Source organism: Ovis aries, chromosome 6 (assembly GCF_016772045.2).
Source record: "Ovis aries strain OAR_USU_Benz2616 breed Rambouillet chromosome 6, ARS-UI_Ramb_v3.0, whole genome shotgun sequence".
Taxonomy (NCBI): domain Eukaryota; kingdom Metazoa; phylum Chordata; class Mammalia; order Artiodactyla; family Bovidae; genus Ovis; species Ovis aries.
In genome coordinates this window covers 63,990,419-64,134,597 of record NC_056059.1, presented here as the reverse complement: position 1 = coordinate 64,134,597, position 144,179 = coordinate 63,990,419, and the positions used below count along the sequence as shown (strand labels likewise).

The 144,179-nt window shown below is 37.5% G+C and overlaps 2 protein-coding genes and 1 long non-coding RNA gene across 17 annotated transcripts; 1 reads left to right on the top strand and 2 right to left on the bottom strand.

Annotated features, from left to right (window-relative positions):
* Positions 1 to 60,692: 60,692 nt before the first annotated feature.
* LOC114115307 (uncharacterized) lies at positions 60,693 to 86,331 on the bottom strand. Its single transcript, XR_003589683.3, has 3 exons — positions 85,797 to 86,331; positions 78,909 to 79,146; positions 60,693 to 74,000 (listed from the first exon to the last, which is right to left on the bottom strand). It is a non-coding gene; the product is annotated as an uncharacterized LOC114115307 (long non-coding RNA).
* GNPDA2 (glucosamine-6-phosphate deaminase 2) lies at positions 73,156 to 136,786 on the top strand. 6 transcript variants are annotated; one of them, XM_060417601.1, is made up of 8 exons: positions 73,156 to 73,260; positions 76,264 to 76,422; positions 80,713 to 80,814; positions 82,326 to 82,508; positions 88,548 to 88,732; positions 94,183 to 94,357; positions 126,492 to 126,591; positions 136,669 to 136,786. In XM_060417601.1, exons 2-7 carry the CDS (start codon positions 76,299 to 76,301, stop codon positions 126,566 to 126,568), a joined length of 846 nt encoding a protein of 281 aa, XP_060273584.1. In that variant the 5' UTR covers positions 73,156 to 73,260; positions 76,264 to 76,298; the 3' UTR covers positions 126,569 to 126,591; positions 136,669 to 136,786. The 6 variants fall into 6 exon arrangements, with proteins under 6 accessions (XP_060273584.1, XP_060273587.1, XP_004009851.1 ...); XM_060417604.1 differs by lacking the exon at positions 136,669 to 136,786 and adding an exon at positions 73,846 to 74,061 and having other exon boundaries at positions 126,492 to 126,586; XM_004009802.5 differs by lacking the exons at positions 126,492 to 126,591; positions 136,669 to 136,786 and adding an exon at positions 101,179 to 102,883.
* Positions 105,416 to 127,893, bottom strand: GUF1 (GTP binding elongation factor GUF1). Of its 10 annotated transcripts, none has more exons than XM_027970970.3 (17): positions 127,536 to 127,893; positions 125,603 to 125,714; positions 125,286 to 125,434; positions 124,923 to 125,003; positions 123,937 to 124,014; positions 122,198 to 122,281; positions 117,244 to 117,308; positions 116,312 to 116,515; positions 114,698 to 114,837; positions 113,457 to 113,580; positions 112,968 to 113,100; positions 112,018 to 112,161; positions 110,969 to 111,102; positions 108,479 to 108,580; positions 107,373 to 107,492; positions 106,361 to 106,429; positions 105,416 to 105,591 (listed from the first exon to the last, which is right to left on the bottom strand). In XM_027970970.3, the coding sequence occupies exons 1-17, from the start codon at positions 127,698 to 127,700 to the stop codon at positions 105,564 to 105,566; spliced, it is 1,932 nt and encodes a 643-aa protein (XP_027826771.1). In that variant the 5' UTR covers positions 127,701 to 127,893; the 3' UTR covers positions 105,416 to 105,563. The 10 variants fall into 10 exon arrangements, with proteins under 10 accessions (XP_027826771.1, XP_004009850.2, XP_042107291.1 ...); XM_004009801.6 differs by having other exon boundaries at positions 106,393 to 106,429; XM_042251357.2 differs by having other exon boundaries at positions 106,393 to 106,429; positions 127,685 to 127,785.
* Positions 136,787 to 144,179: the final 7,393 nt, after the last annotated feature.

Here is a 144,179-nt window from a genome sequence, read left to right as displayed (position 1 = left end):
GCAAGACAACATAAGGGATATAATTCAGGGAAACTGCTACTTTTTAGAACATACTGTTTTGGGTTCTGCATATAATTTCCAATATGGTCATAATTATTCTCAATATCATATGCAGAGGGAATTAAAAAACATCAAGTTCCAGGACTTCCCTGGTGGTCTAGTAGTTAAGAGTCCACACTTCCAATGGAGGGGGATGCAGGTTCAATTCCTGGCCAAGAAACTAAGATCCCCCACGTGGCAATAAGACCTCACAGAACAGCATGGCAAAAACAAATCAAAACACCATATTCCCTCTGTTTGTAGCCCCCTTTCTGTTCCCTACAGGCTACAGGACCTTTAAACTAGCTGCATACCATGTAATGAAAAGTCAAGCAGAGGAGAACAGAAGCAGGCGGAGGGGACAGAATAGAACTATCAGAAAGAAGTCTGGCTGAACTTTGTCTACTGCTTTGAAGGCCCCCCAAAGAACACTTATCTGTTCTTGGTATCAAGATTGAAGACCCCAATTAAAGCTGACTAATCATATACAGAATGGCTTCTCAAACCAGTGCTTAAATGAGATAAAATCTGACATCAGACATAGACAGCTATAATTATTTTTTTTTACAATGAAGATAAATGTCTCGTATCATGTACAATGCACCATGCAAATGAACTATACATCTAAATTTATACTTAAAATTGCATTTTAATGTTTATTTGTGGCTTTTTTCATAACTATTCTTGGGACAAAATTTTCCATCTGTCTCTCATGTTTGTGTATGTCTTATGAGCAGACATACAGAAACTGTCTGGGCTATCTTTTGAAGTATGTTTTGGATAGCAAAGAGCTATGGGAGATAGATATATGGTTTCTGAAGCAGATGGCAGAATTAAATATCCAATATAATAAAGATAGTATCTCTCTTTAGAGCAAGAATTAGGCAGGTTTGCTTGAATCCATATTACAAAAGATTAAGGTTTACTAAGTTCGAGGTTCCTCAGCTGTGGTGCAAATGTGCCAACTGAAAAGCATCCACCAGGGCCCACCTCAAAATTGCTCCTGCGGAACTTGGTGGGGCAGAGGGTGGGTGCAGTAAGGGGTCATTACAGATTAAAACTCATGCTGTACGCTACGCCTAGAGTAATAAAATCCTTTGTCTCTGACTCAAGACTTTCATGTCTCCTACCAATATCCATGAAAGTGTAGCAGGCAGATAGCAAGCTGAAAAAACGTGGTTCACTGGGGAAGGGAATGGCAAACCACTCCAGTATTCTTGCCATAGGAACCCCATGAACAGTACAAAAAGGCAAAAGATATGAAATTGAAAGATAAGTTCCCCAGGTCAGGTGGTATCTAACATACTACTGGGGAAGAGCGGAGGGCAATTACTAATAGCTCCACACAGAAAGAAGCTGCTGGGCCAAAGTGGAAACGACACTCAGTTGTGGATGTGTCTGGTGGTAAAAGTCTGATGATGTTAAGAAAAATGCTGCACAGGAACCTGTAATGTTAGGCCCATAAATGAAGGTCAACTGGACATGGTCAAGCACGAGATGGCTAGAGTGAACATCAACATCTTAGAAATCAGTGAACTAAAACGGATGGGTAAATTTAATTCAGATGACCATTATATCTACTACTGTGGGCAAGAATGGAGTAGCCCTCCTAGTCCACAAAAGAGTCTGAAATGTAGTACTTGGGTGCAATCTCAAAAATGACAGTATGATCTCAGTTTGTTTCCAAGGCAAACTGTTCAACATAACAGTAATTCAAGTCTATGCCCGGAAAACTAATGTCAAAGAAGCTGAAGTTGAACAGATCTATAAAGACTTACAAGACCTTCTAGAACTAACATTGAAAAAAATGAAAAAGATGTCCTTTTCATCATAGGGGATTGGAATGTAAAAGTAGGAAGTCAAGAGATACCTGGAGTAACAGGCAACTTTGGCATTGGAGTACAAAATGAAGCGGGGCAAAGGCTAACAGAATTTTGCCAAGACAATGCACTGGTCTTAGCAAATACCCTTTTTCAATAACACAGGAGATGACTCTACACATGGACATCATCAAATGGTCAATACTGAAATCAGATTGATTATAATCTTTGTAGCTGAAAATGGAGAAGCTATATACAGTCAGGGGGGAAAAAGAAAGAACTGGAGCTGAGTGTGACTCAGATCATGAACTCCTTATTGCAAAATGCAGGCTTAAATTGAAGAAAGTAGGTAAAACCACTAGGCCATTCAGGCATGACTTAAGTCAAATCACTTGTGACTCTACAGTGGACATGACAAACAAATTCAAAGTATTAGGTCTGGTAGATAAGTGCCTGAAGAAATATGGATGGAGATTTATAACATTGTACAGGAAGCAGTTACCAAAACCATCCCAAAGGAAAAGAAATGCAAGAAGGCAAAGTGGCTGTCTAAGGAGGCTTTACAAATAGCTGAGGAAAGAAGAAGCAAAAAGCAAGGGAAAGGGGTGAGATATACCCAACTGAATGCAGAATTCCAAAGAATAGCAAGAAGAGAAGAAGGGCTTCTTAAGCGAACAATGCAAAGAAATAGAGGGAAAAAATACACAGGAAAGATTAGAGATCTCAAGAAAATTGCAGATATGAAGGGAACATTTCATGCCAGATGGGCATAATAAAGGACAGAAACGGTATGGACCTAACAGAAGCAGAAGAGATTAAGATGTGGCAAGACTACCCAGAGGAACTACACAAAAAAGGTCTTAATGACTAGGATAACCATGATAGTGTGATCACTCACCTAGAGCCAGACATCTTGATGTGTGAAGTGAAGTCAAGTCAATGTCTAGGAAGCATTATGCAAACAAAGCTAGTGGTGATGATGGAATTCCAGCTGAGCTATTCAAAATCCTAAAAAATGATGCTGTTAAAGTGCTACATGCAATATATCAGCAAATTTGGAAAACTCAGTGGCCACAGGACTGGAAAAGGTCAGTTTCCATTCTAGTCCCAAAGAAGGGCAATACCAAAGAATGTTCAAACTGTCAGACAACTACACAAATTTCCCATGTTAGTAATATTATGCTTAAAATCCTTCAATCTCGGCTTCAGCAGTATGTGTACCGAAAAATTCCAGATGTTCAAGCTGGATTTAGAGAAGTCAGAGGAACCAGAGATCAAATTGCTAAGAGTCATTGGCACATAGAGAAAGCAAGAATTCCAAAAATACATCTACTTCTAATTCATTGGCTATGAGGATCACAACAAACTGTGGAAAATCCTTAAAGAGATGGGAATACCAGATCACCTTACCTGTTTCCTGAGAAGCCTGTATGCAGGTCAAGAAGAGTTAGAACCTTACATGGAACAACGAACTGGTTCAAAATTGGGAAAGGAGTACATCAAGGCTGTATATTGTCACCCTGTTTATTTAACTTACCTGCAGAGTACATCATGCAAAATTCCAGGCTGGGTGATTCACAAGCTGGAATCAAACTTGCCAGAAGAAATATCAACAACCTCAGATATGCAGATGATACCACTCTAATGACAGAAAGCAAAAAGGAACTAGAGAGCCTCTTGATGAGGGTAAAAGAGGAGAGTGAAAAAGCTGGCATAAGCACAACATTCAAAAAACTAAGATCATGGCATCCAGTCCCATCACTTCTTAGCAAATAGGGCAAAATGTGGAAGCAGTAACAGATTTTCTTGGGCTCCAAAATCACCAGATGGCAACTTCAGCCATGAAATTAGAATACACTTGCTTCTTGGAAGAAAAGCTAAGACAGGACAGTGTATTAAAAGCAAGGACATCACTTTGCCACAAAGGTCCATATAGTCAAAGTTATGGGTTTTCCAGTAGTCATGTACATATGTGAGAGTTGGACCATAAAGAAGGCTGAGAGCTGAAGAATTTATGCTTTCATATTGTGGTGCTAGAGAAGACTCAAGAGCCCCTTGAACTGCAAGGAGATCAAATCAGTCGATCCTAAGGGAGGTCAACCCTGAATATTCATAGGTAGGACTGATGCTAAAGCTGAAGCTCAAATACTTTGGCCACCTGATCCAAAGAGCCAATTCATTGAAAAAGACCCTGATGCTGGGAAAGATTGAAGGCAGGAGAAGAAGGTGGCAAAGGACAAGGTTGGGTAGCATCACTGAGTCGATGAACTTGAGCAAGCTCTTGGAGATAGTGGATGACAGGGAAGCTTTGCGTGCTGCGGTCCATGGGGTCGCAGAGAGTCAGACATGACTTAGAGACTGAATAACAAACCAGTATACATAAAACTGTAGCAGGCTGATATGTTAGCTTCAAAATAGGATAAAGTTTCAGATTCTTCCAAGTTCTCAATAAACTCCTGAATTTAATATTAATATTTTGGCAATATGACCTTATCTTCCTTTAAAAAGTGTTCTATATTGGTTATACTTCTTAATATTGCCAGGTGGGCAATATAAATATATTGCTTTACAGGTTTTCTAATCTTAGTGTAGTTAGATTCCCTGGAATGCAGGCTTCAAAGATTATGATTTCGTTTTCTGAAACATGCCTAGTTGGACAGCCAAAAATAAGAACCCTGATAGAATTTTTCTCTGATATCACTTTTCAGTAAGAGACTTGGAGGTTCCGTATAACTATATGTTCACTTTGATAGTTTTGTGAGCTTTAAAGTCTCCAGAATTCAGAGGAAAGAAGTGGCCAAAAAAAAAAAAAAAAAGGGTATTTTGGTCATCCTTATCTATGTCATCTGCAAAGGGACTGTCACTTGACTCCTACTACTGAAAACTCTAATTTCTGATACCTGTTCAAATTCCTGGCAAGCTGTGTATGGTTTGCTTTAAAAAGTACATTGCCCCATTCAAAGCTGTGTAAGCTTCTTTAAAAAGCACCTCAAAGGTTTAAAAGATCATTTTACGATATTTTAACTTTTATTTCTCATATTCCTTGAAGGAGTCTTCTGAAACTGGTGATACATACATCAGGATTGGGGATGAAACTCGTGGGCTCCCTATCAGGGGCTTTCACAAATCTCTGAACTGACTCTTCATGAGCCACAAACATCTCACCTATTTTCCTGCTTTAGTATCCTAAGGCACCTTCCTGATTTCACAGCTGCCTTCCAACACCCGAGGCTACAGTTAGCCACCAGAGCAATTTCCAATATAAACTGTACCATGAAACATTCTATAAACAAAATGGTTATTTTGAGTTCATGTTCTATAACTCTTAAGTGGCTCTTAATCAATGAACTTATGCAGTATGTTAGATCCATTCAGTTACTTTGGCATACATTTGGTGCACATACAAGAAAGGGATACTTATCAAGGTTAAACATTAAATGAGGATGTCACTGAGTTTTTATTTACAGCTGAGGTGAGCATTTGTTTATATCTGCTTTCAAAACATTTTCAGGTGAAATCATTGTACATCTGCTTTCTGATTAAAATGTGTGAGCCTAATCACACCTCCATCTAGATGTGAGGTCAAACCCCAAGTTATATTTTAACTAGAATGTTGCTATTTTCCACAGGTAACCTCTGCCCATCTCCCTACAGAGATAGAGGGTTTCTATTAAGACATGCTTTTATCGAGCTTCTCAACTTTAAATCTTGCAGGCCTTTCAAAACATGAGTTTTGCACTTAATCAACAGCTCAGACAAGCTGCATTCCACATACCTGTCAAAGAGTATAACCACACAATCACTGCTGATCAATAGCTATCAAAAACTAAGTTGAACAAAACTATTCACAGATGCTTGTCTGAAGAGCAGGTGCTCCATTTATTTGCCTGCTTTAAAACATCTCCCTGGATTGAGTCTGATTGTCACAGAACTCTGAAACTTTTGGCTTGTTCAAAACCTTATTGTGACAGAAATGTAATTTGGTGTTAGACTGTTATCTATTTTGAGATTTAAAAATATAATGAACTGTATTTCAGAAATAATGACAGTTTATTATAAGTGTTGACTATGTGCCAGTCACTACTTTAAGAGTCACATGTATGAGATTTCATTTAATTCTCACAACACATTTGAGTTAATGATTATTTTTCCTGTTTTAACAATGAAGAAGTAGAGCCACAGAGAGAGTGAGTAATTTGCTCAAGGTCACTTAGTTTGAAAATGGTGATATGAAAACTTGAGCCAAATTTTCAGAGACCATTCCCTTAATCATGACAGAAACTTCTGTAATTGTTTTCAGGAGATAATTTAAAATATTGTTTATTACTTTTATATCGTGCCCTCTCTATGAGGACTTATGGAAGGAATAGCTTCTTCATCTCAGTAAAAAGAAATGTTATTCTCCTTTGGGTCCAGACATCCTTCCAAAATTTCTAGACACTGTAAATTTTATAGATGATGATTTATTCATTTTGGTATTACTACTTAAAACTTTGAACCCATAGTAACTTATATTTGGGAAATTGACAATTTTATAAATACATGTGTTGAGTAGAGGCATTTTCCTTTTGCATATGTTAAATATATTTTTATAAACACTACTATGTCATTATGTATTTATAAATATACATTTATAAATATATATGTATATGTGTGTGTATATATACATATGTATACACATACACACACACATACACACACACACATACACAGACACACACACACATATATATATAGAGAGAGAGATAGGGAGTTATATAAACCTACATGGGTTCTCAAAGACATTTATCTAGTTGGTGATTGCCAGTGAATCTAAAAATTTGCTAATCTCTATGTGCTCTTTCTATTGTTCTGTCCTATTTTCTGACAGAGAAGTGGAAGACAAAAAAAGAAAGAAAATTGAGACTAATAATGCCTCCAAAGAGCTGAGTAAACACCAGAGACCACAACTGGAGTTACTACTTGGTTAATCCTGAAAAATTAGGATCATTAACTAACTATCGTGCATATGTGTGTGTCTGTGCATGTGTGTATGTGTGTGAACATTTGTATAAAACAAAGAAAATAAGTAATCTTTTAAATTAAAAAAAAAATGGTTATCTCTTCTTAGCTCATTTCGTGGTTAAGATCAACTGAGAATTGAGATTTCAGAGAATTCCCTGGCAGTCCAGTGGTTAGGACTCAGTGTTTTCACTGATATGGGGCTAGGTTCAATCCCTGATCTGGGAACTAAAATCCCACAAGCTGTGCAGTGAAGCTAAAAAATAAAAATTAAAACAAAAATTTTTAAAGATCAATTGAGATTTCACTTAAGAAACTGAATCGTTTAATATCATGTCTGCCCAGTCCCTCTGCTAAGAGGATTTCTGTTATGCCTATGTGACCACAGCTCAAAATCACTGCAGATGGTGACTGCAGCCATGAAATTAAAAGACACTTACTCCTTGGAAGAAAAGTTATGACCAACCTAGATAGCATATTCAAAAGCAGAGACATTACTTTGCCGACTAAGGTCCATCTAGTCAAGGCTATGGTTTCTCCTGTGGTCATGTATGGATGTGAGAGTTGGACTGTGAAGAAGGCTGAGCACCAAAGAATTGATGCTTTTGAACTGTGGTGTTGGAGAAGACTCTTGAGAGTCCCTTGGACTGCAAGGAGATCCAACCAGTCCATTCTGAAGGAGATCAGTCCTTGGTGTTCTTTGGAAGGAATGATGCTTAAGCTGAAACTCTAGTACTTTGGCCACTTCATGTGAAGAGTTGACTCATTGGAAAAGACTCTGATGCTGGAAGGGATTGGGGGCAGGAGGAGAATGGGACGACCAAGGATGAGATGGCTGGATGGCATCACGGACTTGATGGACGTGAGTATGAGTGAACTCTGGGAGATGGTGACAGACAGGGAGGCCTGGCGTGCTGCGATTCATGGGGTCCCAAAGAGTCGGACACAACTGAGTGACTGAACTGAACTGAACTGAACTGACCACAGCTCACTCTTTGCAAATCCGCACTTTCTGTCATTGGAACTGGATCTGGAGTGAGCACCTGATGCCATGTTAGCCAGTCTGTTTGTACATGACTCATGGCCAGGGGTCAGGGGAAACGTTTCCCTCATTCAGTGGAACAGGGAATATTGAGAGACTTTGTTGGTTAGCAGTGGATCTAAAAGTGAAACAAACTTATCATGTGACTGTGTCCAGATGTAGCAAGTTGTAAGTAGATAAAGAATGAGGAGTGGCATTGGCAGCCGGTCATGGGATTTCACTTTTTACCAAGTGATCATGAAGTCCAAATGGAGTTATACTGTTTAGCTCTGACCAAATATGGATATCCTTTGTCAGCTTTTGTATAGATTTCCCCCTCCCCGCATCTGAAATGGACCACACACAGCAGCTGAGGAAAAGCAGAAATATGCAGCACAGAAAAGAGAGGTAGTCAGTCCAGAGACAGAGAGGAAACTCAGAAAATAGAGAAAGGCCAATCAGACTATTCCAGTGTCTCAAGTTTTGCTGAGTGATTCTCCCTAAGTTTTCTGAAATAACTGGCATAACAAAGAAATTTAAAAAAATATAGTATCTTTCTGGAAAGTTCTGATTTACCAGATTTGGGAACATGTATTAAACTACTAACCTATATTTGCAACTTATTAGTTTATAAGATAATTATTTTTCCAAAAATATAGGGATAATGGAATTAACTGATAGTTACTGGAGGCTTAACCAAGAGCAAAGTTCATCTCTGAGCAGCATGAGATTCCAAGATAAGATTCCACAGCAGGTCACCATACAGGTAGAAAAGTGCACAAGTGTAGTGTGTGTCTATCCAGAAGGCCTAAGGAGTAAATAAGAAGGCAGAATTCAAGATTTAAACAGCATGAAAGAATTGGAACGAGACCCAGTGCCATCAGCTTATTTCTCCAACCAGTGTCTGCTTCTATCTCTAGATATTCCTCTTACAGGATATTCCCCTACACAAGCTTCTCCTCCTTCACAATCCATATTATGGAACAAACAACCAACAGCCCATGGTTCTCCCATATTACAGTCTTGGAACCAAGGATAAATTGATTCCAATGTCCACCTATATTCTCTCAATATAGGTGGAAAGACTCAATAGCCCAAATGGGTCATGGTCTTATCTCTGGCCCAACCAATTATGACAATGGAAAATAATAAAATTGTGTAGCAATAATATGGCAACTCTCATTTCAACCATGAATGGACGGGAAGAGGTTCCTAGAGAAGAGATTTTTTTAACCAATAACGCAATAGTTCAGTAATGAAGGATACAATAAAACTAGCAAGCATAACTATACTCAGATATATCCACTCTCTTTATCTCCAAAACAATTCAGGCAATCCTTTTTCTCACTCTGTTCTCACCATGAAAAACTCTATTCAGTTCATTTAAATGCTGTGTAATATATGGAAGCTGCTAATAACATTTGGAAGAATTGATTACTCTTATTTTATGTTAATGGAAAAACCAATAAGAAACTCTTTTAGAAATAATTTGGTACAATTTATCAAGAACAATTATTATCAGGAATATGCTTCCTCTTTAAATCTTTATAAAGAAAAAATAAGAAAAATGAAAGAATAAGAAAATAAAATAAGAAAAAATAGAAAAAGTTTAAAATAAGATAACAATAAATGGACAAAAAAGCTAAATAGTGCTGAACATATCAGTATTATTGGCTCCTTTGCACACTCATTATCCATTGTTTCACAAGGAGCCTGGATAATTTCTCCTCTATGTCTCTTTTACATACTTCTGCCCTTTCTCAGAAGTGTTGGTCTTAGCTGAAGCTTTAATGTCCCACCCTGTACCTCTGGCTTTTGATATATTTTTACAAAAACATTTACTCTCTAAAAATGGATTTTTATTACTTGTCCTTAATATTATTTTTGGCTACAAAAGACTGATAAAACTTAATTGTCAGATATCCCCTGGAGGAGGAAATGGCAACCCACTCCAGTATTTTTGCCTAGAGAATCCCCTGGACAGATGAGCCTGACAAAAAGTTGGACACAACTGAAGCAACTTAGCACTAGCACACCGAGGCGGTCATGGCCATTAATGAGATCATTTTAAAGCTAACAAGAAAATGAAATAATTATTTTAAACAGATGCTAGGGTGAAATGCTATGGTGAATTCAAAACAGTATCTTTGAAGTGATTACAACTACTTTTAAATGACACAGGTGCATGTGAACAAAAAATATTGTGAAGCGCCAGTCAGAATGGCTGTGATCCAAAAGTCTACAAGGAATAAATGCTGGAGAGGGTGTGGAGAAAAGGGAACCCTCTTACACTGTTGGTGAGAATGCAAACTAGTACAGTCACTATGGAGAACAGCATGGAGATTTCTTAAAAAAAAACTGGAAATAGAACTGCCTTATGACCCAGCAATCCCACTGCTGGGCATACACACTGAGGAAACCAGAATTGAAAGAGATACGTGTACCCCAGTGTTCATCAAAGCACTGTTTATAATAGCCAGGACATGGAAGCAACCTAGATGTCCATCAGCAGATGAATGGATAAGAAAGCTGTGGTACATATACACAGTGGAGTGTTACTCAGCCATTAAAAAGAATACATTTGAATCAGTTCTAATGAGGTGGATGAAACTGGAGCCTATTATACAGAGCGAAGTAAGCCAGAAAGAAAAACACCAATATAGTATACTAATGCATATATATGGAATTTAGAAAGATGGAAACGAAAACCCTGTATGTGAGACAGCAAAAGAGACACAGATGTATAGGACAGTCTTATGGACTCTGTGGGAGAGGGCAAGGATGGGATGATTTGGGAGACTGGCATTGAAACATGTGTAATATCATATGTGAAATGAATCGCCAGTCCAGGTTTGATGCATGATACAGGATGCTTGGGACTGCTGCACTGGGATGACCCAGAGGGATGGTACGGGGAGGGTGGTGGGAGGGGGTTCAGGATGGGGAACACGTGTATACCCGTGGTGGATTCATGTTGATGTATGGCAAAACCAATGCAATATTGTAAAGTAATTAGCCTCCAATTAAAATAAGTAAATTTATATTAAAAAATATTGTGAAGGAACAGGAAAAAACAACAAAAAAAGCCAAATAAAAATGATTGAAGAGATAGATTTTTGAGTGAATACATTTCTTTCAGAATTGTTGCTCTTATCATTTTATTTATATAACAAATACAGTCAAATGGAAAAAAATGGTGGAAAAGGAGTTAAGCAAGGTAGACTAAGTCTTGTACACAGAGCTTTCAGTCACCCTGGATCGCTTGGACTGGAAGATCCTCAGTAGACCTCAAGTCTCCTACCCTGACCCCTCCCACACACACCCCCACACCTTTGCTGGAGTGCTTCAAGGGGTTTTTTCATTAAGAAATTTAGATCATCTTCTGAAGGAACTGAAACTTTTCTCCTCATTACCCACACATCTCCCTTTTCTCTCAAATTCTAGAGAAATAATTTCTCTAGACATGCCATTAAGTTTCTAAACACAGAATCCTGGATTTTCCTTGTCTACAGGAAATTTGAAGTCATGTACATTATGTAAAATAAAAAGCACAAAATCCTTATCAAATGGTAGTTTCCACATCTGCTCAACATTTTGGCTAGATTTTGCTTCCAGTTACTTCTATGTGTTTATTCTTTTAAAACCTCCAACCGTTTGCGTCCCCTTGAATGCCTTTCCTGACTTACCAAAGCGCTATTTAGAAAAATACATAACAATTTTGGCAATTTATTCCCCATAATTAGACATTTAGACTGATAATGGTCAAGTGATTAAAATCTTCAGATATGGAATATTAAGATTCTTGTTTGGTAGCACTTACAATATAACCTCCTTTCTATATATGTATAGAAAGTAATTTCACCTTCTAAACTCCAGTTTAATACCTCTCCTTGTATATGAAAGCCTGTACTGTACCTTTACAAAAGCTAACTTAAACTGAACCTTATATAAACTTGGAAAACTAAAACATAAAAACTAGAATTTAAACACTGTCTCTTTAAGATTATGCTGCTGCTACTGCTAAATCACTTCAGTCTGGTTCTGTGCAACCCCATAGACGGCAGCCTCCCCCGTCCCTGGGATTCTCCAGGCAAGAATACTGGAATGGGTTGCCATTTCCTTCTCCAATGCATGAAAGTGAAAAGTGAAAGTGAAGCTGCTCAGTCCTATCTGACTCCTAGCGACCCCATGGACTGCAGCCTACCAGGCTCCTCCATCCATGGGATTTTCCAGGCAAGAGTACTGGAGTGGGTTGCCATTGCCTTCTCCACTTTAAGATTATATCTGATTCAATTGTCCCCATCATCTTTATTTTATTTTATCTTTATCTTGAATTTGCCATTCCTCTTTGAAAGATAATGGGGAAAGACAAGAAGGGAGGAGAAAGGATGCAAGCCTTCACTTACTGAGCAGAGAAACAGAACCAAAATAACTTTAGCTATTGTATTCTTTGCAGTCAAAGGCCTTTTTCACCTCCACCAAAGGTGATTTAGTTCCAGGCTGAGAACAATTTGTCTCCATTTGCTTTAGAAGATTCTCTTGCTGTAAGGAGTGCTATGGGGAAAGGTGGACATTGTTCTGAATGTTTTTGGGCAAAAATTCAGAGTTTAGGTTAAATGAACCTAGGTATACACCAAGCACTATTTTGCATTTAGCATATTAAACAAAGAAAATGAAAACACAGGTAATGTTTTATAGTTTCACATGCTTCTCCTTCTGTTTGCCAGTGGTTTTTCTAGTAGCGCTCAAGTTATTTTTATATTCCAAAAACATACCAAAGTATCTGACACCTTTCCAGAAGATAGGTGAGTCTCTAATTTTTTATAACATGCCAGCGAATTTACTTGGAACATAGTGTTTAGTATTGGCTGGTTCTGTTCTGTGATGCTACGTCATAAAAATATCTATGGAGAAACTAATTTAAAAAGATGCATGCATCCCAATGTTCACAGCAGCAATACTTACAATAGCCATGACATGGAAGCAACCCAAATGCCTATCAAATGAATGAATAAAGAATATATGGTAGAGAAATGCAAATTAAAACTACAGTGAGGTTATCACCTTCACACTGATCAGAGTAGCCATCATCAAAAAGTCTACCAATAATAAATGATGGAGAGGGTATAGAGAAAAGGGAACCATCTGACCCCATTGGGAATATATATTGGTACAACCATTTCAGGGAATATAAGGAGGTTTTTTAAAAACTTAAACATAGAGCTACCATACAATCCAGGAATCCCACTCCTGGGAATATATGTAGAAAAAATCATAATAAAAAAGATACATGCACCACAACATTCATAGCAGCACTATTTACAAAAGTCATGACTTGGATGTATATATGAGATAGATATATATAGATACACACAAGCACACACAAGCACACACACACACACACACACACACACAGTGGAATATTACTCACCCATAAAAAAGAATGAAATAATGCCATTTGCAGAAACATTGATGGACCTAGCAATTACTAAGTGAAGTATACTATACTAAGTGAAGCCAGAGAAAGACAAATATATGATATTGCTCATATGTGGAATCTTAAGAAGTGACACAACTGACTGTATATACAAAACAGAAATAGACTCATAGACATAGAAAACAAACTTAAGGCTACCAAACAGAAAAGGAAGGACAGGGATACATTAGGAGTTTGAGATTAACATATACACACTCAGTTCAGTTCAGTTCAGTTCAGTTCAGTCGCTCAGTCGTGTCCGACTCTCCGACCCCATGAATCGCAGCACGCCAGGCCTCCCTGTCCATCACCAACTCCCAGAGTTTACCCAAATTCATGTTCACCAAGTCAGTGACGCCATCCAGCCATCTCATCCTCTCTTGTCCCCTTCTCCTCCTGCCCCCAACCCCTCCCAGCATCAGAGTCTTTTCCAATGAGTCAACTCTTCGCATGAGGTGGCCAAAGTATTGGAGCTTCAGCTTCAGCATTAGTCCTTCCAACAATTATATATAAAATAGATAATCAACAATAACCAACTACTCTGTAGCACAGGAAACCATACTCAGTATTTTGAATTAACCTATAAGGGTAAAGAACCTGAAAAGATATATATGTGTATATATATATATATATAAATCGTTTTGCTATATACCTGAAACTTATACAACATTATAAATCAACTATACTTCAGTAAGAAAACAAAGACACACAAAAAATAATAACCTACAAAAGTAAGTATAGATACAGTACCTAAAATTTAAAAACTGAAATTCTAACAGATGAGTGCACATCCATCTATTAAAAGAGAAAATTTAAAGCTCAAACAATTATATGAATCATGAATAAAAACACCTTTATCTTTGCTGGACAAACTTGAACAACTTACTAAGTGTACCAATAAAATTAAACAGCAGATTTTATGTAACTTGTTTATTTATATCTGGAAAATATGGGGTAACATGATCTTGAAACACCATACCTATAAGAATTTCTAAGACAGTAGTATTTAATAGCCAGAGAAAATTATATAATTGCAGTTATTATAAAGTTGTGATATATTTAAAATTGTGATATATTTACACACACATATATACACAATAGAATATTATTCAGCCATATAAAAGAATGAAATAATGCTATTTGCAGCAACATGGATGAACCTAGAGATTATCATACTGAGGGAAGAAAGTCAAACAGAGAAGGACAAGCATCATATGATACCATTATATGTGGAATCTAAAAGAATAATACAAGTGAATTTATTTACAAAAAGAAACAGACTCATAGACATAGAAAACAAACATATGGTTACCAAAATGGGGAGGGGGGAGGCATAAATTAGGAATTTGGGCTTATCAAATTAGAATAAAACAGACAATAAAATAAACAAGAACCTACTGTACAGCGCAGGGAACTATATTCAGCATCCTGTGATATCTTGCAATAATCTGTAAAGGAAAATAACCAGAAAAATACACATATACACATATGTTTATGCATATATGTATAAATGAATCATTTTTCTATACACCTAAAATATTTTAAACCAATTATGCTTTAATTTTTTAAAAAAGTAAAAAAAGTGTCCATGACACAGTCAGCTCTCCACTTCTTGGAGGAAGGAAGTCTTTGGTAGCTGTAGTAGTTAGTTTACAGCTATGCTCCTTTTGTAGATATTAATACTGTAACTCTTAATATCTTATCTTATGCCTGGGCAACTAGCCATCTCTGAAGCAATGCCTGTGACTAGAAGAACCATATTACCATAATAAGGTAAAACAACTCTGGAGAGTGTAAAAATATGAACACCTGGTACCCCTCTCCCCTAACTACATGGCTGGTACATAATGTTCTAGGAAACAAGCTGGGAAAACAACCCTAAGGTGTCATAAATTTTCAGTAATTGAATGTATAAACCAACATGCATTACTAAAATCAATAACTGTATTTACCTGGGCATTTAAAAGTCAATTTACTTTTGAAGATACTTTACACTTTAAAATTCTAAACTCTTTTTTTTCTTTTTAACTGAGTTAAAATATACAAACAAAAAATTTACCATTTTAAGTATTTCAAGCATACAATTCCCTGGGATTAAGTACATTCACAATGTTTTACAACCATCACCACTATCTATTTTCATAACTTTGTTTTGTACCCATGAAACGAAACTTCCCATTTTCACCTTCCCCCAGCCTCTGGTAGCCTCATTAGACTTTCTGCTCTGAATCTGCCTAGGCTATGCACTTTATATAAGTAGAATAATACAATGTTTTTAAAAATCCAGCTAACTTCAAATTGCATAATGTTTCCCAGATTTGTCCATGTTGTAGCATGTATCAGAATTCCATTTCTTTTTAGGCCAAATCATATTTTATTGTATATATGTACATTTGCTTTATCCATTCACTTGATGATGGATATATGGGTTGTTGTCACTTTTTGGCTATTGTGAATGTTTGTTATGAACATTGCTGTAAATATGTCTGTTTTGGCTCCTGCTTTCAATTTTGGGGGTACATACATAGAAGTGGAATTGCTGAATCATGTAACAGTTCTTTATGAGGAACAGCCATTTTGTTTCCCATAGTGGCTGCTCTGGTTTACCTCCCTATCTGTAACGCACATCAGTCCCAGTGGTACCATACCATACCATAGGTCGCTCAATCGTGTCCAGCTCTTTGTGACCCCAGGGACTGTAGCCTGTCAGGCTCCTCCGTCCATGGGATTTTCCAGGCAACAGTGCTGGAGTGGATTGCCATTTCCTTCTTCAGGGAATCTTCCCAGCCCAGGAATGGAACCCGGGTCTCCCGGATTGCAGGCAGACGCTTTACCGTCTCAGCCACCAGGGAAGCCCATAGTCCCAGTGGTACTTCATTTTAAAAAATCTTTATCTCTCTTGCACATGCACACACACACACACACACACACACACACACGCAATTTCTTTGTCAAGCATTCACTGAACATGCATTATTTGCATATGCCAGGTGAGTCACGAAAAAATAGGCATTGTCAAACATTCTTTGAACAATAACCAAATGTCCTCATAATACTAAGCAAAGGCTGGTTATTCTGAAATTAAAATTTCATGTTAACTGATTTGTTTAAAAGAATATTCTTTTCTAAATTATTTGCAGTTATAGGATTTCTTTGTTTTATTCTTGTACATATTATATTCAGATCCTTAGGATTTATTAAAAATTGAAAAGAGTATTGATAAACATTAATAAGTGTGCTTTAGTGAAGAGAATACAAATACTGCAACCTATTATTTAGTTACAATATGTAACAAAACTAGGAGAGACAAAAACAATATAGTTATTATAACTACAACTATTTTTAAATGCTTCAGTTCAGTTCAGTTGCTCAGTCGTGTCCAACTCTTTGTGACCCCATGCCAGGCCTCCCTGTCCATCACCAACTCCCGGAGTTCACGCAAACTTATGTCCATCGAATCGGTGATGCCATCCAGCCATCTCATTCTGTCGTCCCCTTCTCCTCCTGCCCCTAATCCTTCCCAGCATCAGGGTCTTTTCCATTGAGTCAACTCTTCACATGAGGTGGCCAAAGTATTGGAGTTTCAGCTTTAGCATCAATCCTTCCAATGAACACTCAGGACTGATCTCCTTTAGAATGGACTGCATTATGTGGAAAAAACTGGGGTAATTGCTTACCAGAAATCATCTACAAATTAGAGACTATTATGCCCATTTTTGGAATAAAGAAACAGAGACTCAAAGATGCTTTAGGCATTTGCTCAAGGTGAAAGAGTAAGTATGTGAAAGAGCAAAGCTTCAAACTAAGCCTGGTCTTACAAGTTCAGAATGGAAAATACATTTATTTTGACCATGTTTAGTAGTGCTTAAATATACAATACTTATTATAAGAGGCTATATTAAGAAATAATTTTCAAGTTTACCCTAACTCCTTGAAGTAATTAAAAGTGCTCAAATGCTTCCACACACATTTTTCAGAACAACTGGAATAGAGTTACATTATTATTATTTATCAATTCAGAATGCTATTATCATTGACTTCTGGGAAACACATACCTCCCCAGAATATTGTTTATCTATATTTGTTTCCTACATAAAAGTTTAATTCTCTCCACTTTTGACTATAAAGCCCAGCAGAATTAGAACTAGAACCATTAGTCAATTTTAGGAATTTCAGCAAGTTTAGCCAAAATCTATCTTAAATATTTTTCTGCATATAATAAAATCTTCCTTTGACTTCAAAGTTTAGAGTAAATTCCAACTCCATTACCTATAATCCATGACAACTCGTGGGCCTTATGGCCACCACTATTGGTTCTCACTCTCCTCCAGGTTTACTGGACTCTGTTGCTTTAACACACCAAGCAAATTCCACCTCGGGCCACTTGCACTTGCTACATTCTGCTTAGAATCCTCTTTTTCCTGGTATCTACATGGCTCATTTCTTAGTTACCTTCAGATATTGATCAAATGTCATCTTTTTGACAATCATCAACAAAACACCACCACCTAACCCATCACCTACACCAGTCACTTTGTCTTCCCCTTTCCCTATTCATCTTTATGGGCTTCCCTGGTGGCTCAGATGGTAAAGAATCCACCTGCAATATGGGAGACCTGTGTTTGATCCCTTGGCTGGGAAGATCCCCTGGAGAAGGGAATGGCTACCCACTCCAGTACTCTACCCTGGAGAATTTCATGGACAGAGGAGCCTTGGCAGGCTACAGTCCATGAGGTTACAAAGAGTTGGACATGACTGACTTTCATGCACAAACACATTCATCTTTATGCTGTTGTCTTTAAAATTGTTGTTCAACATACATATGGTCAGGGTGTACAATATCTGTTCAGTGCAGTTATAGGATATCTTCTTCTATTACCTTATCCCCTACAGGAAATTTATATTGTTTGACATTTAACACTCTTCCTTGGTGTGGCAGACCTACTGGTTCCCAGTTGGTGTTTCCTTCAGCACTGGTTTGATTACTTTAACCCAGAGGTAGAATTTACCAGTAAGTGTAGTAGCTCAGTCATGTCTGACTTTTTGTGGCCCCATGCACTGTAGCCTACCAGGCTCCTCTGTCCATGGGATTCTCCAGGCAAGAATACTGGAGTGGGTTGCCATTTCCTTCTCCAGGGGATCTTCCCAACCCAGGGATCAAACCTAGGTCTTCTGCATCACAGCAGATGCTTTACCCTCTGAGCCACCAGGGAGGTTGGCAGAGTTTGACCTTGTAGAATGTCAGTGCCTACTATGTCACCTGATATTGGAATGATAAAACCCTTATTTTCTCATGGGGGAAAACACCCAGCTTGCAACATCAAAGAGACACACTGACCATAACCATTTGTCCTCCATACCCCACATCCATGGTCAGGAGCAACGGCCGTGAGGAGAAACCCCAGTAACACGGCAGGAACTGGAGTAGCTGTGAGGAGATACCCCATGTCCAAGGGCAAAGGAGAACCCCCGGCAGACGGTAGGAGAGGTGAATTCGCATTTTGAATCAAACCCCATTCCTGCCAGAGACACTCAGATGGCTCTAACAAATCTTATGCACACCAGGACCCAGGAACCCCACAGAGACTGAAACAAAACTGTGTTTGAGCTTCTCCTGTGGAGGTACATGTCGGCAGTGGTCTGCTGCAGGGACAGGGGCTCTGGGTGTGGGTATGGCATAAGTCCTCCTGGAGAAAGTGACAGTGAAGTCATTCAGTCGTGTCTGACTCTTTGCGACCCCATGGACTGTAGCCTACCAAGCTCCTCTGTCCGTGGGATTCTCCAGGCAAGAGTACTAGAGTGGGTTGCCATTTCCTTCTCCAGGGGATCTTCCCGACCCAGGGATCGAACCTGGGTTTCCTGCATTGTAGGCAGACGCTTTAACCTCTGAGCCACCTCCTGGAGAAGGTCGCCATTAACCTCACCATAGATCTGCCAGAACTTACATAGGACTGAGAAATAGACTCTCAGAGAGATCAATAGCAACTTGTGCACTAGGACCCAGGAGAAAGGAACAGTGACCCTACAAGGGACTGACCCAGACTTCCCTGTAGGTGACTGGAAGTCTCCGGTGAAGGTGTGGGTTGGTGGTGGCCTGCTGCAGGGTTGGGGGCATGGACTATAGCAGTACATGCATGGGATGTTTTGAAGGATGCCAAGAATACACAGAAGAACTGTATAAAATAGATCTTCATGACCCAGATAATCACGATGGTGTGATCACGTACCTAGAGCCAGACATCCTGGAATGTGAAATCAAGTGGGCCTTAGAAAGCATCACGACGAACAAAGCTAGTGGAGGTGATGGAATTCCAGTTGAGCTATTTCAAATCCTGAAAGATGATGCTGTGAAAGTGCTGCACTCAATATGCCAGCAAATTTGGAAAACTCAGCAGTGGCCACAGGACTGGAAAAGGTCAGTTTTCATTCCAATCCCAAAGAAAGGCAATGCCAAAGAATTATCAAACTACTGAAGAAATGCACTCATCTCACATGCTAGTAAGTAATGCTCAAAATTCTCCAAGCCAGGCTTCAGCAATACGTGAACCGTGAACTTCCAGATGTTCAAGCTGGTTTTAGAAAAGGCAGAGGAACCAGGGATCAAATTGCCAGCATCCGCTGGACATGGAAAAAGCAAGAGAGTTCCAGAAAAACCTCTATTTCTGCTTTATTGACTATGCCAAAGCCTTTGACTGTGTGGATCACAAAAAAACTGTGGAAAATTCTGAAAGAGATGGGACTGCCAGACCACCTGACCTGCCTCTTGAGAAACCTATTTGCAGGTCAGGAAGCAACAGTTAGAACTGGACATGGAACAACAAACTGGTTCCAAATAGGAAAAGGAGTACATCAAGGCTGTATATTGTTACCCTGCTTATTTAACTTATATGCAGAGTACATCATGAGAAATGCTGGGCTGGAAGAAACACAAGCTGGAATCAAGATTGCCAGGAGAAATATCAATCACCTCAGATATGCAGATGACACCACCCTTATGGCAGAAAGTGAAGAGGAACTAAAAAGTCTCTTGATGAAAGTGAAAGAGGAGAGTGAAAAAGTTGGCTTAAAGCTCAACATTCAGAAAACGAAGATCATGGCATCTGGTCCCATCACTTCATGGGAAATAGATGGAGAAACAGTGGAAACAATGTCAGACTTTATTTTTGGGGGGCTCCAAAATCACTGCAGATGGTGACCGCAGCCATGATATTAAAAGATGTGTACTCCTTGAAAGGAAAGTTATGACCAACCTAGATAGCACATTCAGAAGCAGAGACATTACTTTGCCCACAAAGGTCTGTCTAGTCAAGGCTATGGTTTTTCCAGTAGTCATGTATGGATGTGAGAGTTGGACTGTGAAGTAAGCTGAGCACTGAAGAATTGATGCTTTTGAACTGTGGTGTTAGAAAAGACTCTTGAGAGTCCCTTGGACTGCAAGGAGATCCAACCAGTCCATTCTAAAGGAGATCAGTCCTTGGTGTTCTTTGGAAGGAATGATGCTAAAGCTGAAACTCTAGTACCTTGGCCACCTCATGTGAAAAGTTGACTCACTGGAAAAGACTCTGATGCTGGGAGGGATTGGGGGCAGGAGGAGAAGGGGACGACAGAGGATGAGATGGCTGGATGGCATCACCAACTCAATGGACGTGAGTTTGGGTGAACTCGGGGAGTTGGTGATGTACAGGGAGGCCTGGCGTGCTGTGATTCATGGGGTTGCAAAGAGTCAGACATGACTGAACAACTGAACTGAGCTGAACTGACCATTATCTTCATTACCTCCACCATAGTTTGCCCCCAGGTAAATAGCAGGGAGGGAACACAGCTCCACCTATCAACATAAAATATGATTAAAGATTTACTGAGCATGGCCTTGTCCATCAGAACAAGAACCAGTTTCCCCCTCAGTCAGTCTCTCCCATCAGGAAGCTTCCATAAGCCTCTTATCCTTCTCCATCAGAGGGTAGAAAGACTGAAAACCACAACCACTGAAAAACCAAAATCACAATAACCTCCAGAAGAGGGTAGACAGACTGAAAAACACTGATGGCAAGAGTGAGTGTTGACATTTTAGGAATCAGTGAACTAAAATAGAGTAGAACAGGTGAATTTAACTCAGATGACCATTATACCAACTGCTGTGGGCAAGAAACCATTAGAAGGAATGGAGTAGCCATCATAATCAACAAAAGAGTCCGAAATGCAGTACTTGGATGCAGTCTCAAAAAACAACAGAATGATCTCTGTTCATTTCCAAGGCAAACCATTCAATATCACAGCAATCCAAGTCTATGCCCCAACCAGTAATGCTGAAGAAGCTGAAGTTGAATGGTTCTATGAACACTACAAAACCTTCTAGAACTAACATCCCAAAAAAGTTGTCCTTTTCATTATAGGGGACTGGAATGCAAAAGTAGGGAGTCAAGAAACACCTGGAGTAACAGGCAAATCTGGCCTTGGAGTACAAAATGAAGCAGGGCAAAAGCTAATAGAGTTCTGCCAAGAGAATGAACTGGTCATAGCAAACACCCTCTTCCAACAATACAAGAGAAGACTCTACACAGGGACATCACCAGATGCTCAACCTGAAATCAGACTGATTATATTCTTTGCAGCCAAAGATGGAAAAACTTTACACAGTCAGCAAAACCAAGACCCAGAGCTGACTGTGGCTCAGACTGTGGCTCAGATCATGAACTCTTTATTGCCAAATTCAGACTTAAATTGAAGAAAGTAGGGAAAACCAGAAAGTAGGTACTAAACTATTCAGGTATGACCTAAATCAAATGCCTTATGATTATACAGTGGAAGTGAAAAATAGATTTAAGGGACTAGATCTGATTGACAGAGTGCCTAATGAACTATGGATGGAGGTTCATGACATTGTACAGGAGGCAGGGAGCAAGACCATCCCCAAGAAAAACAAATGCAAAAAAGCAAAATGGCTGCCTCAGGAGGGCTTACAAATAGCTGCAAAAACAAGAGAAGCCAAAAGCAAAGGAAAAAAAGGAAAGATATATGCATTTGAATGCAGAGTTCCAAAGAATAGCAAGGAGAGGTAAGAAAGCCTTCCTCAGTGATCAGTGTAAAGAAATAGAGGGAACCAATACAATGGGAAAGACTAGACATCTCTTTAGAGAAAATTAGAGATACCAAGGGAACATTTCATGCAAGGATGGGCTCGATAAAGGACAGAAATGGTATGGACCTAACAGGAGCAGAAGATAGTAAGAAGAGGTGGCAAGAATACACAGAAGAACTATACAAAAAAGAGCTTCACGACCCAGATAATCGCGATGATGTGATTACTCAACTAGAGCCAGACATCCTGGAATGCGAAGTCAAATGGGTCTTAGGAAGCATCACTACAAACAAAGCTGGTGGAGGTGATGGAATTTCAGTTGAGCTATTTCAAATTTTAAAAGATGATACTGTGAAAGTGCTGCACTCAATATGCCAACAAATTTGGAAAACTCAGCAGTGGCCATAGGACGGGAAAAAGTCAGTCTTCATTCCAATTCCAAAGAAAGGCAATGCCAAAGAATGCTCAAACTACCACACAATTGCACTCATCTCACATGCTAGTAAAGTAATGCTCAAAATTCTCCAAGCCAGGCTTCAACAGTACATGAACCATGAACTTCCAGATGTTCAAGCTGGTTTTAGAAAAGGCAGAGGAACCAGAGATCAAATTGCCAACATCCGCTGGATCATGGAAAAGCAAGAGAGTTCCAGAAAAACCTCTATTTCTGCTTTATTGATTATGCCAAAGCCTTTGACTGTGTGGATCACAATAAACTGTGGGAAATTCTGAAAGAGATGGGACTGCCAGACCACCTGATCTGCCTCTTGAGAAATCTGTCTGCAGGTCAGGAAGCAGCAGTTAGAACTGGACGTGGAACAACAGACTGGTTCCAAATAGGAAAAGGAGTATGTCAAGGCTGTATATTGTCACCCTGCTTATTTAACTTATATGCAGAGTACATCAGGAGAAACGCTGGGCTGGCAGAAGCACAAGCTGGAATCAAGATTGCTGGGAAAAATATCAATAACCTCAGATATGCAGATGACACCACCCTTACGGCAGGAAGTGAAGAGGAGCTAAAAAGCCTCTTGATTAAAGTCAAAGTAGAGAGTGAAAAGCTGGCTTAAAGCTCAACATTCAGAAAACTAGGATCATGGCATCTGGTCCCATCAGTTCATGGCAAACAGATGGAGAAACAGTGGAAACAGTGTCAGACTTTATTTTGGGGGGCTCCAAAATCACTGCAGGTGGTGATTGCAGCCATGAAATAAAAAGACGCTTACTCCTTGGAAGGAAAGTTATGACCAATCTAGACAGCATATTAAAAAGCAGAGACACTACTTTGCCAACAAAGTTCCATCTAGTCAAGGCCTAGTTTTTCCAGTAGTCATGTATGGAGGTGACAGTTGGACTATAAAGAAAGCTGAGCACCAAAGAATTGCTTTTGAACTGCGGTGTCGGAGAAGACTTAAGAGTCCCTTGGACTGCAAGGAGATCCAACCAGTCCATCCTAAAGGAAATAAGTCCTGAATGTTCATTGGAAGGATTGATGTTGAAGCTGAAACTCTAGTACTTTGGCCACTTGATGCGAAGAGCTGACTCATTTGAGAAGACCCTGATGCTGGGAAAGATTGAAGGCAGGGGAGGAGATGGGGACGACAGAGGATGAGATGGTTGGATGGCATCACTGACTCAGTGGACATGAGTTTGAGTAAACTCTGAGAAGTGATGATGGACAAGGAGGCCTGGCGTGCTGCAGTCCATGGGGTTGCAAAGAGTCGGACACGACTGAGCGACTGAACTGAACTGAACCACTGAGGGGGGCCAGGAAAGTTCTGAGGTTTATATGGATTATAGTACATTTGGCTCCATTATTAACTAGAGCCTTTTGTTTGTTTCTGGGGGACCCTGAATAGTGAGCTCAACATGGGGACCAGTCATTCCTAATAGCCCTCACCTGGAGGCAATTACAGCCTGCATCCTATAACCAGGGCTTGGGAGTCATTCATCCCAAATAGAACGATGCCCTGACACCTCTGATGGAGCACGTGGAGAAGTAGGGGTAAATGGGGCAGATCTGAACTACTGTTCACATTTTAAGTCATTTGACAGGCCAACACACAGCATTGGGTTGCTGGTCTGTCTTTTCAGGTGGCGGTCCTGCAGCAATGAGGTCAAACCACATTTCCTTCCAGTTACCTTTACCAGACACTTTATAGCCAGTTGAGATAGGCTTTTGCTTTCTCAAGCTCCTTGTCTTCGGTCTTTCCCAGGGTCTATTCTTGTGAGAGCTGACTCACTGGAAAAGACTCTGATGCTGAGAGGGATTTAGGGGCAAGAGGAGAAGGGGACGACCGAGGATGAGATGGCTAGATGGCATCATGGACTCGATGGACGTGAGTCTGAGTGAACTCCAGGAGATGGTGATGGACAGGGAGGCCTGGCGTGCTGCGATTCATGGGGTCGCAAAGAGTAGGACACAACTGAGTGACTGGACTGAACTGAGGATTTATTTGTTCCCCCAGATCAACAATGGGCTGTCCAACTTCATAAATGTCTTGTCCCATATCTCGGCCAGCATGGATATCAGGTCCCATACCAGGTGCTGTGGAGGACTACAGTGAATGTGCCCTGATCAAGGCCTTCAAAGGCGGTGTGGATGGCCTGTCTCCTTCCTACTTCCCCAAGAGTTTGCTGTCCCTCCTCTACAGAGTCCCAGGCCCTCATTGAGCCAGGCCTCCCTGCAGGATAAAATACGCCAATCTGTAAGGAAGTGACTTCCCTGAACTCCCTGAGCACCATGCAGGTGTTGCTGGTGGGCATCACGTGTAGAGATGTGGCTCATTTCCTCGGCCTCCTTCCTGACCAGAGAAATGCCATCATTCCTAATTCCCATAGTCATACTAGCTATGCCTAGATACTGTCACTAGCCTTTTGTTGGAACTTGGCAGCCATATCAATAAATTCAATGGATGTAACTAAGCAGCAGCTCGCGATGAAGTCTGAAACTCTAGCTCTCTTCTTCTCTTTCTGAAAAGAACCTTTGTTCCTCTTAACGTATTCAGGCATCTCTGCAGGACACCTTGTCACCATTACTCAATGCATGGTCACGAAAGCAGACAAATAGGATAACATTGTGAAGTCTAGTCTCAAAGATGCTCAGAATTCTTCCAAGTGAGCTAAAAGTTTTGTTATTTTACCATTCAAACTTAAATCTAAAAGATACCTAGAATTAATTTTTGCATATGGTGTAAAGAAGAGGTTAAATTCAGTTTTTTCCATATGAATATCAAAATTTTTGCATATGAATAGCCACAAGTTCCATGATAAAATCCTCTCTCAAGCCCTACATTACTATAAACACTGTAAACTTATATCACAATAGACAATATTTTCTTATTATTCACCAGTGGTAGTCAAACTAATGATGTCACATTTATCTCTAATTTTATAAAGAGAGAAAGATTATAACTCCATAAATAGCTATTTGGTAGGAAGCCTATGGTCTGGCTTCAACCACAATGCATGTATATACATATAAAATTTCTGTATGATTCTATATAGATACTGTTAGATCTTAGAACAAAGTCTACAATGGCCTGGTTAACTTCTGCTGGACAGGAGAAACTGTCACATGTCTAGAACACAGAACTACAAGTTTTCACAAGATATGGTAAGAACCAGTTACATGTGCTGAGACATAGCTTCCAAAGGGATTTTGACAGAAAGGAAGGTGTAGGTACTTCAGGAAAAAACAGAAGGTATCCGAGCTATATTGGGTTTGTTGACAGAGTAGCAGAAAAGAAAATCCAGAGCCAAACAATCCTGAAAACCTGCATATAGTTGAAATCAAGAATATCTTAGCAGATAACTGCCCCTCACCCACGTGGAATTCAGGACCATGGCTCAGTTCAGTTCAGTTGCTCAGTCGTGTCCGACCCTTAGCGACCCCATGAGTAGCAGCACGCCAGGCCTCCCTGTCCATCACCATCTCCCGGAGTTCACTCAGACTCACATCCATAGAGGCAGTGATGCCATCCAGCCATCTCATCCTCTGTCGTCCCCTTCTCCTCCTGCTCCCAATCCCTCCCAGCATTTGAGTCTTTTCCAATGAGTCAAGTCTTCGCATGAGGTGGCCAAAGTACTGGAGTTTCAGCTTTAGCATCAGTACTTCCCAAAAAAATTCCAGGGCTGATCTCCTTCAGAATGGACTGGCTGGATCTCCTTGCAGTCCAAGGGACTCTCAAGAGTCTTCTCCAACACCACAGTGCAAAACCATCAGTTCTTCGGTGCTCAGCTTTCTTTACAGTCCAACTCTCACATCCATACGTGACCACTGGAAAAACCATAGCCTTGACTAGACGGACCTTTGTTGGCAAAGCAATGTCTCTGCTTTTCAGTATGCCATCTAGGTTGGTCATAACTTTCCTTCCAAGGAGACCATGACTAGATCCTATGAAATGGCTTGTAGGGGGAAGAGATATTTAACTTTCACTGTTCTTCAAGATACCTTCTCTGGCCTCCTCGCCTCTGTGTCTATCCCACTTTAACTCAGGCTGAGACAAAGTCTCCTCTGAATTTCCATGATTCTCTTTGATGTCTCTGTCAGCCATACTTTATAGTATTAACTGTTTGCTTCCCCCTACTCCCAGATCACTACTATATTACTAGATTATGAGGGCTTTGAAGACATGGACTATATCTTTTATCTCTGTATCCCAGAGAGCAACACAATACTTGGCATGTTAGATACTAGGTCATAATATTCAAAACGATGGGTAAATGAATGGATGGTGTCTTATTCAGATAAGGCTTCAAAAACATAACAGCACAGAAGACTGGGTACCTTTAATAACAGAACTTAACTTTCTTATGGTTATGAAGGCTGGAAGTCCAAGATCAAGGTGTCAGTAGGTTTGTTTTCTTCCTAGGCCTCTCTTCTTGGTTTGTAAATGGTCAACTTCCTTGCTTTGTCTTAACACAGTATTTCCTCCATGCATGAACTTCCCTGGGATCTCTACATGTGTCCAAATTTCTCTTCCTATAAACACACCAGTCAAATTGGGTTAGAGTCCAAACTAATGGCCTCATTTAACTTAATCATTCCTTCAAAGGAGAGGAGTGCATGTGTGCTAAGCCACTTCAGTCGTGAGCATCTCTTTTGGACCCCATGGACTGTAACCTACCAGGTTCCTCTGTCCATGGGATTTTCCAGGCTGGAATACTGGAGAAGTCTGCCATTTCCTTCTCCAGGGGATTTTCGTGACCCAGGGATTGAACCCACATTGCTTATGTCTCCTGCATTTGCTGGTACGTTTTTTACCACTAGTGCCACCCAGGAAGCCCATCTCATTAAAGGCCCTGTCTAAATACACTTACATTATGAGTTACTGGGGGAGTAACGTTTCAACATAAGAATTTTGTGGGGGCACAATTCGGTCCACAGTAGACAGCATAGTAAGATAATCTATTAGTCCACAGCTTCAAACACAGGAAAATATGCCAGAACAGAATTCTGTGAACTGAGCTCAGTATAAAAGAGAACTTGGGTCTTCAGAAAGAAAACATTTGGAGACTGAAGATCTGGATTCAACTGTACAAATCACTTGGATAAATCATTTACTTCATCTGGATCTTAATTTCCAGAATTCCAAAATGAGGTAGGTAATACAACTTTCTTTATTTTGCAGGGTTGTCATAATAAAGAAAATTTAATGTGTAAAATTCTTTTTAAGAGTGTGCTCCCAAGACTAGTTAGTTTTTATCATTGATAGATGTGAGGCACAGGATCAGGGGACACTTGAATAGTCCTGCAAATTGAAACAGCTGCAAGCCTAAAAATGGAAGGTACAGAGTTCAATGAGAGTATAGCTTCCTCGGCTGCAAGTTGGGAAAGAAGAAGAATTCCGCCACTCTTGGGACAGGAATCTTTACTCTTTTGGATCAGTCAGCAGCAAATAAATAATTGAAAAAAAGGCATTGATAAAAATAGTAATTCTTTAAGCAAAACTTATGAAAAGCACATCAACCTGACCTAAAATGTTACAGACTTTCCAGGGTGTCAGTCTCCCCTTTACATCACTGAGAAAGGAAATCTTCTAGTGATAGTCACTTCATTCTGCGGTCACAATGTACGAAAATATAGCACTTTTGTTTTGCTGTCTTGATATTTCTCTACCATGAAGATGAAAGAGTAAAAATAGGTTCATTCCTTTCATCTGAAAACTTTAAAACGTGACAGATACTGACAAAGACTCTTAGAAAGACAGGACTAGGAGAGAGTACTGCAATCATGGAGCACCTTCCATCTTCATTTTACAAAGGGGAAAAAGGCAGGGCTTAAAAGACTGACTGAGGGCCTTGGCCAGAGAGTAATGGAGCCAGAGCAGAACCTAGCTCTCCTGCCTGATGCCTTGGGCACACTCCGCCCATTTCCCTGCTCTGTGTCTCCTCTATCATTCCCTGGGAACTGTGAAAGCAACCAGCCCATAACCGCCTCAAATCGGTAAAGCATGTTTAAGTCTCCTAAAATACATACATAGCTATTCTGAATGTAATTACTATTTAGTTATCTCTGAATAAAATCTCTAGAGAAGTCATTGGCTCTGTGGAATCACTTAATTTATGAAAGACGCTATTTTAGTCCCTAGGAAACTCCATCTATATTTAGACTTTTCCTGCAGCAATGTTGCTTTAAACTGTAAGCTGCTCATTAGTTATCCAGTTACATCACTTTATCATCAAGGAATTGGTTTTTCAAAATATTGATCAACAGTGACCCCCAGTGGCAAAACTTTTTGGTATCTGCAAACTGAAGAAATAAAATAAGACGCTGCTCAGGACAAGGTTTTGACTAACAGTACAATATTAGTGTCAAGGAAACATATCTTTAGTAAAACAAAATTAAAGAAACTGCATGATTCTCTCCTGCATTTCCATGAACTATCCCTCATGAAAAGTGGAAAGTTACTAATTTTGAACTATTAAATACTGTTGTTTAATTCTAATTACAATGACTTTTTTCACTTTCACTATACTCTGAAAATTAATTTGAAAATTGATTTAAAGCCATAAACATAAACATAAGGTAGAGTATTTTTTTTAAAATAACTGACCTTAAACTATATTTTCATGCTAGTACTACTTCAGCAAAATCCAGACAGAACACAATCCAATGTATAGGCTTACAGATTGATAGTTTGTATTTAGTAAGTAAGAGGTCAGTTGTGGGTGAAATAATTATTCTTTGCTAAATAAATATTGCCATCCCAGAGAACATAGGCTGAGGCTATGAAGATTCCTCAAATTCTTAAATATTATAATGCACTTAGTTTACTTCATAATATATCATGCTGCTGCTGCTGCTAAGTCACTTCAGTCGTGTCCGACTCTGTGCGACCCCAGAAACGGCAGCACACCAGGCTCCCCCGTCCCTGGGATTCTCTAGGCAAGAACACTGGAGTGGGTTGCCATTTCCTTCTGCAGTGCATGAAAGTGAAAGGTGAAAGCGAAGTCACTCAGTCGTGTCCAACTCTTAGCGACCCCATGGACTGCAGCCTACCAGGCTCCTCTGTCCATAGGATTTCTCAGGCAAGAGTACTGGAGTGGGGTGCCATTGCCTTCTCCGATAATATATCATAACTAAATGTAAAAATTTAGTCTCTTTTCACACCTCTATTGATTTTGCAAAACAGCTCTAAATATCTCCACTAACAAAGCTATAAAGCTTTAATCTTCCAAGAGTACTTACTGAAATGACTTCAGCATTCTTATTTTCACATTTCTATATAAAACGTGGTGGATTTGTTCTTGACATCTGCCAAGCCACCACTGATGTGGCTGCTTAATCTTAATATAGTCCAAGCTCCTATTTTCTAAGAAGTCACCTTGTATTTTCTGATTATTTCCATCACCGGCAATAACACTTAATTTGTTCTCAGGTCCATTTTCAACAGAGTATAAATTCATTAAATTTGTGTGTGTGTGCATAGTTTACAAATATCAAAGATCTCCTGCATTCTATGATAATTTCTTTGAATTATTGCTAGGACTTAAAATATACATCAAACCTTGCACATTTACAAACAGTCTCTCTGAAAAATCACATTGTACATGCAACCGACAAGTATGGGTAACTGAGGTATCAGCACACTCTAAGGAAACTATAGGTAATATAAAGAAAAGACAAAGAAAGCTATGGTGTCATTTGAAGCTGAATGTTTGACATTTTTTCTGTGATGTCTGTAAAATACAGGAAAATGCACTGTGACTTTGACATTAATTTGTTTACTCTCTTTAGTTCATAAGGACTTTTCAACTGTCCAAGTTATTTGACTCCATGTGGAAAGGGATAAATCATTTGCATTTAAGGACCTATTTACAAATTAACTGAATTTCATTTTGGAAAACCTGGTAAACTGCTATTTGGAGTTTTTAGTTCTTGGACTTGGGTTTCCAACTAGATGGTTTATGCCTTGAGCTTATAATCATCAAGGTCACTTAGTTTCCCTGGGAGGTTAGCATAATGAAAGGATGAATAAAATACACGGACAGTTAATTTAACTCCATTATATTCAGGATAAATTATCCCACTTTTGATGTTTTAATTTCCCCTACAATGCCCATATCCAATAAATGAGTCACTGAATCTTATGACTACCAAATAAAGCCATAATATGCAAATATGTTACTCTCCCATTTAATCTGAGACTATACTATATACTCTCAGATTATACATTAAATGCTTGTAAAGGTATCATTATATTGACTATAACTTTTAAATTTAGGAGTATTTCTATGCTTTGTAATAACCAAAATCCACATTAATAACATAGAGGTCCCAAAACATTCTTCCATGTGATCAGTATAAGATGAATTATCACGTTTATTAGTTTTCTGTTAACTGGATAATATAAAATAGGAGTAACACCAGTAGCAGTGGTGGTAATGGCAGCAAACAGTAGCATATATTTATCGGACACTATGTGCTCATCATTTTTCTAATGTCTTTATATTAATTACCTTGTATAACACAATCCTATGAAGTAAAGATGAGAAAAAGATGCTTATCAAGGTTATAGGCCATGGTCACATAGGTGCTAAAGTGGTAGAAATTACAAGAAGATGGTCACAAAGGTGTTAGATAATAGAGGTCACGAGTCCATGTCACACAAAAGATAAGTGGTAGAGACTATGTGTCCAAAGTCCAAAGGACATAAATGACAGAACTTACTTAATTGTTAAAGGTCAGTTGGGTGATGAGTAGCAGAAATTATGTGCTCAAGTTCACATAATGGTAAGTGGTAAAAGTGTAGTATTCAAGGTCAGATGAGTGGCAAAGGCTTTAAGTCCAAGATCACATAGGTAGTAAATGATAATGGATTTCCAGTCTCCCTTCTCCCATTCAGTTCAGTTCAGTCACTCAGTCATGTCCAACTCTTTGCAACCCCATGAACTGCAGCATGCCAGGCCTCCCTGTCCATCACCAACTCCCAGGGTTCACTCAGACTCACGTCCATCGAGTCAGTGATGCCATCCAGCCATCTCATCCTGTGTCATCCCCTTCTCCTGCCCCCAATCCCTCCCAGCATCAGAGTCTTTTCCAATGAGTCAACTCTTCGCATGACGTGGCCAAGTACTGGAGTTTCAGCTTTAGCATCATTCCTTCCAAAGAAATCCCAGGGTTGACCTCCTTCAGAATGGACTGGTTGGATCTCCTTGCAGTCCAAGGGGCTCTCAAGAGTCTTCTCCAACACCACAGTTCAAAAGCATCAATTCTTCGGCGCTCAGCCTTCTTCACAGTCCAACTCTCACATCCATACATGACTACTGGAAAAACCATAGCCTTGACTAGATGGACCTTTGTTGGAAAAGTAATGTCTCTGCTTTTGAATATACTGTCTAGGTTGATCATAATTTTCCTTCCAAGGAGTAAGCGTCTTTCATTTCATGGCTGCAGTCAGCAGTGATTTTGGAGCCCCCCAAAATAAAGTCTGACACTGTTTCCACTGTTTCCCCATCTATTTCCCATGAAGTGATGGGACTAGATGCCATGATCTTCGTTTTCTGAATGTTGAGCTTTAAGCCAACTTTTCGCTCTCCTCTTTCACTTTCATCAAGAGGCTTTTAGTTCCTCTTCACTTTCTACCATAAGGGTGGTGTCATCTGCATATCTGAGGTTATTGATATTTCTCCCAGAAATCTTGATTCCAGCTTGTGTTTCTTCCAGTCCAGCATTTCTCATGATGTACTCTGCACAGAAGTTAAATAAGCAGGGTGACAATATACAGCCTTGACGTACTCCTTTTCCTATTTGGAACCTGTCTGTTGTTCCATGTCCAGTTCTAACTGTTGCTTCCTGACCTGAATATAGGTTTCTCAAGAGGCAGGTCAGGTGGTCCGGTAGTCCCATCTCCTTCAGAATTTCCCACAGTTTGTTGTGATCCACACAGTCAAAGGCTTTGGCATAATCAATAAAGCAGAAATAGATGTTTTTCTGGAACTCTCTTGCTTTTTCCATGATCTAGCGGATGTTGACAATTTGATCTCTGGTTCCTCTGCCTTTTCTAAGCCCAGCTTGAATATCTGGAAGTTCACAGTTCACATATTGCTGAAGCCTGGCTTGGAGAATTTTGAGCATTACTTTACTAGCATGTGAGATGAGTGCAATTGTGCGGTAGTTTGAGCATTCTTTGGCATTGCCTTTCTCAGGGATTGGAATGAAAACTGACCTTTTCCAGTCCTGTGGCCACTGCTGAGTTTTACAAATTTGCTGGCATATTGAGTGCAGCACTTTCACAGCATCATCTTTCAGGATCTGAAACAGCTCAACTGGAATTCCATCACCTCCACTAGCTTTGTTCGTAGTGATGCTTCCTAAGGCCCACTTGATTTCACATTCTAGGATGTCTGGCTCTAGTTGAGTGATTACACCATTGTGATTATCTTGGTTGTGAAGATCTTTTTTGTACAGTTCTTCTGTGTATTCTTGCACCTTTTCTTAATATCTTCTGCTTCTGTTAGGGCCAGACCATTTCTGTCCTTTATTGAGCCCATCTTTGCATGAAATGTTCCCTTGGTATCTCTAATTTTCTTGAAGAGATCTCTAGTCTTCCCCATTCTGTTGTTTGCCTCTATTTCTTTGCATTGATTGCTAAGGAAGGCTTTCTTATCTCTTCTTGCTGTTCTTTGGAACTTTGCATTCAGAGGCTTATATCTTTCCTTTTCACCTTTCTTTTTGCTTCTCTTCTGTTCACAGCTATTTGTAAGGCCTCCCCAGACAGCCATTTTGCTTTTTTGCATTTCTTTTCCAGGGGATGGTCTTGATCCCTGTCTCCTGTACAATGTTACGAACCTCAGTCCATAGTTCATCAGGCAGTCTGTCTATCAGATCTAGTCCCTTAAATCTATTTCTCACTTCCACTGTATAATCATAAAGGATTTGATTTAGGTCATACCTGGATGGTCTAGTGGTTTTCCCACTTTCTTCAATTTAAGTCTGAATTTGGCAATAAGGAGCTCATGATCTGAGCCATAGTCAGCTCCCGGTCTTGTTTTTCTGACTGTATAGAGCTTCTCCATCTTTGGCTGCAAAGAATACAATCAATCTGATTTCAGTACTGAAGCTTTGGTCTGAGTGACCGAGGAAGACACTGCCTGTTATCCAAAGTTGATTTCCTTTTTGTACGTAGTAAGAGAGCTAGAGCTGACATGACTGCCTACCTAGGACCTTATTTCCCAATTCCCAGCTATTTGAGGAAGACTTACTAATAGCTGAAAAAAGAAGAGAAGTGAAAGGCAAAGGAGAAAAGGAAAGATATATCCATCTGAATATATCCAACTACCATACAACTGCACTCATTTCACATGCTAGCAAAGTAATGCTCAAAATCTTTCAAGCTAATCTTTCAAGATGTGTAAGCTGGGTTTAGAAAAGGCAGAAGAACCAGAAATGAAACTGCCGACATCTGTTGTATCATAGAAAAAGCTAGCGAATTCCAGAAAACTTCTGCTTCAAAGACTATGCTAAAGCCTTTGACTGTGTAGATCACAACAAACTGGAAAATTCTTAAAGAGATGGGAATACTAGAAGATCTTATCTGCCTCCTGAGAAACCTGTATGCAGGTCATGAAGCAACATTTAGAACCAGACATGGAACAATGGACTGGTTCAAAATTAGGAAAGGAGTATGTCAAGGATGTATATTTTCACCCACTTATTTAACTTATATGCAGAGTACATCATAAGAAATGCCAGGCTAAATGAAGTATGAGCTGGAATCAAGATTGTGGGGAGAAATATCGAAAATCTCAGATCTGCAGATGACATCACCCTTATGGCAGAAAGTAAAGAGGAATTAAAGAGTCCCTTGATGAAGATGATAGAGGAGAGTGAACAAGCTGGCTTAAGACTCAAAATTCAAAAATGAAGATCATGGCATCTGGTCCCATCACTTCATGGCAAATAGATGGGGAAACAGTGGAAACAGTAACAGACTTTATTTTGGGGGGCTCCAAAATCACTGCAGATTGTGACTGCAGCCATGAAATTAAAAGACACTTGGTCCTTGGAATAAACCAATGACAAACCATGACAGTGTATTAAAAAGCAGAGACATTACTTTGCCAACAAATGTCCATCTAGTCAAAGCTATGGTTTTTCCATTAGCCATGTACATATGTGAGAGCTGGAGAATAAAAAAAAGTCTTGAGTGCCGAAGAACTGATGCTTTTGAACTGTGGTGCTGAAAAAAATCTCTTCAGAGTCCCTTGGACAGCAAGAAGATCAAACCAGTCTATCTTAAAGGAAATCAACCCTGAATATTCATTGGAAGGATTGATGCTGAAGGTCCTTTATAGTATTGGACCTAAAGGTCCAATATTTTGGCTCCTAATGCAAAGAGCTGACTCACTGGAAATGACCATCTCCAATGGGAAAGATTGAAGGCAGGAGAAGGAGACGACAGGATGAGATGGTCGGATGGTATCACCGAGTCAGTGGACATGAGTTGGAGCAAACTCTGGGAGATGGTGAGGGATAGGGAGGCCTGGAGTGCCGCAGTCCATGGGGTTGCAAAGAACTGAAAACAACTGAGTGACTGAACAACAACAACTTGTCGCCACATGTAGCTTAATGACTGAGCTGGCACCAAAGGAACACCAGCAGAAATGACACTTACCCCTTCCCAGCCTGACCTATAAAACCTTGCACTAAGCTCCTGTGTTCTGGTTCTCTTCTCACAAACTAAAATAAGGAAGTGCCTGAAACCAGCTTCACTCAAGCTGGAGAAGACAATACCTCAGGGAATCATCAAAAACAAAAGATAAGGAAGCTGGTACTATGAAAGATTGCCCAGAGCATAGCTGTAGGCTACCTAGAATGCTCACCACAGACTATACAGCACAAAGAAGAAAGGCAACTTGTTTTCTAAGCCACTGAACTATTTTGTTAGTTCCATTAATAATAGCACACAAGCCTTACCTTAATGAGGACTTCCCTTGCGGCTCAGACGGTTGTGGCTCAGACAGTAAAGCGTCTGTCTACAATGCGGGAGACCTGGGTTCAATCCCTGGGTCAGGAAGATCCCCTGGAGAAGGAAATGGCAATCCACTCCACTACTATTGCCTGGAAAATCTCATGGACAGAGGAGCCTGGTAGGCCCCAGTCCATGGGGTCCCAAAGAGTTGGACACGACTGAGCCACTTCACTTCACTTACCTTACCTTAACTAACACAATGAATTTTCAAATGCCTTAAATTTTGAAACTCTTACTTTAAGAAAAATTGAAAAGATGATGAATGATATGCTCATAAATTTAAAAACAAACATAATTTTTTGTTTAATAAAACTACAATGCCTAGACTTCTTTTACTAAGATGATTTATAATGTACATCACTTATGATATTTACTTCCCTGGATTCTAATCATTTTCTCTTCATATCTTTATATCATGGCATTGCCAAATACAATGTTAACATCCTCTATAATATTTCCTTAGACTTTTAATCCATACCATAATGTTGAGTCAAAACTGTAATAAAGAGATCATGTTATTTTGCTATGGATAAGAAATTGTATCAGATCAATTTTTTAGCACGGGAAAAACTTTATGCTCAGAATCCATGACTAAACTGAAAAAGATTTTCTTTCTGTCATAACAATCACCTGAATGTTAATGAATATACAGAAGGCAAAACATTGTGAGAATAAATCAATTTATTCTTCACCAGAATAGTAGCTTCCAGTAAGCAGTATTTGGAAATTTTATATTATGAAAAATGTTTGATATCTTCCTGTTGAAAATAGTTCTGTGAAAAGTATTCTAGGTTTGCAAGGTGAGAGCAAGTCTCTCAGCATGTCCCACATTACATAATAGTTGCAGTTCCATCATTAAATCTACACATGTTTGAAGTATCTATTGAGTGCTTCCATGGGAAAGGATGTCACAAAAATGTGTAAGACACATAAAGCTGGCGGATTCACATTTCCTGATTTCAAAACTTCACTCATAAAGTCTATCATAATCAAAAGAGTGTGGTACTGTCATAAAGACAGACACATAGACCAGTGAAAAACAGAAATCCCAGAAATAAACCCTTGCCTCTACAATCAAATGATTTTCAACCAGAGTAGCCAAGACCATTCAATGGGGAAAAGACAGTCAATCTCTTCAACAAGTGGAAGAGGAACTAGATATTCACATGCAAGAGAATGAAGTAAAACCTTCACCTAAAACCACAAATCAAAACAAAACAAAACTCAGAATACTTACTTAAACATAAGACTTCAAACTACAGAATTCTTAGAAGTAAATCCAGGGCAAAAAATTCACAGCATTGGATTTGGCAGTGATTTCCTGGATTTGGTGGGCCTCCCTGGTGGCTCAGAGGTTAAAGCGTCTGCCTGCAATGTGGGAGACCTGGGTTCGATCCCTGGGTCGAGAAGATCCCCTGGAGAAGGAAATGGAAACCCACTCCAGTATTCTTGCCTGGGAAATCCCATAGACGGAGGAGCCTGGTGGCCTACAGTCCACGGGGTTGCAAAGAGTCAGACACAACCAAGCAACTACTTTCACTTTCCTGGATATGACACAAAAGGCACAGGCAAACAAAGAAAAAAGAGACAAACTGAACTTGATGAAAATTTTTAAACTTTGTGTACCAAAAGGCATTATCAACAAAGTAAAGAGGCAACTCAGAAAATCAGAGAAGTTATTTGTAAATCATATATCTGATAAGGGTCAAAATCCAGGATAGATAGAGAACTCCTAAAACTCCACAATAAAAAACAAGCAACCCAATTCAAAATTAAGCAAAGGACTCCAGTAGATATTTCTCCAAAGATACATAAATGATTAATAAGCACATGAAAATATGTTCAACTTCACTAAACATTCAGTTCAGTTCAGTCGCTCAGTCGTATCCGACTCTTTGCGATCCCATGAATCGCAGCACGCCAGGCCTCCCTGTCCATCACCAAAATCCTGGAGTTCACTCAGATTCATGTCCATCGAGTCTGTGATGCCATCCAACCATCTCATCCTCTGTCGTCCCCTTCTCCTCCTGCCCCCAATCCCTCCCAGCATCAAAGTCTTTTCCAATGAGTCAACTCTTCACATGAGATGGCCAAAGTACTAGAGTTTCAGCTTTAGCATCATTCCTTCCAAAGAAATCCCAGGGCTGATCTCCTTTAGAATGGACTGGTTGGATCTCCTTGCAGTCCAAGGGACTCTCAAAAGTCTTATCCAACACCACTAAACATTAGGTAAATACAAATCAAAATTACAGTGAAATTTCACCCCACAATGAGACATCACTTCATACCCATTAAGATGACTACTACATAAATTCAATAGTGTTCATGAGGATATAGAGAATCATTTTGTGCTGTTGAGGGAAATGTCAAACGGAACAGCTGCATCTGCTGTATAAAACCAGAGAAGGCGATGGCACCCCACTCCAGTACTCTCACCTAGAAAATCCTGTGGACAGAGGAGCCTGGTAGGCTGCAGTCCATGGGGTCGTGAAGAGTCAGACATGACTGAGTGACTTCCCTTTCACTTTTCACTTTCATGCACTGGAGAAGGACATGGCAACCCACTCCAGTGTTCTTGCCTGGAGAATCCCAGGGATGGGGGAGCCTGATGGGCTGCCATCTATGAGGTCACACAGAGTCAGATACAACTGAAGTGACTTAGCAGCAGCAGCAGCAGCAGCTGTATAAAACAGTACGGCAGTTTCCCAAAAATTTAGAATTACCATATGATCCAGCAATTCCACTTCCAGGTATCTAGCCACAAGAATTGAAAGCATAGTTTCAAAGAGATGACTACGAACCAACATTCATAGCAACATTACTCACAACAGCTGAATCTTAGAAGCAACCCAAGCATCTGTTGATGGATGACTGGAGAGGCAGAACATGTTATATACATTTACATGTATGTATTTAAGGCTGATTTATGATTCAGCCTTAAAAAGGAAGGTAATTATGCTATAACATGGATGAACCCTGAGGACATTAAGCCAAACCAAATAAGCACATCACAAATACCATATGATTCCACTGACAAGAAGTTCTTACAGTAGAGATGGAAAGTCTGCATGTGTGTGTGTGTGCAAAGTCACTTCAGTGATGTCTGACTCTTTGCACCCCATGAACTGTAGCCTGCCAGGCTCCTCTGCCCATGGCATTCTCTCAGCAAGATTACTGGAGTGGGTTGCCATCATCTTCTCCAAGAGATCTTCCCCACCCGGGGATCGAACCCACATCTCTTACATCTCCTGCACTGGCAAGTGGATTATTTACCACTAGAGTCACCTGGGAAACCCAGAGATGGAAAATAGAATGATGGTTTCCCTTTGTTGAGGGGAGAGCTGTGGGCAGTTACTGTGTAATACGCAGTTCCAACTTTCTCCACTGTGTTACATGATGTTTGGTTTACGAACAGACTCTACTGGAGTGCTTCTTTAATCACTGGAAATAAACTTGGGTCACTAAATTCATGAAACAGCAACTTCATGAAATATATCCCATCCCAACATTCCTGACAGTATATCCTATAGCATATATGATCAGAAGCAATCCATCCTTCCTTCTAGCATTAAGAACATTAACATTACAAGAAGAGAAAATATTAACAAAAAATATATAAGAAATATGAAGTCAGCACATAGCATATGTAACTTGAAGATTATCTTACTGTCAAGGATCCCAATTTTTAAACTGTATTCATTCATAGAGACTAAAGTGGTAGGAACCCTTCTGTTCTGACCAAAGTAGGCAATGTCCACATACCTCTATTTGTAATGCCACATTCCCAGATTTCAACTTTTTCTCAGGGTTCTAGTTATAGTGCCATCTTCCAAGTTTTTGAAGATCCACAAGCATAACCCACCGGTGCCCTACTGCAATGCTGTTGCCTATATTCAACCCCTCCCCAATAGCCTCCTTGGCTACAGTAATCTGCAGTTACTCCAAGAGCACCAGTGGCTTTAGCATTTTGGAAACAGAAAATTAGAGCCTGATTCATTTCCTCTCAATTACTTCCTCTGTGACTTTATAATGTCCTAAATTTATAATCATCATTTATGAAGTTCATACCATCTGTCACGCATTGTTCTAGATGATGGAGAACCAAGCACAAACAGGGCACTGTTTAAAGGAACCAACAGTATGAAGTAAATAAGCCGAGACATGCCATCCGAGGAGAATGGGCAGGATACTATGGGGCATGAATCAAGGCATGGCTAATTGATTACATCAGCAGAGTCTAGAAAAGACTTCAATATGAGGGCACTGCTTGAGGTAAGCATTGAAAGAGAAGTTGATATAGTCAGAGAGAGGGACTAAATGCCAGAGAAAAGAGAGGCAGGGACCAGGTATTGGAAAAATTGAAGCAACATGAATAAAAATATGGAGGCTTTAAACAACATGGTACATATTGGAAGAACCAAGGGTTTCAATTGAGTTCTGAAGAAGTCATAATGAATGACACATGACTTTAGAGGGAGAATAAAAGAGCCAGTTCATGAATGGTCTTATTTCATGGGCTTCCCTTGTGGCTCAGCTGGTAAAGAATCTCTGCAATTCGGGGGACCTGGGTTCAGTCCCTGGGTTGGGAAGATCCCCTGGAGAAGGGAAACACTACCCACTCCAGTATTCTGGCCTGGAGAATTCCATGGGCTGTATAGTCCATGGGGTCACAAAGAGTCAGACAAGACTGAGTGACTTTCACTTTCATACTAGAGAGTAAAAATCATAGTGCATATAAGTTGCGCAATTATAATATGATAGGTTCTATTCTAGACTCTACTTAAAAAGTCTCATTTTTATTCCATTTTAAGCATGAGGAAACTGATACACAAAATGGTTTGGTAATTTGCCCCAGGTCACACAGCAATAAAGTAAAGGAGCCAAAGAGTTTGAGACTTCCCTGGTGGCTCAGCAGTAAATAATCCACCTGCAATGCCAGAGACTGTTTGCACTACAGGAGACATAGGTTTGATCGCTGGGTCAGGAAGATCCCCTGGAGAAGGAAATGGCAGTACACTCCAGTATTCTTGCCTGGGAAATCCCATGGACAGAGGGGACTGGTGGGCTACAGACCCTGAGGTCGCAAGATTTGGACACGACTTAGCAACTAAACCACTGCCAGCACCAGGGTGTCTGAGACAATAAATTGGGCTCTTAGCTATCAGGGTGACTGCTTTCAGCAGTGTGCACCTTATTACTTTTGATGGGCCATTAAAGAGTTTTAAGAAGAAGAATAAAATGAGTATTCTGGTAGTAGAAATGAGGCAGGATTAAAACTTAGATAGAAGGCAACAAAGAAGGCAAAAATGAAATGCAAAGAAATCAGGAAGAGCTCTTTTCTTCTTTTGGCTGCACTGCATGGCTTCTAGGATCTCGGCACTCTGACCAGGGATGGAACCTCTGCCCTTGACAGTGAAAGCACCAAGTCCAAACCACTGGACCTCCAGGGAACTCCAACATTCAAAGGAATTATATTAAGGAGGTAGAAGCTATAATACTCGGAGAACAATTAAGTGCAGGAGCGTGAATCAGTTAGCTTTTGCTGCATAACTAACCACCCAAAACTTAGTGGCTTCAAATAAAGACTTTATTTCAAAAGTAGGTTAATGGGCTAGCGAGGACCAGGAAGGTTTGGAAGGGCCTTGCTCATGCGCCTCAGCCAACTGGTGAATGAGTTGTAAGATAGCTCTACTAATATTGGCTGGATTCTCCCACATGTCTGGGGCCTCAGTCAGGATGAATCCATTGATTCATGGTGCGAGGTCTTTTGTCTTCCAGCAGGCTAGCCCAGGTTTGTTCTCCTGGTGGCAGAACAGAGGTACAGGCAGGATATGTGAGGGCAATAGAAGTTTGCCGGGCTGCTTGATGCCTAGGCTTGGATATAGCGCATCATCTATGAATCAAAGTAGGTAACAAGGCATTTCTCCAAAGATTTTACAAGGCCTGCTCAGATTCAAGGGGAAGAGAAGTAGATCTTTCCCTTGATGAAAGAGCTGATGTCATACTGTAAATGGTATTTAGACAGAGAGTGTGGATAATTGTCATATTTTTAAAAATCAAATGAATTGGAGAGAGGACAAGAAAACATCAGTGACGACTCCCTGGTTTCCTGCCTAAGAAACAGAAGGAATGATGATGCCATATACAGAAATGGGGCCAACAGGGCCCTTCAGCGGTGTTCCACAGAAAGTGGATAAAAGTTGTCATGAGGGTTTTTTTCAGTGGTGTGAACCAGAAACCTACACAAATAACCCAGTAATAACAACTGAAAGAATGTGACAGAATACTCAGCTTAAGACTCAATGAAAAGAAAAAGTTATTACCGAAAAACTATACATTGTATGATACGACAGTGGAATCTACTGAACTTATTTACAACAAACACTGACAGAACATGTGAAAAATAAGCTTTTTTTTTTGTTTTTTTTTGAGGTGTAAAGACCTGTAAAGTCCCGCTCACACCTGCCAAATCAGGTATTGTGGGAATTCACCACAATGAAACCACTGTCAAGGATATAACATAAATAAGTTGCATAGTCACTTGAGCTCTGTATTTAAACCAAGTTAACGGCCCTTCTAGGAATAGGAAAAGTTCATGTGTGCTGTTACAGAAAAGAGCAGAGTGGGTTGCAAGAAAGAAAGTCTTTGGAGTCAGTGGCTATGACTGAGAGCTCTCATTGTCACAAGCTAGGACACACTGTACTGCACAACAGAAAGTCAAAGTAGTTGTCACGTCTCACCAATGTGCATTCTTTGCTTTACTCAAAAGAAACTATCAACAGGTTTCATAAATGAGGCTCACATTTTAATCCAGTTCAGTTCAGTTCAGTTCAGCTCAGTCATGCCCGACTTCGCGACCCCATGAATTACAGCACACCAGGCCTCCCTGTCTATCACCAACTCCCAGAGTTCACTCAAACTCACGTCCATCGAGTCAGTGATGCCATCCAGCCATCTCATCCTCTGTTGTCCCCTTCTCCTCCTGCCCCCAATCCCTCCCAGCATCAAAGTCTTTTCCAATGAGTCAACTCTTCACATGACGTGGCCAAAGTACTAGAGTTTCAGCTTTAGCATCATTCCCTCCAAAGAAATCCCAGGGCTGATCTCCTTCAGAATGGACTGGTTGGATCTCCTTGAGGTCCAAGGGACTCTCAAGAGTCTTCTCCAACACCACAGTTCAAAAGCATCAATTCTTCGGTGTTCAGCCTTCTTCATAGTCCAACTCTCACATCCATACATGACCACAGGAAAAACCACAGCCTTGACTAGACGGACCTTTGTTGGCAAAGTAATGTCTCTGCTTTCTAATATGCTATCAGGTTGGTCATAACTTTCCTTCCAAGGAGTAAGCGTCTTTTAATTTCATGGCTGCAATCACCATCTGCAGTGATTTTAGAGAAAAAATAAAGTATGACACTGTTTCCACTGTTTCCCCATCTATTTATGGTCAGCAAATTTGTAATCCAACCTGCTGCTAATTCCTGACTACAGTGTTTAGTGCAAGTTTCCCATGAACAAGTAAAATAAACTCAATTTCTTCACTCTACTATTTAAGGCTTTCCTCCAGCCTTCCTCATTTCATGTCTTAACTCAAATTTCTCAATTTCTCTTAACTTCAGCAGTGCTACTCTCCTGGTGAAACTATGTGCTATCTACAATCATACCCTGTCCTCCTTGGTTTCTTTGCCCTCACTCAGCTCTTTATTCTGCCTGGGCTGCTCCTTTATAATTTTTGTTATTGCTGCTTAGTGACTCAGTCATGTCTCTTTTTGACCTCATGGACTGCAGCACACCAGGCTTCCCTGTCCTTCACTACTCCCTAAGTTTGCTCAAACTAATGTCCATTGAGTTAGTGATGCCATCCAATTGTCTCATCCACTGTCACCCCCTTGTCCTCCTGCCCTCAATCTTTCCCAGCATCAGAGTCTTTTCCCAATGAGTCAGCTCTTTGCATCAGGCTTGGAGCATCAGCTTCAGCATCAGTCATTCCAAAGAATATTCCTTTAGGATTGACTGGATTGATCTCCTTGCTGTCCAAGGGACTCTCAAGAGTCTTCTCCAGCAACAAAGTTTGAAGGCATCAACTCTTTGGCACTCAGCCTTCTTCATGGTCCAATTCTCACACCCATACATGACTACTGTAAAACTCATAGCTTTGACTATATGGACCTTTGTTGGTAAAGTGATGTATTTGTTTTTTCATAAGCTAAGTTTGTCATAGTTTTTCTTCCAAGGAGCAAGTTAGTTAAGTCGCTCAGTCATGTCCAACTCTTTGCGACCCCGTGGACTGTAGCCCACCAGGTTTCTCTGTTCATGGGATTCTCCAGGCAAGAATACTGGAGTGGGTTGCCAGCAAGTGTTCTTATTATCTTGGCTCTTCCAAAACCTTACTTGAACTTTAAGTCATGGCCCCAGCACCACAGATTCCAGCAGCTTATTATGACTTTTCTATTTCTGGAACTTCCATTCCACATTGTACCTCATTCTTTGTCTACTCTGGACACTCTGTCTTCTACTAAAATTTTTTCTGTTGCCACGGACAGGGGTGGGGGGTGGGGGGAAATGTGAAAGTGGTCAAAGGGTACAAAATTCCAGCTGAATAAACTCTGGGGATGTAATGTACGGCATGGGGACTATAGTTAACAATACTGTGTTATGTATTTGAAAATTACTGACAGTAGGTTTTAAAAGTTCTCACCACACACACAAAGTTTAACTATGTGTGGTGATAGATGTGTTAGCTAACCTTGTTGTGGCATCATTTTGCAATATATAAATGTAGCTAATCATTACACTGTATACCTTAAACTTATAAATGCTATATGTCAACTATATCTCAATAACCTGGGAAAAACATTTTTAATAAAAAATAAATACAAAATAAAAGTTTTTATTTGTTTCATCCTCAACTTCCTAGTACCTTCCCTGAAGACACATGAATTTACTTTTTCAAGATGGATTTGCTAAGAGTAGCAAGTGAGGAGTGAGGTTAGAGCTCTCTGCCAACAAAACAGTTTTCATCTGCTTCAAATAATGGTCTACAGATTTGTTATCTGAAGATATGTTATTTGAAGATAAAGTTCTATAAATTTTTTAAATGTGTGAAAACTATTGTTTGCTCATTTTTCCATCTCTTGCTCTTTCAAATGCAGTCCCTTTCCCCTGGTGGTGCGTAGAAATCTGTGCAAACTTAGTATAATTAGTAAAAAAATCATTCTCTACCTGCACACACTTCAGACTTCTGACTCCCACAGCTGTAAGATAATAAATTTGTGCTCCTTTAATCTATCATTTGTAGTAAATTTTACAGCAGCAATAGGAAATAAAGATAACAATAAAGAGATATTGAGTACTAGAAATTTCATATCCAATCAATTGGCATATATTATTGATAAGTGCAAAATCATTCACTAGAAAATAAAAGTAGCAAATCAGCAGGAAAATAAGTACTGTTAGAGAAGGTAATTTCCAGTGATGGGTTCAATCTGGAACAAAGCATGAGCAGAACTTTCTAAAATGATCAAAACTTCTTAAAAAGCAAACTGAGATGTGAGCAAGTATTAAATCTGTAGTGTGTATTTACTTCTTAACTCTTTATCTAAATAAACAACCATAACTATGGTACAATCTTATACAATTTTGGGGCCTCTGTCTCCAATTAATCCACTCCATGGACAGAGGAATCTGGTGGACTACAGTCCATGGGGTTGCAAAGAGTCAGACATGACTGAGCAACTTTTGCTTTCACAGATGTCCATATTCTGATCCCCAGGACCTGTAAATATGTTACATTATGTGGCATGAGGGAGTTACAGTTACAGATGGAATTAAGGTTGCTCATCAGCTGATGTTAAAGTAAGGAAATTATCCTGGATTATCCAGCTGCTGCTAAGTCTCTTCAGTCATGTCCGACTCTGTGCGACCCCACAGACGGCAGCCCACCAGGCTCCCCCATCCCTGGGATTCTCCAGGCAAGAACACTGGAGTGGGTTGCCATTTCCTTCTCCAATGCATGAAAGTGAAAAGTGAAAGGGAAGTCGCTCAGTTGTGTCCGACTCTTTGAGACCTCATGGACTGCAGCCTACCAGGCTCCTCCACCCATGGGATTTTCCAGGCAAGAGTACTGGAGTGGGGTGCCATTGCCTTCTCCGAATTAATACTTATGGCCCCTTAAATGTGGAAGAGGGAAGCAGAACCATCAGAACAAGAGAGATGGCATATGGAGAAAGGCCTTGCTGGCTTTGCAGATTAAAGGGGCCATGAGCCAAGGAATCCAGGAAACCTCTAGAAGTTGGAAAAGGCAAGAAAATGAACTCTCCTTCTTCCAGGAAGGAAGGCAGCTCTGCTGACACACTAATTTTAACCCAATTAAACACACTTCAGACTTCTGACTCCCACAGCTGTAAGATAATAAATTTGTGCTCCTTTAATCTATCATTTATAGTAACTTTTACAGCAGCAATAGGAAATAAATACACCAACAAAAATTGTTCTAACTTTCCCCAGATGCCCAGAAACTGCTCCCTCTTTGTCAAATATCTTTCTTATTTCAATCACCTATCAGCACTCCCAAACTATTTTGATTTGTGAGATGATAATTTTAAATTGATGAGATAGTGATGTTTTCTATAAATTGCTTTGTCAAAATAATTACTAAGACATTACCAAAGACTTACTGAATATTAAGCCATGACTCTAAAGCTATTTTAATTAATGTCATTCAGACACTAATTTAGAAGCAAAATGTATTTTTAAATCCTCAAATAGCACATAATAATGAGCTATTTTATTTTTGAGAAGACAAACATTGTATTGTGAATTGATCTCTTCTTTAAAAACAAACAGCTTAACAAAATTAGGCACTGTTTGCTTGATCTACCAATAATATGTATATACATGAAGCATAAGAGAATGAGAAGAGTAAAGGTGATATCACACTTCTAGCACAGTTTCATCAAAATGGTAAAAATGTGTTTAAATGCTTGTGAAGGTCCACAACAATTGGGAATTGAAGAACTCACATATTGTTCATGTGCACATGGATTTATTCTCTTTCAAAAACGCTTTCATTTCCGTACCATTCAAAAACTGTGAGACTCATTTTTATCTAAACAACAAAAAAATCATTAGCAGATAAGATCTGGCAATGCTGTGAATCTCACTAAACCTCAGTTTTTTTCTTATGGTTTTACCAGCCTGCTCCCCACTCTATGTTAGTTCTGAGGTTCAGCAAATTGTAACCTACCAAATTACTTTTTTCACCTGTGTGTGCATGAATGTGCTCAGTAGGGTTCTATTCTTTGTGAATGGAATGCAAGAGACGCAGGAGACGCAAGTTCTGCAGCCCACGAGGCTCCTCTGTCCATGGAACTTTCTCTAGGTAAGAATACTGCAGTGAGGTGCCATTTCCTAGTCCCAGGGTTCTTTCCAACCCAGGGACTGAACCTGTGCCTCCCGCATTAGCAGGTGGATTCTTGACCACTGTACCACCTGGGAAGCCCTTTATTCTCTTAGTTCCTACTATAAGTCAAATGCCAAGGTTGGCAGACAAACAAGAATTAGACAATAACTTCAACAACAATGTAGAATGTAAGACAGAATGCTATGAAGTTTCATGGCTAATACAAACTGGAATGAGGATGGCAAAGTACCTCCATCCCTAGGGAATCAGAGTGCCTACTGGGTGCCAGGCACTATGCATGCTAAGGGTTTTATATAACCTTCACAATAACTCTACAAGGGAGCGCTATTGTTTTTCCCTTTTTACTGATAAGAAAGATAAAACTTAGGTTAACTTTTCCAAAGCCTGAGGAAAATAAGGGATAAAGCCAAAGCTCATTCATTGAACAAATAATTATTTGAGCACCTACCATGTGAGAGGCATGTTTCAGCTACTGAGACTACAGTAGTGAAGACAACAGGTAAAAATATCTGCCTTCAAAAAAATAAAATTCTAGAGAGAGCAACCGAAAATATACAAAGTAAAAATTAAATGTATTTTATATATACACATACACATAGTTTGGTAGGTAGTGATAAATGAAATGTATAAGTGAAATAGGAGTGAAGACTGAAGTAAGATGTTCAGGGAGGCCCTCGTATTCAGTGTAGTACATTTGACATGCTTGTTAGCCATCCAAGTGTATTTGTCAAGTAGGCAGAGAATACATGAGAGAAGGCGACCTTTGAGTCATTGTTTAGAGGGAGTGAGGGAGTTGGACAAGCAGATATCTAAGGGGAAGGCACTTAAAGGAGAATCAATGGCGAGTATAAAGGTCCTGAGCTGGGAGCTGATGTGCCTGAAGTTGAGTGAGAAAAGGGAAGAGCAACAGAAGATGAGATCTGGATATACTGTTGGAGGGGGCAGATAATATAGGACCTTGTAGTTCAGTCAGGCCTGCGGCATTTGCTCCAGAGAAGAATTTTGATCCTAGAAGGACATGTTTTTAACAGGATCCCTTCGGCTGCTATACTGAGAACAATCTGAAAAAAGGAAGCAGGGAGACTGGTTAGAATGTATCTTCATATGAGTGTGATAACAGTATAAAAGTGATAAGTTGTCAGATTCTCAACATATTTGAAAGCAGAGTCAACAGGATTGCAGACAGACTGAATACAGGGTGTAAGAGAAAGAGTGGAGTCAAAAATGAGAGCAAGATTTGAAGCTGGAGCAACCAGAAAGACAAATTGCCATCAATCTTTGGGAGGAGGTGGTTTGGTGGTAAATACCGGGAGCTTACACTTGGATATCATACATTTGATATTCTTATCAGACATTCAAGTCAATTAGAAATTAAGTAGCAAGTTGAATTAATCAGACTAGAGTTTAGGGAAGACTCTGGGACTAGAGAAATAAATCTGGAAACCATTTAATTTAATATAAATTTACATATAAACGTAATTCCAGATCTGTTTAATTCTCAAACCTAGTTCCTATTTGTCAGGAGCAATTCTCCACTGCATTTCTATCTTTTCAAGTATGTTTATACAACAATCATCCCTGGAGACTAGAGAGTGTTTCTCTCTAGGTTGAAGGACAGATTTGTTTCCTGATCAAGATACTTAAGGTAATGTCTCCCTTGGAAGCAAACAATAGTCAGATTGCCTTGCAGTTTGCAATTCTCTAATAAAAGTGGTTTCCTAAGCTCAGCTGTGACCTAAACCCATTATGTGCGCAACGTCCACCAGGATCCACTTCACATCACCCTCTCTGAGAAGAGGGAAGAGCAAGGGGAAGCTCATGCTACCTGATGTCCCATGAGTAGTAAATTGTCTAGATCCATTCAAACTCATTATTTCTTCACCAAACACATTTATGGAAATGTGATGAGCTGATCTAGCAGCTGAAATACTAGCTGATGCTTAGAAACTGTTCGACCCCTGAACTACTAGTTAAGAGGAACCACTGGACATTTTGTAAAAAGGGAAGAGGTGTGATATGATCTAAAGTTTGAAATTTAAATCCTTCTGATATCTGAGGGAAAGCTGGACTGGAGAAAAAGAAAGAACAGAAGAAGAGAAACCAGCCAGGTTGCTGTGGCAGCAATCCATGCAAGAAATGAAAAGACCCAATAGAGGTGTTAAACAAGGGGACTCAAAGATGGAGGAAGATTTAAGAGGTGTTTAGGAGTTAAAATCAATTGGCCTTCAAAGGTGGATCTTTATAACATCAAGTCAGAAAAATTCAACTGTAAGTAGAAGAGTAATTGGCGGTCACTTTCTTATATAAGAGGAACAAAGTTAGGCATAGTTGCCACATGCCTGTCAGAACTCTGTGTTGACTTCTCCATGTAGTATTTCTATTTTTCATGGCCTCAAGCTGCAGACTTGTGCATCAGATTCTCAAAAAGCAATGCCCATAACAGGAAAGAAGGGGAGAAATCCATTGTACAGGCATTGCTTTGCTTTTTAATAAGAGAGGAAGATCTTTCCTTTGTTGTTGTTGTTCAGTCACCCGCCAAGTCACGTGAGACTATTTGTGATCCCATAGACTGCAGTACGCCAGGCTTCCCTGCCTCTAATCATCTTCCAGAGTTTGCCCGCATGACTGAGTGACTTTCCTTTCCTTGGGTCCATTGCATCAGTGATACCATCCAACCATCTCATTCTCTGTCAGCCTCTTCTCCTTCTGCCTTCAATCTTCCCCAGTATCAGGGACTCTTCCAGTGAGTCAGCTCTTCACAACAGGTGGCCGAAGTATTAGAGCCTCAGCTTCAGCATCAGTCCTCCCAATGAGTTTTCAGGGTTGGGTTCCTTTAAGATTGACTGGTTTGATCTCCTTGCAATCCAAGGGACTCTCAAGAGTCTTTTCCAGCACCACAATTCAAAAGCATCAATTCTTCAACACTCTGCCTTCTTTATAGTCCAGCTCTCACAATCATACATGATTACTGGAAAGACTATAGCCTTGACTATACAGACCTTTGTCAGCAAAGTGATGTCTTTGCTTTTTAACAAATAATCCCATTTATCAGACAGGGGAAAATGCTCATGCCTTGAGTTCAAGGAAAGTTGAGAGAAGAAAATCTGGCCCTTTCAACCTCTATAGTGGGAGGTAGGTTATAACAATAGTGAAGAGAGGGTTGGAATTGGCTGCTGGACAGACAACCAATAGTATCTCTTTGAGTGTCTGATTATATATGGAAGCTGAAAAGGAAGAACACAAAATGATTGCTTAGACACCTGGCTTGGATCACTGTGTCTTCCCTGGTGGCTCAGATGGCAAAGCATCTGCCTGCAATGCAGGAGACCCAGGTTTGATCCCTGGGTTGGGAAGATCCCCTGGAGAAGGAAATGGCAACCCACTCCAGTACTCTTGCCTGGAAAATTCCATGGACTGAGGAGCCTGGTAGGCTACAGTCCATGGGGTCACAAAGAGTCAGACATGACTGAGTGACTTCACTTTTACCTTCACTTTCACTTTCACTTTTGGATCACTGTACAGATGGTATTGTCATTCATGGACAAAGCAGTGAAAGAAGAATAGGTTCAGGGTAGGGAATGATTAGATCTCTTTGAACACACTTGAATTTCTCATTGGAAAAGTCCAGAGCTCAAGTTTGAGAGCTAAGCTAGAATTATATACTTTGGGGACAATATAACTGAAGTCATAGAGCAAAAGTGTCTAGATAGAGTGAGATTAGAGAAGAGGGCCAAAAAGGGAAGCTCTGAAAGAGAAACCCATTGGACAGGCTGAAAAGGAAAGTTCATGAAAGTAATCAAGAACACAAGAAACAGTAATATTTTAAGACAGAAGATAGGCAAATGCCACCAAATGCTTCCCGGAGATCAAATAAGAAGCTGAAGAATGTCTATCAATTTCAGCCACAAATGTGGAACAGTGACCTCTGCCAAAGAAGATAAATATATATGGAATTAGTTATAGACAAGTGATTCTAGGGGGTTAGGTTATCTGTTAGACTCTTTATTTTTTAATTAGGGCATGCAAGCCCTCCTCTGTAAGACGGATGAATTATTATTGATAATGGCTATACAGTCATAGCCATTCTAATTTGGGGGAATCTTCAAACACCATCCAAAGGAAAACCTTATTAAGCTTGTCACTGCCGGTGGGGGCCAGATCCTCATTAAAAAGCCCAAGCCAGACAGTGACATGACTCAAACCATCAATACAGTTGTGTACCATGCCAAATCTAATTTTGATCAGCGCTTCTGCACACAGTATATCATCTATGAGGACTTGTCTAATCATCGCCCAGAAAGGGTTCAGCAGGGCAAAGTCTGGATGGCTCCTTCTAGCTGGTTTATAGATTGTGTGATGTCTTTCGAGTTGCTCCCTCTTGACAACTGAACTCGCACAGTGTGATAATCTAGTGATTGCACTGTTTTCATCAGTCACATTTTTACAAATAGGTAGACTCATTCATCAGAGAAGGTGATGGCACCCCACTCCAGTATTCTTGCCTAGAGAGTCCCATGGACAGAGGAGCCTGGTGGGCTGCAGTGCATGGGGTCACGAAGAGTCGGACACAACTGAGCGACTTCCCTATACAATTATAATATACAACTTTCAGGAAGTGTCTATGCCTTGATCTTCATAGAACCAGCACAGTCACCTATTTAGTCTAGGCTGGTCAATAAAATGCCCCCCATCTTTCCAACATATAAAATATTGGGGACTACTATTCAAATTCCACACCTTATTTGTCATTCAGTTCAGTTCAGTTGCTCAGTCATGTCCAACTCTTTGCAACCCCATTGACTGCAGCACACCAGGTTTCCCTGTCCAACACCAACTCCTGGAGCTTACTGAAACTAATTTACACTAAGTCAGTGATGCCATCCAATCATCTCGTCCTCTGTCAGCCCCATTTCCTCCCACCTTCAATCTTTCCCAGCATCGAGGTCTTTTCCAGTGAGTCCGTTCTTCACATCAGGTGGCCAAAGTATTGGAGTTTCAGCTTCAGGAACAGTCCTTCCAATGAATATTCAGGACTGATCTCCTTTAGGATGGACTGGTTGGACCTCCTTGCAGTCCAAGGGACTCTCAAGAGTCTTCTCCAACACCACGGTTCCAAAGCATGAATTCTTCAGTGCTCAGCTTTCTTTATATTCCAACTCTCACATCCATACATGACTACTGGAAAAACCATAGGTTTGACTAGAAGGACATTTGTTGGCAAAGTAATGTCTCTGCTTTTTAATATGCTATCTGGATTGGTCATAGCATTTCTTCCAAGGAACAAGCATCTTTTAATTTCATGGCTGCAGTCACCATCTGCAGTGATTTTGGAGCCCAAACAAAGTCTCTTACTGTTTCCATTGTTTCCCCATCTGTTTGCCATGAAGTGATGGGACCAGATGCCATGTTCTTAGTTTTCTGAATGTTGAGCTTTAAGCCAACTTTTTCACTCTCCTCTTTTATCAAGAGGCTGTTCAGTTCTTCTTTGCTTTCTGCCATGAGAGTGGTGTCATCTGCATATCTGAAGTTATTGATATTTCTCCCTGCAATCTTGATTCCAGCCTGTGTTTCATTTTGGCATTTCACATGGTGCACCCTGCATATAAGTTAAAGAAGCAGGGTGACAATATGCAGCCTTGATGTACTCCTTTCCTGATTTGCAACTAGTCTGTTGTTCCATGTCCAGTACTAACTGTTGCTTCTTGACCTGCAAACAGATTTCTCAGGAGGCAGGTCAGGTAGTCTGGTATTCCCATCCCTTTCAGAATTTTCCACAGTTTGTTGTGATCCACACAGTCAAAGGCTTTGGCGTAGTCAATAAAGCAGAAATAGATGTTTTTCTGGAACTCTCTTGCTTTTTGATGATCCATTGGATGTTGGCAATCTGATCTCTGGTTCCTCTGCCTTTTCTAGATTCAGCTTGAACATCTGGAAGTTCATGGTTCACGTATTGGTGAAGGCTGGCTTGGAGAATTTTGAGCATTACTTTGCTAGTGTGTGAGATAAGTGCAACTGTGTGGTAGTTTGAGCATTCTTTGCATTGCCTTTGTCTGGGATTGGAATGAAACCTGACCTTTTCCAGTCCTGTGGCCACTGCTAAGTTTTCCAAATTTGCTGGCATATTGAGTGCAGCACTTTCACACCATCATCTTTTAGGATTTGAAGTAGCTCAACTGGAATTCCATCACCTCCACTAGCTTTGTTCGTAGTGATGCTTCCTAAGGCCCACTTGACTTCTCATTCCAGGATGTCAGGCTCTAGGTGAGTGATCAGACCATCCATGGTTATCTGGGTCATAAGATATTTTTTGTATAGTTCTTCTGTGTTTTCTTGTCACTTCTTCTTAATATCTTCTGCTTCTGTTAGGTCCATACCATTTCTGTCCTTTATTGTGCCCATCTTTGCATGAAACTTTCCCATTTGTATCTCTAATTTTGTTAAAGCAATCTCTAGTCTTTCCCATTCTATTGTTTTCCTCTATTTCTTTGCATTGATCACTGGAAAGGCTTTCTTATCTCTCTTTGCTATTCTTTGGAACTCTGTATTCAAATGGGTATATCTTTCCTTTTCTCCTTTGCCTTTTGCTTCTCTTCTTTTCTCAGCTATTTGTAAGGCCTCCTCAGACAACCATTTTGCCTTTTTGCATTTCTTTTTCCTGGGGATAGTCTTGATCACTGCCTCCTGTACAATGTCAAGAACCTCTGTCCATAGTTCTTCAGGCACTCTATCAGATCTAATCCCTTGAATCTATTCGTCACTTCCACTGTATAAATCATAAGGGATTTAATTTAGGTCATACCTGAATTGTCTAATGGTTTTCCATACTTTCTTCAATTTAAGTCTGAATTTTGCAATAACTTTATATGGCTGAAGAATACATTTTCTTTATTAAGGTTAATCTTCTTACACTAATCTGCTTCTGTTCACTACTTACTAAAGTGGGCAAAAATGAAATGCAAGGAATATGCTATCCAAATAAAAGCCTGATTTCTATGGCAGTGATCTGAGACATAGGCCATGTTTGTGAGGAAATGTTGCTATATTTAAAAAATCCTAAAATTTTACATCATTCTATTTTGCTTTTTGCTTTTTCGGTTCTCCAGTATATCTCAAACATTATGAATGAAAGTGGCTATTAAGGTTTATATTGTGGTAAATTTAAATTTCAGTAAAGTTCAGCTTTTTAATACTCCTTTCTCTATGTCGCTCATGCTCATACTTAGTCAGTCCAATTGTGCTGGACTCTTTGCAACCCCTTGGACTGCAGCCCATCAGGCTTCTCTGTCCATGGGATTTTTCAGTCAAGAATATTGGATCCAGTTGCCATTCCCTCCTCCAGGGTATCCCAGGGATTGAGCCCATGTCTTCTGTGTCTCCTGCATTGCAGGTGGATTATTACCAGCTGAGCCATCGTGAAAGCTTGCTATGCTATAGAAGATCCGCCTCTGTGTGTGTGTGTGTGTGAGTCACTCAGTCATGTCTGATTCTTTGTGACCCCATGGACTGAAGCGCCACCTGACTCCTCTCTCCACAGAATTCTCAAGTAAGAATACTGGAGTGGGTTGCCATTCCCTTCTCGAGAGTATCTTCCTGACCCAGGGATTGAACCCAGGTTTCCTGCATTGTAGGCAAATTCTTTACCATCTGAGTCACCATGAAAACCAGAGTGACCTGCTATGCCATAGAGAACAACTGGAAAAAACAAAACCCACTTCTCAAGAGTATCAGCACATCCTCTTCTATATCAGGTTCAATCATGCCCTCTTGTGTCTAAGTGAGGAATGGCAGCTCCAACTTTAAATCGAAATAAAAGGAACTCTATGACTGAGCGACTTCACTTTCACTTTTCACTTTCACGCATTGGAGAAGGAAATGGCAACCCACTCCAGTGTTCTTGCCTGGAGAATCCCAGGGACGGCGGAGCCTGGTGGGCCGCCGTCTATGGGGTCGCACAGAGTCGGACACGACTGAAGCGACTTAGCAGCAGCATACACTTGCTATGTGCCAGGTGCTAGGCTGGGTGTTGAGTTTACCTGTGTGGACAAGACTTATAAAGTCCCTATCCTCACGGAGATTATTTAGAACTTTAGTTATGATAAAATTTTACAGTCCATGTAAACATCTCTGCATGAAGATTAAGCATTTCATTACATAGTACAACTAGTTTTATCAGCTTAAAAAAAATTGCCACTAATTTCTTTAGTCTACAATCTTAAATCACTGATTCATCTTACACCTAAACTTTTCTCCTTAACTTCTAGTGGTAGAAATTTCATAATACACTGATTTAGTTATATAGCTATTATTTACAAAGATATAACCTCAATACAATGATGCTGTGATGTTTAATTCCAAAGCTCTTATTTAATCTTGGTGTTAGTTGTCATTGAGAAGCCTCTGAAGCTATAATTTCATAGTTTATAATCCCAGGACAATTTCCCCTATTAAATTATAGACAAGAGTGCTTTAGTCTATGTTATTAAAATTAAAATTCCCTAAATCTTATTATATATTCTTACATCTGCAATTTTATGATTCTTATGTAAAGAATTCTGAAAATCTCAGAACTTACATAAGTTTCTCAAATTATACAGCTTAGTTTTTGTGGTTTTCAAAACAAAAGTTGTTTTAATTTCAAGAAACGGCAACTTGACTGTGGTTGCTGCAGACAGATGAGAAATCTCATGGCGCAGAATGAAACCTTCTATAACAAAAGTAAATAAGATACAATATAAACCATAGTAGGCAGATGCTGGAGAATTTGATTTCAATGAAACATTTAAATCAATGATCACTCATACTAGCATTTTAATCTTTTACACAGAGACCACTGTTTCACCCTTAACCATTAAATCACCGTATCTCTGTATCAGGAGGCTGTTTAAGTGTGATAACCATTGTGCATTTCTCATTTGACCAATTGCCCAACCTCTTTAATTTTTATTCTAAGAGTATTCTCTTATTCTTGCTCAGTGTTTGGCAGTTGGGAACCTCCAATTAAAGTTAGTCTTATGCATGGTGACTTTAACTCTTCCTCCAAGTATATCAAATGCTAAGCAATCATAAATAATCCTAAAATCTGATTTAAAACAAAGAGCCTGCTATGCAAAGGTAGCTTCAAGTTTCCCAGTCTTTCTTTATAGCCAACTGACTGAAAACCTCACCCACATTAAAAAGTTAAACCCCCCATTTATCTTCTCAGACTATGTAAGAAAATGAAATTAGAATACTCCCTAACATTATAAAAAATAATAATGGATTAAACACCTAAACATAAGGCCAGACAGCATAAAACTCATAAAGGAAAACATAATCAGAACACTCTGACATAAATCACAGCAAGATCTTTTTGATCCACCTCTTAGTGTAATGAGGATAAAAACAAAAATAAGCAAATGGGACCTAGTTAAACTTTTGCACAGCAAAGGAGACCATAAATAAAATGAAAAGACCCATGCCTAACCCACAGAATTTGAGAAAGTATTTGCAAATGAAGCAACCAACAAGGGACTGATCTCCAAAATACACAAACAGCTAATGCAAAGCTAGTGGAGGTGATGGCATTCCAAATCCTGAAAGATGATGCCGTGAAAGTGCTGCATTCGATATGCCAGCAAATTTAGAAACCTAGGCAGTAGCCACAGGATTGGAAAAGGTCAGTTTTCATTCCAATCCCAAACAAAGGCAATGCCAAAGAATGCTCCAACTACTGTACAGTTGCACTAATCTCACATTCTCTAAGCCAGGCTTCAACAGTATGCGAACCATTAACTTTCAGATGTTCAAGCTGGACTTAGAAAAGGCAGAGGAACCAGAGATCAAATTGCCAAAATCCATTGGACAATCAAAAAGCAAGAGAGTTCCAGAAAAATATCTACTTCTGTTTTATTGACTACGCCAAAGCCTTTGTGGGATCACAACAAACTGTGGAAAATTCCTATAAGAGATGGGAATACCAGACCACCTGACCTGCTTCCTGAGAAATCTGTATGCAGGTCAAGAAGCAACAGTTAGAACTGGACAAGGAACAACAGACTAGTTGCAAATCAGGAAAGGAGTACGTCAAGGCTGCATATCGTCACCCTGCTTCTTTAACTTGTATGCAGGGTACATCATGCGAAATGCCAGAATGAAGCACAAGCTGGAATTAGACTGCAGGGAGAAATATCAATAACTTCAGATATGCAGATGATACCACTCTCATGGCAGAAAGCAAATAAGAACTGAAGAGCCTCTTGATGAAAGAGGTGAGTGAAAAAGTTGGCTTAAAGCTCAACATTCAGAAAACTAAGAACATGGCATCTGGTCCCATCACTTCATGGCAAACAGATGGGGAAACAATGGAAACAGTAGGAGACTTTGTTTGGGCTCCAAAATCACTGCAGATGGTGACTGCAGCCATGAAATTAAAAGATACTTGTTCCTTGGAAGAAAAGCAGTGACCAATCCAGATAGCACATTAAAAAGCAGAGACATTATTTGCCAACAAATGTCCTTCTAGTCAAAGCTATGATTTTTCCAGTAGTCATGTATGGATTTAAGATTTGGAATATAAAGAAAGCTGAGTGCTGAAGAATTCATGCTTTTGAATTGTGGTGTTGGAGAAGACTCTTGAGAGTCCCTTGGACTGCAAGGAGATCCAACCAGTCCATCCTAAAGGATATCAGTCCTGAATATTCATTGGAAGGACTGATGCTGAAGCTGAAACTCCAATACTTTGGCCACCTGATGCGAAAAATGGACTCTTTGGAAAAGTCCCTGGTGCTGGGAAAGATTGAAGGCAAGAGGAGAAGCAGATGACAGAGGATGAGATGTTTGGATGGCATCACTGATTCGATGGACATGAGTTTGAGTAAGCTCAGGAGTTGGTGATGGACAGGGAAGCCTGGCATACTGCAGTCCCTGGGGTCACAAAGAGTCAGACACGACTGAGCGACTGAACTGAACTGAATGCAACTCAATATAAGAAAAAAAAAATCAAAACATGTGCAGAAGATCTAGATAGATATTTCTCCAAATAAGAATACAGATAGCCAAAAAACACATGAAAAGATATTCAACATCACTAATTATAAGAGAAATGCAAATTAAAACCACAGTGAGGTATCACCTCACATGTTTCAGAATTTCCATCATTAAAAAATCTACAAACAATGCTGGAGAGGGTATGGAGAAAAGGAAATTTTCCTACACTACTGGTGGGAAGCTGAAGTGGTACAATCATTATGGAGAACAGTATGGAGGTACCTTAAAAAAAACTAAATATAGAATTACTGTATGATCCAGCAGTCCCACTCCTGGCCATGTATTTGGAGAAAACCATAATTTGAAAAGATACATGCACTCCTTTGTTCACTGCAGCACTATTTACAATAGCCAAGACATGGAAGAAATCTAAATGTCCATCAACAGAAACAGAGGAGTAGATAAAGAAAATGTGGTGTATGTGTATACACACACATACACACACACACACATATACACAAACATGGTGGAGTATTACTTAGCCATAAAAAGACTGAGATAATGCTATTTGCAGCAACATGGATGGATCTAGAGTAAGTCAGACAAAGAAAGTAAGTCAGACAAAGTAAGTCAGAGACAAAGAAAGGCAAATATCATATGATATCACTTATATTTAGAATCTAAAAAATGGTACAAAATCAACTTATTTACAAAACAGAAATAGAGTCACAGGTGCAGAAAACAAACTTAGGTTATCTAGGGGATCGGTGGGGGAGGGATAGACTGTGAGGCTGGGACTGACATACACACACTACTGTACATAAAATAGATAATTAACAATAACCTGCCATAAACCTCAGGGAACTCTACTTATGCACTATAATGGCCCACATGGGAAAAGAATATTTTAAAAAACAGCAGTAAAGTCTCAGATGCAGAAAACAAATGTATGGTCACCAGGGGCTGGGGTGGGGTGGGACAAATTGGGAGACTGAAACTGACATATACACATTCTATATATAAAATAGGTAACTAATAAGAACCTTTGAGTGCAGGAGGAGAAGCAGACAGCAGAAGATGAGATGGCTGGATGGCATCACTGACTCAATGGACCTGTGTGTTGTGTTGTGTGTTAGTCGCTCAGTCGTGCCTGCCTCTTTGCGACCCCATGGACTGCAATCCACCAGGTTCCTCTGTCCATGAGATTTTCCAGGCAAGGATACTGGAGTGGGTTGCCATTTCCTTCTCCAGGGGATCTTCCCAACCCAGGGATCGAACCCAGGTCTCTTGCACTGCAGGCAAATTCTTTACTGACTGAGCTACAAGAGAAGTGCAATGGACCTGAGTTTTAGCCAACTCCAGGAGACAGTGAAGGACAGGGAAGCCTGGCATACTGCAATCTATGGGGTCACAAAGAGTTGGACATGATTTTGTCTAAATATCAGGACTAAAAAACAAGAACCTACTGTATAGCACAGGAACTCTACTCAGTAATCTGTAATGACCTATACGGGAAAAAAATCTAAAAAAGGGTGGATATATGCATATGTGTAACAGATTCGCTTTGCTGTATACCTAAAAACAACACAAAATTGTAAATCTACTCCAATAAAAAATATTTTTTAAAGTTTATTAAAAGCAAGGCCCAAGAGGGCATACTGTCTCTCAGTAGCTTAGCCATGTCCCAGAACAAAACCCAAATATTTTTAGAAAATAATAATATCCAGCACATGAAAAAGTAAAATACATGATATAAAAATAAATTGAAAATTATCAGAAATGCAAATGAGCAGAAAAATATGAACCATAATAAAGAGAAAAATGAATCAATTGAAAGACAGCCAGAAATAACACAAATAAGAGGCTTAGTAGGCAAGAACATTAAAAAGTTATCTATATTCTATATGGTCAAGATGTTAAAGGAAAGAATGAAGGTGTTAAGTAAAAACATAGAACCAAAAAACTCCAATCAAACTTTTGGAGGTGAAAACTATAGTGTTTGAGATGGAATATATCCTGTATTTTTATTAGGTCACAAAATATATTTCAACAAATTTAAGAAGACTAAAATCACATCAAATATCATTTCTGACTACATGGAATGAAACTAGAAGTTATAGCAGAAGGAAATTCACAAATACATAAAAATTAAACAATACTCCTTGATCAAAATTAGGTCAAACAATAAATAAAAAGGGAAATTATGAAATATATTGAAGCAAATATAAATGAAAATACAACATAACAAAGTTTAAAGGTTGAAAAAAATCACTTTTAAGAAGGAAGTTTATAATGATAAACGCTCTCATTATAGAAAGTAAAGAGCTCAAATAAACAACCTAACTTTACATCTCAAAGAACTAGATAAAGAAGAATAAACCAAGCCCAAAGTCAGCAGAAGAAAGAAATAATACATATTAGAGTACAACTAAACATAAGAGAAAACAAAAAAGTCCAAGTCAATATTCCTGATGAACTACATACAAGAAAAGCCTCAACAAAATACGAGTAAACTGAATTCAACAGCATATTAAAAATCATGTCATGACCAAGTGGATTTATCCTTGAGATTCAAGGATGGTGCAGCATATGCCAATTAATTAACATAATATACTACAGTGACAGAATAAAGGATAATAATCACATGATTATCATCACAGATATAGAAAATACATTTAAGAAAATTCAACACCTTTTCGTGATAAAAAGTTCTAAACAAAAAAGGTATAGAAAGAGTTTACCTGCTGAGTCATCAGAAAGCCAGAAATAATCTACCTCATTATAATAAAGACCATATATAACAAAACCCAAAGCTAATATACTAAATGGTGAAAAACTGACAGCTTTTTTCCTAAATTTATAAACAAAGCAAGGATGTCTACTCTCGCCACTTCTAAACATAATATTAGAAGTTCCAGTGAGAGTAATTAGGTAAGAAAAAGAAATAAAGATGCACTGACAATATCAACAAAAAAGTAAATTATCTTTATTTGCTGATAATCTAGTCCTATATGCAGTCTAAAGACTCTACAAACTGTTAGTATAAATGAATTATTGCAATTGCAAGACATAAAATCAACACATAAAATAAAATAAAATAAAATCAACATACAAAAATCAGTTGCATTTCACTACACTAACAAAGACCTATCCTTATAGGGAAATTAAGAAAACAATCCCATTCACAATAGTACCAAAAAGAGTAAAATACTGAAGAATAAACTTAACCAAGCAGATGAAAGATATAAACATTGAAAACTACAAAACACAGATGAAAGAAATTAAAGTAAATGCAAATAAATGGAAAGACATCCCATGTTAATGGATTGAAAACTTGTTAAAACATCTATACTGCCCAAAACAATCTACAGATTTAATATGATCCCCATCAAAATCTCAATGGTATTTTAAATAATATATAGAAAAAACAATCCTAAAATTCATATTAAGCCAGAGAGACCCCAAATAGCAAAAGCAATCTGGAGGAAAAACAACAAAGTTTGAGGTATCATACTTCTCAATCTCAAAATATAATGTGAAAACAATAATTAAAACAGTATGGAACTGGCATAGACATACAGGCCAATGGAACAGAATAGACAGCCCAGAAATAAACCCAAGCACAAGCAGTCAACTGATCTTTGACAAGGGAGTCAACAGTACACAATGGAGAAAGAACTGTCTTTTCAATAAATGGTGCTAAGAAAGCCAATTTCCACATGTAAAATGATGAAAAAAAATCAATTCAAAATAGATTGAAGACTTGAACAAAGAACCTAAAATTGTAAAACTACTAGAAGAAACATATAGGAGAAGATTCTTGACATTGCTTTAGCCATGATATCTTGAAGATAACACCAAAAGCAAGCACAGGCAAAGGCAAAACAACAACAACAACAAAAATAAAAATAAGCAATTGACATTAAAAGCAAGCTACAGAATGGGGGAAAATATTTGCAGACCATATACCTGTTAAGGGACTAATATCCAAAATATAATAAGAATACCTACAACTCAATGGCAAAGTAACAAATAATGTAATTAAATAACTGGTAAAGGACTTGAATAGACATTTATCCAAAGAAGAGATAAAAATGACCAAAATGAAAAGGTGCTCAACATCACTAATCAAGCATGCATGCTCGGTTGCTCAGTTGTGTCAGACTCTTTGTGACTCCATTGACTCTAAGCAGCCCACCAGGCTCCTCTGTCCATGGAATTCTCCAGGCAAGAATACTGGAGTGGGTTGCCATTTCCTTCTCCACTAATCAAGAGGGAAATGCATAACAAAACCACAATGGATATTTGGTTGCACCAGTTAGGATGGCTATTATCCCCTTCAATTCCCCCCAAAAAAGATAACAAATATTGGTAAGAATGTGGAGAAACTGGAAACCTTGGACATTGCTTGCATGAATATAAAATGGTGTAACGACTATGTAAAACAGTATCAAAAGTCCTCAAAAAATTAAAATATAACTACTATATGAGCCAGCAATCTCTCACCTGGGTATATATCCAAAAGAACTGAAAGGAGATCTCCAAGAGAAACCTACACTCCCATGTTCACTGAACCACTATTCACGATATCCAACATATGGAAACAATCCAAATGTTTATCAACAGATGAATGGATTTTAAAAATGTGCTATACACATACAGCAAAATATCACTGAACCTTAAAATAAAGGAAATGCTGCCAAATGAAACAACATGAATGAACCAGGAGCACACTATGCTAACTTGGATTAAGTCAGTCATAGAAGGACAAATAATGCATGATTCTACATATATGAGGCATCTAAAATTGCTGTTTAGATGCTAAATCTTGTCCAACTCTTTGCAACCCCAGAGGCTGTAGCCCACCAGGCTCCTCTGTCCATGAGATTTCCCAGGCAAGAATGCTGGAGTGGGTTGCCATTTCCTTTTCCAGGGGATCTTCCTGACCCCAGGGATTGAACCCACGACTCCTGCATTGGCAGGCAGATTCCCCTGAGCCACCAGGGAAGCCCAACGTATCTAAAATAGTCAAATTCATAGAAGCAGATAATAGACTGCTGGTTACCAGAGGCAAGGGGCAGGGAAAAATGGGGATTTGCTATCAATGTATATGAAGTTAAGTTCCAGAGATTTGCTATGTAACATGGTGCCTATTATATTAACAATACTGTGCTGTGTACTCAAAGTTTTTGTTAAGAGGATAGATCTCATGCTAACTAAAGGCAGCGGTAACATATGGAAACTTTTGGAGGTGATAGATATTTTTATTTCCTGGATTGTGATGATGGTTTCATAGGTGTATGCATATGCCCTAATTCATCAACTTGTACACATTAAATATATGCAATTTTTGTATATCAATCACGCACCAATAGATCTGCTTTCAAAAAAAAACAACTTTAAGCATAAAAAACATGAATAAACTAAGAGGAAAATAATAGAAAATTATTCCGTTTAAATGCAAATCAAAAATGTTCTAATGGTGACATCAATATCAAAGAAGATTGCAGAACAATGAATATTACTAAGGATAAAGAAGATCCTTTCATAATTTTAAAATGATTAATTCATCATGAGTAGGAAACAAACCTAAATGTTTATGTACGTAATAAAGCACCAGAAGACATCAACCAAATATTGATAAAATGACAACAAAAATACACAAAGCCACAATAATTGTCTAATTTCAACACTACTATCTCATTAATTTATAAAATAATTAACATAAAATCAGTAAAGATATGAGACTTGAACACCATCAACTAATTTTATCTAATCGACAATCTAGACCAAAACAGAAATTCCATTTTTTTCAAGTGCACATAAAAATATACCATATTTTGGGCCACAAACAAGTCTTAACATATTTAAAAAGAATCAAGTCGTACAAAGGATGTTCTTTCAAAAAGGAAGTAAAATGGAAATAAAAAACAGAAAGCTTCTGAAAAATATGCAAATAAGAATATACTTATAAATAACCTATAGGCCAAAAAGAAACCAAAAAAAATTAGAGAGAAGTTTCTGCTGAATTAAAATGAAAAAAGAAGATATAAAAAATTGTGGGATGCCACTAAAGCAGTTTTAAGAAAGGAAATACATGGAACTACAAGTTTATATAAGAAAGTAGCAAAGATTGCAAAACAGTGATCTCAGCTTCCACCTAAAGGAACTAGGAGGAACAAGGTGGGGGGGGGGGGATTCAATCCTGAGTGAGTAGACCTAGGGAAATTATAGAGATTAGATGGAAATAATAAAGATTAGAATAGAAATCAGTGATACAGAAACAAGAAAGCAATGCAAAATCCAACTAACCCGAAATTTGGTTCTTTGAAAAGAGCAATTAAACTAATAAACATCTAACCACAGTGATTAGAAAGAAAAAAAAATGAAGGTATAATTTACAGTATCAGATATGAGGGAGTTGAAATCACTATGGAATGCAGAGATAACAAGGTAATATTACAATCAATGCTATGCCAATAATTTTGGCAACATAAAATTTAAAATTCCTTGTAAGAGAAACTAACAGTGCTCACTCAAAAAGTAATCAACTGAGGACATCAGCAAAAATAGCAGGATAAATATATCAAAAACTCTGCTCCTCCATATAAGTAAAAAGAAAACTGACAAGCCATCAAAACCAAGTTTCTGAGAACTTTGGAAACTAGTGACAGATTTTCAGTAACATGGGGAGGGCTTTTTTTTTTTTTTTTTTTTTTTTTTATGAAAGGTAGTTGACTATCAGGAAGAGCAGTCAGTTTTGTGTGTTTTAATTTACCCTCATCCCATTCCCTGCTCTCAGATCAGTGACAGCCTCTGGAAAAACAAAAACAAAATCCTACATTCCCATTACTATATGGAGCAAAAATTGGACTGAACCACTTTTATATCTCATTCCCAAGGAACAGCCATTATTATTTAATCTATTTAAGGAAGGACTTCCCTGGTGGCTCAGAAGGTAAAGAATCTGCCTGCAATGCAGACGACCTGAGTTCTATCCCTGAAACAAGAAGATCTCCTGGAGAAGGTCATGGTAACCCATTCCAGTATTCTTGCCTGGAGAAGTCCATGGAAAGAGGAGACTGGAGGGCTATAGTCCATGGGATCCCAAAGAGTTGCAGATGACTGAGCAACAAATGCTTTCACTTTCTGTTTAAGGTAGACGAACCTTGGAAGAAGCCTCTAAAAGGCATATTTTATTTTGTCCAACTCAGAGTTTTTACCTAGTGCTAAAGCCACCACAGGTCATGGTGGAGAGTTCAGACCAAACGTGGTCCACTGGAGAAGGGAATGGCAAACCATTCAGTATTCTTGCCTTAAAAACCCCATGAACAGGGAGGTTCATGAAACCCCCTGGGTATGAACAGGGGGTATGAAAAGGCAAAAAGACAGGACACTGAAAGATGAACTCCCCAGGTTGGTAGGTGCCCAATATGCTACTGGAGATCAGTGGAGAAATAACTCTAGAAAAAATTAAGAGATAGAGTCAAAGCAACAACATCACCCAGTTGTAGATGTGACTGGTGACGGAAGTAAAGTCCAATGCTATAAAGAGCAATATTGCATAGGAACCTGGAATGTCAGGTCCATGAATCAAGGCAAATTGGAAGTGGTCAAACAGGAGATGGCAGAAGTGAACATTGATATTTTAGAAATGAGCGAACTAAAATGGACAAGAATGGGTGAATTTAACTCAGATGACCATTATATCTAGTACTGTGGGCAAGAATCTCTTAGAAGAAATGGAGTAGCCATCACAGTCAACAAGAGTCCGAAATGCAGCACTTGGATGCAATCTCAAAACCAATGGAATGATCTTTGTTCGTTTCTAAGGCAAACCATTCAATACCACAGTAATCCAAGTCTATGCCCCGACCAGTAATGCTGAAGAAGCTGAACAATTCGGTGAAGACATACAAGACCTTCTTTAACTAACACCCAAAAAAGATATCCTTTTCATTATATAGGACTGGAAGGCAAAAGTAGGAAGTCAAGAAATACCTGGACTAACAGGCAAATTTGGCCTTGGAGCACAGAATGAAGCAGGGCAAAGGCTAATAGAGGTTTGCTAAGAGAACGCACTGGTCATAGCAAACACCCTCTTCCAACAACACAAGAGAAGACTCTACACATGAACATCACCAGATGGTCAATACCAAAATCAGATTGACTATATTCTTTGTAGCCAAAGATGGAGAAGCTCTATACAGTCAGCAAAAACAAGTCCAAGAGCTGACAGTGGCTCAGATCATAAAATCCTTATTGCCAAATTCAGACTTAAATTGAAGAAAGTAGGGAAAAAACCTCTAAGACATTCAGGTATGACCTAAATCAAATCCCTTACAAATAGATTCAAGGGATTAGATCTGATAGGCAGAGTACCTAAAGAACTATGGATGGAGGTTCATGACATTGTACAGGAGGCAGGGATCAAGACCATCCTCCAGAAAAACAAAGACAAAAAGGCAAAATGATTATCTTAGGAGGCCTTACAAATTGCTGTGAAAAGAAGAGAAGCAAAAGGCAACGGAGAACAGGAAAGATATACCCATTCGAATGCAGAGTTCCAAAGAATAGCAAGAAGAGATAAGAAAGCCTTCCTCAGTGATCAATGCAAAGAAATAGAGGAAAACAATAGAATGGGAAAGATTGGAGATCTCTCAAGAAAATTAGAGATACCAAGGGAACATTTCATGCAAAGATGGGCTGGATAAAGGACAGAAATGTTGTAGACCTAACAGAAATAGAAGATATTAAGAAGAGGTGGCAAGAATACACAGAAGAACTATGCAAAAAAGATCTTCACAATCACAATGGCGTGATTGCTCACCTATAGCCAGACATCTTGGAATGCAAACTTAAGTGGGCCTTAGAAAGCATCACTACGAACAAAGCTAGTGGAGGTGATGGAATTCCAGTTGAGCTATTTCAAATCCTAAAAGATGATGCTGTGAAACTGCTGCACTCAATATGCCAGCAAATCTGGAAAACTCAGCAGTGGCCACAGGACTGGAAAAGGTCAGTTTTCATTCCAATCACAAAGAAAGGCGAAAAAATGCTCAAACTACTGCATAACTGCACTCATCTCACACGCTAGCAAAGTAATGCTCAAAATTCTCCAAGCCAAACAAACACATGAAAAGATACTCAACATCACTCATTATTAGAGAAATGCAAATCAAGACCACAATGAGGTACCACTTCACACCAGTCAGAATGGCTGCGATCCAAAAGTCTGCAAGCAATAAATGCTGGAGAGGGTGTGGAGAAAAGGGAACCCTCTTACACTGTTGGTGGGAATGCAAACTAGTACAGCCACTATGGAGAACAGTGTGGAGATTCCTTAAAAATTGCAAATAGAACTGCCTTATGACCCAGCAATCCCACTGCTGGGCATACACACCGAGGAAACCAGAATTGAAAGAGACACATGTACCCCAATGTTCATCGCAGCACTGTTTATAATAGCTAGGACATGGAAACAACCTAGATGTCCATCAGGAGATGAATGGATAAGAAAGCTGTGGTACATATACACAATGGAGTATTACTCAGCCATTAAAAAGAATACTTTTGAATCAGTTCTAATGAGATGGATGAAACTGGAGCCTATTATACAGAGTGAAGTAAGCCAGAAAGAAAAACACCAATACAGTATACTAACACATATATATGGAATTTAGAAAGATGGTAATGATGACCCTGTATGTGAGACAGCAAAAGAGACACAGATGTGTAGAGCGGACTTTTGGACTCTGAGGGAGAGGAAGAGGGTGGGATGATTTGGGAGAATGGCATTGAAACATGTATACTATCATGTAAGAAACGAATCACCAGTCTATGTTTGATGCAGGATACAGGATGCTTGGGGCTGGTGCATGGGCATGATCCAGAGAGATGATATGGGGTGGGAGGTGGGAGGGGGGTTCATGTTTGGGAACTCATGTACACCCGTGGTGGATTCATGTCAATGTATGGCAAAACCAATACAGTATTGTAAAGTAAAATAAAGTAAAAATAAAAATTTTTAAAAAAGAAAAAGAAATGATACAGATGAACCTAATTACAAAACAGAAACAGACTCATAGACACAGAAAACGAACTCGTGATTGCTGCAGGGAAGGGATAGTTAAGGACTTTGGGAAGGTCAGGTACACTCCGCTATATTTAAAATGGATAGCCAACAAAAACCTGTTGTATAGAACATGTAACTCTGCTCAATGTTATGTGCTAGCTTGGATGGGAGGCGGGTTTGGGGGAGAATGGATACATCTATGTGTATGATGGAATGTGTTCACTGTTCACCTAAAACTATCACAACATTGTTAATCAGCTATACCCCCCAAAAATGAATTTGATATTAAAATTTTTTAATTAAATTTAAAAAATAAAAGAGGTTTGGAGCAAAAAAAGAAATTCTCCAAGCCAGGCTTCAACAGAATGTGAACCATGAACTTCCAGATGTTCAAGCTGAATTTAGAAAAGGCAGAGGAACCAAAGATCAAATTGTCGACATCATTGGATCATTGAAAAAGCAAGAGAGTTTCACAAAAACATCTACTTCATCTTTATTGACTATGCCAAAGACTTTGACTGTGTGGATCACAACAAACTGTGGAGAATTCTTCAAGAGATGGGAATATCAACCTGCCTCTTGAGAAATCTGTATGCAGATCAAGAAGTAACAGTTAGAACTGGAACAACAGACTGGTTCCAAATCAGGAAAGGAGTACGTCAAGGTTGCATATTGTCACCCTGCTTCTTTAACTTATATGCAGAGTACATCATGCAAAATGCAGGGCTGGATGAAGCACAAGCTGAAATCAAGATTGCTGGGAGAAATACCAATAACCTCAGATATGCAGATGACACCACCCTTATCACAGAAAGAGAAGAAGAACTAAAGAGCCTCTTGATGAAAGTGAAAGAGGAGAGTGGAAAAGGCTTAAAACTAAGAAAACTAAGATCATGGTATCTGGGCCCATCACTTCATGGCAAATAGATGGGGAAACAATGGAAACAGTGTCAGACTTTATTTTTCTGGGCTCCAAAATCACGGCAGATGAGACTGCATGAAATTAGAGACGCTTGCTCCTTGGAAGAAAAGTTATGACCAAACTAGATAGCATATTAAAAAGCAGAAACATTACTTTGCCAACAAAGGTCCTTCTAGTCAAAGCTATGGTTTTCCCAGTAGTCATGTTTGGATGTGAGAGTTGGACTATAATGAAAGCTGAGCTCCGAAGAATTGGTGCTTTTGAACTGTGGTGTTGGAGAAGACTCTTGAGAGTCCCTTGGACTGCAAGGAGAGCCAACCAGTCCATCCTAAAGGAAGTCCTGAATATCCATTGGAAGGACTGATGCTGAAGCTGAAACTCCAATACTTTGGCCACCTGATGCAAAGAACTGACTCATTTGAAAAGATCCTGATGCTGAGAAAAATTGAAGGCAGGAGGAGAAGGGGATTACAGAGGACAAGATGGTTGGATGGCATCACTGACTTAATGGACATGAGTTTGAGTAAACCCCAGGAGTTGATGAGGTCTGGTGTACTGTAGTCTATGGGGTCTCAAAGAGTCGGACAGGACTGAGCAACTGACCTTTCATAGGGAAAGAAGCATTTGTTAAAACAATCTTTACAGCTAAAAATTTAGTTGCTTCCATAACCGTGACCAAGAAAAACCATGCCTGGTTTTATCTCAGCAATGCATAGTATATTTAACATTAAAAAATCAATCACCATAATTCACTAGCAGAGTAAACTGGTAAACCAAACTGTCATTTTAATAGATTCAGGCAGTGTTTGGCAAGTATTATATTCTTGATAAAATACCAAAACAAACTAAAACTAAAAATTATCGGTCATTAGTGAAATGCCTAGTACCAGTGCTGGGGCAAAGAAAATACAAAATGAGCCTAGAATCTTTTTTGTATCTGGATTTTTATGACTAAAATAGAATCCCCACCCATTCTACTTCCTTCTTCCTAACACACAATATTCTAGTCTCCTGCTACATTTCATAAAGCTTAAGTTGTTCTCCACTGCTTACAATATGAAGTCCAATTTCCAGGCATGGCCTACAGGGTACTTCATTTGTCCTCCATCTCTCTTTCCAGATTCATTTTTCTCTCATGTTTGAAATACATCCTACTCTCAGCTACATGGAAGTTATCCAGAATTCCATATGCATGCCTTTTACTTTCCTGCCTGAAGACCTTTGTATTTTCTGAGATTATAGGGTCCTTTTCTATATGCTTCCTGGAAAAATCCAGATTTCGCTGACCTATTTCTGACCCAACTTCAATCTGTTCTTTACAGGCATACAGGGGGACTGTTGTTTTACATACAAATCTGATCAGGGTACACATTGCTAAAACATTCTTTAGAATATAAAAAATTTCATAGGCCATAAATACCAATGTGCCATTTCTTATTTTTCTGTGATATATCTATATAATATACAGTTTCAATGTGTTAAATAACTTTTACCTAAAACTTTCCCTCAATCCCATTCTCATGAGACCAGGCAACTTGAAAGTTATTTTCAGGTTCATTTAATTGTTTCAGTGTTTCCTTGTTTAGACATTTTAAGTGTAAATTCTATCACTTCAGAATATCCATCTTCCCCACCTTTGACTCAGGATGACATCTAAGGTGGGGAGACTCCTGGTGTCTACGTCCATAAAGGTATCTGTTCTGGGGCTATTTTCTCTTCTCTGACACCAACTGCAAACGATAGGCATCTCTTTCTGTGTGTTTTTGTCTAAAGTATATATCCCAATTGGTGTCTGCCAAAACAGCTTTTGTCCGTTGCCCTCCATTGGTACATGTTGAATCCCTATTTCAGGTCCATGTCAGCTACTCATGACCACGAGATGACTGCTGTCTGATGCGTCTTTCTGTAACCTGGAGTAGACCAGGGCTGTCATCAGGCATTTTTTCCTGTCACCCACATAGTCACCTTTATAGTCTGCTCATATATGCCACTGTTAAGTCTGTCACTTTTGCTGGGTGACAACCTGTGAGAACTTTCCTACCAAATTTTTCATCCTAAACCTTGGTTCAGGGTACCTTTCTATTGTCATTGTCTGGGGCTTTATTTGGAGGACAAGACACAGGTCCTTTCTATGACCAAGTCGTCTCCAAACACAAAGGAACGTCTCCATTAAAGTCCCATGGCTACTCAGTACTCTCAGACTACTTTCCCTTATTAGGATTTGCTGGGTGATGTCTGTATCCCCACAAGGCTCTTAGTTCACAAAAAACAAGGACTGTATGTCTGTCCTCTCATGCTGGTGTCTGGCACAAAACCACATAATCAGTAAATATTTATTGAATGGACAAATGTTCCTGTCTTTGCCAAAACAGTTTCTCTGTTTAGTTTTACATATTTTGCTTTTAATGGCAGTAACATTATTTTAATCTTATACAATAAAATCGCATATGCCTTGCAAGAGGTGAGAAACACACACTTGAAAAGGAAGACAGGACATGATTGTGCAATCAAAGCAGAAGTAATGATTGTCAAGCACTAATAGCAGAGACAGAACTTTTTTCTAGTGATGGAAAAGCATGAAAAAGTAAAACTACTGAGAAAGAATAAATTTCACAATTACTCGTTTATGTTCCAATAATATTTTCTGCAAGGCTCTTTTTATTATTTGCAGGTGTTTTTTTTTTTTTTTTTACTACACTGGATACAAAATTCATTTTTATTAGATGATAAATTATAATACTGGGGAGGTGTTAACAACAGCTTTTGTAAGCTAACTCGACTATAGTGCTTATCTGAGAACAGAACAATCTGCTCTTTGCCCTGGTGGCTCAGTAGGGAAACAATCCACCTGCAATGGAGGAGACCCAGGTTCAATCCCTGAGAGAAGATCCCCTGAAGCAGTAAATCACATCCTGCTACAGCATTCTTGTCTGGAAAAATTCCTTGGACAGAGGAGCCTGGCAGGCAACAGTCCATGGAATCACAGACAGCTGGACAGGAGTTAGAGACTAAACCACCACCAACACTCTTGCCTTAAAAATGTGAGCCAGAGGGATTCATTTGACCCAGAGGTACAAGTTGGATTCACAGCTCAGGTGCAGAAGTTCAGATAAGGAATCTGGGAACATTTGTCTTAACTTTGCAGCGTCCAAGGAAACTTGAGTCTGCCTGTCACCCCATGCTGATAATGGTAATCAGATTTTAGTTCCTAACATAACTCTAAGCACTGTTTCTAATGGGTCCTAATGAAGCCACAAGATCTTTCTTTTGAGTGTTGCTTTCTTAACAATAACTTTCCCAGCCCCGCTTCCTTCCATTCCCCTCATGAACAAAGATCTACGATAATGAGCTCAAATCAGATTCTGCTTCCTCTACCCCTTTATTAGAAACTTAGCACAAGTTTGTACTTCATCAGTCTCCTTTTGAAGTTTAGGCGTACTGAGCCGCTCCAAGGCTTGCCTTTCTGCAGCATATCCAATTTAACTTTGATGAGCTTACTGATAACAAGCGCTTAGATGTCACTGTGCTTGCAGAGTACACACTCAATAGCCTGGGGTAAGAGAGACATGAATCCATACTGCTATTTACTATAAATGCTTATGCATGAGCACTGCAGTCCTATGTGCTAAATCTCATAAACCCAAAGAACTTACTGCCAGTCAACCCTTGAAAGGTGAAAAAAACGAGCACCGTCTAAGCGATGCTTCAGGAACTGGAAACTCACGTAAGCAAAGGCTTCCTGTCTGGCGCAACGCACAAGGACCTCTATTCGGCACATCCCTAGCAAGCGTGAGGCGCGCGCATGCGCAGGATTCGCGGGACGCGCCGCGGTCTCCTGTGCGCCTGGGTTTACATCCGGGTCCTGAGGCTCCGCGCTACACGCGCCGGCTGGGGTCGCTCTGGGTTGGTGGGTGTTGGTTGTTCTAGTTGTTCCAGCGTCGGAAGAGCCAGTGGGTCAACAGGTGAGCCCACGGGGAAGGACCAAGAAGGGAGTCGGGCGGGGACCTGCCTGGTCGTTGCCTCCACCGGTGGGCTTTATGCGGAGACGGGGACGCCGGGCGGATGGGGTTCCCGGAAGCCTCGAGGCGAGGGCCGTAGTGTTCCCTAGCCTTGTCTCCCTCTAACTTATGGTTATCCTCTTCGGAACTGAGCCTTCGGGAGGGGGCCTCCCCTGACACTTGTTACAATTGCGCGATAGTCATCCTCATTTGCATTCATTATGGTTTGCGGAGTGATGGGCCCAGCAGCCGAGCAGGTGAGGTTGGGTTTGCAGCCTTCGCCTTCCGGGGCGGGGTCCACAGCCTTCGCTGCTTTTTCTGGCCCCTTGTCGGGACTGGACCCTCCGTTCCCAGAGGGCCTCCTTCCAGGCCGGGCTTCAGAGGTTCTTTGAGGTCAGGTGTAGTGTGTGGTAGGGGAAAAACGCATAGCAGGGATTCTGGAAGCTTAGATTCCAGATTCTAGTATAGATACTAATAAAATAGCTGTGTAATCCAAGTTGTGCAGGAGTTCCCACCCAGCTTTAAAGTTCTGAGGTTTGTGTTTGTCAGCTCTTTGTCGAAGGGATGCACACCCAAAGTGAATCAGCACCTGAGAAAGATGAGGACAGAGGTGTTGCTGTGTCATTTTCTGAGTGCTGTAGAGTCAAGATGCTAGAGGATGGTGGAGGACCGCATCCGTTTGGATCTCTGAGGATTGGCGAAAACTGGGAAAAGACACATTTAAAAATCTGAACACATGTGGCAAAAACATTCAACTTTTCTCAGGTGATTCATTTGGGACTTTTGGAAGTGAACTCTGGGCACACGGAAGAGTTTAAGGAAACAATGTACTTGGTCTGAAGGGCTTACTTGAACCTCTGTACAATGAAGTCATCGTGTATGATGTTCTTTTCCAAATTTATCCTGATTGTGAGAATCACCTGTGATATTTGTGTAAGTGCAGATTCCCTGGATCCCGTTCCAGATCTTTTGCAACACTATGTCTAGGGACAGGTCCTGGGAATCTTTCTAACAGGGATCCTAAGTGATTCTTCCTTATAAGACACTTTTGCAGAGCACGTGTCTTTCAGTCAGATAGACCCTCCACCACTTAATAGCTTTATAACTTCAGTAATAAACTTCTGAGTTGCAGTTTTCTATATCTGAAGGATGAGGATGATAAGTTCTTTTAATATACCAGAGACTATTAAGTGAGTCTAAGCCCTTTGATAGTAGGATCTTTATCTTAGTCATTTATGTGTCTACAGAGCTGAGTGCTTAGTATTTAATAGGCCCTCCCTCACAAGTGTGTTGAACTGAGAAAAGAAATAGCATGCCCCCAAAACTCTCATGACATTTCCTCCTTCTCACCTTACAGGTTTTTTTTTTAATCTCTTTTTATCAGTAGTCATTTTGCTGAATATTCTTATTAGAAATAATTTTATTTCTTGATGGTGAAAACAGCTTGGAAATGTTTCTGATTCCTTGGTGTAACTTTGAAGTAGTTTCTGCCACTAGGTTATTAATGAGTTTAAATAGAGGCCAAGTCCATTTCCTGGACTGAATTAAGTCCGTTTGTTGGACTTACTGTGTGAATTATTGTTTGTAAATGTTGTTTATCTCATTACTGTGCCAGAATTCTAGATCACGGCGATTGTAAGTTTTTGTTATGCCAGATTTCTAAATCATATGTTCCTAAGGACATATTTAGATTCAGTGTATTCATTATTATAAGACCTCCTATTCCCACCAATGTAAAGAATTTGATTTACTACTGTATGTAAAGTTTGAATTCAGCATTCAGGACTGCTGAAGCAGTTTGTGAAAGAATTGGTGTAACATCCATTTAAATACAAAACTAAGAATTAAAATCTGGAAATTATGGTTGAAAGCACAGTGTAAATGTTATAAATCTAGACAATATAAAAATAACACATCTTACAGAAATCAGGGGGTGGGCAGAAGTAGAAGAAAACAATTTTCACGTATTTCATGGTAGCAGGTCAAGCCATATTGTCCAAAATGGAATCATACAGTTTTAAAGTGACTCCTCTCTCTTAAAATTTGTATAATATTTTTTCTTAACCTTATAATATTCTTCTAGGAACTGAAATTGCTTTTTGTGAAGAATTATTTTGCCTGGAGATGTGCAGTGTTTTTAGTTAACTTTATTTAGTTTTGCTTCTGTTGAAGGCAGAAAATTAAGTGCTTTTTGTTAAAAATAGAATGTCTAGTATGATACCATGGTTAGAAATTTCTATACATCCCATTTGTATATGTGCATTATATAGATGTATGGAATGATGTATACCTAATAGTAATGAACTTTATTTCGAGGTGGCAGGATTTGGGTCTTTTTTTCTTTTTTTTTTTTTTTTTCAAATTCTTTGTACCTTTCTGTATGGATTGAAATGTTTTAAAGTGCAGGTGTTACTTTTGTAAAAACATTATTTACCAGAAGAGAGGTTTGGTTATTACATCATTCATAGGGAGAGTCCTGGATTTTAGTAAGTAACGCATAAGGTGCTGAGTAATCATTACTGCCATTAACTTGCAATCAATAACTGAGTGCTGCTTTGTTTGCCTTTAGATTTGTTTTATGTTGCTTTATATAGTATCCCTGTGGAGACTGCAGTGTGATGTCTTTATGGTAAATTTGCCTTGATAAAAAATTTGACTTTGTCACTTAACAAGTATGTGAACTTAAATTGTGTCAGTCCCTTTACTCATCTGAAACTGGACATTGTATTTACCTTAGAAGCTTGTCGTAAGGGTTAATATTTATACTTAATTGACTTAGCCCACTGCCCAGCACCTGAAGTCTGTTCAGTAGAGAGCAGCTATTACTGCTATTTTAAAAGTACAGATTGTATTTGTATACATGCATGTCTTTCTTAAGTAATATCCTTTTTAAAGCCATCAGTGTATTATGCTTCTGTTTGACTATCTGCTAATTACTTAAAGTGCTCTACAATGAAATTTTCTCAGGTTTGAACTTGTCCTGGAAGCTGTGCGTCACCATAATGAGGCTTGTAATTCTTGATAACTATGACTTGGCTAGTGAATGGGCAGCCAAATATATCTGTAATCGGATCATTCAGTTCAGACCTGGACAAGACAGATATTTTACACTGGGTTTGCCAACAGGTAATATACCATTTTTTCCATGTTAGATACTCAAGGTTCTGAGATTGAAGGATTTTCCTTGGTAGAATGTTTCCTTTTTATTTCTTGCCATATCACTGATTTAACATATTAGCATATAAAGTCAAATATATAGATATAGATTCTCCATATCTAGTATCTAAATTCCATTACTATTTTCTTGGTTAAAATTCTGACTCATCTACCACTCCAGAATGCAAAAGGAAATACAGAAATATAGCTCAAGTAAGGGTCACGATATTTTTTTGTCCCTTTTTCCTAGTAGTTTTTTGTTTGTATTTAGAGGGGTTGCTTTCACGATTCAAGAAATTTCTTGGGAGATTAGCTTTCTCATTGATCATTAAGAGGTACCTAAAGTATGTCCTATTGCCTCTTAATTTTACCTCGTATCATCTTATTGTGTGTGTGTGTGTGTTAGTTGCTTAGTCATGTCCGTTGCAACCCCATAGACTGTTCATGGGATTCTCCAGGCAGGGACACTGGAGTGGGTTGCCATTTCCTTCTCCAAAAGGGAACTATGGAAGAAAGAAAGTGAAGTCCCTCAGTCGTGTCTGACTCTTTGCGACCCTGTGGACTGTAGCCTACCAGGCTCCCCCATCCATGGAATTTTCCAGCCAGGAGTACTGGAGAGGATTGCCATTTCCTTCTCCATATCATCTTATTAGCTCTTTGCTATTTCTGTGATTATTTTCTTTCTATATTATAAATACTATAAGTGAAAAAGTGAAGACTGATGTGTTCATGACAGAAGGAACATAAGCATTAATTATATATTTTGCTGGATTTAGTTCTCTGTTAAGGTTTTTTCTTTAAAAATAACCAAGTGTCACTGATACCATGGTACTTTTATTTGATGTTTTGACTTCCATAGAAAAGAGTATTGGTTCTGGGATGAGAACTGTTATTGTTTTGATGACTGCAGGGCATTTATTCTACACCCTGATTTTTGTTTTCCTTACCTAATGAAAGTAAGGAAATTAATAGCTTACAAAGTTGTTTTTCAGCTCATATGAGAGCAAGTCCTTTATATACTGTAAACACTATATAACTTTAAGATTCTCATAAATGTGTTTTATTTAAACAGTATTTTCTCCTTTTTCTCCTTCCCCCATACATGTCAACCCATAAAAGCTACAATCATAATTTTTTTCACTTGCATAATTTCCATGAAAGGTACTCTGACTCACCAAGTTGTTATTTTTGTTTGTTGTTTTGTTTTTTTGGTCCATGGAAGTAGTTCTTGGTGAGAATGGCAAAGAGCGATTTTTTTTTTTAATTTTGTACACTGGAAGTGGGCCCTTTAACACCCACAGTTTTGATATGTGAGCTGCAGTGATTAAACAAGACCTCTGTATCAGTTTGCCTTGTATGAACCTAGGCCATGCTCAGACTAGCTGCCTTAATCACTCTGTGTTAATTGTGAAGCAATAAACAGTAATTTGAGTGTGGGGACAGAAAGACTTCAGAGTCATAAACACCAGCAATGCTAAACATTTTTTGTGTGTATTTAAATATACAACCCTTTTGCTTTATTTTGGATAGTATAACTGCTTAGTAATACACCTGCCAAGGGTTGATCTCTGAAAAACTTCTGTTAACATTTTTCTCTTTTCTCCTTCATTGACCATTGATGGTGTTAATCATGCACCATCCTCACTCCTGTGCTTTTGAAATGTGAGCATACATTTCTGTAATTGTAAATAACATGCTGTATTATAATTATGCTGCACCAAGCACAATTCTGGGGCTTCCCAGGTGGCACAGTGGTAAAGAATCTCTGTCTGCCAGTGCAAGAGACACAGAAGACTCGGATTTGATTCCTTGGTGGAGAAGATCCCCTGGAATAGGAAATGGCAGCCCACTCCAGTATTCTTGCCTGGAAAATGCCATGGACAGAGCAGCCTGGCAGGCTACAACCCATGGGGTAACAGAGTCGGACACAACTGTGCATGCACACCCATACAAGTACTGTCAAGCACAGTCCTGGGGAATATCTCTTCAATACGTATTTATTGAAGTGATGTTGACAAGCATAACATTCAAGGGCCTGCATGCTATGGGCCTGAGCTGCCTCCCAGATTTAACTCCCACCATTCCCTTACACTGAATCATGGTAGGCAAGTTAGACTGCTTGTAGTTGCAAGAACAGGCCTGTCTTGCTGGCTTTCCTTTCACTAGTGTTGCTAATGTGCTGTATAATAAAAACTTTGTGAGCTCCAGAACCAGGCAGGATCTCTTAAATCTCTGACTTCACTACCATGTGTGTGATAGTTCACACATTCCTTAATTTTTTTGACTCAGTTCTTTCACTTTCAAAATGGGAAACATGATGCCAGTTTCCCAGGCTTGTGAGACTTACATTAGCTCACATAGGAAACACCAGCGCAGCATCTAGCACATGGTGGGCATACAGATGTCATCTCTGAACCTTCTCCCCCATCTTTTTTCTATTTTCAGTCAAGACTTACCCCTTTCTTTGATTGTGGGAATTTCACCTCTTCTTCAAAGACTCTGTTGAAATGCCGTTTTTGATCCTCCTTTCAACAACCAAGACTGTAGTCTTTCCTCCTTTGATTTGTTATGCTTCTCCAGGTCTCTTATAGTTTATTTCATAATATTTTTCCTTCTGTTATGGTTATTTAGTACTTGTCTATCCATATCTTATGAGTTCTTCTATGGTAGAAAGAGTCCTAATCTTTGTTTTATCTGAAACATAGTAAACACTTACTGAAATAATTATGTTAGTAAATGAGTATTGCAAAGCAGATATATTAAAATCAAGTTTATTTCACCAGTTTACCCTGTATCATATCTTTCATTGTTTTTTTTTCTATTCAGCCACTTTGATTAAAAAGTAGAAAATAAATGTATTTTTGTCATCACTATTGTGACAACTTCTTACATTTTTCTTCATATGCTCTTAAATTATGGAGGGAGTCCTATAACTCTTCTCCTGACATCAAAAGATAGACGCAGAAAATTTGTTATGTTCCTAGAAAGGAAGAAAGAAAAGTGTACTTGTCCATCTTTTATCCTGGTCTCATGTTAGTGGGCTGTAGTTCTTTGATAAGGAATTAGAAAGTTTGACAACATCAATTTTAAATCATTAATGACAATTTAAAACAATTTGTGGTTTTAACTTTAAGAAAACCTATTAGTCTTCTGTTCTCTGAACCTGTCTGTGTGATATTTAGCTACTTCTATTATCCTATCGTATTAAGTGAGAGGCAGTTTTTTTTACTACTCCAGATTTCTTCTGTATTTGTGGTTGTTGTTGTTGTTTTTTGGTTGTTTGTTTTGTTTTGCCAGATGCTGTTCAGTTCTGCCATACTTCTCCCTGCTTCTTGAATAGAAACTTTATGTGTCTGTGTTTTATTTTGTGATGGTAGGTGGCTTAAAAATCCAGTACTGTGACCAGGATTGTGTGGGCCAGGTTGTTAGTTGTAAGAATGTTATAAGAATGCAGTCAATTTAGTCTTTGAATTTGTAGTTTAAAAAAATGAAGCAATTTTGAAAAACATCCACAAGGTGCTGAATTCACTTATGTTTATTGTGTCATTTCATGGAGCTCTTGTCAGTCAGATCTTAATTTTGTAAAACATATGAAAGAATCACATTTATAAAACAATAACATTAAGAGCTCAGATGAAGTATCCAAAGCCAAGATCCCATTTCCTAGAAACCATTTTACTTTATACATTTTAGCTGATATTTGTTGACAGTAACACAAAATGAGAAACAGGAATTCCAGTTAAAAAAGGATAAGGTTCCTCACTCAATCCTTGCCACTTTCTATTTTGAAAGTAGAGGCAATATTTAAACTCAGCTCTGGTTTCCCCTTTGATTTCGTTAAATGGTCAACACTTGACCTATTTACATATCGTTTGTGCTACAAATCCCTCCCTAGATAAAGATTTTTTCTCTATCAGTGGGATGTTTATTTTTCTTTGAATTCAAATGTGTGCTTTCTAGAAGTTTCTACTCTTGGAATATACACCATTAATTCCAGATAGCCAACAATATAAGAATTTTCCAAGCTGTAATTTAAGCTGACAGGTTCTCAGCTTTATTCAGTAAATTCTGATTTCCTAAAATTTTAGGGTATCTTGTAAAGAGACTAGTTCAACATATATTCATTAATTGAATATGTATTCAAATTAATAATCATTTGCCTAATATGTATAAAATACTATTAACTAAGATGAGAATAAAGTTAATATACACTTTTTTAAAAATTAGACTGTTAGAAAATGGAATCTTTATCTGTTTTAGGGAGTACACCTTTAGGATGTTATAAAAAACTTATAGAATATCACAAGAATGGAGACCTTTCTTTTAAATACGTGAAGACCTTTAACATGGATGAATATGTAGGTAAGCTATATTGTTTGAATGTATTATTTGGACATGTTATATTTTAAATTGAATATATTTTGAGAATATTAACATATTATTTAAAATTGTTTTGAATGAATATATTTCTAGAGTGTAATGTATCACCTTGTAGTGGGGTTGGAAGCTTATGTAAAAATGTCTATATTTATGTAATGACAGCATGACACAGTGGAAGGACTGTGGGACTGGAAATTAGAAGCTCTGCCCTCATCTTCAGCTGCTACTTACCAGTCCTGGCTCCATCAACTTTGAGCCAATTCATTGACATTTCTCATTCTTTTTCTTTTTCCCTCAAAACAAAGTTAAAACCAGTGTGGGGATAAAGTAATTAATATGTATGTAAAGTAATTAGTACAATTTTTTCAAATATAAGGCTATTTATATTTGTAGCCTTGAAGCTTTTATAATTTATTGATTGTTAACTTGCTTGTGCTTCCTTGATGGCTCAGCGGGTAAACAATCTGCCAACAGTACAGGAGACGCACGAGATGATGGTTCGATCCCTGGGTTGGGAAGATCCCCTGGAGAAGGAAATAGCAACCCACTCCAGTATTCTTGCCTGAAGAATCCCATAGAGAAGGAGCCTGGCGGGCTATAGTTCATGGGGTCACAAAAAGTCGGACATGACTGAGCAACTAAGCACAACTTGCTGAACTGGAAACATACGAACTCTGTGTTAACATTTACATTTTATAGGTGTTTATTTTTAACAGTAGCTTGATTGCCAAAGAACTGTCATAGTTAAGTATACCTTGCAAGCAAACAGAAATAACAGAAGAGGAAAATGGACAAAGATTTCAGTTGTGTAACCACTTAATTTGGAGAAAGAAATGGCAAGTCACTCCAGAATTCTTGCCTGGAGAATCCTGTGGACATAGGAGCCTGGTGGGCTGCTGTCCGTAGTATCACATAGAGTCGGACATGACTGAAGCAACTTAGCATGCATGTATGCATTGGAGAAGGAAATGGCAACCCACTCCAGCATTCTTGCCTGGAGAATCCCAGGGACAGAGGAACCTAATGGACTGCCGTCTATGGGATCGCAGAGTCGGACACGACGACAGCGACTTAACAGCAGCAGCCACTTAATTTATATTGAATTTAAGACATAAATCAGTCTTACTAGTTAAATTTTGTATTTGAGAAGTGGAATATAGTGATTAAATGCACATGAACTAGACTTCTGTGTTCCAGGCCCTCCATGAGCTCCCTGACCCTAGGAGAGTGCCTTAGCTTTTCAGTGCTTCTGTTCATCTATAAAGTGAGATTGATACTAGTATTTCCACAGATGTTGTACACATTGATTGAGTTAATACATTTACAGTGGTTAAAATAATGCCTGACATAATACGCATTTATTCCATATAAAATGCTTTTAAATTGAATATGGCATAGAATATATAAATAGCATTTATGGCTTAATCAGAAAAGTCAACTTTAGATTTGTTTCTGAAAATAGTTATATTTTTATTCATTAACTTTGTGTTTAGGACTTCCCAGAAATCATCCTGAAAGCTACCATTCTTATATGTGGAATAACTTTTTTAAGCATATTGATATAGATCCTAATAATGCTCATATCCTTGATGGGAATGCTACAGATTTGCAAGCAGAATGTGATGCATTTGAAAAGAAAATAAAAGAAGCTGGAGGAATTGATCTTTTTGTCGGAGGTACGTAAAACATTTTGTCATTAGTCATTTGTTAGAACTTGGATTAGGTGCTTTAAATTAAAGTAAAAACTTACCTTTGTGTAATGTAAAGAACATCTGTGACTGCCTGTAATACCCATTTATTTAGCTATTGATTTCTGTTTTACTTTATATTCATCAAAAAATAATCTTAATGTTGCAGGGGGGAATTGTTTATATTGTGGCTTGAGAAATAGCTCCTAATCCCTGCTGAAGTCTTATAATTACCTCTTTAGAACTGACACTTTACCACATCTTAGAAAAGGAGTGATGTGTTTCTTTTCCTAAATGATACTCTTAATTCTTTTACTGTTTCTTTAAAATTCCAACCCAGGTTTCTTATCAAATTACAGCATTAAATCTCTAAAAGTTTGCATATGGTACAGGTGGATTTTAACATTTTTCTACTGACCATTAAATTGCTTCATTTCACCAAGAAATGTGTCAAGAATGTCAGATTTTATCATCAGCCTTTAGCTAGTATGAATTGAGCTTTATAATTGTCTTAATAAGATCTAAATAAATGTTTAATTAAGTTCCACTTAAAATTTCTATGTACACATTTGCACACACACCCATGTATATTGTGTGTGTGTATTGTGTCTTCCTGATCTACCATTGAAGAGAGGTGAAAGAGTCTCTACCTTTGTAATGACAGTATAATTTTCTGTCATCACAGTGAAGCATCTGAATAGTACAACATTATGTAAACTGAAACCAAAATTGTTTTTTTGCCAGATTCTTTAGTATTCACCTAAACATACTAAAAGCTCTAAATTAACACTGGATATCTAGAGGTAGACATATCTGTTAGATCTAGATATGTCTTATGATATATTAGAAGATGCTCAAAATTGTATGAATTAGACCTGTATTGAGGTTAACTTATGGTTGAGGTGGTCTGGTATTTTTGGGGTGTTTGGTTGCCTTTGAGGAAAATTGGATTTTATAGTTAGACAAAAACTAGCATCCAGTTTTGGCCACCTACTATCTGTAAGATCTTGGGAAATGTATTGACTTCAGTAAATTAGTTCAGTATACTAATTAAGTATAATTCATCCTTTGTAAAATAGGATTAATATTAACCATTTCAAAATTGATGGGAGTTAACCATTTTATAATGTGTAAAATGCCTAGTGAAGTGCTTGGTATATAGTTGGCATTCCATTAAGTGTTACTCTACTCTTTGTCTCTGAGGTATAGTTTGCAAAGTAATTTTTTCTTAATGTATTGAATGTCCTGCTGTTTTACTGATTTAACTCTAAGGCTATCTGGCAAGAATGAAGTTTTTCTCTTTGAAGAAATTGTTGTCTACCCAGCAGAACTAATATCAATTACTGCCTTAAATATAGGGGATGGTTTTTATTTGAGCAAGAATTCAAGTTAGACTCTTACTTTTCAAAATAGAAAATATCTATGTTTTAAATAAAACTAATATTACTTCAGTATTCCTGGAAAATATTTGCATTCTAGTTTTGTCCATATGGCTCAATTCTGGGATAATTGTCATTTGAACCTACCAATACCAAGGCAAGGCAGTAGACATTTGAAATGTTTGTGTGCACTACTGATGTAGTCTTTAGATTTTATAAACTCTATACCAAAATAAGGTAAAATTACTGTAAAACAATATACCTATCTTGTTCAGTTATGTCAAGAAGGATTTTCACTTATTTACCATTATATGAGAAGAGAACAGCTACCCACTCCAGTATTCTGGCCTGGAGAATTCCGTGGACTGTATAGTCCATGGGGTCACAAAGAGTCAGACATGACTGAGCGACTTTTCACTCATACCATTACACAAAAAGATACAGCAGTTATTAAAACTTAAGCATTAAAAAATGACTACATGGATAACATAAATAGTTTTTTTTTTTTTTTACTTTAATGGAGGGCTTATTTTTTCCTGTTAATTTATTGATCTTACATAAGGCTTCTTGTGACAAATCCTTTAGGATCTTAATGCCAGGAAATAGAATTTACTGGGGGGGAAAGACTTGATAAGAACTCTTTAACTCCATTTTTTCCCTTTGCCTACTTTCCAGAAAATATTTTAGCTTAATGTAATGTTTAACGTTTAGTCTTGCTTTTCAGATACTTCTAGGAGAACTTTCTTTTTTCCTCATAGCTTTAAGTCACTTCTTGTTTCTTTTTAGCTAAATTTTTTGGTGCATTTCCTCAAATAACCCACCTTAGTTCTCCCTTTGAAACTAATAGCACATAATCATAATTATTTATGTTTATTAATGACTCTTACTACTAAAAGTGACTTAATATTTTGTTTTTTTAAACAGTTTTTGTCTTAAACTTCCCGTAGTTCTCCACTTGCAAAAAAAAAAAAAACAAATCTAAGATTTCCTTTCCTCTTCCATTAACACCTTCACTGTAGTCATGGGCCAATCCAGGGTCTGACAGTTCATATTTATCATCCAAGGGACATATAACAGTATGTAGAGAATGAAGGGTTGGCTTATCACATGTTCTTTGGACTTTTCCCTGTTTGGAATACCCCATTATTGGATGTGTCTCATGAAAGAATCTCATTTGATTCTTTACCTTTGTTGATCTAGGTTGTTATCATTGGATTTTCAAGATGAGGCTTGGTATCTGGGTCTTACCACTTACCCTTCTTTTGTTCCAGGGTTTGGTTAATAAAAACACTAAGAACTGAGCCAAATGGGATCAAAATATCAGCCTTATTGAAGGTAAAGTTGAATTAGAGATGGCAGGTTGGGCTTGAGGCTAGAATGGTGTTGCCTACTTCTCCCCTCTGAATTGGAAATAGTAAGACCAGAGAAGAGCTCCAGAGTAGCCCACCATTGCTCACTCCTAGGAAACGGAGCAAGAGTCCTATCCCTCTATAGATAGGAGAAAGGAGGAAATACATTGCCAGAAATTCTTCCTCTGATGAGAGAGTGTTGGGAGAAAGAATAAGGAGTATCATGCAATTTCTGATCCAACAATAAAATACACAAACATGGAAATCTACAAATAGATTCTAAATGCATTATTAACTTTAAAATAATCTTAAGATAATTTGTGTTTAAAAGGTAAAAATAAAAGACAATGGAAGATTGTAACCCTCTACTTCAGTTACATGATTAGATCCTTTGATTTGGAAGTAACTGTAATCTACTAATGGGACCAAAAGTGAATTTATTGGGATGATTATGGAGTAATTCACAGAAATGATATTAGAGTTGGAAAAAAATACGTCTTTAGAAGAACAAGAACCACGAGCTTCAGATCACTGAAGCAGGGACTCACCTGAGCCTTTCCTGTAGTGTTATCATCAAATGCCTCAGCTCTAGATGACTTCTTTCTTTCTGTATCCCTTGGTCGAATTTCAGATTTCTAGAGAGAAATTCTGATTGTTTCAGCTTAGCACAAGTACTTATCTCTAGACCACAACAGTTCTGCCTAAAAGAGATGAGATATAGGGTGTTATAATTGATCTAGGCCCTGTTGTAAGGGGATCAGAGCAGGGAAGGAGGAGGAAAAAACTATACTGAACATACCAAAGAATACCAACCTCCTTTCATTTATTCATCTGTTTTATTGAGGGCCTCCTATGTGTCATGTGTTCTATCAGGATATAGTACTGAAAAAAAAGTCTTTACTTTCATGAAGTTTACCTTCTAGCCCACAGAACTATAGACACAGGGAAGACACACAACCTGGACTCAGAGGTTTTAGGGATGTTTCATAAGGGTGTTGATATCTTAGTATAGACTCAAAGATTGAATAAAAATTAAGCATGGTTTTTAGAGTTGATGATTATTTTAAAGAAAATTTGATAAAGCTTTAAAAAAAATCTAAACATTTAAAAAATACAGTTTTATATCTGGAAGTTCAATTTTTGGTAATTACTCATGGTCAGTAAGGGAATGTATTGACCCCTCTCCCTCAGGAGCCTTTGTAGTTAACTTCAGCTTTGCTGTACACTTCTGTATGACTCAAATCACCAGTGAGACCACTAGAATTGATCTTGGAGGACTTCCTGTTTTTTCTAGAACTCTTTGTTTTCCTGTTTCTATCCTTTCCTCTATAGAGAAAAATAAATAAAAGTATCTGGGCAGATTTATACTGAAGAGGAAAGGCAGAACCGTTTTACAAATCTAGAGAGAGACATATCTATGGTTTAAAATTCCCAAGTACATACATACTTAATAGTGGAAACAAAGCATGCATATTAACCACATATAGGTCTGGGCTCTATGTACTAGATTAAAAGTTAATCCTGTATTATTAAAGATTTCCTTAGATTAAGGGCTTCACAGCTGGTGCTAGTGGTAAAGCACCTTCCTGCCAATGCAGGAGACATAAGAGGTCCAGGTTCGATCCCTGGGTCGGGAAGATCCCCTGCAGGAGGAAATGGCAAACCACTCCAGTATTCTTGCCTGGAGAATCCCATGGACAGAGAAGCCTGGCAGGCTACAGTCTATGGGTTTGCAAACAGTCGGATACGACTGAAGCAACTTAGCATACATTGTGCTTTGGTAGTTCATATCTTGGGCTTCCCTGGTAGTTCAGTAGTAAAAAACCTACCTGCCAATGCAGGAGATGTGGGTTCCATCCCTGGATTGGGAAGATCCCCTGGGGAAGGAATTGGCAACCCTCTCCAGTATTCTTGCCTGGGAAATCCCACAGAGAGAAGATCCTGGCTTTTTGCAGTCCATGGGGTTGCAAAGAGCTGGACATGACTTAGCAACTAAATAAATTGATACCTGCTTCCTAAGGTTTTCGTTTCTTTCTTCCTTCAAAACCAGGTTACTCTTTGTCATATTTTACCTGTTGTAGCCTGGGGAAGTTTTTAGAATTATGCATTAAGAATCAATAAGATATACCTATGTATCATTAAATATGCAGAATATAAGTATGACAGATATTTTGACCTGGAGAACTTGTGGGTTTATTTTTTGATTGAAGTTGCCAGCAATCTGACAATGTAAAACTTGATTTAGTAATAACTACACAGGAAGATTCTTGATTTTATAAAAAGATTTAACCTCCAATTTCCTTCAAATAAGAAATGTCATATTCTTACCTATATTTTAGAGACAGTCTTGAGTATTAGAGCTGGTAGTAGATCTCCTCAAAGTAGTGTTTTCAAATTGTGGTTGTCACACATTATTAGCTTATGAAATCAGTATGGTCAGTCACATTCAGCATTTCCCTTTTGTAAATGAAATGAAATGGAATCAAAAGTAGCTTGAATGACTCCTAGTAAGTATTATTTCATGCGGTTCTTAATTGTATTTATATGTGTACTAGATTGCAATGTCAAGTGTATGTCTTGCTATAGGTTACATTTAAAAAAAGTTTGAAGAAAACTATTGCCTTAGATAATAACTTGTCCAATGTAGACATTTTTATAAGTGAGGAAGCTATACTACAGAGAGGTCCAGTAGTTAACTGCCCTATCTAGACTAAGAAGCAAGCAAGTTAAACTGTGACTATAAAGACTGCTAGGTTAGGAATCAGAAGATTTAGACTGAATTTTGTCTTAGTTATTGACTAAATTATTACCTTGAATAAGTCATATATTATTCTTGAGCATCAGAGTTTCCTTTGAGTTTAAAAAATAGGTGGGGGAGATGAGGTAAATAGATATGCCTAATCTGACTGTATTACAAGATTGTTAAATATGTCTGATGTTGAGATGATGCATGTGAAAAATGCTTTATACACTATAAAGTGTTATTCTAATATAAAGTGATACTTAATTTTGCTGCTATTAAAATCATGCTAGCTCAACGCTAAGCATATGGAAAACATTGAAATACTTGTTGAATCAAATATAGGAACAAATATCTTACTGTAGCATTAGAAATTCAGCTAAACAAGGTAAATATGTCAGATAAAACAGATAAAACAAGGTCAGATAAAACAAGGTAAGTATGTTTATGACTATTTCTTTGGTCTTAAAATCATGTTTAAGTTGGAGAAAACTTATTTATGTGAGAAACCTTATTTAATTATGTGTATATGTGTGTATGTATGTATTTCTTTTGAAAGGAATTGGTCCAGATGGTCATATTGCTTTCAATGAGCCAGGATCCAGTTTAGTATCAAGGACAAGATTAAAGACTCTAGCAATGGACACCATTTTGGCAAATGCTAAATATTTTGACGGAGATTTATCAAAAGTGCCAACTATGGCTCTAACAGTTGGCGTGGGGACAGTGATGGATGCTAGAGAAGTAAGAATTAAATGTTCTTTGATGTTTTTCCTTTGATGTTTGTAGATTTTGGAGAAATTATAGTGTCAAATAAGTGGTTTTGATTTAATCATATTTGCAATATAAATTGTTGTCTAGCTTTCAGTAATTGCTGTCAGGCTCATTGCCATGTTTAGAATTCAAGTAAATTAAGTCTTTGGAGCTGGAAATTAAAAATCAGGCACCACCTCTTTTGAGGTACTGCTTCACTTGCCTCTTCCTGTTTCACAATTTGAGGTCCTAACATCACACTTATATATAGTTTTGGGAAAGGACTTGTTACAGCAAAGATGCAGTTCTAATTAACATTAAACTGCTTTTGGAGGCTGAAGGTAATTTAGTGTCATGTGCTTCTTGACTGTAGAAGCATAGCTTAGTTGGTTTCCAGTGGATAAAGAACCCCTCTAAGATGTGATCTGTTCTAAATTTGGTATGTTTAAGAAGGTAAGAGTTCTGAACAGCAGACTCTTAGATTTTTTAGTTCTTAATTCATCTTTTATTTCCTGCCCTGAGAATAACAGACCAAATTATAGTCAGCTCATGGTTATAAGTAGTTAAATTATATGGAAACCCCAAAACTCCATCCCTTAGCAGCAGGATAGGATAGGTTCAGGGGAAAGAGTGTAGACGATGTATGGTGAATAAGTAACTGATCTTGATATAAATACATCTAGGCTTGAATACATAAACAGAACTGTCATTCAGAATGTAAGAGTTTTTCATGTGAAAATAATAATTGGTTTATGAAAAAGACCTTTTTCATAGTAAATAAATTGAAAATAATTCAGAGCAATCTTAGTTCTAAAATATAAAACTCAAAGTTATGGAAAAAGATTCTTACACCTAGCAAGATTTAAGTTATAATGCAGTTCTTACGCTAATTCTTAGAAGAGAGTTACTTCAGACATTTGATTTTTTTCTTTTGTTCAGGTTTTCCAACAAAATTACATGAAACCATTCACTTCATAGTATTTATTCCCAGCATGATTATAGAGAAAATTATGACAAAACTACTAGGGCTTCATCATTTTCCTAAGGGCTTTAATGCTTTATCATTATATCATTCTTTTTTAATTGAAGTATAGTTGACCTACAATATTGTACTAGTTTCCAGTGAACAGCAAAGTGATTCAGTTATATATTTTTTTCAGATCATTTCCATATAGAGTAAGTCCTTGTTACTTGGCTGTTTTACAGTTTGTGTCTTTTAATTTCATATTTCTAATTTATCCCCCTTTCCCTTTGGTAGCCACAAATTTGTTTTCTGTGTCTGTGAATCTGTTTCTGTTTTATATAGATTCACTTGTATTATTTTTTAGGTGCCACATATGAATGCTATATTTGTCTTTCTCTGTATGACTTACTTCACTTAGTATGATATTCTTCTCTAGGTTCATCCATGTTACTGCAAATGGCACCAATTCTTTTTTTTTTAATAGCTGAGTAATATTTGTGTGTGTACACTCAAGCCACATCTTCTTACACCAACCCTCTGCTGATGCACACACGGGTTGTTCCTGTTGTCTTGGCTATTGTGAATAATGCTGCTAGATTTTTCATAACATTTTTTGAAAAAAGTATCACATGATTATACTTAATGATTTGCTTATCTTCAATTTTAATGGGCTCAATGCATACAGATTTTCATCTGCTAGTAGTTTTAACTCTGATGTGAGTTATTCTTCAATGTCATTTCCAATAACTGCAAGTACATGTAAAATTTGGATCCATGTGTGGGGCAGATGCGTCTGTTGAGTGGAAAGTAGGTTTGACTGGGAGATTTAAGTCTTCAGTGCATCAGTGAGTATCTTCACATTTGGGCAGCTCAGATAATGAGGACCTTCCATACACATGTTGGAAGTGGCACCTGTAAGTTATTACAGATTTCTTAAGACTTAGGAATTATCTACTAGATCGTGAACCACACAGGTCACTGCCCGCAATTTTCACTCCTTTCTTGGCTTGAGGCCTTACACTGATGTTAACTGTGAAATGTTACACTTTTTCTAGTCCTTGCTTAGCTAAAATAGCACCATTCACTTTTCAGCTTTCAGAGCTCCCTCTTCTAACCATAATCCTCATAATCAAAATTACTGTCTTTTATTCTGTTTTACTGTACTGTTCTTTCTCTTTATAGCACTTTTTGCAGTTTATAATTGTTTTTTTTGTGTTTAGTTGTTTAATATCTTTTCCTAATTTATAATCTCCAAGCATTATTGGGTTATGTATATCTAACACAGTACGCTGCCTGTCACATATATTCAGTTACTGTTAGAAACAGTTTAAATGAGTTATTTTTGCCCATAATTCATTTTAGACAGGTTGGTTCTATCCACAGCTTGGCTATCTCCCTAACCTATCAGATCTGATTTTTACTAACTTTTGGCTGTTTGACGAAAGCCAAATTTACCCTCAAAGCATTAAAATTTATTTTTACTGAGATATATTTAAAGATAATGCTTACATTTTTAAGGTAATTTCAAAAGAAAAGACACAAAATTGTTTTTAACTGTTGTAGCATCTTTAAAGTTGTTATATATAATAATTTGAACATTTATTTTTGTGATGACCATTAAAACTTAAAAATCCACTTTTTATTTTGTTGACTTACTGAATATGAGACGTCACCAATGATTTCTTAACTGTTAAAACCATCCTCCTTTTACACGTCTTACCCTCCTGGGCCTCTTTTTCATCATCTGTTCCTATTTCTTCTGTCATAAAACTACTACTATTCTTCCTTCCTGGCCATTCTTTCTCAGTCAGTCCTCCATCTGCCTTGGGTTCTCATCCTAGCACTGTATATCCAGTATGCACACTTTTGGGCAGTCTTCTCAGTGACCTCTTTGTGTGCATGTTTTTGTTTGTTTAATTAACACATCAACAGCAGTCTCACTTTGTATTACTCTTCTCAGTAGATTTAGTACTATTCCAGAAAGATCAACTGCCCTCAATACAGTGATAACTACCAGTCTTTAGCCAGTTCTTTTTCTGAAGCTGCAGAATTCATATTTTCAAGTGACTCCTTTAATTGTTCAAAATTCATCTTTCTACCAAAATTGTCTTTGCCTCCCTTGGTGAATAGCAGCACTCTCCATGAAAATAATCTGAGCTTGAAACTTTTGTCATTTAGGCTTCTTCACATCATACCAGTCACGACATTCCACCATTTAACTTAGAGATAAGTGACCAGCTCTCATCAGAACTGCCTTACTTCTGGTCCGTATCAGTTTTTATTTTTGAGGATTATTGCAAACCCATCCTAAACTTCATGCCTATCTCCTTTCTTTACCTATCCCATTCTCTATATTATAGCCCATTTAAAAAAAAAAAACATAATTTAGTTATTACTTGTGTATGTAATGTGTCTCTGATTCCCAGCTACTTCATTACAAGATGATATCCAGCCCCTTTGTTTGGCATGAAAAGGCTCATATATCAAACTTCAGCCAGTTTTTAGCCACTTCCATTCATTACCCTATGATTCAGCCTTACCAAATTTATAGCTTTTTATGGACCACCCATAATTGTCTGAAATGCCCCCTTTTCTGCTTATCCTTAAAGACTTGGTTTCAGACAGGAGCTACTCTTAAATCTTGTTCATATTTATTCTCTTATTCCTTGAAAAATAGTGGAACAGATAGAGTAGAAATGGTCACCTTAGCAACATCAAATTGCATTATGAGAACAATGTTTTTCAATTCCTGATTCTCCAGATATGTCTTCATAATTTTCAATTAAAGGTTATATATGTCTTATTGTAGTTGTTAAGGATGTGGTTGCTGGAATCAGACCTCTTGTTTATATAGTAGCCTTACCAAGACCTTCAGCAAGGTACTGAATATCTGTGCCTCAGTTTATCTATAAAATAGGAAAATAAGAATAGTATTTATCTCATGCTGTTATTTTGAAGAGTTAGATGATTCATAGAAAGTGCTAAGTTCAGTGTTTAACTTTGAAACCACCAAATCATCTTAAAACTCCTGAAATAAATTAATGTCCATTTCAGTAAATATCTATCATGCAATTATCACTACATATTCCCATTTAATGGTGTTAAAGTTGCTTTAAAGAGACTTTTCAAATGATAGTATAAGGATTTATGCCAGATTGCATAATAGTCACCTAACAGCCCCTGATTCAATTCCAAAGATTCTGGATAGAAGACAGAGCAAAGAACTTGAATATTTTGTTGTTGTTGTTTTAACTCCTGTGTCTTTAATTTCCAGTAAGGAAAACTAATTAATAAAGCCACTAATCAGTGTTGTGCTTACCTTATTATATCAAGCATTGTTAATGTTTAAAAGAAAGCTTTTAATCATAGGTACTTTTAATTTAAAAATGCCTTTAATTATAGGCATATTAATTCTTCACTGAACTGAGATTTCTATACTTAAGAACAAGTATCGATAAAAACAGTATAATTCATACACATTGTAAATGCATTTTTGGGCTTTAATATTTTTCAAGATATAGCTCCAAAATGGAAAGTAGTGAATCTTGATAAAAGAAATACAATAATATCTGGTATATTAATCTTTAATTTCCTCCATGTTTTAGAAGGTCTGGCAATAAAATACGAAATATAGAATTTTTACATTGTTATAGATATTTTAGAATTAAAACCACCTTAACATTTATTTTTTAGTTAACTGTAATGAGAAAAAATGTTTAAAAGTTTAAACTTTTAACTTGTAAAATAGGATTGAGTTACTGCTAAAGATGTTAAAGAAATGATTCTTTCAGACATCTATACACTTACTCACTTTTGTACATGTTCTTTGAATTATCTCATAGGCTATTAGGGATTTGTGACCAAGAGCTTGGGTTTTCTGTACCTAAGGATGGGTCTCAATTATGTAACACATATGAGTCTTAAGAGAAAAAAATGATAGTTCCTATATTTAAGTAGATTCTGAATCCTTCTTTCAATCTAGTTTTGTTCCAAAATAGCTTTATATAGAACCTATTCAGTGAACAGTCTTCAGACTCTAGATTACTTTTAAAATATCTATTGTTTTAGAGTCCTTTGCTTTTCCAAAGTAATATCTATTACATATCTGGACTAGAGCAATTTGGTAAATCATTCCTGGTTATGTAACTTATGTAACTCTGCTTTTACAAAACAGCCTGTTTCTTTTTCTTTATTCTCCCAGGTCTCTTCTGCACATCACTATTATATGTGTTAAATATCATAGGCATTATGGTATATTTAGTAATACTCCATTACAAGATACTGTTTTACTTTGTTTACTTTGTGCTTGCCTATTACCTTAAAGAGTAGAAATAAATATCTTTGACTATGAAGAAATATGGAGCTATTTATTTTTATTTCAATCCTCAGAAAAATATTGGTGCTAAATTCTTTGTTTTAAAAAATAGAGCTTCTAGGTCATTTGAACGTGTTTTAAGAATTGTTCATGATTTTTCAGGTAATGATCCTCATTACAGGCGCACACAAGGCATTTGCTCTCTACAAAGCAATAGAAGAAGGAGTCAATCACATGTGGACTGTTTCAGCTTTCCAGCAGCATCCCCGAACTATTTTTGTATGTGATGAAGATGCTACTTTAGAATTAAGAGTTAAAACTGTGAAATACTTTAAAGGTGAGCATTGAAGTTTCAAAAGTAGACTGGGCAAATGTTCCATTGTAGATAACAGTTAAAACTTAATGTGACTGAATATGATGTAATTAGTCATATATATAGGTCAGTAGTTCACAAAGTATGTAGTTAGTATACTGGTGATATATGAATGAAAATATATTTTTAATCTTTTTACTCTAATAACTAGGTGTTTAATATTTATTAGAAAAAATATATACTGAACCAACCAAACTTGTATTTCATGGATATCATTGCTTTGACAAGGTTAAAGAGGTTACTGTATTTTATTAGCTCTAAGATACTGCTTTTTTCACATTTATTTAATTTGAAATTGGGATGTTTAAAGTTGACTTCATATAGTTTATTTGGTAGCAAGTTTTCCTTAGTGGTACATAAAATAATAGCATGTCTTATACTTTTTCAGCATCTCATATTCATGAAATATAGTAATAACTTGAAAATTCAGTTTAAAGGAAACTCGTGGTTCGTGGGAGTGTGTGAATGTCAAAAAATCTTGACTGTAGTACAAATGAAGTTTGGCAAACAGGGAAAATAGTCTCATTTTTAACATGAAATTTTGATCATAGATACAGAGCTTTGTATTTGCACTTAACCTGTTGTGAGAATTTTCTTGTTTTACTAAATATTCTTCAAAAGTATTTTTAATGGCTATATGATGTCATAGTTTACTTAAATGTTTCCCTTATGTTAAACACTTAGATTACTTTTAGTCATTTATATTTTTATCAGTTAAATTACCAGCTTTTTACCAAGTCACAAATATACCAAACTAAACTGAAAATTGTAATTAGTAATTTGACAGGTAAAAACAGAGAATAGCTCAGTTATGGGTTATGAATGAGATAGAGCTCTTGATGGCATTTTACCCATATATTTCCATGTAGTCCAGGTTTCATCACAACTATTAGATTCCTTGACAAAGTTAACAGAAGCAATCTTCAATATCCACATACTTTAATGCAAGTTTAGAGGAGATTCATTTAACATTGCCGTTTTCTAGCACAAGTAATTCCCAGATAAACCCCCTATACTTGTCTGATCAGTCTGGTTTTTATCAGAAAATAATAACAGCCAGTACTTATATTACCAGGCACTATTTTAAACATAATATACTTACTGATTTACTTAATTCTCAAAATTCTATGACATGGCTACTCTTATAATCCCATTTATAGGTGAATTAACAGGCTTAGTAGGGATGTTAAGTCACTTACAAATTATGAAGCTGAACATATTTCTGAAGAGATTCAGGACATCAGCCTCTGTCAGGATGCCTCCTTCAATATGGAGAAAAATGGATTTGAGATACTGTTCTGAGTTATATATAGACCTCATTTTACAGTAAGGGATTTTGATACAAGGTAGAATCGTTGACTTCATAAATATATACATGTTATAAATGTAATTTTATATATTTGTCATGTCCTCATTATTATATTATTGCTAGATATACTGGAGGAAACGAATCGCATAGTTTAATTCTTCAAATACCATTCATACCATTATTCTTTCTTCTACCATCCCTTTAAAAGTGTCAACAGGAATCTTAAAGGGTTCTAATTATTAGCTCCTAAAGAAATCTTAACTACATCTAAATCAATAAAATTCCTTAGCAAATGGAAGTTTATTTCAGTATATATCTTTTGAAAGATATAACTAGATCACAGGAAAACATTTTATTTTTTATTTTATTTTTTTTTCAAAATATTTTTTTTTTATTTTTTTTTTTTTTAAATTTTAAAATCTTTAATTCTTACATGCATTCCCAAACATGAACCCCCCTCCCACCTCCCTCCCCATAACATCTTTCTGGGTCATCCCCATGCACCAGCCCCAAGCATGCTGCATCCTGCGTCAGACATAGACTGGCGATTCAATTCACATGATAGTATACATGTTAGAATGTCATTCTCCCAAATCATCCCACCCTCTCCCTCTCCCTCTGAGTCCAAAAGTCCGTTATACACATCTGTGTCTCTTTCCCTGTCTTGCATACAGGGTCGTCATTGCCATCTTCCTAAATTCCATATATATGTGTTAGTATACTGTATTGGTGTTTTTCTTTCTGGCTTACTTCACTCTGTATAATCGGCTCCAGTTTCATCCATCTCAACAGAACTGATTCAAATGAATTCTTTTTAACGGCTGAGTAATACTCCATTGTGTATATGTACCACAGCTTTCTTATCCATTCATCTGCTGATGGACATCTAGGTTGTTTCCATGTCCTGGCTATTATAAACAGTGCTGCGATGAACATTGGGGTACATGTGTCTCTTTCCATTCTGGTTTCCTCGGTGTGTATGCCCAGAAGTGGGATTGCTGGGTCATAAGGTAGTTCTATTTGCAATTTTTTAAGGAATCTCCACACTGTTCTCCATAGTGGCTGTAGTAGTTTGCATTCCCACCAACAGTGTAGGAGGGTTCCCTTTTCTCCACACCCTCTCCAGCATTTATTGCTTGCAGATTTTTGGATCGCAGCCATTCTGACTGGTGTGAAGTGGTACCTCATTGTGGTTTTGATTTGCATTTCTCTAATAATGAGTGATGTTGAGCATCTTTTCATGTGTTTGTTAGCCATCCGTATGTCTTCTTTGGAGAAATGTCTATTTAGTTCTTTGGCCCATTTTTTGATTGGGTCGTTTATTTTTCTGAGGAAAACATTTTAATAATTTGTTTTATTCCAGTTTTTTTTTTTTTTTAAATAAAACCTATGTGCTATGTCCTTGAAGTAATATATTTTCAAGACATTATCATCATGGTGAACATTTTGTTTTGTTTTATCCTTTTTAAGCCCTACTCCAATAGCTTGATAGACCTTGAATGAGTTCAGATTGAACCAAACCATAAAATCTGTATTTAGCTTTTCTTCTTCAGGCAGCATGTCAGAAGTCTATACATTTTCATCATTCTCATTAGAATTTACTTATTTCTATTTATGATTTAAGTGGCAATTATTTATTTTTATCACATTCTTGTATAGGAAGTTGCTTTAGCTTATGTACAAGTCATCTTATGTACAAGTTGCTTTATCTTAGTGTTTAGTTAAAAAAAAACTTTGAGTTGGCTTTGTAATGTTTATCTTGATGTTTTACATTGTGCATTTCTAAGCTCTGATGTATTCTTGCCATGGTCAAAGCTTTAAGCAAATGGTAGGTGAATTATATCAAGTAGAATGGTCCTCTAAGAGCTGATACTCTAGAAGACCTGTATCTTCTAAACTCTCAGATCTCTCTAGTCTCCACTTTGCTGCTTTTTACATACTGTTTGTAAACTTTTCAGTTAAATCTTGTTTTAAATAAGATTGGTTCTATTTAGAGATAATTATCTGGTAAATTTTTTTCATGAGCAGATAACTTCTGCAGTATAAAAAAATTACCCTTTAATGTTCATTTTTGGGAAATGTAAATTATATTTTCCAGTTAATGTCATCAGCCAGGAAACATGAGTTCAAACAGTGCCTTCAAATATATTGTCTCCTGTGGTATTACTCAAAAGAAGTGTAAGTTTCCCTGCCTGAAGGTAGTTGGCATTTTATGAAGGCATTCTTCATAAAAACTGGCTCATTAAGTGATTTGAGAAAATATCAATAAAATGTAGCTCCATAAAGGTAGGACTTTAGTTTTGGTTCACTGCATTAGTTCAGCATCTCAAAGGATACCTAGTACATTGGAGACACTTGGTAAATTCTAGGAAGTTGGGCAGGTAGATGGATAAACACGTGACACTGATACCACTTCAGTTTAAGACCTAAATTATGTCATTCACTGTGAAATCCAAGGTACATTAAGGAGGAGATTTTTATATTTATATAGTACTTTAAGAAAACTTTAATTGAGCTGATGGGACTGAGAGCTGTTGAAGATGCCTAGCATTTAGCTTTCAAGAAAATGGCATAATCAACAGCACAGGTGCAAGGATGAACTAACACAGTAGCAGAAAAAGTTCCTCTTAGTAGAATAGAAAACAAAATATATTGTTTTAAAAGTACAAGCTAAAATGGGGCTTGCTTATACTTTAAAAATTTAGTGAAAAGGCAAATGAGGGCTCACATGTCATGACCTTTCAAAAGAATATTGGAGGAGTTATTAGCCCTGAGAAAAATATTCTTACGTATTAACATTTTTTGAGCAAATAATACATGCCAGTAAATAAGTAATTTAAAATCTAGCTTCAGAGATAGTTTGCATGAAACAGTCAAATAAATGAAGTATTTGTTGGTTTGTCCACATTCTCATGGATTTTATCATAGGCTTTTTTTCAAAGCACTGGTAAGCATGGAAGGGAAGGTTAAATAACTTGTGGAACTGTCACTATAGAAACATTCAAGTATTAGAAATTACATTATCTAAGACATAGAAACCAAACATCATTATAGGACTTTAATGCACTATGCCAAGTTACCTTGCTTTCTATTTTGAACTTTTGAGCAGAGGTTACTTCGTTTTATATATAAAGCCAGATAGCTAAATAGCTGTCATATTCCTGAGGTGGAGGCAGAACCAACCAAGTGCCTTTGCTTAGTTTAGTTCTTTTTATACACAATTCTTTCATTTCTTGGGTTAATTGTGCTCCTTGCTTTAATGTCTTCAAACTCTTCCCATTACTCACTTTAACCTTTTGACCCTTCTCTCTCTCCAGCTGCATGGAACACTTTAACTTCAGTCCCTCCAGTCTTACCTCCAAGATTCTAAATTTATCATTAATGATTAAGCATCCTTCCATGTCTAGCCATTCTGCCACTGCTCTTGATACTTTTCAGTCTTAAGGACCTTGAGTTACGGAATCTTGGTCTCCACTCTCTCCCTTTCTCCTTTTTAACAATATATGTTCTAAATTCATTTTGTTTATATTAAAAAAAAAAGCTTCCCAGAAGCCATCTCACTGAACCTTCACAGATTTTTTTAAAGTAAATGTTTACTGAGTTTCCACCATGTATCCATCATCTTTATAGACCCAGAATTTAGAGCAGTAAATGTAAGGTCCTGAACCTGTTTATTTTCTGAGGGCAAATTGTTCTAAAGTTGAGACCCAGTAAGCCTAAAGGAGAAAAATCATGCTTTGCTCAGGGAGAAGAGCATTCCCAGCTAAATGAGACAGCAAATATAAAGACCGGGCACTGTGACCAAGTTTAGCCTTTCTGAGGTATTAGCAACAAAGCCAGGGTTGAGTGTAACATACAAGGGGGAAAGTGGAAGGACATGAGATCAGAAGGATAAACAAAGACAATAGATTAAAATCTAAATTATTTTCTAAGTGACCATAGCAATAAAAGAATTTTAAGTAGGGGAATGGTATAATCGAGTTTTTGTTGTTTTTTTTTTTTTTCCTTTAATTAGACAAGGGAAAAGTATGCAAATAGGGTGTTGAGCTGGTCGTAAAATTAGAGAGGAAAGTAGCTTCAACCAGCTGTGGAGATGAAGAAATATAGCTACTTTGCGATGTATTTTGAAAGGAATGTCAACCAGTCTTGCTCCTGAGTTTAAAAGAAAAAACATCACCTGTGAATTTCAGTTGTCTGGCGTTAGCAGCTCAGCAAAGGATAGATAATACCATATACTAATATTTTTAAAGAAATGGTATAGAAGGGGAAAATGGATCTGGACTTTGTCAACAAGTCTGAGGTGCTCATGAGACACTGAAGTAAGCTGTTGAGTAATTAACATTCTTTCAACTGCACTAGTGAATAATTCTCTCAGGACTGTTCCACTCCTGATCTTTCTCCTACTACATGTAGTAGGACCTTAATGTTCTTTACATGTCCCTCTACTTAGCTCTTAAAAATGGGTCTTCACAGTTTGAATTTTAGAGTGATTCTGTAGTCTTTTGATAAAGAACACTTTCTTACTAGCAAGTACCCTGTGTCCTCAATCCAGTAATTCCATTTCTTAAGAAAACCACATTAGTCCCTTTCCCCAGTCTCCATGTTCTTAACAGCGTGGTAAATTTAACTGATTTCTCTGACCTCCAAATAAAATCTTTAGTTGATTAATTGGGATCATCTACTTCCCCAAAGACATGAGTAATTGGAAGATTTCCCCAAGAAGCTTTAATAATTAAGGAGAGTTTACAAGCATGCCAATTATAAGATGAAATTTAAATTTACTTGGAAATTAATCGGTTATCTTCTACATTGTTTTAGTAAACTTGTCTGAGTGACTTGTCATCAACCCCTATTGTAAACACCCATGTAAAAACAGTGAAAAATAATTTGCCAGATGAGTGGATAGGGTAGTATATTGGAGAACTAACATAACAACAGTTCTGAGCTCCTCAGTAGAGTGTGACTAGAGTTTGACTCTGAGCTTCTCAGAGTCAAACTCAATAGACTTTAGATGTAATTAGTATTCAAATCTGTTATTTTGTCATACTGAAATTCTAAAGCCAAAACTGCTCTTACTTTTGGTTACTTACAAAGAACCTGTACCCCATTCTAGATCTACGATTTCATAACCATAAATTGATACTTGCTAGGTAGTTTGAACATTCCAAAACATTTCTATTTGTATCTTTCCAATAAATACAGCCATTTTGTACTGGGGGCCTCCCTGGTGTCTCAGACAGTAAAGAATCTGCCTACGGTATGGGAGACCCAGGTTCGATTCCTGGGTCAAGAAGATCCTCTAGAGAAGGGAAAACTAAACAGTCTAAAACATTTTTGTTTGCATCTTTCCAATAAATGCAACTATTTTGTATTAGGTGGGAGCTAACATACGTTGTATTTTATTAAATCTTTCTTTTTCTAAAGTAAATGAGATACAGTTCAAAATAAAACTAGAAATGTGCTTTTTTTCTTTAAGGTTTAATGCATGTGCACAATAAACTTGTGGACCCACTGTACAGTATGAAAGAAGGAAATTGAAGGAGATTGGATCAAAATTCTGCTTGAATGAACAGAACACTTTTATACATATATGAATTTTCAGCTATGCAATATGATTAAAACTTGGGGGATTTTTGAATATTGTCATTTTTGAAGTCTAATATCTATATTAAACATTCCATATTTACAATGTGTCCATTTTATACTAGGGTTTAGGAGAAATCATTGGCTCTCAACCAATCAGCTACTTGTTACAGAAGCCACACTGTCAATGTAACACCACAGAAATGTCTGCCTATTTACAATTTTTAAATCATTTTAAAGGTGACTTCTGTACATCAAGTATCATTCATATGACTCCAGTGGCATTATTAGACTTTAACTTTTTAATAACAGGACGACACTCCAAGCCTTTCAGGTATCATACAACTGTCATTGCAAGCCTTTACTTCCGAATGCTATCTTTGTTTTCTCTGCATTACATACAAGCTTTCTGCACGTGGTTGCCTTGGTCATCTTTCTGCAGTAGCATCTGGACATCAAAAGTCCTGTTAGATATTGTTGGTACAGCAAATCTGAAGAGATGGCAGTGCCTAAAACTAGTTTATGGAAAGTATGTATTAAGTGCATGTTTTTTGTGCACCGTCTTCTTTAGCACTTTTTTTTCTCTTTTTACAAATGTGACCTTAGTTTTATTTAATGACTTGGGTTCATGCACTTAATATATGTATTTTGGCAATTATGAGCTTTATACCTAGAAACACACTGAAGGAAATTTTTTTTAAGGAAAATTATTAAACCTCTTAAACGATTAGCTTTATTCCTTACATATATATACTATATAAAAGGATATGATGAAATATAAAAGGAATTACTGTAAACTATTTTAGATTGCATAACAATTTGCATCATTAAATTGCAAATAAAAGTATATTGTTTTCTATCTTTAACTCAAATAAAGCTTGTAATAAACAAATATTATCTAAATTTTATTTCCAGAAGTAAAATTGAACACATGCATCTGAAATATTCTAACATTTAATAGTAGCTATGAGATTGCATTTATTAATACTTTTTATTTGTTGTCATCATGCAATTAGATTTAAGAGAATGCCTCTGCCTATACAAATTCTGCTTCTTAGGGAGTGAAAAATACTTTTCACTCTGCATATTTTGTTTTTTATAAGCCCACCTAGTAGAAGCATCGCTTATATACCTGCTTAATCGCCTATGTGATTGAAATATAGTCTTAAAAATATTTAAATAGAAAATTAGAAAATAAAAAAGACTGTTAGGATAAAATATGCTGCTTTAATTCTAGATAATAAAGTTTTAATATGCTGCTTTAATTCTAGATAATGAAGTTTTAATAGACTTGAGTATAAATGGTTTTTGAGTAATTGGTGAAATCAGTAGTGTCTCCCAGTCCCATACCTGGTAATTAAAGTCTGTTGAAGATATTTCCACAAGAGGCAATAAAGCATGGTAGCTAAGCATTGTGATCTGAAGAAACCACTGTTTTGATGGTGTTGGGGAATACATAAGTCTGAGTTTCTTCCCCTATGAAATAGGGTAATAGTGCCTGTACCTCCATTGTTGTGTAGATTGAATGAGGGATTGTCTATAGAGCTCAGTACAGTGGCTGTCAACATACTGAACTCAATAAATGGTGGCTATTATAATACAGTTTATGATATTTTAATGTATAGAGAAATCTTAGTAATATAATTAAGGTCTTCTGGGGCAGTGTCCTCAACTTCTGAGATCTAATGCCTGATGATCTGAGGTAGAGCTGATGTAATAATAGAGAGTGCACAATAATGAGGGCTTCCCTGGTGGCTCAGTGGTAGAGTCTGCCTGCCAGTGCAGAGGAGACATACAATCCCTGATCTAGGAAGATCAACATGCTGCAGAGCCCAGGTGCCACAACTACTAAACCCCTGGAGCCTGTGTGCTAGAACAAGAGAAGACACTGAAATGAGAAGCCTGCACACTGCAACTAGAGAAAAGCCCATGCAGCAACGAAGACCTAACACAGCCAAAAAATAATGATAATAAAATTTTATTAAAAATGTAATGCGCCTGAATCATCCCCAAGTCACCCCCCAGCAGTGGAAAAATCTTCCAGGAAACCTGTCCCTGGTGCCGAAAAGGTTGGGGACTGCTACTCTGGGGGAATACACAACTCTAAATCATGTTTTATTAAAGTGGCCAGGGAGAGAAGAGTATGCTAAAAAAAAAAATCTGAAAAATACTTTTTGTACTACTACTAAAACTGTTTCCTAAAAAGTCAGAGGTTAAAGGGAAAAGAAAGTATCAAGCTGTATGAATACTTTTGTTGTTCAGTTGCTCAGTTGTGTCCGACTCTGCGACTCCATGGACTGTAGCACGCCAGGCTTCCCTGTCCTTTATTATCTCCCAGAGTTTGCTCAAACTCATGTCCATTGAGTTAATGATGCCATGCAGCCATCTCATCCTGTCTTTCCCAGCATCAAGGTCTTTTACAGTAAGCATACAAGTAAGGCACAAATATTAAACAGCAGACACACAGTACATGCTATGTGCCAGGTACCAACTTCTAACTTTCCCCTGGCCATAATGGTATGACAGAACATCTCAGAAATTACATTAAAATAATACTGTCATTAGATCTCATAATCCATCTGATCTACTAGAGCTAGAAGAAATGAAGAAGATGGTTGGTTATGTAACTAGGACTAAGCCACATGTTACTTAACCTCTATTCACAATTTTAAGTAAACTGCCACTATCTCATAACAACCTTATATAAATTTTATCACTGACAGTCTTATCCTCATTGAATTCATTCAAGGTAAAGGACAAAAATCAGTGGCTAAATTATCTTACTATAATACAATATGCCCTCTTGTTTATTTACTAAGACATGCTTTGAAGTAAGACAGCCATTTACTGACTGTGTGACCTTAACAAAGGTATTTAAAGCTTCAGTCTCAATTAGTCTCAGTTATGAAATCTAGACAATAATTATTAGACTCATTAATGGCAGTTGCTATTAATATGCTATTAATATCAAACATCTGTCCCTTTACATAAATGCATTTTAATTCTCAGAATAAGGCAGCTCATATCCTTATTTTAATTTATATGTAAACTATCTGGTTTCCAAATTTGTAAAAATTTTATGAAAAACTAGATCACAGGTCTAAGTACTGTTATTTAATAACAGATTCATATATATCATCTAAATATATCCATCTAACAACCTTATTGTGGGATTGGAACGAGATCAAATCTTTAAGTATGAGACCTTTTAGTATAAAGAATATGCTTGAAAACTAGTACTTAACATTGACTATATGTCATTTAGCCTTCTGAACATTTTAAACATAGTATTTAATACAGCCTATGAAGTAATAGTATAATTCTGATTTTACGAAAGTAAATAAAGGGTAAGTTGGTCAAGGTCACCTTGCCTAGTCAGTGGTAGCACAGAACTGTGAAACCAGGCAATATGGTTTCAGAATCTAAGTTCTTATCCACCCATTACTGTCTTTCAAAGAAAAGCCAAGAGCTTATTTAAAATTGAAAACCTTGAAGGTAACAAGCAAATTTTATAATTTTCCTTCTGTTGTGTTCAACATATTATAATTACTAAGGAAAATTAACATGAAATTAAAAGATACTCCTTGGAAGAAAAGTTATGACCAACCTAGATAGCATATTAAAAAGCAGAGACATTACTTTGCCAACAAAGGTCCAGCTAGTCAAGGCTATGGTTTTTCCAGTGGTCATGTATGGATGTGCGAGTTGGACTGTGAAGAAAGCTGAGCGCCGAAGAATTGATGCTTTTGAACTGTGGTGTTGGAGAAGACTCTTGAGAGTCTCTTGGACTGCAAGGAGATCCAACCAGTCCATTCTGAAGGAAATCAGCCCTGGGATTTCTTTGAAAGTAATGATGCTAAAGCTGAAACTCCAGTCCTTTGGCTACCTCATGTGAAGAGTTGCCTCACTGGAAAAGACTGATGCTGGGAGGGACTGGGTGCAGGAGGAGAAGGGGACAACAGAGGATCAGATGGCTGGATGGCATCACTGACTCAATGGACATGAGTCTGAGTGAACTCCGGGAGCTGGTGATGGACAGGGAGGCCTGGCGTACTGCAATTCATGGGGTCGCAGAGTCGGACACAACTCGGTGACTGAACTGAACTGAAGGAAAATTAACAGATACACAATTTTTAATTTATGAAAATTCCTTATATTTTCCCACCAATTATTTATCAGATTGTGTTTTCAGAACTTTTATAAAAGCATCTTTTGGAACTTCAACATTGCCAACTTTCCTGAGTTTTTTCTTTCCTTCTGCTTGTCTCTTCAAAAGCTTCATTTTTCGGGTAATATCACCACCATACTGAAAAACATTTTAAGAAATTGAAGTCCAAATCACTCCATAGAAAAATAATCCTACAATTAATTAGAGATATCAATTAATTACAGTTACAACTTTATAGTTACTATCCATGAAGTAGACACTTGGAAAGTTACCTCTAATTCCCTTCCTAGCAGATCCTAAATTTACTATTACTATCTTCTCAAAGAATGATAAGTGCTGTATTTGTTTTTGAAGGAGATGAAGATTCTCAAGGAAGCCCAATACTATATTATGCAAGTCAAGAAAAGCTATCAATCTCTTTACTGATTCAAGGCCTTGAAATTTTGGATTATATAGCTGTAGTCTAATACAGAAACTTGTATAGGCTTAAATGTGTCAGTCCCAATGTTAAAGATTTAGAAAAAGCATTTATCATTTAATTCTCATAATAACTAAGAATCTTTTTTAACAGAAGAAACAGCAAACTTCGCAAATTAATGTAGGAGAGATGGATTTCAATTTTAACTCCCATTGTAAGACAGTCATTGTCTTCAAATTCTTCCTTAAAAATCAAAACATTATCCTGATCATAACTGTTATGAAAACATTCTTAGGTAGTTGCATATAAGGAAATTTTTAAAAATAAGATAGGAAAATACTTAAGAATGTGAGCAAAATGAATATGCAATCATTAAAGTCAAGCTGACATTTACCTATTTAAAAAGAAAACATAGATGAGATAAAAAGTACTATAAAAACCAACAGTGGAAACCGAAGGTATTTATACCCTCTCTGATTTTAAACTTACAAAATAGATAAAGAACACACGTAGATACATACACATTTTGCCAAAACATTTTTCCTATAGGCTTTCACACTGTAAAAGAGAAAATTTTCTTTAAGTACACAATTATACCTTTTAAAAGTACTTATTTTCAAAAACAATCCCCCCTTTACTAAAGTTACTAAGATTGGGTCATACTTATGTAAAGTTGCCAGAAGACAATCATTAGATAGCTTACATGCTCTTGTATTTCATGTATTTGGAATAAAACAGAGAATTCAAAATGAATATCAACACAGATTTTATTAATTAAAAAAAACTTTGGGGATAGTCTCGAAGAGGCCCCAATAAAGACTGGTGTGACCTTGATGATGAAAATTTATATAAAGGCATTTCTAGTTCAATTTAAAAATACTTTCAAAAATACTAAAATGGTTATTATCTCACTGCTGCTGCTGCTGCTGCTAAGTCACTTCAGTTGTGTCCGACTCTGTGCGACCCCATAGACGGCAGCCCACCAGGCTCCCTGGTCCCTGTGGGTTGCCATTTCCTCCAATGCATGAAAGTGAAAAGTGAAAGTGAAGTCGCTCAGTCGTGTCCAACTCTTAGCGACCGCATGGACTGCAGCCTACCAGGCTCCTGCCAATGGGATTTTCCAAGCAAGAGTACTGGAGTGGGTTGCCATTGTCTTCTCCAATTATCTCACCACTGACTATTAAATGTGATAAAACAAACCATAAAAACTACAGAAATTCCTTAACCAGAAAATTGAGTGGGGTCACTGAATAAAATGAATGGAAATAAAATTCCTTAAACCATATACATTAGAGAAATAACTGCAAATAATTATCACCCAAAAGTGTCATATAAGTAATTCAAAGTAACAGTCATTAGTTAAGTTAGTGGAATTAAGAGATTAACATTTCTATAAGTAGGAATAAAGTTTAGGGCAATGTTAAATTTTTTAACATTCTTTCATTTTTTATGTATATCATTGCTAAAACCAACCAAGGAACAAAAATGAATTTCAACTCACGTTTCTCTTGCAATGATTTTACTTCCAAGGGCAGCTTGAATTGCTATCTCAAACAGCTGCCTAGGAAGAGAATCCTTCAGACGTTCACATATGGTTTTGCCAACAGAGTATGCTTTGTCTCTGAGACAGAAAAAAATGCAGCTATTCATATATCCTAAATAAAAGTAGTTTTCTAGTTAATATGCATAATCAATGTAAAGGTTATTAAGGAGGTACAAATAGAACTTATCATGTTGTTGTTGTTTAATAGCTAAATTATGTCCAACTCTGCGATCCCATGAACTGTAGCCCACCAGGCTCCTCTGTCCACTGAACTTCCCAAGCAAGAATACTGGAGTGGGTTCCCATTTCCTTCTCCAGGGGATCTTCCTGACCCAGGGATTGAACCCACATCTCCTGAATTGGCAGGTGGATTCTTTAATAAACACCACTTAATCTCTGAATCATATGTGACCTCTGACAGCAAAAATACCATGATCTCTTACAGAAAATCTAGAAAAACATAGAGAATAAAAACCATTCTTAATGCCCTTCCCTCACCCACAGAATACCACTGTTAAACACTCTAGAATATTTTTTAAACATATATCCATACTTATAGTTATTTTTCTGAATACATATTTACATTTTTTAGAGTTTGGATTACAGTGTTTGTGATATATTCTACCTTTTTACTTAATAGACATTTTTATACCACTAAATATTGTTCTACAATATACTTTTAATGGCTTAAAATAATAGGTTATTATATGGGTGTTCCATAATTTATTTTACCCAACCACTATTTCTTGAAACGGAAATTTAAAAAAATTTTTTTATTTCTCAATTCTAAGTCTACCATAATTTAGAAAACATTTACTTTGTTGTATATGGTAAAGAAAACATTTCTTTCCATGACACTATCCTTTTAGGCTATTTTAATTCTATTCTTTTGTCAACAGTTTGGTAAAAGAAGCATGGAAAAAGAAGGAAAAACATGGAAATTAATTATACCTTTTAATTTTCAAAATATAGCTGTCAAATAAAAATGAGCAACCAATAATAAATGAAAAAGTAAAAAGAAATAGCAACTCTCACATTCTGTAATTAGTTACTATTCAGCTTACTTGTGTACTACAGTTACTAGCTCTTCTACAGTATTTCCATTCAGTAGAATATCCATTTTTACAAGCTCTGCAGTCTGGTAGCCTGCATCTTCGTAATCAAAACTAACAAAGAAAAATATCCAGGTTATCCATAAACACTTTATTTCCCGAGAGATTACATTTGTTTTTCTTTTCAAAATATCTTTTTTCTACCTCCTCTGGTATCACTCCCCAAAAATCTAACTTTCAAATGAATTACATATAAATTTGAGATAAATGGGCCGACCTGATCACGGTAAAGAACAAACTTCTGTATCTTTTTACATTTATGAAATCAGGTACAAAAATCAACATGCCCCACTGAGGGAAGGGAAAAAAACTGTTAAACCAGGCTAAGAAAGTACATTGAAAGAAATGTCACCTTCCCAAAGTTCCTTCCTAGAAGCTGGCTGGCTGTAGACAATGTATATACTAGTGAATGTATATACAGTCTCAGACTCATGAGTTGGGTTTCTGTTAAGTTTTCTATTACCAGTTAAATAAATGCTAGGGCAGTGCTAAGTAGCCATTAATAAATGAGACTTCTGAATTTCATATATGGCTGTTTAGTATAAACCTTCACAGAGCATTTTTGATGATGAGTTAATACATATACCTAGAACATAAAAAGTGTTAAGAACAGAGCCTACCTAAGCACAATAAGCATTTAATAAGTGTCAACTATTTCTAACAATACGGTCAAAGCTTACAGTAATAATCAAAACAGACAGGTTTTACAAAACTAATGTCTGATGAGAAAGAAAATTTCAATTTTGCTCTCATGTCTTTGCAGTTATGTATGAGAACATGTGTATTCCTACTGCCGTAATTCTAAAACAAACCAGTACCTATAGTTGCAAATGTTTAGCTTCGAAAGGTTTTCAGCAAGAAGGTCACAAGGTGACACTGCTGCTGCTGCTGTCACCTCAGTCGTGTCCGACTCTGTGCGACCCCGTGCGACCCCATAGATGGCAGCCCACCAGGCTCCCCGGCCCTGGGAGTCTCCAGGCAAGAACACTGGAGTGGGTTGCCATTTCCTTCTCCAATGCATGAAAGTGAAAAGTGAAAGTGAAGTCACTCAGTCGTGTCTGATTCTTTGTGACCCCATCTACTGCAGCCTACCAGGCTCCTCTGTCCACGGGATTTTCCAGGCAAGAGTACTGGAGTGGGGTGCCACTGCCTTCTCCGAAGGTGACACTAACAGTCTCTTAAACCTGACTACTGTCTAAAGTGTTCCCCAAATCCTTTCTTTTTTCAATAAACATTAATCATATACTACACAAAGGTACCATTTAAGTACTATGCAAAATATAAAGAGATAAGACATAGACATAATCCTGAGATTTTCACTATGTTTACAGATTTAAAATTTTCTGTGCTTCCAAATTTTATAATTTCAATTTTTTTAGAATATGAAAAAATATCCTCATGTATTCCTGAACATAAGGACTACTTAATTTTGGCAGTTGGAATTATTTTTAAATAGTTCAAGATAAGCCATGTTCTCTCAATGTGAAAGTTGTTTCCCAGCTAAAAGATTTTAAGACCACTTAACTCAGAAAGTGGTACCCAAATGCAAGCTAGAATTCACAGACTGTTGTTAACTATTATAAACACTTAGTAATTATCCTTTTAATTATAGTAACTGTTTAACAACATGCAGCCTCAATTCATTTTAAATTACATCGCTACTTATTTGCTCAAGGTCTTGTCTGAAAGAAGACATTAAAAAAAAATTGGGTGACCAATTAGAAAAAATAACTGTATCATGAGTTATGCTGACTTGCTTCCTCAAAAAGCTCATTTCACAAAGTGAACGTCCAGGTCACTGCAGCATGTTCTTCAAAATGCTGGGATTTTTCTTTGAATTATAATTTTAAGTATGCATACACATTCATGTATGCATGTGTTTTACCAGATGTGATTCACTTTTCTGTCAACTTCCCCATTATATATTTCCTTTATATCCTAGTATATGCTATCCAGTAATATAAGATTTTAGGACACTAGGGGCATCTAGTTATTTGTCCTAACAAAAAACACCCCCAAAATGCTATACTCTCCCTTTAATTCTAACAGGCTATTCCTCCATGTACTTTTATGGGATAAGATAACGGGTTTCATGATGCAGACTACTTACTCCTAGAAAGAAGAAGTTATTGAAGTGTCTACAAATAGGGGCACACCTACCATTTCTCTAAACAAGCACTTCTATTTTCCAAATGTACACAAATACTCCTAGGATTATTTAACATTCAAATACATTTTAAAAGTGCCACTTAGGTCACAGTAGCTTTTTCAAATAACATGCAGTTTTTAATCAACTTACAAGAGTACATTTCTTATGAAGAGGCCATGAAAATTTCTGTCACTATATCACCAAGATTAAGTAAGTGGAATACTAGTAAACACCTGCTGGTCAATACTGAAAAAAAACTGTCCAGATATTTGAGTTTCCCATTAAATTTTTACCTAGCATATCCTGAAGACAGAGATTTCAAAGAATCATAAAAATCCACCACAATTTCATTCAAAGGGAAGAGATATTTAAGCATTACTCTATTTTGGTCAATATACATCATATTCTTCTGAACTGCTCTTCGAGCCTGAAAAGGGAAGGAAAATGGCTTGAATGATAACTTATTCACATAATTATTTATTTAATAAATATAGACAGATGTCAATTATCAACTTTAAAGAGTGGGCAAAATGAAGGAATATTTCTTTAATGGTCCAATAAAAACAGCTAACAAATATTTATAATACAGGGAGAACCATTTTGTATTTTAATTATAATATACTTCCTATCAAAACTTTTAACCTTTTGTTTTTAATCAAATAAGTCTCTTTCTAAATTATACAATATTTCACTTAACAATAAATCAAATTAGCTACAGGTGGAGTCAAGCTCTGATTTCTTATTTTACAAATAAAAGAAATTTAGATCCAGAGAAATTAAGCGACTAAAGTTACATCTTTTATGGGACAAGACAATGAAAATTCAAGTCCACTAGTCATCACTTGAGAGTTCTTTCCAATATGTCAGAATATTTTAAATATGTACTTTCTCATGACTATATCAAATTTATGGATTAAATCATTTATTACAATGTGGCAAGAACTAAAGCAAAATGAGGAATACCTTTCAATCAAAGGTCTCTGAAGTATTGTAATTATCTTTCAAATAATACCCAATTTCAAATAGTCAAAAAAGGTAAAAGGAAATTATATTTTTAGCTACTCAAGATGAAAAAAAGCATCAAATTTCTCTGCTTTAAGCTAAAATATAAATGCAAGATGATCAAAAATTCTGGCTCTGTTTTCTTATTTAAAAGTCAAAAATACTGTAATTATATGTATGTATATCTAAACAGATAAAATATATGAAGATCTTTATGAAAATTTCTTTTGTTCAATTCAACAGGCTCTATAGAGACAGAAATCATTCAAAACCTAAGCTGGGTACCACTGTTTGAGAAGACTAAAATGTACTTTTATATCAAACTGTATTACATTTATACCTGGCAAAGCATCATTATTTTCCCAGTATATTCATCTGGTGTGATAATGGTGCCCAAAACAACTGGCTCCAAATATTCTGTTACTTTTGACTTATCAGGAAACTGTGCAGGATTGATGATTGTAATCTCCTTTTCTCTGTATTCCTAAAAAATAAGAAAAGTCACCAATAGTTAAAAAGAAATCTTAGTAGTTACCATGTTTTTAAATTTGCTACTAACATAGGTTAGAATTTTTGTTATTAAATGTGTTGGAATTAATAAAAAACAAAAGAATTCCTAAAGGTTAGAATATTATCTTATCACACTTTAGATTCAAAAAACTCCCCAAAATAATATTTAATAACAATTATTAATATATTCTGATTATTGATATTTACTAAAATCATTTTATATACCACTTAGAAAAAATATGATATAAGAATACATTTCAATGTGTCCCATGTACATCACTGTAATTAGTTTCCTAAGTTAATCTGTTGGAAAATATTTACAGATGCTAAAGTTAATATTTGTTTTAAACAAATATATTGTAACTTACATTGAATACAATATTGTTTCTACTGTTAACCTGAAATCTAAAATTTCCCACAATCATATAGGAAACAATGCTTTACTAATCCTAAGATGAATTACTTATGCCCAAAATCACACTCTTATTTTTTGTGCTGAATTTAGAACAGTATTTTCAGAACTAATTATACTTTTTACTCTTAGTAACAGACTAGTGTTGATAATGTGGAGATTTCATCAGGTTAAGAAAAATATGCATAATTAGTTCTGAAGAAACTTGTCTATCATAAGTTAATTCAACTTTTATTACTATTAATCAACAAATATTTAGTTTTAATAGCTAGTCAGCTACTGGTATACTAAAATGTGTCTCATATTCTGCATATACATACACACACATATATTTATTTTTTCTTATGTATGCTAGCTCACAACAGTACCTTTATCAACTTTGCTGATGAAAGAACAGCCTTATATGGAACAGTAGGGGTTGTCAAAATAACAGAGGCATTATATTCTTGTTCTAGTCTCTGGTTGAAAACTTCCATATGCAAAAGTCCAAGAAATCCTAACCTGAGGGAGAAAAAGCCAAACTCCAAAATGTTTATGTCCCATGGGCTCTATTTTCTTTGATTTGATATTACTATTTTGTGGGGGAAGGGTGGAATCAAAAGTCATTCAATCAATTCACATCATAATTAAAACCTAGCATAAATTCATTAAATAAGATAAAATCTTCCATTGGGATTCTATTTAAAGTAGCTATAAAACTAATCCATACAATAAGCATCCACAGGGAGAAACAGGCAGACATGTTTTAGTTCATTTTACACTAATATGAACTGATCTTCAAAAATGGTCAAAACCGGTAAGCCATTTAAACTTTATTTTCAATAAAAATGGAATCCTACAACATAATTGAAGCTTACCTCCAGCCAGCACCTAGAGCAAGGCTACTATCCCGATGAACCATCACACTGGAATCATTTAGTGTCAGTTTTTCTATAGCACTCTTCAGGTTATTATATTCAGATTGGTCTATAGGGAACACTCCTGGGGACACAATGATTTCTAATTATTACATGTGACACTCTGCCCAGAAAACCTAATATGCATTGCTGCAAAGTTTAAAATTAATCAGTTAGCTTTTAAATTACTTTCTGTATTTCACTGACCAAAATATTGGTTTGCTAAGAAAACTATGACTATTAAATTAAATTGGCTTCAAAGTATTTTGCAAGTTTTATAAACTTTGAATTTACCACTAGATTCATATTCAAAGTGATGTTTCTGCTTTTGCAAAAAGTATAGGGAAAACAAAAAAGAACAATGGGAATTATACCTAAAAAGAAAATACATCATCTTTATTTTCAAAACAAAAGTGCAAGATATCCCACAACCACAAAGAAAATCCCATTAGCAGATAAATAACAGGAAGAAATGGAAATAAAAACTGATTCATCAGTGTCTCTTTCACATCAAACCCAAGTCCTCACACCACTTAAGTCCTTCAAACTCTAAATGACTGACTGACTGTCTTAACAGGGGCATTAATATTAATTACAAATTAATATTTGTAATTCCCAATGAGATACAAAAGGGAGAAAACAAGGACTGGATACCCAGCACAGAGTAATCTGATAACCTTCAGTCAGGTCTTCCTTTTTCAAATGCCTGTAATATCACACAGAAGTAACAGGTTCTGAAGGTATGTATACATGAGGTGACACTCTTTGCTATGCTGACACTAGCACAACAGTACAGTATTAAAGAAAGGCCAGCTAAGGGGAGGGCACTCAGAAAATGACTGATAATTAGTCATGAAAACACCCTATGTAGAGGAGTATTCAAATATAATGACCTACTCCCTAGTGAAACAAGAAGGAAATGCATATTACTGTGCTCCTCTAATTTATCAGAGGGCTTGTTTCAAACAGCTATTTTTTTAAGAAGTCCTTAAGTTTAGGAGGAAATGATCTCCCATATAAAGTTGTATCATATATATATATAATTAACTGGTATCTAAATATCATACCCACAAAAAAAATTTTAAGAACAGAGTAGCTGTTACTTAAACAGAAATTGATTATTTAAAGTGAGTATTCCTAATAATTATTATTTCTGCTTAGAATAAATTGGCCCTTATCCTTTGAATATGTGAGCTCCTCACCTGCAAATACCATTGGCTTCGCTGATTTAAACCCAGGCAAGGGTTCCACTGGTTGTTTATGTAAATATAATGTATCTCCTATTTGTGCTTCAGTGACATCTTTCATCCCAGCAATCAGATAGCCCACCTGTCCTGCATATCTAAATAAAATTATTACATGGAAATATTTACTATTTTAGTGTTTCATATGCATACTCACAATTAGCTCTACTTCTCCAAGAAATGATTGCACTTTCCAAACAAAACCTCACCAAGCTGAAACTAGGTGCTGCATTCTTTAGTTAACTGTCTAATTCTCAGCTCTAAGAACTGTCAGCAAAAGAACATCCCAAGTCTTACAATCCATGACCAAGGACCTCTGCAACACAAGCCTAGGGACCTTCTTCATGACTCTGCCCATCTCTGCATATAAAACAATATTGAAACTGATAGATACAGAAACATAAAACATTCCTTGTGATATTTAGTAGTGGATTATATTACAAATGTCCTTTTAAAAAGGAAGAAAAAGCAAAAACGTTTTTAACCTAGCAAATAAAAATGTGAACTCTCTACAAATCTGATACCTATTTGATGTGCCTCTTACAGGAAAAGAGCAAATCCAAAGATTTCAGAGTTTTAGCTTTTGTTTTTTTAAAGCAAATTTCCTATATGATAATTTACATTTAGGATGAAATACAAAAATCATACTGAAGATGCAATAATGATCAATATATGTGACAGAATATAGACAGACTTTGTACAGCACAGGGAATTATAGCTATTATCTGTAATAACTTTTGATGATGTATAATCTGTAAAAATACTCAATCACAATGCTGTATACTTGAAATTAACATGATACTGTAATGATCAACTATACTTAAGTAAATAAGAATACAAACTTTAGAAATAGTTGAGTAAAATTACAATAAACCTTATGACTTTCAATTACATAAAAAAATGACAAAATAGTGGTAGTTTTAGACATACAACATTAAGCTATCAAGTAAGACCTGATTCAATCTTAAATTTGACAAATGAAGAAATAAAGACCTTAGAAAACTATTTGCCCAAGGTAATCGATGTTATTAGTATCTAGAGTACTGATGGAACAGGCACTCAATAAATACTTTATAAGTGAACTCAGAACTCAGTTTTATAAGGTACACTACTATGCTAATCTCATGCCATAAATTCTAGTTAATCAAAGTTTTACCATGAATTCCACACTAAACAAAATAATTATCAAGTTTTCTTCACTATTCTATGCTGAAAATCTAACTACAAAAAAATTAACTATCAAAGATTGATACCAAGTATGGATATGCATGAGAGAACTCTCTCTTTCACTGTCAAATCAAATATATCAATGTTGGACCCAGTCGCAATTAGAAAATAAAATCAGTTATGGCCAAAAAGAATAAAAAACACATCAAATTCCTACTGTCCCTCACCCATGAGATTCTGAAAGAGCATTCACTACATAGCTGCATTAAACAATCAAGTTTTGCTTTTTGTTTTTTTCCTAAATTACCAAATTAGGATCATCCTAAACACACCAAATTAAGAAAATCAGCAACAAAAACACATACCATACCGAGTGCCTTTTAATTACTAATGTAGATTACTTACAGTTTATGAGTTGGCTGCTCATTAGGATTCAGAACTCCTACTTCATTAACTTCATATGTCTTTTGAGTGTGTGCAGATACAATTTTATCTCCTTTCGAAACCATTCCATCAAATAATGCTACATTGGCAATCACACCCCTATACTGGTCAAAGGTGGAGTCAAATACCAAAGCTCTCAGGGGATTTCTGCAGTGCGCTTTAGGGCTATTAAAAATAAGTAAAGAACAAATACTAGTAATTTAAAATTAAATAATAAATAAAAATCTTAACAAAATGCCTAACTCAAATATTATGTTTAATTTACTGTAGTACTTGAGAAAGATTAACTGACAGCCCAAATAAAAGGACCTTTCTGTAAGGTATAATGCCTATATTTATATTCATTTTAATTCACTCGAGTTTTAAATACATTTTGTTAGTTGCTCAGTTATGTCCAACTCTGCAACCCCATGGACTATAATCAGGCTCCTCTGTCCATTGAATTCTCCAGGCAAGAATACTGGAGTGGGTAGCCACTTCCTTCTCCTGGGGATCTTCCTGACCCAGGGATGGAAGCCAGGTCTCCTGCACTGCAGGCAGATTCTTTACCACCTGAGCCACCAGGAAAACCCTAAATACATTTTAAATAACCATTTTTAAACTATTTATGAAATGGATGAAATATATTTGTTCAGGATTAAAACAAAAACAATAATTACCAATGTATTCAAGTCTGTTACAAAAATTAAGAGATCCCTATTACCTTTTTTTTCTATCTGTATTTGCCTTCTATGTGTTACTAGATATAAATTTAAAATGTATTCTCACTGACCACCAAGAGTATATCTGTCATAACAACTAAGTTAAAATAACTAAGTTAAAATAACAGATCAAACTGATGGACTTTTACTATTAAAGATAAACAAATAGTATACACAGAGCAGAATACTCACGAGGGTATCCTTTTGATGACTGCATCAAGAACACTTTCAACATTCGTTCCAAGTTTAGCAGAAATCTGAAAATATGTATGTGAAACAAACACTGAAGACTTTACTTTTCTATCCTGTGACTGAGCTATATGATTAGAAAAAAGAAACAACTCTAAAAGTCATCAATTTTCTTGAAAAGCTTGGTAAAAGGAAGCACACACCATATTATCTATTGACAACTGCCCTTCCATTACGGTTAGGTGGATTCTCTAGATTACGGTTAGGTGATTCTCTGATTTCTCTACAAAAGCATTCTGACTGTGGTACTGAAAGAGCACTGGACTAAGAGTTCAAAATATCTGGGTTATAACTCTGACTCTACTTGTAATACATGACTTTAGCCAATACATGTTTTCCTCAAGCTTCAAGTTCTTCATCGACAAATAAAGTGATTATTCATATTTTACATAAACCTCAAGGCTGCTGTGTGAATAAACAATATATGTGGATGGCATACAGCTAAGGCTAACTGTAAGGTATAGTACCACTATTGTTCTTACACTGAAAAGGCAGCCAAAACACTCAAAACATGCTCATCTGACTCACCTATGCCATTACCAGTAACTGAACTATCTCTGAAATCTTTATTCAAACTCAGTTCCCTGAATTCTTCCTCTTGCCCTTCAAAGTCCCTCTAGATCAGAGTTTCTCAACTGAGCACTAAGGACACTTTGACCTGGATAACTCTTTGTTTGGGGGGCTGTTCTATGCGCTCACTGCAAGATGCATAACAGCATCCATGGATTCTCAGCCACTCACTATTCCCCAGCATGACCACAGAAAAGGTCTTCATACATTGCCAAATGTTTCCTGAGAGGCAAAACTACTCCCTAATAAGAATGATGCTTTAGACTCTAGTACACTCTTTGCAACAATCCTTTAAGATCACAATTTCTAATTTATTGAATGGACTTTTTTTTTTCATTATCTATGTTGCCCCCCTGCCTCTTTTCCCAGCTGAGACTCCAAGGGCCCACTATTGGTAATCATTCCATTCAACTACTTTCTATTCTCTCTCATAAGCATTTGGTATTAATAAAAACTTAACTGCAACTGCATCCAACTATGTACCTTTTCTATGCTTATAATCAGAGCAGCTCAACATTACTGGAGAACAGTCAAGTAACTGGTCTGGTTGGTTTCTGTAAGTTCATGACACAGATCTCAATGTGCAGTTAAGATCTGCTGGCTGTCCAAGGACACATCCTTTACTAAATTCACATTAACACTAATTAAGGTAATTCACACCACCTTCCTTTTCAATCTACAGACTTTCCCTGTGGCCAATTCACTCTTATTTGATAACATCGCCTCTTACTTCATTCAAGGAAACAGAAGATATCAAAAACTCCTTTATTCAAATATACAAATCCATCTGCACTATATCCACAACCTCTTTGCCTTCTCTCCTGCTACAATTTGTTTTCCCACCTTTCTGAAAACTCAATCCTCACACCCTTATCTTCTGAATCCTACTCTAATCCTTCTCAAATTCTTATTCATAACACTCTACAAATTGAGAATAATGTAGAATGGTTTCTAGGATCTCTTTTCTACTTACATTTTCTCCCTAGGAAATGGCATCCATTCCCATGGCATCAATGCTACATACACACTATGACTTAAATATCTCTGACTCTACCCTCTCCACAAATGCCAAAATTGTGTAGATTTAAAGCTGGTTTTAGAAAAGGCAGAGGAACCAGAGATCAAATTGCCAACATCCGCTGGATCATCAAAAAAGCAAGAGAGTTCCAGAAAAACATCTATTTCTGCTTTATTGACTATGCCAAAGCCTTTGACTGTGTGGATCACAATAAACTGTGGAAAATTCTGAAAGAGATGGGAATACCAGACCACCTGACCTGCCTCTTGAGAAACCTATATACAGGTCAGGAAGCAACAGTTAGAACTGGACATGGAACAACAGACTGGTTCCAAATAGGAAAAGGAGTTCGTCAAGGCTATATTGTCACCCTGCTTATTTAACTTATATGCAGAGTACATCATGAGAAACGCTGGGCTGGAGGAAGCACAAGCTGGAATCAAGACTGCCAGGAGAAATATCAATAACCTCAGATATGCAGATGACACCACCCTTATGGCAGAGAGTGAAAAGAACTAAAGAGCCTCTTGAAAGTGAAAGAGGAGAGTGAAAAAGTTGGCTTAAAGCTCACCATTCAGAAAACTAAGATCATGGCATCTGGGCCCATCACTTCATGGCAAATAAATGGGGAAACAGTATCAGACTTTATTTTTGGGGGCTCTAAAATCGCTGCAGATGGTGACTGTAGACATGAAATTAAAAGACACTTGCTCCTTTGAAGAAAAGTTATGACCAACCTAGACAGCATATTAAAAAGCAGACATGAATTACTTTGCCAACAGAGGTCCATCTAGTCAAGGCTATGGTTTTTCCAGTAGTCATGTATGGGTGTGAGAGTTGGACTATAAAGCAAGCTGAGTCCCAAAGAACTGATGCTTTTGAACTGTGGTGTTGGAGAAGACTCTTGAGAATCCCTTGGACTGCAAGGAGATCCAACCAGTCCATCCTAAAGGAGATCAGTCCTGGGTGTTCATTGGAAGGACTGATGTTGAAGCTGAAACTCTAATACTTTGACCATCTGATGCAAAGAATTGACTCATTGGAAAAGATCCTGATGCTGGAAAGGATTGGAGGCAGGAGGAGAAGGGGACGACAGAGGAGGAGATGGTTGGACGGCATCACCAACTCAATGGACATGAGTTTGGGTAAACTCCGGGAGTTGGTGATAAACATGGAGGCCTGGCGTGCTGCAGTTCATGGGGTCCCATAGAGTCAGACAGGAGTGAACGACTGAACTGAACACATAATACACCAGCAAAATCTACCATATCCACAAAACACACATCAAATTTGGCCACTTATTAAAATATTGGCATCACATACTTAGCCACCACCATTTTGCCCCTGGACTACTACTGCAAACTGGCTGCCCTGTATCTTTTCTTACCCTTTACTAATCCATTCTCTGAATGATCAGTTTTCCTCTCTTGCTTTGTAATCCTTTCATTATCTTAAAAGTTTTCAAACTCTTTAGCACAGCAAGAATCCCAGAATAACTTGACCCCTGCCTCTCCCTACAAAGCCATCTCATCTAACTTGCCTTCTTTCTGTTCCTTAAACATGTCAAACCTTCCCAAACATTCCAAGCCTTTACACTTGCTCTTTTCTCTTTCAGAAATTATTTCTCCCATTCTTTTTTTTCTTCAAGTCTCAGTTCATCAGAGAAAAATTCCCTAAGTTACTCTGCATCATAGCTCTTCTCTAAGAAAAAGACTTTTTTTCAGTTAGGTATGGTAATTCTACCTGTAACAATACACTCTGTTGAATGTTCCTTGAAAACACTGGTCTCATTCACTAATTACTATACTTCCTTTTTATTTAATGAGTGCCTCCCCAAGTAGAATATAAAAACAACAAGACAGATGTCTTGCCTGTACTGTTCACTGCTTCATCCCTAGCTGGGACACACCAAATTAAGTGTATGAATGAATTTTCAGCTAAATATACTTTAACATAATTCCAGTCATGATACCATAATTTCAGGACTGCCTTACAATGAGGTCCCTCTTAATAAAAAACATTAAATTCTATGTATGTATCCAAGGAAAAAAAATTACTGCTTTTTCCAAGTTGTATATAACCAACCAATGTGTTAAAGTTTAAAAAACAAGCAAAAAATCCACTTCATCAGCTGAAACTTGCTTTTTCAAAAGTTAAACAAGCCTGAAAATAAAAGCTAAACATTATTACACTGATATACTTACTACACAAGCATGTAGAATAGTACAGTTTAGCTATGGCTATTTAACAATCACTGCACATAGTGACCGCAGCCATGAAATTAAAAGACACTTGCTCCTTGGAAGAAAAGCTATGACCAACCTAGAGAGCATATTAAAAAGCAGAGACATTACTTTGCTGACAAAGGGCTGTCTAATCAAAGTTATGGTTTTTCCAATAGTTAAGTATGTATGTGAGAGTTGAACTATAAAGAAAGCTGAGTGCCAAAGAATTGATATTTTGAACTGTAGTGTTAGAGAAGATTCTTGGGAGTCCCTTGGGCTACAAAGAAATCATACCAGTCAATCCTAAAGGAAAGCAGTACTGAATATTCACTGAGGACTGATGCTGAAGCTGAAACTCCAATACTTTGGCCACATGATGTGAAGAACTGACTCACTGGAAAAGACCCTTATGCTGGGAAAGATTGAAGGCAGGAGGACAAGGGGACGACAGAGGATAAGATGGCTGGATAGCATCATCAACTTGATGGACGTGAGTTGGAGTAAGCTCTGGGAGTTGGTGATGGACAGGGAAGGCTGATGTGCTTCAGTCCATGGGGTTGCAAAGAGTCAGACACAACTGAGTGACTGAGCTGAACTGATTTAACACTCAACTATCATTTAAAAGGTAGATTTAATAATTTTAATTTAAAATATTATCAACTTTGATTTACATTAAATATAGTTCTAAGAATGATATTTACGATGACTTGAAATTAGTCTGACCCTTCTCTTCAAAGAAAATATTTCCATAGAGGCAAAATGGCATATAAGAAATATTACAAAGAGTTGCAAAAGACCTACATTTTAGTCCTGGCACATTAGCTAACTAGATCTATAAAGTGATAAAATCTTTCAGTTTTCATCCTTTCAACTGTATCATAAGAGAAATTTCTATCTGTCCTAACCATGTAGTAAGGATTTTTGGCAAAGATCAAGTGAAATATCAGTGAAAAGAACTTTGTAAAACTATATTATAATTACACAATATAATAATGATGTGCTATCAAATACTATGAAATTTTACTTAAGCCAATTACCTAAGAGTTTGGAAAGTAAAATCAAGTCTTCTAAAAAAAAAATTTACCTTAATACATTCATCACCTGGAATATCAAACACCTTTTCAATTTGTTTTTCAACCCTTTCAGGATCAGCATTCTTCAAATCTATCTTAAAAGAAAAAAATCACCACGTCTTAAAATAAATTAAAATGTATTACATATTAATATTTGGAGATAGACGCATACTTGCTTTTGAACTAACTGACCCCTTAACAATTTTATTTTCAAAAGTATTGAAAGAAAAATAATGACAAAAAGGTAATAAAATTTTAACACTCATGGCCACTGAAATTAGAAGGCAGACAGCAAAGCAAGCAAGAAATTGAGGTCATTAGCTACTCAGAGCCAAAGAGATCAATAACAACATCATGTACACTGATTTTATGTTATATATAACTTATAACAACAAACTTTCTTTCTTTGCTCCCTTTAAACCTATCTTCAATATCAAAAAATAAAACTGAATGCAAAGCAGATTAATTAAGATTCTTGATTAATTTTAAAACATAAAAGTTAAGCTTTATCAACACTGTTGTCAGTTTAGCACTTAACTGTTAAGCATCCTGTGTTACACTGTTTCATCCTACTTCATAATGTCCTTTTCTTTTCCTCTACAGTTTAGTTTAACAGACTATTTGGCCTGCCCTGCCCTTTCATACAGAAACAGCCTCTCCATCGCTCCATGTAATTCAGGGAGACTATCTTCTCAACTACATGCTAGGATAGAGTTAGAGTTGAAATTTTATCATATGCAATTCAAAGAAATCCCAATATACAACTGACCTTGAATAATAAAGAGTTTCAACTGCATGGGCCCACTTATCTGCAGATTTTTTTCAATAAATATGTAAAACTACACTTGTAGAATATCAGGTGCAAGACTTGTATTGAGGTGGATAGCTTATCCCTAACAAAGGCATAAGTGATATTTAACATAAAATTAATAATGTGCTGGCTTTCAGTTTTATAACTTTGCTTTCAAGGAATTACATTACCATTCAGTATGCCTCTCATCATTAGAGAAAATAGCCTATAATTACAGATAAACATTTTTACTGTAACAATGTTTCCAATACTGTTATGAATGTGACTATAATATTGTATACTATAAAAACTTTAATGAATCTTTCCTTAGTGTATACACTAGGTTACCATGAAGCAGTCACATAATGTCATAGCATAAAGCAATATTTCTGCTTCATTGTTATCAATGCATCAATCATTTACCTATAAATAAATGTGAAGTTCCTTTTCACATTATCTTTTAATTGTTGACATTTAGTGTCAGTAATACATATAACATCTATGGTGTTTTGTTATCACATAAGACAATACTGATGTGAGTATTGAGAGAGGATTCACCTGATAAAAGATGATGTAAACTCAGGGTATTGATAAACAGAGTACTGTAAATGTATTTTCTCCTCTTTATGATTTGATTAGCATTTTCTCTATCTTATTGTAAGAACACTATATACAATACATATAATATACAAAGTATGTGTTAACAGCCTGTTTAAGTTATTGGTAAGATTGTAGTCAATAAGAGGATATTAGTAGTTAAGTCTGTGTGAAGTCAAAAGTTACATGCAGATTTTTGACTGCACAGGAGTTTTGTGTCAACCTCCATGATGTTCAATAGTCAATTCCATTTAATAAATACCTGAAGATTTTCATATAAAAAATAGTACAAGTGATACTCAAACACTAAATTTACCTTTAGAAAGTAAAATAATAAATGGCACTGTTGTGCTAACAAATTACCTTGTTTATAACTGGAATTATTGATAGCTGTGCTTCAAAGGCAAGAAAAAAATTCGCTACCGTTTGGGCTTGAATACCCTGTGAAGAACAGCAGACAAGAAGACACAAGACACTAAAATAATCATTCTATTACCTATCACAAAAGCTGAAATTTAAGACCATTCCACACATCTTCATCAAAAGCAAAGGTACAAGGCAAACTATGGTATCTATACTTCTATGCATCTGGATCATTCCCTGTGAAAATTCCTTTCAGTTCTAGAAACATTTTTTAGAGGGTACTGTGTTAAGCTTTGGAAACAAAGCAGTAACACATGGATCCTTAAGGACCTCGAAGCCTCCTAAAGGACTATGAGACACATTTTATAAAGCCAAGTATATGTATGTTAAGGTAGAGATTGACTGTCCTTGACAGGATTAGGGAGGATTTAACACAACAAAAAAATCCTTGGGTTTTGAATGAAAAGTCCATGAAAACTGAAGTATATCAAAAGCTTACTATAAATAGTATATCATGGCTCTTATACTATCACCTCAGTATGTTTTCATGGTTATGTTCACAACAGAGAACTTGGTAATGTTATTGACATGTTTCTTTAAATGTAACATTTCTCAAATTATTACCTTAAAAACACCCAAAATGACATCAAAGATAGATTTTCTGCTAAAAACTGAAACCACAGATTAAGAAGTGCTTAAAACTGGGGGGGTTTTTTTGGTAGGATGTATATATGACATACTTCCAAAATCTTTTGAACCATTCCTCTGATGAGCTTAAAAATTTTAAAGGATGGATTAGTCAATTTCACAGGCCATTTTAGTGTAATAAAACTTAAAATTAACAAGACCAAAACATAATTTTGGTTAAATAATAAAATAATTCTTACTTTCTTCAAACACAAAAATTCTATTTCCAAACATCTTAAAAGAAAAATCTTGGAACAACAAAACAGCATATCACATCATATAAAATTAAATGTACCTACCTCATTTGCATCAACCACAAGTAAAACACCTTGGCAAGCAGAGAGTGACCTGGATACTTCATAACTAAAATCAACATGACCCTGAGAAAAAAAAATATTAAAACCTCTAAATGTTGAAGAGTTTAAATGTTTCTTAGGGAGAGGCATTTTGGCAAATCTACTGACTCCACTGAATAAAAAGTTATTAAGCTTCTTTGTAGCCTGTTCTTATAAAATAATTTCACTAATCTAAGAACACAGAGGAAAAAAAAAGCAAAGTGAAGTGTTTAATGTTCAGTTTAAAAACTGAAAAAAAGGATTTGCTTGTACTATTAATACAAAGCTGACTTTAACAACAGAGACAAAATTGATATTAAAACTTACTGGTGTATCGATAAGATTTAAAAGGTACTGCTTTCCTTCGTAGTTATAAAAGAGAGATGCTGTCTGTGCTTTAACAGTGATTCCTCTTTCTCGTTCCACTTGCAATTTATCAAGAACTTGTTTATTATTTTCTGTTTTATCAATTGCCCCTAAAAATAGAAATGTGTATTGATATTTCTATAAGCTTTTAAAAATAGACAATACTGCATATAAACTTAAAACCAAAATTTTAAAAAACATAGTAAAAGTATGCTAGTAAAAGTAACTATCAATTACTCATTGCCATTAATTAGGTGTAGACTATAAAACGAAAATACCTGTTAGTTCCAGGAGCCTGTCTGCTAAAGTACTTTTGCCATGATCCACATGTGCAATGATACTGAAATTTCTAGTGTTTTCAACGGGAAAACAAGACATATCAATTTTTTCCTAGAAAAGGGGAAGGAAATATTACATTTATGAGTATAAATTGTCTACAATATGAAACAAGTACACTAAATAAAAGACTACTCTTTTAGTCTTCTGTTAACAACTTTATAGCATTCATATTGTTTATATTATTTCCCTGACAGTAAAGAGATGTATGGTTAAAGTCATATTACAAGCAATGGATTACAACAGGGCCCATCAAATACATTTGTTTTACTGACAAAGGCTATATGACCATATACAGACCATATGGTAAACAAAAGTCCCTTATAATATTTTCACCATTTCAAAGGAGCTGAATGTATTTTCACAAATGGAGAACACAAGATACTTAGAACTCCTCTACAGCCTTAGAGCACCTGGTCTAACAAAATTTCTTGAACTAAAAAAAGCTACAGAGAAGCTGAAAGAAAAAAAAATTTTTTTTGGCCCCCATCACATATTTAATCAACAGAGTCAGGTCTACTTAGAAATTTGTGCTCCTAACAGAGCCTTCAAAAGTTTAATTTAGATGACTTTGTTACTTAACAACTTCTCTGGAGAGAGAAGGGGAAAAAATTATATTATCAGGAAAAAAAGGCTCACTTTCCACTTAAATTTTTAAAGTACTTTAAAAAGTTAATTTGTGATTTTCAGTTGCACATAGAATATGTCATTTTTTTGGACCCAGAAAGTTTCACTTTTCCAATCAAATTTATATCTCATAATGAGAGAAAAAAAGTGAAATTACAACGAAATACAAAATTTTCATGAGGTTGTTTCCTTTTTTTATTCCAGTAAGCGCTTCAATACAAGTGCAACTATACCTGAAAGATATTCTGCAAAAATCTAAACGTGAATTGTCGGCCCTGTGATTTTTCCATCCATCATTCAAAAGGTACTGCACCGTTTTTAGTCTTACAATTGCAACATAAATCCATTCTACAGGCATTTTAGAAAAGGGTAAAACTGAATAATGATAGTCTTTTTCTTTCTCCAGTTACTCATAACTTTCATTCAAGTACTTTACTGCCTAAACCGTTTCTCTTCACAACTATAACGAAGTATAGTTTTAGGGTCGCTGAAGCTTCCCAGGTGGCGCCAGTGGTAAAGAATCCTGCCAGTGTAAGAAACACAAGAAACGCGGTTTCCGTGCCTTGTTCACCAAGATCCTATGGAGTAGGAAATGGCAACCTACTCCAGGATTCTTGCCAGGAAAATTCTGTGGACAGAAAAGCTGGCGGGTTACAGTCCGTGGGACCGCAGAGTCGGTCGTGACTGAGGAGCAAAAAGCCCCACCTCCTCCAACCACGGGGACAGAATGAGCACGCGTCTGCTCTAGCTGAGTTAAGAGGAAATATAAAGAGAAGCTAAGGCATACCCAGCACCTCTTAGATTCTAGGTATTGAACTAAAAGTTCTATGCCTCACTTTGCGCAAGTCTCTCAGCCACTGAACGTTTTTTTATAAGCATCTCATTCAACAAATGAAGAAACAGAGAAAGGTCAGGTAACTTGCCTAGGTCACGTGGCTAAAAAGTCGCAAGAAAATGGAACTAGAAGCTTCCTCAATACGCTTTTAAAACTAAATACATGCTGAGAACAATCCCTCGCATAAACAAAGATCCTGATATTACCAATGAGGAAAGTGAGGACACGACTTGTCCAAGGTCACACTGGTGAGCACTGTGGTCCGAAACTGAAGCGCACCCCCGCGCTCCGAGCCCTGCCTCCCTCACAACAGTGCAACCTGCATTCTCAAGTAGTCAGTACTAAGAAGCCCTCACTAATTCACCAGGAGCACCCTCCCTAGGTTTAAAATGTGAATGACTCAAGGCGGTCACCTTGCGGTTTGCAGAGCTGTAGCGCCGGTCCGGAGGCCTGGACTCGGCTGCAGTCCCCCGGGCCGGCGCGAGGTGAGGCCAGAGAAGCCCCTTACGCGCCGCCTCGGTGACCCAGGCCGCGAGCGCGCGTCCGCGCCACCAACCCTGACCTGCAAGCGTCCACATTCCCCTGCGCAGCGGAGGCGTCAGGAGAAGGTCCCAGGACGCAATGGCGCCATCACCCAGGCTCCGGTTTCTTCAAAACTGCCCCCTCGCTAAGACGTGGCGGACAGGATTCAAACACACTTCGGCCACCCGCGGAAAAAACGTGAGGAGCCAACACGCCACATTTAGCTGCAGGGACCAGACGACCGAGAACAGCGCCGCTCGCCGACGTTTGCACGACGCAATACGTCGTGACGTCTGCATACGTCAGCGCGATCGCTTGAGCGAAGGTTTAGCGCGGTGCGAGTTGTCCTCTTAATAGAAGGTTGCTTTTTAACCAACTGCCAGATGGCAACATACTAGAGTAATTTTTAAAATTACTGCTGCATTCTCCATGTTGCCTGCAACATCGCTAATGTTGAAATGCATCTGAATGGAAACGGGCAGTAAAATTGATAGCAATAATATATCTTAGGGCTTCCCTGGTGGCTCACTGGAGAAGAATCTGCCTGCTAATGCATCGGAGGCGTGTTCCATCCCTGTGTTGGGAAGCTTCCCCAGAGAAGGAAATGGTAACCCACTCCATTATTCTTGCCTGGGAAATCCGTTGGACAGAGGAGCCTGGTGGGCTACAGTCCATGGGTTCACAAAAGAGTCAGACATGACTTAGCAACTAAACAACAATGTATCCTGGGAAATTTGGGCCGGAAGTGAAGGTGGAAAAAAGTTGCATCCTGAAAGTCCTGGAGTTTTCGTGACCTTTGGGTTACTAATTAAACAATGTTTACCTTGCAGGGGAGAGAGTTCTGGCTAAGGATAAAGATAAGAGATAATAAGACAGTATCTAGTGTCGCCCAGAGCCCCTGCCCCCCTCGCCCCATGTTCTTTTTTGCAATATTCAGGGGAAAAAGCGGCAACTGTTGAGTTCACCATTATATTGTTTCTAGTTCATTTAGGGAACTGCTATATATATTAACTGTACATCACAATTTGCTACTCTCTTCTTTGTTAGAGAGTGAACTTAAGAACCACCTTGAAATGTATTGAGCACAATCATTCCTAATATAGTTCATATAAGTTAGTTGCCTGAAACTTCAGTCAGTTACTTATTATCCCTAGTGATTTTTCACCATGTCCTCACACCTCTATTATATCCATAACATTTTTCTTTAAATCAATTTACCTCTTACACTTGAATGGGTTTCTTTTAAAAGAAGAAAAATGTATTATTTTTTGTAAGTGGAAAAAGAGTTGTTAGCTGTCACAAATTTAAAAGTAAAAATAAGTATAATTAATAAAAAATATGATTCAGTTTCAATAGATGTTACCTGACAAAGGCTCAGAATCTTTCTTGATTAAAACTGGAAATTAACAAGCATTAAGGAATTTGAAAACATAGCACCAAAATGAGAGTTTTCTTCCTGACATAATCAGAAGTATTGAAATAAAATTGAAAGAATTTTCTCTGTATGGTTCAGTGTCCTTAGTGTCAGTCTGTGTCTCACCAGAATAATCTTGGTACCTTCACTACTCCCACACTTTGGGAATACTGCAGTATGTTAGGTAGTTGACATTATACTCCTAGATCCACAGATGAAACACATGTTTACTAAAAAAAAAAAATAACATCACTGTGTCATGTAATGTGCTAGATGTGGAAACTCAGACAAATTAGACAAATTGTCTGAAATTGTATAATAGGTAAATGGAAAAAAATTTATGTTTGAATCCAGATTACTAAAAATCAAAGCTCAAACCTCTATAATACCTTTGATAACACAAAATGATTTAGCACTGAACCTAGGAATAAAGAGGAAGTGGAATCATTGAAGTTTCAGAGTTGAGGTTTCATTTTTTTTTCCCCCCTGGGCCTTGAAGTTTATAAAGTTTTTCTGAAAGAGATACCTGGAGCCTAATCAAGCAGAGTGATCATTTCCAGCATAATTGCACGTACTACATATACACTTTGTATATATCAACTCATTTAATCCTTACAGAGAACGCTAATGCAGATACTCTTATGATTCTTTCTGTAGTACACATATCTGAGAAAAAAATATGGTGCTAGCTTTTTAAGTAACTGCCTAAGTTGTACATTTAGTTACTGGCCTCGGCATCAACACCCTTAAACATGCCCAAAAAGCTCTGCTGAGTGAGGATAAATGAGTAAAAAAGTATGACATACTGAGTTAATACTGAGAAAAGAAACACGGCCAGAATTTGGAACAGTGGCATTTTACTTGAGGCAAGGATTTCTGAAGAGCACACATAATTAAAAACTCACATAAGCCAAGGCTTATTTCCCCATACAATGAATGTTTAATAGGGAAGCTACAGTCTTGCATAGTACACTAAACCACAGCTGTTTTGTTTATGCTTTTTAAAGGCATTTAAAGGGTCTATTTGTTTGCTAAGGCTATAACAAAGCACTGTAGACTGGGTGGCGTAAACAAATTTATTTTCTCACAATTCTGGAGGCTACAAGTTCAAGATCAACATATCAGCAGTGTTAGTTTCTTCTGAGGCCTCCCTCCTTTGCTTATGAATGAGGATCCTCTTCCTGTGTCTTCAAGTGGTCTTTTCTCAATACCTATCCCTTCTTTATCTCTTCTGATAGGGATATCAGTTGTACTATATTTGGGCCCACTCTAATGACCATTTTTTAACTTAATTACCTGTTTAAAGACTTTATTATTTTTTTAATGAAAATAAATTTGCAGGAGACTTGGAAAATACAGAACAAAGTCACATATAGTTCCACTGTATATTACAATTACTTTTTAAGCAGATAAATTAAGATTTTTAGTTGGAGTTTTAATATCAAACTCTCAAAAATTAATATAATGAAAATACAGAAAAGTAGAAAGATATAGTAAACCAAAAAATACTATGAATGAATTAAAGATAATTAAGATTTATACAGTTTTCACACAACAGTAGGATACAAATTCTATTTAAGTTCCCATAGACTGTAAACTAGGAAACACTGGAACATATCCAGGGATGTAAGACCAGGTACAAATATTTGATTGTCTAAAGTTATTGAGATCATACAGAATCTGTTCTCACATCACTTGGTATTATTTTAGAGCTCAATATCAAAAAATATTTTAAAATAACCCACATATTTTCAAGTGCAGTGTGACTTTTACCAAGAGAAATCATTAACTAAGCCATTGAAATCTCAATAAAGTTAGAAGACTGAAAAAACAGAGAGTGTGATTGCAGAGAAGAAAACCATTTAAATGAGAAATTAATATCAAAATGAGAAATTGCTATCAAAAATAGTTTAAAAACCCCATGTATTTGGAAATTATGTCCACTTTTAAATGATAGCTGTGTCTAAGATGCCATAAGGAAATAGAAAATATTTGTAATAGAATGAAAATGTAAAGAGAGTTTACCAAATTTTGTTGCATACAGCTGAAGCTGCTCAATGCAATTAAATGCACTGTGAAGTCTTGAATAAGGCATGAAAACAAATAATGGACACTAGCATAAAATTTTCTGAAAATTGAACAAAATCTTTAGTTAATAATACACTATCACATTAATTTCTAGCTTTTTTTTTGTAACATGGTATTTCTTTATATTCTTAGAATTGGATTGGAAGTTTTAAGCCTCATTCAAAAAAGTTTTTAAATCACTTAAGATAAACTTTCTAGACGTCTAGCAGTAACGCTGCTGCTGCTGCTGCTAAGTCGCTTCAGTCGTGTCCGACTCTAGGCGACTCCATAGACGGCAGACCTCCCGTCTGGGACGCTCCTCCATCCCTGGGATTCTCCAGGCAAGAACACTGGAGTAGGTTGCCATGTCCTTCTCCAATGCATGAAAGTGAAAAGTGAAAGTAAAGTTGCTCAGTCGTGTCCGACTTTTTACGACCCCATGAATCGCAGCACGCCAGGCCTCCCTGTCCATCACCAACTCCCGGAGTTCACTCAAACTCATGACCATCGAGTCAGTGATGCCATCCAGCCATCTCATCCTCTGTCGCCCCCTTCTCCTCCTGCCCCCAATCCCTCCCAGCATCAGTCTTTTCCAATGAGTCAACTCTTCGCATGAGGTGGCCAGAGTATTGGAGGTTCAGCTTCAGCATTAGTCCTTCCAAAGAACACTCAGGACTGATCTCCTTTAGAATGGACTGGTTGGATCTCCTTGCAGTCCAAGGGACTCTCAAGAGTCTTCTCCAACACCACAGTCCAAAAGCATCAATTCTGTTTCCCCATCTATTTTCCATGAAGTGATGGGACCAGATGCCATGATCTTCGTTTTCTGAATGTTGAGCTTTAAGCCAACTGTCTCACTCTCCTCTTTCACTTTCATCAAGAGGCTTTTGAGTTCCTCTTCACTTTCTGCCATAAGGGTGGTGTTATCTGCATATCTGAGGTGATTGATATTTCTCCTGGCAATCTTGATTCCAGCTTGTGCTTCTTCCTACCCCGCGTTTCTCATGATGTACTCTGCATAGAAGTTAAATAAGCAGGGTGACAATATACAGCCTTGACGAACTCCTTTTCCTATTTGGAACCAGTCTGTTGTTCCATGTCCAGTTCTAACTGTTGCTTCCTGACCTGCATATAGGTTTCTCAAGAGGCAGGTCAGGTGGTCTGATATTCCCATCTCTCTCAGAATTTTCCACGTTTATTGTGATCCACACAGTCAAAGGCTTTGGCATAGTCAATAAAGCAGAAATAGATGTTTTTCTGGAACTCTCTTGCTTTTTCCATTTTCCAGTGGATGTTGGCAATTTGATCTCTGGTTCCTCTGCCTTTTCTAAAACCAGCTTGAACATCTGGAAGTTCATGGTTCACATATTGCTGAAGCCTGGCTTGGAGAATTTTGAGCATTACTTTACCAGCATGTGAGATGAGTGCAATTGTGCAGTAGTTTGAGCATTCTTTGGTATTGCCTTTCTTTGGGATTGGAATGAAAAGTGACCTTTTCCAGTCCTGTGGCCACTGCTGAGTTTTCCAAATTTGCTGGCATATTGAGTGCAGCACTTTCACGGCATCATCTTTCAGGATTTGAAATAGCTCAACTGGAATTCCATCACCTCCACTAGCTTGTTCATAGTGATGCTGTCTAAGGCCCACTTGACTTCACATTCCAGGATGTCTGGCTCTAGGTGAGTGATCACACCATCATGATTATCTGGGTAATGAAGATCTTTTTGTACAGTTCTTCCATTAATCTTGCCACCTCTTCTTAATATCTTCTTCTTCTGTTAGGTCCATACCATTTCTGTCCTTTATTGAGCCCATCTTTGCATAAAATGTTCCCTTGGTATCTCTAATTTTCTTGAAGAGATCTCTGATCTTTCCCATTCTGTTGTTTTCCTCTATTTCTTTGCATTGATCACTGAGGAAGGCTTTCTTATCTCTCCTTGCTATTCTTTGGAACTCTGCATTCAGATGCTTATATCTTTCCTTTTCTCCTTGGCTTTTCGCTTATCTTCACAGCTATTTTTAAGGCCTCCCCAGACAGCCATTTTTCTTTTTTGCATTTCTTTTCCATGGGGATGGTCTTGATCCCTGTCTCCTGTACAATGTCACAAACCTCCATCCATAGTTCATCAGGCACTCTGTCAGATCTAGTCTCTTCAAAATATTTCTCACTTCCACTGTATAATCATAAGAGATTTGATTTAGGTCATACCTGAATGGTCTAGTGGTTTTCCCTACTTTCTTCAACTGAAGTTTGAATTTGGCAATAAGGAGTTCATGATCCTACCCACAGTTAGCTCCCGGTCTTGTTTTTGCTCACTGTATAAAGCTTCTCTATCTTTGGCTGCAAAGAATATAATCAATCTGATTTTGGTGTTAACCATCTGGTGATGTCCATGTGTAGAGTCGTCTCTTGTGTTTTGGAAGAGGGTGTTTCTATGACCAGTGCATTTTCTTGGCAAAACTCTATTAGCCTTTGACCTGCTCCATTCTGTATTCCTAGGCCAAATTTGCCTGTTACTCCAGGTGTTTCTTGATGTCCTACTTTTGCATCCAGTCCCCTATAATGAAAAGGACATCTTTTTTGGGTGTTAGTTCTAAAAAGTCTTGTAGTCTTCATAGAACCGTTCAACTTCAGCTTCTTCAGCATTACTGCTTGGGGCATAGACTTGGATTACTGTGATATTGAATGGTTTGCCTTGGAAATGAACAAAGATCATTCTGTCATTTTTGAGATTGCATCCAAGTACTGCATTTTGGACTCTTTTGTTGACCATGATGGCTACTCCATTTCTTCTAAGGGATTCCTGCCCGCAGTAGTAGATATAATGGTCATCTGAGTTAAATTCACCCATTCCAGTCCATTCTAGTTTGCTGATTCCTAGAATGTCGGCGTTCACTCTTGCCATCTGCTGTTTGACCACTTCCAATTTGCCTTGATTCATGGACCTAACATTCCAGGTTCCTATGCGATATTGCTCTTTACAGAATCTGGCCTTGCTTCTATCACCAGTCACATCCACAACTGGGAATTGTTTTTGCTCCGTCCCTTCATTCTTTCTGGGGTTAACAGTAGGTATTACATACAATGTTTCTTCCAAATGTGCTGTCATTCTAGTCAGAATCACATAACTCACAAAGTCAGCAGGGTGTTCTCCAAAGGAAAACTGGGTGCTGACAGGAAAGAAAAATGAACCTGGATACTGGGGAGCAATAAATGCCCATTACAAGAATAAAGGAATAAAGGATACAAGCCAAGAAAGTACATTCCTAAGTGCACAAATGCCAAGAAAAATAGATCTTTATTCCTGAAGGGAATTAACTTTTCTGTGACTACATTTATCTTAGAAAATCATATTAGCATCCAGCTATCATCTGCTTAATTTTTTGCTTCTCTGACATCTCTTATTCTTTCTTTGTGAATCATTATTTGCTTATTAATTTTCCCATTCTAATTACTTTGATTCTTAATATTAGTTTTAGATTTATTAAACACCTCAAATAAATATGTATTTATTTGAAAGGGAGTTAGCTATGTTTGGAACAGTATCTTTTCCAAAATTCTGCAATTATTTTTCTTTGGCAGTTGTGGAACATTTTCTTTCTTGCTCCCAAGGAAAAAAATTATCACATTAAAGAGAATAAGAAGAATAAACTCTTTTAAAGTTATTCTAGGAAGATGAAAATATATACAACTGTTCAAAAAAAAGTTTAAGACTCCACTGAAAATAATCTCTGTAGATTGCCGTAGATTTAAACTTAAAGTCAAATGTGTGAGCAGAAATTATTGTTGTTGCTGACAAGTGTAATCATAATAATCATAACTAGTAATATTTATTGAGTGTTTGCAACTTGCCCCTGCCTGTGTTAACTGTTCCTGTTCAAAATTCAATTTAATCCTCACATTTTATACACATTTATATATACATGTACATATATGTTATATTTACCTTGATTTAGGTATATTATGAAGTTAAGGTATATTATGAAACACAGAGAAAAATAAAATTAAGTGGTTGAGATCAAGATAAAATACATACTACCTAAGAGACAGGTAGAAGTTTTATTTTTGTTTTATGCATGAAGGAGCTGAATATCCTTGCAGTTAGATAACTTGTGGCAGAATATATGTAATTCCTAGGAAATTTTTCTATAAAAATTAATTATATCATTAGGGCAAATTTATATTACATAAAAATTTATTACATTTTGAAATTATTATTATAAAAATGTACTAATTACCACTCATATCAATTTTCATAATTTCAGGTGTATATTATGTTTTTGCTAACATTTACTCACTATCAAACTGAAAACTTGGAAGTGTTCAGTAATAATTCTGCTAGATTCCGATTTTTCTTCTAAGACAAAAGTGGAAGCTAATAAGAAATAGCCAAATTAAAAGTCAAGGTAATTATGTTCATATTAATGAAGGAAAACCCTGTCATTTTCTTTTCATGTCATAGGACATATTGAACTCTTTAAAATTCATTCAGTGAAGCAGAATTTATGCCCACTTTCATGTGACTGTGGCTCATAAAATAGAAGCAGCGTGGTCTTTAAAGGGCAGATGATCTTGAACAAATCTTATGTGGTATTAGCAAAAGGAGCATGTAGAGAACACTGAGCAAAATGTATTTTTAAAAAATTAATGGAACACAACATGTATATTTTCTGCCTTAATAGGAGTAGTAATTTATAGTATAGAGACGTTAAGCTGCAATATAGACTGCCAAAATAATTACTTAATAAACACTGATAAAAAACAAACCTATTTCTCTGTCACCAGAGGTAGAAAATGATGACATATCTATCTCTTGGCTCATTAGCAGCTCTGTTTAGATGAAAAATATTTGCTGGAGGTTGTAAATAAATATTGTTTAATATTTCCAAACAGATACACCCTAACATTGGTACTTTAGATAACCATAAGTAGTCTTCTAAGAAATGAAAATTAATGAAAGGAAATGGGGCTGACAGAACTGAATTTCCACATTCGATCTGTTACACATTAAATGTGTGACTGTGCAGAAGTCACTTAACCTCTTTGAGCCTCTATTTTTATATTGAAAAATTGCAGTAATGAATGTCATAATCATATGTTATGCTTGCTGCTGCTAAGTTGCTTCAGTCATGTCCGACTCTCTGCGACCCCACAGACAGCAGCCCACCAAGCTCTGCCGTCCCTGGGATTCTTCAGGCAAGAACACTGGAGTGGGTTGCCATTTCCTTCTCCAATGCATGAAAGTGAAAAATGAAAGTGAAGTCGCTCAGTCGACTCTTTGCGACCCCATGGACTGCAGCCCACCAGGCTCCTCCATCCATGGGACCCTCCAGGCAAGAGTACTGGAGTGGGGTGCCATTGATTTACACAATTGAAACACTGGTTTCTGAGTAAGCTAAATTAATAGTAGCGATCATTCATCCATCTATGTAAACGTTCATCCTTTAATTTAACATAAATATGTATGCATAATTGTCAGATAGAGGGCAACTTGTTTCAGATATAGCTGTTGACCAACTCACAGTCTTTTGACATTTGACAGGTCACCAGAGAGATTAAGAAATTATGGATGGAAACTCTCCTTATTCCCACTGGAAGTTGCAGTCAGCAACCACAGAAGAAACTTTGTCCCTATTTGGCAAGTTACTGTGCCATTAATGGTATGATTTTTACAGTCTTGATCATGTAAACTTGTATGACCACCTGCTGGATCTGCTACTTTAAAAGGAGTATTTCACTTTATTGAATAGAAGTCCAAGTGGGAGAACACAGCAGTATACATCGGTGTGATGGCAGTTGAGATGGAGAGAATTAGTTAGTGGGAGATATGTTTTAGAGATAGAATCTATCCAGTTCACCAAAGGATTAGATAATTTCTGATATGAATGAGTGGCTTGTGATACCATCTTCCAAAATGGAGAAAACAGTGTTGGTTTGGAGAAGGTAGAAGGTAAAAGAAAAGTTTGGATTATGTTACAATTATTTGAATTGTCTATATGATATGAAATAGTTTGAAGCTGAGAAGATAGGCGAGGGCTGCATATGTGACATGAGGAACTCTGTCTATACAGATGGTCTATCAAGCCAGGGGAGTGGATGAGATCACCTTAGAAGAGGGTTTAGAGAGAGGACAGAGAAAAGGGTGGAAAGATAAAGGGAAGGAGAAAGGGAAAGGAACAGAAACTTGCTGTGAATAGAATGTGGTCCTGTTTACATCAGGTGAGAATCCTTATTCTTATTATCCAGCTTTTTTGATCATTCAGAACCCAGAAATAAGTAAATCAACTAAAGTAATTCATTGATCAATTATAATATCAATTTTAACTCTGTCCTTCAACATAAGTAAGTATTAGTTGCTCAGTTGTGCCCAACTGTTTGCAACCCCATGGACTGCAGCCCGCCAGGCTCCTCTGTCCATGAGATTTTCCAGGCAAGGATACTGGAATGGGTTGTCATTTCCTTCTCCAGGGGATCTTCCCAACCCAGGGATTGAACCCAAGTGTCCTGCGCTGCAGGCAGATTCTTTACCGACTGAACTACAAGGGAACATTGTAACAATTAGTTGATTCATTAATGGAAAAAGATTTAAATGCATGTTTTATATACATATGGTGTTACATGTATAAGAGTAGTTTCAAAGTATTTTGATGTATGTATTAAAGGGGGTGACAGAGGATGAGTTGGTTGGATGGCATCACCAACTCAATGGGCATCAGTTTGAGCAAACTCCAGGAGATAGTGAAGGACAGGAAGCCTGGTGTGCTGCTATCCATAGGGTCACAGAGTCAAAAGTGACTGAGCAACTGAATGACAACAGAAGTCACTTGTCAGGAGAGTGAAGTCATTTGGTCTTCAATGTTTCATACCTTATAGCTCACTTGAGGTTTAGATTAATTTCATTTTTATATGCCATTTCAATTCACATTTTTTCTGCAATTCATCTAATCAAGCTGGTTTCCATAAACTAAAAAAAAACTAAGTTGAAAAATACAAAACCACAAAGTAAGTTTAAAATCCAACTAAATGAACTAAGATTGAAAATGTTATTATCTTTGGCAAACTTTTCAGTGACTTTATATGTCAAAAGAAAGAGGGTACTCTGAGTCCTTGCTGTTATAGGAAGGGACCTTTCCGGGGTCCAGCCCTGGTGGATCCAGGGTGATTCGAAGGGGAGACAGAGTAGGTGAGAAAAAAACTTATTTATTTATTTACTCAGAAATATAAGATTAGATTAGGAAGAAATAGTGTAGTAGGAAAACTAAGTGGAGAAAAGAGGCTGAATAACTTGATTTACTTGGAAAGCCAATAAAGTTCCAGACAAGGAACTTGCACCATTTACATTAGGCTGCTGGCGTCCTCTTGAGTAGTGAGGGGGTGCCCCATCTTGGGCTCCCTCTCTCGTGGATCTTAGAAGCCAGGGCAAGTAAGTATACATGGTGAACCTCCATGCCCCAGATGTGAATTCAGCCAGAAAATAGAGTAAAGAAGAGACACGGGGGAAACCAGTCCTTCCAATGACTGGTCCAGCCTCTATTGTCTAGAAAGGCCTTTTATACCTTTTTGATCGTACATAAAGATCAATGGGTAATACAAAATTATGCAGCGTTAGCAGCCCAGACTCTTATCAAAACCAGGCTTTTCTCTCTGCATACCTAGTTGCATATACAAGTCTTAGGTGATTTACATCATCTTCCGGCCAAAAGGGCCAATAAGGGTTTGTCAACCAGAAGACTTATTTGTGTTGTTCTTCTCAAAGTCTGGTGCCACTGTCAGAAAACACTAAATAAAGTTACATTCTTACATAGCAGAGATACAGCAGTTTATAACAAGTAAAAGGAGTACAGTGATTTATACAAAAGAAAAGTAATTAACTCAAAAGTCTAGTGTTGCTAACATCAAAACTACTATATACCTTTTTCCATATCCCAATTACATTGATTAATATCCTCCCAGGTGCCTAAAAGATAATGAATATGGAGGCCTGGCAGCAATCATTGAGTCAACAGTGAAATCCATCACCAATATGATTTTTAGCTCTTTAGAAAAGGCTGTGTATCTTTAAGATGTTTTAAGCTTTGTGCCTCTCGCGACTAGGGGGCTGTAAGCAATTCACAAGCTGTAAAAAGTCCAGGGGAACCTGTTAGGCAAGCTAGAGAGTTATCAGAGGGGGTTTGAACTGAAACATCCCTTTCCAATGCAGAAGACTAAAGCCCTGAGTTAACTTTTTCCAGAGTGTGTCAGAAGAGTGGAAAAGCACAATACAATAAGGCAAGCAGATTCTGGTTTTTGAGGTACATGCTCAGGTAATTCCAGGAGGATACCCTGAGGCCTGATTCGCCTTGCCCATCAGGCCTCTCTGCATGACCTTGTCATGGGTGGGATTCCTCACGCTGGCTCCCAGCAGGACCTAGCTTCTCTCATAAAGGCCTTTGAAAGAAGAAATAGAAAGTATGATAATCTAAATTTGGCTACCATATAACAATCTGGCCTTTTTCCATAAACTTGATGCCTTAGGATGGGGAAGTCATTAGGATTCTATAAATTATCTTCAATAATTATCCCTCTCTTTTCCCTCTTGAAAGTTAAAGTCACTCAGTCATGTCAGACTCTTTGCAACCCCATGGACTATACAGTCCATGGATTCTCCAGGCCAGAATACTTGAGTGGGTAGCCTTTCCCATCTCCAGGGGATCTTCCAAACCAAGGGGTCGAACCCAGGTCTCCCATATTGCAGGTGGATTCTTTACCAGCTGAGCCACAAGGGAAACCCAAGAACACTGGAGTGGGTAGCCTATCCCTTCTCCAGTGGATCTTCCAGACCCAGGAATTGAACCGGGGTCTCCTGCATTGCAGGCAGATTCTTTACCAGCTGAGCTATCAGGGAAGCCCAAGATAGAAAGGGGGGCAGTTTGTCTTATTTTTTTAGACTTCCATCTAGTCAAAGCTATGGTTTTTCCTGTAGTCCTGTATGGATGTGAGAGTTGGACTATAAAGAAAGCTGAGCTCCAAAGAATTGATCCTTTTGAACTGTGGTGTTAGAGAAGACTCTTGAGAGTTCCTTGGACTGCAAGGAGATACCAGTCCATCCTAAAGGAAATCAGTCCTGAATATTCACTGGAAGAACTGATGCTGAAGCTGAAACTCCAATCCTTTGGCCCCCTGATGCAAAGAACGGACTCATTGGAAAAGACCCTGATGCTGGGAAAGATTGAAGGCAGGTCAATAAGGGGACAACAGAGAATGAGATGGTTGGATGGCATCACCGACTTGGTGAACATAAGTTTGAGTAAGTTCCAGGAGTTGGTGATGGACAGGGAAGCCTGGCTTGCTGCAGTCAATGGGGTCGCAAAGAGTCGAACACGACTGAGCGACTGAACTGAACTGAACTGAGTCACTCAGTCATGCCTGACTCTGTGACCCCATGGACTGTAGCACGCCAGGCTCCTCTCTCCATGGATTTCCCAGGCAAGAATACGGGAGTGGTTTGCCATTCCCTTCTCCAGGGGTCTTCCCCAACCAGGAATCAAACCCAAGTCTCCTGAATTTTAGGCAGATTCTTTACTGGCTGAGCCACTGGGAAGCCTCTTAGCCAATGGAAACTAAAGCCTATAAAAATCTTCTTCCCATATATCTTTTGTACCTGATTGGTCCTCTTCATCTGCATTGGACCTTTCCCAGTTCAGACAACTTCACATCATTTCCCTGGAATGAACTGTCTTCTGACTTCAGCACTGGTCTTGTCCTGATCCCTTCAATTCATTCTTCCCTCAGCTGCCAAGACTTTTCTGCCAGTTCTCCCACTTCCACTGCTACCCTAGTCCAAGCTACCTTTATGTCATGCATTTGTTACTGGCACAACATCCTCCTAATGAGTTTCCCTTTTCAATTTCTGCATAAGATGGATCGTATAGTGAAGTCGCTCAGTCGTGTCCAACTCTTTGTGACCCCACGGACTGTAGCCTACCAGGCTCCTCTGTCCATGGGATTTTCCAGGCAATAGTCCTGGAGCGGATTGCCAATTCCTTCTCCAGGGGATCTTCCCAACCCAGGGATCGAACCTGGGTCTCCCGCATTGTAGACAGACGCTTTACTGTCTGCGCCACCAGGGAAGTCTTGATCATATCCCATGCTTAAAACCCTGCAGTGGCATCTTATTTCAATTATTATAAAATCTATATTCCTTGCCAAGGCTTTTATGATCTGGCCTCTACCTCTACCTTTAACCTCATCTTCTTCAACTTTCCTTTGATTCAAAACCATAACCACATGGCTTTTTTTCTAAGCTATAACCTGCCAATTCCTTGCCACCACAGAGTGCTTGCTTTATACCCTCTTCACATAGTCTTTCAAATGGCTTCTTCTCATCAACCAGGTCTCAATTCAAATGACTTTCTTAAGAGGACTTCACTGAATACCCTAACTTTCTCCCCTTTGAGTTCTCCATCTTAATAGTTTATGCTCACTTCGTGATAGATTTTGGCTAATTCCTGCCATTGTTTTGGATAGACTGTGAGTTCTGGAGTTAGCCTACTAGGTTGTGAATAGTGGCTTTTTTCTACCTACTAGCTTCCATCTGGGCAAGTTGTTTAATCTCTACTTATTTTTCTGTAAAATGGAATAATAATACTTTATAAGGTTGATGCACAAGTTCAATGACTTAAACCTTAAATTCAAAGACCTGTACCAGGCTAGTCATTATTTTCTGTTGTAGATAGAGTAGGATTGATATTAAAATATGTCTCTTGAAGTACAAGTCTACTACTTTGTAGTTTGTCTACTTCTATAACTCCAAATCTAGAACACAGTCTGGTATTCAATAGATCCTCAAAAAAAAAAAAAAAAAAAAAAAAACCGCATGATTTATTGTGACCTGACTAGTGACCTGGCAAAAAACAGCTCTGATTAAAGATTTTAGAATTCCAAATTTTTAAACAGTGTGGAGAAATTTACTTTACTATCTGCCACTGGCTCTAGCAGAAATTTCCAAAGTGCAACATAACCTTGAACAGCAGATTTCAGTTACTGAGAGCTAGATACATGAGAAATCTCAAGTACTATAAAGGAGAATCAGTAAGAAGCAGATCACAGGAGAACTTAACCTCCAGCCTTGATGCTGATATTAGTGACGAAACCACCAGATCCAGATAGAAATTGGGAGTATTAGCCAGGTAACCTGAGTCAGAACTAGGAAGACGCCTCCTTGAAGTAATCCTTGAATGTAAAGGGAACCAACTCAGGCAGTTTCCTGGAAGAAATGGATCTGGTGCTAAGTTATTTGTGGCCCCAATTCCAACAAGTTACAGGGGGTAAGTTTCTACGTAGCACCAAATAATTCTTGGAACATCATTTGGGTGTCCTACAATTCAACTCAATTCTCAAGAATCCTAATAGACTATTAGCTTCCCTCTCTACTCCCATCAGATACCAGTATCAAGTCTAGGTTGTTCCCTGTACTTCTAACCTATAAATTGGTACTTCTGGCCTATAAATTGGCTATAAATTGGTGGTTCCCAGGATTACCTCCTTCAGTTCAGTTCAGTTCAGTCATTCAGTCGTGTCCGACTCTTTGCGACCCCATGAATCACAGCACGCCAGGCCTCCCTGTCCATCACCAACTCCCGGAGTTCACTCAAACTCATGTCCATCAAGTCGGTGATGCCATCCAGCCATCTCATCCTCTGTCATCCCCTTTCCCTCCTCCCAGCATCAGGGTCTTTTCCAAAGAGTCAACTCTTCGCATGAGGTGGCCAAAGTATTGGAGTTTCAGCGTCAGCATCAGTCCTTCCAATGAATACCCAGGACTGGATCTCCTTTAGAATTGGTTTATTTGCTAGAGAGGTTCGCAGAGAAACAATATACTTACTGGATCACTGGTTTATTATAGAAGGATATAACTCAGGAACAGCAAGATGGAAGAAATACATAGGACAAGAGAGTGGGGAATGGAGAGAAGCTTCCATGCCCTCTCTATGAGGGTGCCATTCTCCCAGCACGTCCACCTTCTGGGTTTGCCAACCCAGAAGCTCTCCAAACCCCATCCTTTTAAGGCTTTATAAAGGTTTCAGTAATAAGCATAATTGGTTGTTATTAACCTGCTGCTGCTGCTGCTGCTGCTGCTGCTGCTAAGTTGCTTCAGTCGTGTCCAACTCTGTGCGACCCCACAGACGGCAGCACACCAGGCTACCTCTGTCCCTGGGATTCTCCAGGCAAGAATACTGGAGTGGGTTGCCATTGCCTTCTCCTGTCATTGACCATAGGCAATTAATTCAACATCCCAGCCCTCTTCCCTCCTCAGAGATTGAGAATGGGGTTGAATGTTCCAACCCTCTATTCATGTTATTGGCTCCATTGACAACCAGCCCCCATCATTAGATGAGGTCCCCAAATCACCTGATTAACATACCAAGAGACACCTTTGACACTCTCAACACTTAGAAAATTCCAAGGGTTTTAGGAGCCATGAGTTAGGAACCATGGACAAAGACCAAATATAATGAGAAACATGTTTTGGTCAACTAAATTACCAGATATATATTTTCCTTATAAAACACAATATCATAGATGTCTTTCATGATCAAGATTGGCTCAAAAATGGGGCAGAACATGCCCTATGAATGAGGAGTGCTCTAGATCATATTAGTATATCCATCTTGGGCTGTGATGGAGAAGTAAGAAGCAGGGAAAAGATCAGATGTAGACTCTGGAGAGTCTTTCTCAGTGTTGTTTATATAAATTGAATGATTCAGATTTGGATAAAATTGATCACACATTTTCAGATTGTTGCTAAGATTGTAAGTTCATGTACCATATGTTGGTTTTTACCATGTTATTAGAAAATCTTGTGAAGGCTGAATATATTCTTCTAGGCTAAGAAGCAGGAGTGTTAGGCCTCTTTATTGTTAGCCTCAAATAAATGATTTTAAATCAGAGTTCAATGGTACATTAGTCACACAAGGAAGCTGAATCTACCATTTACTTTATCAAATTGTCTCTGCACCATTCACTGTGTTTGTACACTGTAACAAGTGTTATAAAATACTGTGTTTGGCTTTT

Bases quoted from the DNA above. Each gene is read 5' to 3' on its own strand.
- GNPDA2 (XM_060417601.1), top strand. From the start codon at position 76,299: ATGAGGCTTGTAATTCTTGATAACTATGACTTGGCTAGTGAATGGGCA. The intron at 76,423-80,712 runs GTAATATACCAT...TATCTGTTTTAG, and splicing joins TACACTGGGTTTGCCAACAG to GGAGTACACCTTTAGGATGT. The intron at 94,358-126,491 runs GTGAGCATTGAA...TTTTTATTCCAG, and splicing joins AACTGTGAAATACTTTAAAG to TAAGCGCTTCAATACAAGTG.
- GUF1 (XM_004009801.6), bottom strand. From the start codon at position 127,700: ATGTGGACGCTTGCAGGTCAGGGTTGGTGGCGCGGACGCGCGCTCGCG. The intron at 125,715-127,535 runs GTGACCGCCTTG...CCCCTTTTCTAG, and splicing joins ACAGCTCTGCAAACCGCAAG to GAAAAAATTGATATGTCTTG. The intron at 125,435-125,602 runs GTATTTTCGTTT...TTCTATTTTTAG, and splicing joins CAGGCTCCTGGAACTAACAG to GGGCAATTGATAAAACAGAA.